Source organism: Ceratotherium simum, chromosome 15 (assembly GCF_057802395.1).
Source record: "Ceratotherium simum simum isolate JZ-2026a chromosome 15, ASM5780239v1, whole genome shotgun sequence".
Classification (NCBI taxonomy): Eukaryota; Metazoa; Chordata; class Mammalia; order Perissodactyla; family Rhinocerotidae; genus Ceratotherium; species Ceratotherium simum.
Window position 1 is genome coordinate 3,285,206 of NC_141914.1, and position 144,179 is coordinate 3,429,384.

The following is a 144,179-nucleotide window of genomic DNA, read 5'->3' on the forward strand; positions in this document are numbered from 1 at the left end:
CTCAAGATAGAAACTGTTATATTCTGAAAGATACCGGTGGTTGGGACATTTTGACTTTCACAGATCTTCACATTTGAATATATATCCTTTACAGCAATATAAGGGCTTCGTTACATGCTTGATTATCTGAACAGAAATAGTGTCAAATCCTGGGTTTATCATTTCTCACATGATGTGATGTCCCATTTGTAAAAGCCATGGTCAGGCTATAGTATATTTACTTTGTTCTTTATAGGACTTTCATCAATGGAAGCTGGATTAAGAAGATGTTGAAATTCTGTTGCTATCTTGAGAGAATTCTGTACACTTCTCAACTATTTGTGAATCTAGCTTTAAATTCCACAGAAATTACTTATCCAGTATTATGTTAAATACATCAGGCATTGTTAACAAAGAAGCAGAGAACTAAATCAATATGGTGATCATGCCTTTATTGGGGTGGGTAATGGTGGATGAAAAGGACGTGATGTCAGTATGATATTAAAGTCCAAGCTAGGGCCAAAAAAGTCAAACATGTTAATCCTCCCTATGACCATACAAGTTGAATCTTCAAATGATATAATACTTCAATTCTGCATCAAGATTGATCCATGACATCAATGAGAAGAGACTAACCCAGGGAAAGTGACTTGGTTCTTGACCTGAGGAGATGCTGCCTCAAGGGAGCTCTCCTTTCAATGTAAACTCATTTAGGACTTTTACAGAGTGAGGATGAAGCAGACTATGTTGACTGAAATGCAGCCTGTGTTCAAGCCCTCTGCTACACCAGCCTCGAGAGTGATCGTCTTTGCTCCTACGGAAAAAAACAAACAAACAAAACAACTTAACAAGGTGTCATGAGAATGGTAATCATTTGAGATAATGAGAAACTACCCAACGGAAATTGGCAAAAGTTTGGTGACAGGAAATTAGGTAACAGTTTCGCTAAATAACTTTCCAATTCTCCTATTAGGAGCAATGGACATTATTAGCAGACATTTCCATAGGGTCGCCAAACATCTCCTCTAAACGAATGCTGGGCTGATAATGAGAGAATTTAAGTTGAGATTCAAACTATATAGGGTATCGATTAATTCAATCCTTATTAATTTCAGCCCTTATTAATCCTGCTTCAAATCAGGGCCTTGTCAGCTGGGGATTCTCCTTTGCTTCTTCCTTTCTGAGCTCCATGATTGTCAGGATCCCTGGATCTTCACAACTCAGTCACGGAATGAATTGATGGCAGGAGTCAACTGGCTCCCAAAATATATTTGGAAATGAACAGTTCTCAATCTGTAAAATGCACATACTATCGAATTCTTATTATTCCCTTCAAAAACCTTCTCAATTCTTTGGCTTATAGTGTGACTTCCTCTAAAGTTTCAAAAATGAACCTCTTCAGAAGGTACTTCTGGGAAGTAAGAAAGCAAAATAATGTTGAAGATGGATATAGCTGTAATTTGGTCTGTCAAGTTCAGGAATAAATTATTGTAGTGTGTTTATTTTTATTTCTGCAAGTTTCGATAAGAAAATAGAGAGAAGGAAAATTAATGAAATACCTCACATTTATTTTAGATTGTTGTACATTAACAAACATCGCTGTGATGCTGCTTTAGTTGATCTTGCTTGCTCTCTATGTATTCCTCGCGCTCTAACATTCTCAGTTCACACATCTTCTCCCAGGTGTACCTATGAAAAAATGGAAATATTTATTCCAAAACCTTCTCATTGCCTGCTTAGGTAAATAATTAGTTTCCTTTACACAGCATCCTACATCCACCCTCCTGCCTCCGGAGATACTTGTCTAATTTATTCTCCCAGGAAATACTCCCTACTATGTTTTTAGTGGCTTCCTATCATTTCATACAAAATTTGCTATCTTTCATCCTCCAACCTATATTTCTTGCTTTCCATAATGTTCCTTTTTTTTTTTTTGGTCAAATTTTAGTCTTCAGTATTTTATATTTTTTTTCCATTCAAATGAGCAGCATTCTATTCAAGTTGCTTTTCTTGCTACTTCCCATTAATGGTGAATTTCTTTAAGCACCATTTCATGATGGCAATGGCTTCATGTACAATTCATTATTCTAGAAATCCTCAGTAAACATTTTTTAGATTCTAATGATACCTAGCATTTTAAGCTCTCTCCCTCCCCCAGAGGATATAAGTCCCAAGATACTGAAAAGAGGTAGACTTAAAGATTCATTTTAAATTATTTGTGGTATGAGTGTACATATTTCCAATCATCTAGGCACTTTGTTACTCTAACTATAGTTATTAGTATCGTATTGTCTAGATTATTAGCAGAGTGAATAAAATGACATAAAACTATTCAACGAAGTCCAGAAAATTATTTACGGATTCTTTTTCTACCCTTTTCCCTCCTTCCATAGACTGAATATTGGAAGGGACATAATGCTATGATGAGTTTCTAGGGAATTACTTTATAAGAATTTACTGAGCTATTTATTTTTTCAGTAGTCACTAATAAGATTGAGTTGAATATTCTCTGGTGGCACAGATTAACAGAACTCTCAGAATATAGAAGATTCATACATATGTGTTTGGTGAAAAATACATATGTTCTTACTTGATTTTAAAATATGAATATAAAATTCATACACTTTCTACATTTTTACAGGATATATTGTGTAAAGATTTATTTATTTAGCAAAGATTTATATGACATATGTGTAAGGCAGTGTTCTAAATGTCATATAAGTATTGTCTCATTTAATCTTCAGAGAACCCTAGGAAGTAGGAGCTATATTGTCCTCATTTTACATATGAGGCAACTGGAGTACAAAGAGATTAAGTAAGTAATCTCAAGTAGTGTCTTAAAATAGGATTAAACCAGGGAATCTGGCTCCGGGAGCTCTGCTCTTAACCACCACACTACACACTGATAAATGTCTGAGAAGGCTCGTGAAGGAAGAAAGTGGGCAAGAAAAAAGAAGCAGAATGTGAATGAAGGGCTGAGTGTGCAGGAGAGCAAAGTAGGAGGAAATAATCAAGTAAAAAGAAGCATCTGGATGGAGAACGGTCAGCCACGTTCCCCTCCCTGCCTCTCTCCTTCAACAAGGTGGGAGCTGAGGGGGTGAAGACCAGCCTCTGGCTGTTCTTCCTGGATTCCTCTTCTTTTTCTCCAATAGACTGGGGAGAACTTGCTGGATTTTCCATGAGATTCTGTAAGCTATTTGCAGACATTTTCATTTGTCACAATTTTATATTTTATGGTGGAAGATGATTTGGATGCCACCTTGTTGCTTCATCACCCATGTGAGGAGGACTATTTCAGCTGCCAGTTTACAGGATATTTTAGAGCTGCACCATCCTCGCTCATCAGACCCTGGAGATAAGCAGTAATACAGTTAATGAAAAGTCACAGCCTAGATCTTGTCTTGTTTGCCTTCTTTTACCACATCTTCCTCTAAAAGATATAGATCAGTGTTTCTCATTCTTGGTTGCAAAACAGAATCACCTGAAGCAACTATAAGAAATACGAACACCAGGGTTTACCCAGGCCAAATAAATCAGAATTGCTAAGGGTTAGGCCCAGGAAACAGTATTTTTTCAAAGTTCCCCATATGGCTCTAAGGTCCATCCAGGGTTGAGAATTATCCATGGTGATTGTTGGAAGACAATTCCTCATGGGTTTTTCATGTTTCTGCACATCTTGCAAGCAGAGGCACTGACTATCTTTGTTCTGGGCTATCTTTCCAAGGATGTTTGCATAGCAAACAACCTTGGAAGACAGAGATTATGTCTTCCTCCAGAGCAAAGAGCAGGTTGAATTATTGCCCATTATAAAAGAATCAGGTTACCTAAGCCCAGGTTACTCTCCTATAATACAATGCACTACAAGTACAAGTGTACCTGGACCATATCAGTCTGTGTGAACTGAGTCTTGAGGAACTGGTGCAAAGGCTGACAACCTGGATACTGCTACTCCTGTGAGTAATAAAGCCCTTTGTCTCTGACCCAGAGGTCTCATATCTTCTGATATGAGAAACTGTAACCCCAGTTCTTGACAATAATTACTCCTTAAATCTTGAAAAACCACCTGCTGAAGATTAAATGACTATGATTAAGTCAGAAATTTTCCTGCTTGATGACTACAGTGACATTTCACTCAAAATGGAAATTTCGTGGAGGATTTATCTAAGTTCCTATGGGACCCCTCCTCCTCATTGTTCTGGGTTTTGGTGACTGAGATCTAGAATATTCTTTTATCTGAGGGAGGAGAAAATCTTCAAATGATTGTTGATAGAGAAAATTTACACAAAATTTGGTGTTCTGGAAAGAAATACATCCATATAAAAGACTGACAATTTATGTTAAAGAATCATCAGATAATCACTGACTACTCATGTAAAGTGAGTGTAGTTCTTTCGGGAATGATTACTTCTTAGGCCTTCTCAGAGTTCCATGTTGCAGTTGGTGTTTCATTTATGTTAGATAGTTCTCCATTTTTGTTTATATTACAGTGAAGTATAATTAATTCACTGAGTATCAATTGAGCTCTTAAAATGTGTCTAGTATCTACTCTGTTTATTAACACGTACTAACATTTGCAATTATTTTATGTAACATTAGCAACCATCACCATAAAGGAAGAAATGAAAATGAGAGAGTTTATTTACATGAGGTTGTTGTTCTCATATTTTAGTATTCACATGCTCAGAATTATTTGACTCATCTGATCTTTGATAGGGTCAGAGGTTCTGCATTTTGATAAACATCTAGGTGATTATGATTCTCATGGGCTTTGGATTATGCTTTGAGAAACACTCTACTGTAAATTATTTAAGCAATCCTAAGGATAACTTTAATTATGAATTTTTCTTCCTTAAATAAGATTTAAATAATATATATTTTTTCCATTTTTCTCTCCAAAGCCCCAGTAGATAGTTGTATGTCATAGTTGCACATCCTTCCAGTTTCTGTATGTGAGATGCCGCCTCAGCATGGCTGGACAAGCAGTGCGTCGGTGCACACCTGGGATCCGAACCCTGGCCGCCAGTGGCAGAGCGCATGCACTTAACCACTAAGCCACGGGGCCGGCCCCTATTTACATAATATTAAATGACATTTAAATTGATCCATTAATCAGTCTTCAGAGTAACTGAAGGCAGCTTGTGTTTATTCCATTAGTAGATAAGGTAGTATGCTGTAGTGGAAAGAATAACAGATTCAAATTACAAAATCTGTTATTTTTTCTGAGCCTTAGATAATGATGGAAATAAAATTCCACAGACTTTGTAGATCCCACTAATTTCAGCTGAGTCTTTGCACACACAGATATAAGGAATAAAAGCAGCATTTGATGTCAATCCAATTGAGCAAATTCTTAATTTCTTTATCTATGTGATATGATGTGAATAATAAATGTGAATGATAAAAAAACATCTTTCTTGGAGTGAGACTTCCAGAATGATGTGAAGAACTTGGTCAAATTAGCAGAGCAACCACTCAAAGTCTCTGGAGTTGACCAAAGGGCTGACAGTAAATTATGAAGCACTTATTTAACAAAATGTGTGGAAACTTGTTAAGAACTGCAGGAGGTCATGACATTTGAGCTGGGTACTGCACCCATCCTCCCACCCAGGTCTACATTGCAGAAGAGCTATTCCAGCAGCTGAGCAACAACTCCCATTTCCCCCAGATCCCTGGAGTGAAGGAGCTATTCTGAATGGATTTGGCAGCCAGGAAATATCGGAGGGCTCCATCTCCCCCAGCTCCATGCCCCAGAAGATTATAGGGGGCAGTAGAGTGGCAGCCAAGCAGCAGCACCAGTTCTCGCCACCCTCCCTCCCAAGCCTGCAGCTTCTTCTTTGTAGGGAGGATGTGAGTGAAAGTGAGTGAAGAGTGACTTCTCCATCCTACCCTACTCCAGCTTCAGCTCCATAGCACATGGATTCTGCACACAGGAGGTGGGAGAAAGCCTCAAAGACTGACACAATCCTCCAAACTTGATGAAAAACATCAGCATGCACAACCAGGAAGCTCAACAAATCCCAAGTAGAAATGCAGAAGATCCACCCCTAGACACATCGTAGTCAAAATGATGAAAGTCATAGATTGAGAGAAAATGTTGAAACTAGTAAGAGAATAATGCCTCATCATTTACAAGAGAACCACAAAAAGATTGACAGTCGATTCTTACCAGAAACAATGGAGATCAGAATGCGGTAGGATGACATGTTTGAAGTACGGAAAGAAAAAAATAAATAACTCTTAACCAAGAATCTTATAACCAGCAAAACCATCTTGTAAAAGTAAAAGTAAGATAAAAATATTCCAGAATAAACAAAAAATGAGAGAATTCATGCCTAGTAGATCTGCCATAATAAAGGAAATTCTTTAGGCTGAAAGGAAATGACACAAGATAGTAATTTAAATTCACACAAAATAACAAAGAGTCACAGTAAAGGTAATTATGTTGATAATTACAAAAGACAGTATAATTACATTTTTATTTTCCTTTCTTCTGTGAGCTGATTTAAAAAGCAATTGCATAAAATGATATGTAGAAAATTTAATTATTGGGATAGAATATATTAAAATGTAATATATTTGACAATAAGAGAAGAAAAGAAGCATATGGGAACAAATCTATACTAGAATAAGGAAATTACACCATATGGTAACTGAAGATAACCAGAAATGGTAATTAAGAAGGTTAATATAAAAAATTCTGTAAATATATGTTTCTCCCCTTTTTATCTCTCAGCTAACTTAAGAGCCATAGATTATATTAAGCAATCCTTGTAACAATGGGTCTGTAATGTATATAGATGTAATAGTATAAGTCTTACTTATCTTACTGGTCTTAAGTTTGTATAAGTCTGAAGTAGATTTTGATAAGAGAAGATGCGTATTATAAGCCCTAGAACAACCACTAAGAAAATAACTGAAATATATTAAAAAATTATTAAAGGTATTAAAATGATACACTAAAAAATATCCACCTAATACCAAAAAAAGGTAAAGGAGGAATAGAGGAAAAAAATGACAAAAAACATATAGAAAACAAAAAGCAAATGGCAGAAGTAAATCCAACTAGATCAATAATAACACTAAATGTAAACAGAGTAAACAATCCAACCAAAAGGCACAGATTGTCAGACATCATCATCATCATCATCATCATCATCATGACAAATAGAACAAGATACAACCACATGCTGTCTACAGGAGATACACTTTAAATTCAAAGATATAAGTGGCTTCCATTCTTCTAAATGGAAGAAGTTATAGCATGTAAACAGCAACAATAAAAAAGCTGGGTTGGCTATACTAATATCACACAAAATATACTTCAAGACAAAAGGTAAATTAGAAAATATTTTGAGATGAATCGAAACAGAAAACAACACATCAAAACTGTGTAATGTAGCCAAAGCAGTACTTAAAGGGAAATTCATGATGTAAAAGAGAAAAAAAGATCTGAAATAAGCAGCCTAAACTTCTACCTTAAGAAACTAGAGAAAGGAAAACAAGCTAAATCCACAGCAAGCACAAGGAGAGAAATAATAGAGAGAAGAGCAGGCATTAATGAAACAGAGATTAGAAAAGCAAGAGAGAAAACCAGCAAATCCAAAAGTTGGTTCTTTGAAAAAGTTAAAAAATTGGCATTCCTTTAGCTAAACTGACCAAGAACAAAAGAGACAAGACTTAAAAAACTAAAATCAGGAATCAAGGATGGGACATCACTATTGATCATATAGAAAAAAACGAATTAAAGAGGAATACTATGAACAACTCCATATCAACAAATTAGATAATTTAGAGGAAGTGGATAAATTCCTAGGAAGTAACAAACTACCAAAACTAACTCCAGAAAAAACAGAAAATCTGAATAAACCTATAACAAGAGAATTAATTAGTAGCTTTAAAACTTTCCACAAAGAAAAGCCCAGGCTCAGATGGCTTCACGGGTGAATTCTACCATACAGTTAAGGAAAAATTAATACCAATTCTTCACAAACTCTTCCAAAAACAGAAGAGGAGGGAACATTTCCCAACTCATCCTATAGGGCCTGTGCTATAGATAATGTTTGTGTCCCCCCAAATTCATGTTGAAATCTAATCCCCAAAGTGATGGTATTTGGAAATGGGGCCTTTGGGAAGTGATTAGGATTTGATGAGGTCATAATTGTGGAGTCCTCATGAATGGGATAGTGCCCTTCTAAGTGTCACAAGGGAGCTTGCTTCCTCTCTCTGCTCTCCACCAGGTGAGGATACAACTAGAAGTCGGCAGTCTGCAACCCAAAAGAGGGGTCTCACCAAAACTCAACCAGGCTGGCATCCTGATCTTGGACTTCTCAGAAATGTGAGAAATAAATTTCTGTTGTTTGTAATCCACCCAGACTATGGTCTTCTGTTATAGCAGCCCGAACTGACAAGGACAATCAGTATTATCCTGATAAAATCAAAGCTATGACAAGAAAAGAAAACTAAAAAACATATCTTATGAGTTTAGAATTAGACAGGTCAAAGAAACGAAAGTCATCCAGATTGGAAAGAAAGAGGTAAAACTATATTGGCAGATGACATGATCTTTTATAAAGAAAATCCTAAGCAATCTACTAAAGAACAAACAGAACTTATAAATGAATTCAGCACTGTTTCAGGAGATAATATCAATATACAAATCAATTGTATTTCTATGTACTAGCAATTAGCAAATAAAAAATGAAATTAAGAAAAAAATTCTATTTACAATAGCATGAAAAGAAGTTAAAACATATGTCTGAACAAAAAATATTCCACATGAATGTTTATAGTAGCATTATTCATAAAAGCCAAAAAAGTGGAAACAACTCAAATATCCATCAACTGATGAATGGATAAACAAAATGTGATAGAGCCATACAATGGAATATTATTCAGCAATATAAAGGAATGAAGTTGTTACATGCTACAATATAAATGAACCTTAAAAACATTATGCTAAGTGAAAGAAGTCAGTTAAACCACATATTATATGATACTATTTATATGAAATGTCCAGAATAGGCAAATCTCTGGAGACAGAAAGTAGATTAGTGGTTTCCCATGACTGAGGGAGGGAGAAATGGGGCTTGACTGTTAATAGGTATGGGGTTTCTTTTTGAGATGGTGGAAATGTTCTAAAATTAGATTGTGGTGATTGTTGCACAACTCTATAAATATACGAACACTGCTGAATTGTATACTTAAGAAATTGTGTCTGTCTCATTCTTTGGGTAACTATTTGATATAGAATATTTGAAGTACATTGTGAAGTATACCTCATGATATAAATACAAGTTTACCCATTATCAAGAAAATTAAGACAAATCCAGACTGTGGGACATTCTGGCCCATTCTCTTCAACAAGTCAATATTTTTAATACCTTTGGTCCAGATGGGCACAGCAAACATGGAAGTCACGTGTTGACGTGGTGGAGAGACAAGAGGGAAGGATCCAATTACAAGAGAACCAACCAAGATACCTGTTTAAGTTTTATTTGAGGAAAAAATAAACTTGTTGTGTTTACTCACTAAGATATGGAGGCCCATTTCTTAAAGCAGCTAGGGTTGCTAGAGCTGATACATCTGCTCAATGAAAAGAGAAAACACTGTGTGTTCTTAAATATTAGGTCTGTTTTATGACCTGGGATAAGGGATAACTAAGCTTAAGGATTTGGTCTTTGGCCTAAGAGCAATGGAAAAAAATTTACAAGTTTTAAGTGCAGTTGGGATGGGTGGATGTATTAGTTTACTAGGGCTGCCACAACTAATACCACAGACTGAGTGGCTTAAACAACAGAAATTTATTTTCTCACAATTCTAGAGGCTGGAAGTCCAAGATCAAGGTTTCGACAGAGACTGGTTTCTTCTGAGGCGTCTCTCCTTGTCTTGCCGATGGCTGCCTTCTCGTTATGTGCTCACATGGTCTTTCCTCTGTGTGTGGGCCTAGCTGGTGTCCCTTTGTGTCTCCAAATTTCTTCTTCTTATCAAGACATCAATCAGATTGGATTAGGACCTAGCCTAATGGCCTTATTTTAGCTTAATCACCTCTTTAAAAGACTTGTCTCCAAACACAGTCACATTCTGAGGTACTGGAGGTTAGGGCTTTTACATACGAATTTTTGGGGGACAGAATTCAGCCCATAGCAGTTGATAGGAGTGGAGTGTGGGTAGTGACATGACAAGTTTTACATTTTATTAAGATCAGTCTTGGGGCAGTGTGGAAAGTGAATTGGATGGGAGTATTAGTGGGTGCAGATGGATTAGTTAGGAGGTTGTTTTAGTAGTCCTTGCAAGAGGTGAATGTATTTAGAATTTGGTTGTGCCTATACAAAGTGTGAGAGGTGGATGGATATGAGAGACTTTAGGAGATAAATTTACAACTTGGCAGTGGTTGATCCATGGAATCTGAGGGAGAGTTCAATGTCAAGGACATGTCCCTGTTTTATGGCTTGCATATCTGATTGTTTAGTGGTGTTATTCCTCAAGACAGAGAACACTGGAAGGTAACTACGTCTGGGGGTGGGATAACAGAAGATCCTAATTTCAAATTTGGATGTGGTGACTCTAGGGTACCTTTGAGACTTCCAAAAGAACATGTAAAGTAGGTATTTGGATGATGACATCATTAAAAGAAACAAGAGAAAGGAAAACAAATATTTCCTAAAGCCTGTTCATTGATGTTCTGTATAGATGTCCCCAGAGTAATCCCTGTGGATTAAAAGTACAGTATTTAATTATTACAACTAGTTGTGGGGGTGAAATGATGATTAACTCACAATGCCCAGTAGAACAAATCTGACTCTTCCTACAGGGAATCCTTTGGAAGCATAGAGGGAATAGCTTTCTTTCCTCTTCCTTTGTTTTTTAAAGAACAAGTTTGGAAATAGACGTAATAAATATTATCTCCATTAATTTGGAAGTTACTGATGAAAATCAGTGTTACAGTAATCACAGCCTCATTTCTGCATTTTCTACATTACTTTAGGAAAACTCACTTTCCTATTTCCCAATGTTTTACAGGAACTGGGTGAGAGTGCAGCGATTTCTACATTTTATGTTACTTAGAGTTTTGCAATTTGTCTTCAGATAATAACAAAATATCTAAGTAAGAAATTAAAATTCCATTGAAACATTGAGATTTTTCTCAACCAGCCATCAAAATCCAGACAGATGGGAGAGGATGGCTTACTGCAAAGGGGTCATATTTATCACAAAATTTTCTAAATAACAAACTTTAATAGAAGAATGAAGTAAATGGAAAAAATTAATCATGATAAAAATAAGTCAACAGATTTAAATTTTATTTTATAAAGTACAGAGTTGAGAATGAGACACAGCCATGCAGCTTGCATCTACTGTATTTGTAATTTTGCAGGATGAAGATCATCCTAGCCTTTGAATTTGGTAGCTGTCTATAATACAAAGCTTTTAAAATTTCATGGAATCATGAAAATATGGGCTAAAGTCAGTAATATAGCCCTTATATTATACAGTACATGATATATATAGCTAGCGCTGTCTACTTTACTCTAACTGGGAATGTTTCTTTCATATTACTCTTAAGGAAAAAAATTCCCAAAGCTTGCTACTTCTTGGTTTAATCACAATTCATGAAGTGAAATTAGAAATATCTATTAGTTGGTGATTTGGGTTGCAAAGAAAGCAAGGCCGCTTTATTTAGGACAAAATCTCCGCTTTTTCTGGAAGGAAAATGACATTTCCTTAACATCCATGTAGCCTATTTTCAACAAATATACTCCGGTAAATCTTTTTAGGTGTATATAATAGGGATCCCTATGTATATGTGTTTAGTAATTTAATTTTATTTTTGTGTGTGAGGAAGATTGCCTCTGAGCTAACATCTGTTGCCAATCCTCTTCTTTTTGCTGAGGAAGATTGGCCCTGGGCTAACATCCGTACCCATCCTCCTCTACTTTACATGGGACCCCGCCACAGCATGGCTTGTGTTTAGTAATTTAAACTTATGAAATCTTTTTTTTCCGCTTAGTGAAGACGGAGAATAACAACTCATTATTCTCCCCACTGGTTAAACAAACCCAGCTCTTTTAGTGTATTCTCATTCAATATCATTATCAGTGTCAAGAGGTATGGCTATAAAATTATGAAACTGATTTTTTAAATGAGTAAGTTATTATTTATTTCAACTCTTATTATTGAGGTAAATGTATTTTTGTTTCCCTTGCAAGGAACAAAGGAGGTTACACATTCATCCAAAAATATTTGGGAAAATCTATTCTGGATTTTCTTTCAGATATAGTTTATAAGTCATTGAAGAAAATCAATCCTATTACTTCATGAAAATATCAGATATTATATTCATAATGCAATAAAACCTATAAAGTCATTAGGAACAAATTTAATAAGAAAAGTACTGAAACTATATGAGGAAAACTATAAAAATGACTACTATACTTGGATACCATCTTAAACAACTTCCAAATACCTTTTGACTATTTCAAAAAATCATTCCTGCTCTCAACAGTCAAAAGTCTATTACCAAATATTTAAATGGAAAGTATCATTAAGAATTAAAGATCATTAATAGATATTTTCATTAAAAAATTCACAGATTATTTATTCCTAATTTTACATTAGAGTTTTCAGTGTCAAATGCTCCTCATTGAAGGTAACAAGCATTTTACTTTTCTTTCTATTAATATACTGGTGACCGTCCTTTTATCTATTTTTCTAGGCACATACAAGCATACAGACGGACATACAGATGTAAACACAGATGTACACAAACACGCACACTATAATTGCATATAAAAGGACACACACTATATAGTATGTTTTTATCATGAACTTTTTGTGTGTGTGTGGGGGTGACAAAATCTCTCTCTCCTCTTCTTTCTCTATTCCTACCACTGCGTCTACTCCTGCACAAGAAAACCAATGTTAGCAACTTGGTATACTATTCCACATCTTTATCCACACTCATATCATCATATTTATTTATACTTAGAAATAAAAAATTTGAAAATTCATAAAAATGGGACCATAAGATTTAAACTTCTTCATATTCTGATTCCCTCACTTAATAATACCTTGAGAAAATCTTCCCATCGTTAACTGGTACAGCTTAATTACACTTCTTTTATGTCTGAGTAATAATCCATGGTAGGACTGTACCATAATTTATTCAACCGTTCTATTGCTGAGTGTTCTTTTTGCTTCCAGTTTCGCCCGCATGAACAATGCTTTATTAAACATCCTAGTACTTGAGTCCTGTACATGAGTGGTATTATTTCTAGAATATATATCCAGGAGTAAGATTGGTAGATCAAAGTTTATATAAATTTCTAATTTTGACAGATAATGTCAGATTCAAAAGGCTGTTACAATTTACGTTTTTACCAGTTATGTTAGAAAATGCTTCTTTTCTCACTTTCCTGTCATCAACAGACATTATTTCTCATTTTGCTTTTTGCTTATCTGACGAGTGAAAATAATGTATCAATTTTAAAAAATCCCTAATTATTGAGGAGGATGCGTATTATTTCCTATATTTATTGGTCACATTGACTTGCTCTTCCGTAAATATCTGTTCATATTTTCTGCCCATTTGTTTCATTGAGTTGTTTAACTTGATTTAGCCTAGTTGTAAGAGGTTGTGTGTGTGTGTGTATGTGTGTAGTTTACAAGTATTAATCCCATATTTGTACACTATGTTACAGATATTTTCCCAGCATATTGTTTGCCCTTTCCCTTTGTTTATGTGTTCTTCTCCACCATAAAAACTTATGTAGTTTATGCCTGTATTAAATTATTAGTCTTTTTCTCTTCCACATGCAATGGTCTTCCATGTGATTTTAAAATTGCCTCAAATATTTGCATTGATTTCAGTTTTTTTTCCAAATTCAGGGTCAGAGAACACAGAATTTGTAAACAGACTTACTAAAGGATGAAAGTTAAACTTTAAAAACTACTCATTAAATGGGAAACAACACAAGGGTATCATTTAATTTTCAAATGCCACTGATTTCAAATGCCATTTCAAATTTCAAAATGCCACTGATTTGTGCTATCTTTGGTGATTGTCTTTGTCACATATTTTCTCATTACAGTGATCAAGTGTTGACATGGCAGAAGGAAACAAGACGCTGGTGACCGAGTTTGTTCTCACGGGACTTACAGAGTGTCCAGGGCTGCAGGTCCCCCTGTTCCTGGTGTTCCTGGTCACCTACCTCACCACCATGGGGGGTAACCTCGGACTGATGGCTCTTATTTGGAAGGACGCCCGTCTGCACAGGCCCATGTACCTGTTCCTTGGTGGGTTAGCCTTTGCAGATGCTTGCACTTCAACCTCTGTGACTCCAAGGATGCTGGTCAGTTTCTTAGACAAGAGTCAAACAATGTCCCTGGTTAAATGCATCACCCAGTTTTATTTTTTTGCTTCCAGTGCAACTACGGAATGTCTCCTCCTGGTAGTGATGGCCTATGACCGCTATGTAGCCATATGCAACCCCTTGCTTTATCCAGTGGTGATGTCCAACAGGTTCTACACTTGGTTGATAAGTGTGTCATATGTAATCGGTTTTCTGCATCCCCTCATTCATGTGAGTTTGTCACTAAGATTAACTTTCTGCAGGTCTAACATGGTACATTATTTTTACTGTGAAATTTTACAACTGTTCAAAATTTCATGCAAGGACCCATCTGTTAATGCACTAATGATATTTATTTTTGCAGCTTTTATACAAATATCCACTTTAATGACCATCATAATCTCTTATACTCGTGTGCTCTTTGACATACTAAAAAAAAAGTCTGAAAAGGGCAGAAGCAAAGCCTTCTCCACGTGCAGTGCTCACCTGCTCTCTGTCTCGTTGTACTATGGCACTCTCATCTTCATGTATGTGCGTCCTGCATCTGGCCTAGCTGAAGATCAGGACAAAATGTATTCTCTGTTTTACACGATTATAATTCCCCTCCTAAACCCGTTTATTTACAGCTTGAGAAATAAAGAGGTTATAGGTGCCTTGAGAAGAGTTGCAAAGAAGTAAACAGTTCCCAAGGGAAATTTCCTGTTGTTTCTCTTTTCATGCTTTGAATAAACAAGTCTCCAAGTCTTGCAGATTAGCCATGGTTCCGCCCTTTCACCAGAGGCTAGTGGTCAGGGTGGTCACTGAGCACGGAGTGAAGGAACCCAGCTTCACATAATGTTTGCTTGGATGTGGGTCCAGTTGAAGTTACTACTTCAGTTGAAATGACTCACATCATCCACAGTTGACTTATTTAAAAATATTGTAATTCCTTTTTATCTGAAAGTTTAGTCTTTGAAAATTTGCTATCTGAAACGGACTCCTTTCCCAAATTTCATTTAATAATTGATGGCAACTGAGGCTGGTGTATAAGTGCAAGTCATTTAGTTCATGACTGATCCAAGTTCACTGCGCTAGGCCTGCGTGTTAATAAGGCTCTGTGATGCCCTACCACACCATGATAAAATGATAAAAACTTAGATTCTTGGCAGAAAAATGTTTATGAAATAAAAGTGAGAAAAATTAAGAAAAATGAAGAGGTTTAAAAATTGGTGCATCTAACAACAATTAAAAAAAAGAGGTTGGCTTGAATCAAATAATAGAGCCTCAAAATTAAAAACTTCCCTTATCTAGAAGTCCACACGCTAACTTTCATAGAGGACATTATACAATTCAGTGGTACTCAGGAATTTGCTGATGTGGAAATATATCAAGATACAGCCTTCTCAAATATTATGGATCTCCTGTACTCTATTCACTTGAGCATGTGTTTGCAATAGTAAGCCAGGTCAAACATTTGCACAGGGATTGCATTGCTATTTTAATTTATTACATCGAACTTCATTTGCTATTTTCTAATTCATTTATTTCTCCTATTTTTAAACTTTTTCCATCTGCTTTGTTTTTCTTCTAGCTTTTATATTTAGAGTTGAATTCATTTATTTTGGGGTTCATTTGTTATTGCTATTGTCTGTATTCATGTTTTGTGATATCGTGGATATTCTTCTGAGTTGAATTTAGTTCCTGAGTGTTTCACATGTTCACGCGTGATTTCTATTTATGTTAACATTCTGTAGGTCCAACATAAAACATCAGTTCTGTTTTGAAATCTTATTGCCATATAAAATTTCCAAACAGATGAATCTATCGATGCAATGATTCTTTTTATTTTCTGTCTTTACTCAAACTTTACTCGTATGTATAGCACAGTCTCCTACACCCACGTCTTCTTTGACAAACTGAAAGAGAATTATGAACAAGTCAGAAGCAATGCCTTCTCCACAGCAGTGTACACACAGAGAACACGCTCACTGTTCTCTTGTGCTGTTATAATGCTCTTTTTCCACATGTGTGAGTCCTGAATCTGGCCCAGATGAAGAACAGGGAAAATGTATTCTCTATTGTATATGATTGCAATTCCCTGCTAAATATCTTTTTATACAGCAAAAGAAACAAAAAAATTTTAGGTGGAGTAATCAAATGATAAAGGAATACTTATTTCTCAGATAAAATGTCTTAACTAGTTTTTTCAATTTCTAGTTAAATAAATCACAACACCTAATAGGATGTCCTGCTCATTGGTAATACTCAAATTTTTTTCTGAAAAAATGGAAAAGAGGCAGACTTTGTATTACTATGTTATAAAAATATGGCTGACGACTTTTAAGTGATTATTAAGTCTTTAAACACCCAGCTAATTTGTCAGCACGTATGATTTGTTTTTCATCTACAGTCGAGTGAAGCAATGTGTGAGTTGCATTTACTACAACATCATCGCCTCAGTGGATAATCACTGAGTGAGTAACTGCATGCCTGCTCTGACTCCAATAATAGTCTTTTGGAAACAGTTTGAAGCACATGTAAAGCAAGAGGCTTATGTAAGTCTTTTAAAAAATTTCCATAAAACCAAACCATTTTTCAACTACATTATTCTTAAGTTGCTTTGCAAGACTTTTATATACAAAAAATTATTTGTGATTAAATAATTTTAAGTTCATGAATTTTAGAAACAAAAGTGACTATATATATATATCCTCTTAAAGCATTTTAAGGTAATTACAGTCACTTTTAAATGCAGTTTTAGATAAGTAACCTCTCTGCTGACATTAAAATATCTAAATATATAGACATATTTAGCAATAATTTTGACAATAAGCAGAGATAAAATTTTCTGGCATGTATGAATTTCCATTTTTATTCTGACAGATAATATCAATGAGAAAATTATTAGAAGTACTTATGAATACAATATTTATATATATATATATATATTTTTTTTTTGTGAGGAAGATCAGCCCTGAGCTAGCATACATGCCAATCCTCCTCTTTTTGCTGAGGAAGACCGGCCTTGAGCTAACATCCGTGTCCCCATTTTCGTCCACTTTATGTGGGACGCCGCAACAGCATGGCCTGACATGTGGTGTGTCAGTGAGCACCCGGGAACCGAACCTGGGCTGCCGGCAGTGGAGCGTACGCACTTAACTGATATGCCACGGGGCCGGCCCCTATATATATATATATTTTTAATGTACAACTGAAATTTCACAATGTTATAAACTGTTATGACCTCAATAAAAAAATAATAAAGCCAAAAACCCCCGCAATATTTATGTTTTTAGGAATTATAAACCATCTGAAAATTTTCTGTGTTTCCAATTAGGCTTCTATTACTGGCATCTCATTTTAAAGGGACTTTAAATGAAATTAAATTAAAACTTTATTGTATCTTCCTTGTATCTCCTTGTACTTTTTTCCTTCCAGGATGGTATCCATTGTATGTCTTTCAACCTTCTTATTTATATTCTTGTATTTTAGCAGAGAGTAAAAAAAATCTTTAAATAAATGAGCAATGTTTTTCTGTTTCTGCTATATGTCTTTCCTGAGGTATGATTCTTAGATGACAATATCTAGTCTTTTTATATTACTTAACATACTGTTTTCCAGAAAATCCTGTATATAAGTTAATGTTTGTACTGGAGAATAGTCAATGCAACTCTAAGTGCCTCCTACACCCACTGCCCCCACTGAGCCTAAAGCAGGTCTGTGCGCCCAGGTGTACGTTTTCATTACATGAGGTTACCACCTTGGCTACAGCTGATTGGATGAGAAGTGACATAATCCAAGACCTTACCATCTACAGGCCCCTCCATCTTTTCTCTATTATTTGTTGTTGTGGATGCCATCTTCATGTATATCCATCCTATGACTAATGATACACGGGGTCAGGCCTTGCGAGTACGCTTTTATATCACCATGATTGCCATGTTCAGTTAAGAATATCCTAGACTATAATATTAATAAGGCTAGCTACTCAAGAAAATTGTACTGAAATTTCTGTATGGGTCAGAAAAATTCCAGATCCGGAGTAGTCCTATGACATAAATCAGTGGAACACATCCTTATTTCATATACCAAGGACAACATTGTCCATTTGTAATTGTGTGTGTATGAAAGGAGGATGGATAATGGACATTTGACATGTATGGAGTAGGAAGAGGTTGTTATGAGCATTGGAATTCATCACAAAGAGCCTATTAGAGATTGTTCAATATCCTGAGAAACCTGAGCACCTTTGTAGCTACGGCACATGTAAATTTTGGAGACGAACCTGAAAATGTAAGTTGAAAACAAAGTTTGGAGAAGTTTTGAATGGCTTACTGAGGGTTTGGGGCTTTGTTCAAACAGCACTAGGGACTCATAGAAGGTTTTTGAGTGGAGTGATGTGATAAGAGCTGAACCAGATTTGAATGCATGATCTAATATATGGGCATGCATGTAGAATGCTAGACAACATAATCGATGAACTAAAGAACCATGATGCATTAGCCATCCTACTAAATCTGAGAAAAAGACAAATTAGGTGAGAAATTAAATATAAATCTCCTACCACCACACCTCATCCTGAAAACAAACACTTGTTTCTATGAATGCCACCAAAAATACCCTATTGATAGAATACTGGCTATCTGATTTCATTGGAAGATTTTATTGGATTGAGACAAAATCACAGCAGTTCAATGGAAACATTGTAGGATATTTTAATACACTAATGCGTCACTTAATGACTGGGATACGTTCTGAGAAATGTGTTGTTAGGCTATTTCATCATCATGCTAACAACATAGAGTGTACTTATACAAACCTAGATGGTATAGTCTCTACACACCTAGGCTATATGGTCTAGCCTATTGCTCCTAGGCTACAAACCTGTACAAGATGTCACTGTACTGAATACTGTAGGCAATTGTAACACAATGGTAAGTATTTGTGTATCTAAACATATCTAAACATAGAAAATGTATGGTGAAAATATGGTATAAAAGATAAAAAATGGTACATCTCTACGGGCACGTACCATGAATGGAGTTTGCTCCATTACTAGAAGTTGCTCTGAGTGAGCCAGTGAGTGGTGAGTGAATGTGGAGGCCTAGAACATTACTATATACTAATGTAAACTTATAAACATTGTACACTTGGGCCACACTAAATTTATAAACAAAGATTTTTCTTTTTTCAATAATAAATTAACCTCAGCTTACTGTAACTTTTTACTTTATAAACTTTTAATTCTTTAAAACTTTTTGACTCTTGTAATAACACTTAGCTTGAAACACAAATACATTGTACAACTATATAAAAATATTTTCTTTCTTTATATCCTTATTCTATAAGCTTTTTTCTATTTTTAAAATTTTTATTATTTTTTTTACTTTTTAAACTTTTTTGTTAAAAACCAAGACACAAACATACACATTAGCCTAGGCCCACACAGGGTCAGGATCATCAGGATCACTGTCTTCCTCCTCCACATCTGTCCCACTGGAAAGTCTTCAGGGGCAATCACACACAAGGATCTGTCATCTCCGTGGTAACAACGCCTGCTTCTGGAATACCTCCCGAAGTACCTGCCTGAAGCTGTTCATGAGGAGCTGTCGCTCTTTTCAGAGATATGTCCATGGTGATTTGCTTGGTTTGTTTCTTTTTTTCATCATCGATTTGCTGGTAAGCAGATAACGCACCATGAGCGTTCCTCTCTATTAATGAAAATCTTTTGGTGCTGGGGTCTATGTTTATAAACTTTTCAAGGAGCTTGTGGAGGTCTGCAAAGCTTCTGCTAAACCCTTCACTGTGAATTTTCTTCTTTCTCTTCTCCTGCAGTTTCCTTTTCTCTCGCCTCTTATTCAGCTATGCATTCCTGCTCCAGTTCCAACAACTCCTCTTTAGTCAAGTCCTCAGGAACCACCTCTAGGAGCTCCTCAGTGTCATCCTCATCCACACCCAGGTTAAAGTTGTTTGCCATCTCAACCACAGCCTTGTTGATTTTTGCAACTTCCTCATCCTTGGCAAATCCTTTGAAGGCATGGACGAACCTCTTGAGTGTCTTCGTCCAGATGCCATTCATCCACTTCTTGGTGACATCACTCCAAGCCCAAGCTAGGTTCTTGATGCAGTCATAGATGATGTAATCCTTCCAGAATGGCATCAGTGTCTTCTCAGCTTCTTCCTCATTTGCAGCAATAGTCTGGGCAAAGGTCCTCCTCACGTAGTAGGCTTTAAAAGCTGCTGTAACTCCTTGATCCATTGGTTGGATCAAAGAGGTGGTGTTTGGAGGGAGAAACACTGCTTTGATATTGGGATGAAGATCACCAATAAAAGGAGGATGTCTGAGAGCATTATCAATAATAAGGAAAATCTCGAAAGGTACGTTATTCTCCAAACAGTACTCCATTTCACTGGCATAGCAGTTCAGGAGGGCATCTTGGAAGAGGAGCTGGGTCATCCATGGCTTCTTATTGCTCCTGTAGTGCACTGGCAGCGTGTGCTTATTGATACACTTGAAGGCCCTGGGGTTGTCACTGTGCCAGATCACAAAGGGTTTCAATTTGTAGCCTGCAACATCACCCCCAAGTAAGACTGTTATCCTGTCCTTAAAAGCCTTGAAACCTGGTATCGATTTGGCCTCCTTGTGGATAAAAGTCCTTTCAGGCATCTGTTTCCAGAATAGGGAGATTTCATCCATATTGAATATTTGCTTTGGCAAGAAATTTTTCTCCGCATTCAGCTTATCTAGAGTTTCCAAAAAGTCTTCAACCATCTTCACATCAGGACTCGCAGACTCACCACTCACTTTCACATAATATAATGAAGAACAATTCTTGAATTGTTTAAGCACTCTGAGCTGGCAGTAAATTCAATGTCATAGTTGGGTCCAACCTTTTATGTCAACATCAGAAACAAACTTTTTGCTTTGGCCATGATCATCGTGGTGCTGGGAGGGATACGTTTCTGTGTCTGGTCTTCAATGCAGGTCAATAGAAGTTTCTCCATGTCTCATATAGGCCTTTCTTGAATTTTTGTTAGTCTCATTGCCTTCAATGAAGCAGATCCTTTAACAGCTTCCATTACCTTGTTCTTGTTCTTCAAGAGGGTAGCTATGGTGGAATAGGAGAGGATATGCTTGACTGGTGAGTAATAACCATCACTGATTTTCCACCTTTGTAGTCCTTAATCACTTTTAATTTCATTTCTAGATCAATCACTCAACGTGGCCTCTTACTGGCAACATTAGCAGTGGATTTTATATGCTTAGGGGCCATGATGAACAAAACAACATGAGATTAAATCAAGCACAAGAGAAAATGATGCAGTCAAGAGATGCAGTAAACACGAGATGTGTGAGGCTGCTGCTGGTGTAACGTGGCATATTGTTTTACAGTAAACTTGTTTTTTTAATAAGTAGAAAGAGTATACTCTAAAATTACAATAAAAAGTATAGTATAGTAAATGCATAAACCAGTAACATTGTCATTTATTATCATTATCAAGTATTATGTACTGTGCACAGTTGTATGTGCTACAGCTTTATATGACTGGCAGCACAGTAGGTTTGTTTACACCAGCATCACCACAGACATGTGAGTAACATGTTGCACCTTGACATTATGATGGCTACGATGTCACTAGGCTATAGGAATTTTTCAGCTCCATTATAATCTTATGGGACCACCATGATATATGTGGTCCATTGTTGACCGAAACGTTGTTGTGCAGTGCATGACTGTTATGTTAAATATTAATTAATTAGCATTCTAGACTATAGAGAGAAGAATAAAAATCTTTAAGTTGCTGCTGTGTCACTTTCTTTCTTACAGATCCAAGATCTGAAGAAAAGCATTAAAATCTCTGAATACTAAACACAAGCGAGACATTCAGGAGTAAAATACTTTCCTCTAGTACTTGGGAAAGAGGCTGCTTCTTACAAGGGAAAGTTTGTCCCATAATATCCACCTCCCTACTCTCAGTGACATGCTAAGAAAGGGAGCCTGAGTTACAGCCAAGTCAAGAGAAGGGATATTTTCTTCCTCTCCCCGCTTCTCTACTTCCATAATCTTCCCAAATGCACCTAGATCCCAACAGCAAAACTTCCTTAGAATTCCAGGCCCAGTGGAGAGCAGACTTGTAAAGGAGTTAGGATCCTCCAGTCAAACATCTTCGTTTTTTATAAGCGAGTGTTAGTGTTACACCAGGCAGATTAAACAGAGGCAGTTCCTGATCACTACAGGGCTCATTTTAACATCTCTCTGTTCAACAGGCTGCCACCTGGAAAGAAGAGACACTATCAGTTATTAGAGTTCAAGGATCTGTTGCAGTCTTCAGGCTTAGGATTTGTGTGGTGAGAAATGGTGAAACAAGTCAACTGCAGCAAAAGTCAGAAGTCGGAGGGAAGGGGCCAAGCGCCGGCTGAGACAGAGAGTATTCTGAGAGGGGCAGGCTGCTCTGAGGGAGGGTGGGGCGATGAGGCTTCCAGCAGGACTGGACCAGAAAGCCTCCATGTCCAAGAGCAAAACAGAATGCAATGTGCAAGGTCTTGGTTATTGAATTTGCACAAACCACAGAGCTACCCACAGACAGCAAAATTTCCGTTTTCACTGAGTGAATCTCACTCACAGTTCCTACATTGCAAGTGTTTCTCAGAGGAAACCTTTGCAGCTCAAGAGAGCTGAGCCATAAATTCTCGTATGTGTTAGAAATTTGGGGTTTTACTATCTTGCACCTAGATCAGATTTTGTTGTATGTTCTACTGTGTCCAAGGCAGTGAAAACAACAAGTTCATAATTCTTATTTGTCATTTTCAGACGTGTAAACTTTTATGGCCTGCTTACATTACTGAAGAAAATGGTGCCAGCCTGCTGGCACTTTTGGGACTTCTACCTGGTTCCTGAGCTCTGTCAGCCTCACTCACAAACATAAATGTTCCTCCTCTCACAGGGTAGCGTGTCAGGCAGAAATCTAATGATGGAGAGATACTGGGTAGCTTGGCGACTTTCCATTCTTACAATAAGATTCTTATTGTAAGATTAGATTCTTACAATAAGATTAGAAAAGCTAAGGGATAAACTGAATTTTTTTTCTCAGCAACATTGCATATTGAAATCACAAATGAAATTCAGATTTTTAACCTCAATTCTTAGATTGATTTTATTGTCAAAGAAATATAAGAATCATTCACCTGAAAAATCTGTTAGGTCCATTGGAAAAAACTTTATATAGAGGATTATTGGATATGTTTTAGGAAGAGGAAAGAGATATATAGGCTTAAGGATTTCACTCTCTCTTCCACGAGCCATTAGAAGTTATGTAAGGTTGTAAGTGGAGTTGCAGCCATGGGTGTGAGAACAGTGGTGATGTTAGCAATTTGGCTTTCTATAAATATGACATGGCCCAAAATAGAGAATGGTAGGAAAAAATAAGGAAACACATATAGATTGTTAAATGGCTATGTCAGTATTCCAAGCAGGAGATGGAGTCTTCTTGAATTTGGAGAGAAGTGGATGGTTTCAACAGACATTGAAGAGATACAAGTTGTGGGTTTGATAATAATTTTGACATGGGTTTAAGGAGGAATTCAGTCTCAAGGAGGACTCTCAAGTTTGTTTCTTTAAAAATGGGGTAGATAGTGATGCCACTACTGAGAATAGGAAGACAGGATGAGGTCCATGGTTAGTGATAGGTTTGAAAAGACTCTAAATTTTGGTTTAGACATGTTGAGCTTGATGAGTCATTGAGATGTTTGAAGAAACTATTAGGTGGATGGAATGTGGCATAATCAAGAGTAATAAAGTAAAGGAAATTAATAATTCCTAAAAAGTGCTCAGAAGCAGTCTGTCAAGTTGCCCTCACAGTGAACCCTGATGACACACAGTGTGGTTCTAACTGTTATACTCGGAGGTGTCGGAGGTGACTGGCTGATTAGCCCACAATGCCCAGTAGAACAACTCTGCCTTCATCCTACAGGGGATCCATTAGCAACTTTCACCCAGGGAATCCCAAGGTTCTTTCTACTTTTTCAGGAATAGATTTGAAAGAGTACAAATAAATATGTCCCTGCAGTTAAGGTTTCCCAGAAATGTCTTTGCACAAGTAAACACTGTTCATTCTGCATCTTCCACTTTTCTTCGTTTAGGGGTTTTAAGAGGAGATATAGCCGTGGATGTGAGAGCAGGGGCGGCCTCATCAGTGTGGCAATCCATAAAGACGACTCTGGCCCTAATGTAGAGTATGGTGGAGGGGAATATGCATTTTTTCTTTTTTTTTCCAGCAGAAACCTACCATTTTTCCTTCAAGACAGTCACCACTTTCTCAATTTCCCAAAGACTTAGAAGAACTGAGTGAGAACACAGGGATCTGTCTAGTTTTCATTATTTATAGTTTATCTATTTGCCTATTTGATAATGAAATATCCAGGTAAGAAATGAAAATCCTGGCAACCCTGTGAGATTTTCTGTTTCTCTTCAGGACAGACAATTCTAGATGTCTGTCATAAATACTAGATGTTCTACTGTTGAGGAGACATGCATAATAAGATTTATTCTTAACAGTAAACTTGGAATAAGAGAAGAATGAGACAAACGGAAAAAATAATGATAATGACTCAAAAGTTTCAGAGACTGTTTCATACTACAGAAAATTTTCTTTGTCAGGGTACAGACAACTAAACTTTACTGCTCAAACTTCTTTAATTTATTAATGGAATCATGAGAAGATGAGCTAAAGTCATCAATGATAACTTTCTTAGGCCCCTTAATTCCAAATGGATGGAGAAATATACATATACCTCGAAGAAAAAGACTCAAAATGCTTAAGAGCTCTTGACCTAATTATGAAAATTGGGAATACCACTCATGGGTTTAGAGCTGGCAAGAAAGCTAGGCAGGCCCACTCAGGAGAAACCTGCACTTTGGGAATGAAATAATCTGCCCTCAGTGTCCAGAAGGCCAACTTTCGGTGGAGACATATCAGTCAGTCTTCCCGCTGCTGTTCTGCGTTTCTAGGGCTCCTTGTAGGTGTACCCTTTAAAAGGTAAATTTTTAAAGCTAGGGTTTTTTTTTGTTCTATTCTCAGTCAAAATGGGAAATAATAACTCACTATTTTCCTAATGTTGAACCATTAAGAAAAATATTGCCTTCTGACCTATTTTAAGGTTAAACAAGTCCAATTTTGGTAAATTGGTAAACTTTTCATGTATTTTAATCAAGAAGTATGTGTATAAAATTGTGTTATTCACTTAAGAAACAACTGAACTTGCACACCAAATTACAGGTGGATTTTCTCCTTCCAGTAATCTAAGAGTCTCTGCTTTCACCTCCCATTATCTTGGGATCTCTTCTTTTGGATTTACTTTAAATAAAATCTACATGTTGTAGAGTGAAATTGAAAGATCACATCAAATATTCTACCTGCAATATTGACAAAAATTATAAAATATTTAGTAACACATCAAAAAGGAAACATACCGGGATGTGAAGAAAACTAAGAAAAACTTGTAATTGTATACCTAACTTTATTCATTTACAAGATACCTTTTGATTATCCCCCAAAAAATGAAAGAGAGGAAGAAAGAAATCACTTTCAAAGGCTGAAGTCAGACACCGCTGAAAATATTCAGAAGTGTATGCTGCATAATCCAAAAAAATTTCTGAACTTAAGATATATTTTCACAAAAAATTACTTACAATTAACACCCATATTTATTAGAATTTTTATAACCATCTACTAAATGCAATAACAGAATTATCATTCTTGTTTCTCTCCTTTTCTCTTTCTACTATTAGCACACTTATGACTAGCCTTAAATATATGTTTCTGTCCATAGGGGAAATATCTATAATTGTATAACAGGATGATAATATATATTGTCTTTTTATGACAAATTTTTAAAATTCTGTTTATGCTATTTATCTCTCTCCTCCGCTCCTTTATTCTCTCCTCTCACCTACACAAAGACAGTAAATATTAGCAACCTAAGGTCTATCATTTCATGCAATCTTTATGTTCACATGGTTATTTGCAAATATATATGTGTGCATGTGTTCATAGATAGACACAGAGTGAGAATTTTAAGATCTTATTATCTGTTTGTTTAATGTGATCATCTCATATATACTTCTCTGCATCTTACGTTTCTCACTTTCCTAACAATTGTGGAAATTTCCTTGAGTCAACTGGTAGAGCAATAACTCAATTTTAAATGCCTGCCCTAATATTCACTGGTATGATTACACCAGGATTTGTTGGACTGATGCTTCATCTCAATTGGTTTTCATATTATTTCCAGTCTTTTGCCGCCATGAACAAGGCTGCAGGAGACTTTTCTCTCTACAAAGTGAGAATCTGAGGAGTGTAAAGTGATGTCTTATTGTTATTTTATTTGCACATCCTGAGTACTGGGGAAGGTGAGCATCTTTTCCTACATTTATGGAATGTGTTGACATATTTTTTTGTGACTTGCCTATTCAATTCCATTTTTCTATTGAATTATCTGACTTTTCTTAACAATTTGTAAGATTTCTTTGTATGTGATAGGTAATAAAATTTTACCTATCATACTTATTACACATATTGCTTCCAAAGTTTTATTCATCTTTCTCCCTGTTATAGATTAGATACATACTCCATTTCATACAATTAAAATTATGTTAAACATACTATATCTTTATTTAATTTATGAGTTTCTTATATTAGTCAAAGATTTTTGTAATATATTTAAATTATATGTATTTCATCAATTTTCTTAGAATGTTTTAATTGCTTTTTTTTTTTTTTTTTTACCATTAAGACCTTGTTCTGGAGCAGTTTTAAAATAGGGAGCCTTTCTTACTTTTCTTCCAGGTAGACTGGCAAATATAGCCATACCATTTATTAAATAAATCATCACTTTTCTCAATTAAAAAATCATCCCTGTAAAATATTAACTACCAATATATACTTGAATCTTTATTTGGCTTCACTATTATATATTCCTATTTCCATGCCATATCATATTCTGTGAAATGACTGCATGTTTTAACACTTAATCCTGCACAGTTGACTTTCTTACTGTTCATATTTTCCTTGTCTTTTCAAAATAATTTTATCTTATATAAATTTTATGCTTATGCTAGTAATTAAAAAGAAATTAGGACTCTAATTGAAATTAATTCCAATTCTACTGACATATTTATAATACTAAATCTTCTTATCTAAGAACATATTTTGGCTGTCTATTTCTTCAGAAATTATATAATGCCCTTTGGTAAGTTTTGTAATTTTCTTCACATAGGACTTACACATTTTAAAAGTTCTTTCAATGTATTTTAAAGTGTTATGGCTCTTATAATTGAAAATTTTCCCTTTTATTTCTCTTTCTTGTTGGTTATTGTTTGCATAGAAAAAAATCTAGTGACTACTTACGTTTTCATCTTGTGTCTGGTACTTATTAAAGTCATAATGTTATTTTTTAATTATAACAATATAACATCAGCAAGAAATATGAATTTATCTCCTACAATTTTTATGATATTTTATTATTTTATTTAATTTTCATATCTTAGATATATTATAATTTCTAAGATAATATCACATAATAATGGTCAGAGTAAGTATTTCAATCTGTTCTTAATTTGAAGGGAGGTGCTGTATTATTTAGAATGTGTGCTGTTAGTTTTGATAACTAATCTTTAGCATATTTGAATAGGTTAATTCTATTTCTATTTTTAAAGATTTTTAAATTAGAAGATGATTATTAAATTGCAATCAATTAAAAAAGAAGTTCACTTCTTTTATAGAAATAATGAAATCTTTATGTATTATATATATATTTCTAATTCTTAGGACCAGTTTCCCAAATACTTATTGTTTGTGAAGAATACTTATTCAAGGGTAAAAGGTAAATGTTCTGATTAAAGGGGGTACGTAAACAGGAAGATGCATTTTTTTCACGTAAAATGTGATTATTTCATGGTCTTTTATGACTGTGTCCCTCACCTTTTCTCTCACTGCAGTGATCAACCTGAGGGGATACGATGGAGGCAAACAAGACGCTGGTGACCGAGTTTGTTCTCACGGGACTTACAGAGCATCCAGGGCTGCAGGTCCCCCTGTTCCTGGTGTTCTTGGTCACCTACCTCACCACCATGGTGGGCAACCTTGGACTGGTGGCTCTCATCTGGAAGGACCACCGTCTGCACAGCCCCATGTACTTATTCCTTGGCAGCTTAGCCTTTGCAGATGCTTGTTCTTCATCCTCAGTGACCCCCAAGATGCTGATGAATTTTTTGTCTAAGAATCACCTGATATCCCTAGCTGAGTGTATCACTCAATTTTACACTTTTGCTTCTAGTGCAAACACGGAATGTCTCCTCCTGGTGGCAATGGCCTATGACCGCTACGTGGCCATATGCAACCCTTTGCTTTACCCAGTGGTGATGTCCAATATCTTCTGCATCCAATTATTAGGTGTTTCCTATATTATTGGGTTTCTTCATCCCATGATGCATGTGGGTTTCTTACTTAGATTAACTTTCTGCAAGTCCAATGTAATACATTATTTCTACTGTGAAATTTTACAACTATTTAAGATTTCCTGTACTGACCCTATAGTTAATATGTTCCTGATTTTTATATTTTCAGTCTTTATACAATCTTTTACTTTTATGACCATCATAATATCTTATATCCGAGTCCTCTTTGCCATCCTGAAAAAGAAGTCTGAAAAGGGCAGGAGCAAAGCCTTCTCCACGTGCAGTGCCCACCTGCTCTCTGTCTCTTTGTTCTACGGCACTCTCTTCTTCATGTATGTGCGTCCTGGATCTGGACCAGCTGACGATCAGGATAAAATGTATTCTTTATTTTACACAATCATAATTCCCCTGCTAAATCCTTTTATTTACAGTCTGAGGAACAAAGAGGTTATAGGTGCCTTGAGGAGAATAATAAACAAATAAACACTTCCTAAGGCAAATTTCAAACTTGTTCTTTTCAAACTTTGCAAAATACAAGGGGTCTGAAGTTATGCAAATTAACCTTGGCTTTTTAATTTTAACAGAAGGCTAGTGTCTAGGGCCATTTCTGAGGGCTGTGTGATGAAAGTCACCTTCAATGGATACCTGCTTCAATGGAAGGAGATCTTCATATCACATAAAACTGAATTCTTTATGAAAAATGGAACATCATTTTTTAAATTAAGCATTTAGAATTCACAATTTTTGACTCTTTGTAAACTCTCTCTAAATTAGATACAGTAGTTTTTAATTTTACTGTGGCAGACATTTGCAAGTTTCTTTGTTTGAGGCTGGTGTGACTGAGCCAAGACAATTGTGATGAGCTTGCATATCAAAATTCCTGCTGCTTCTCAACTGTTCAGAGACTCAGGTGAAGTGACTTCTTGGAGAAAAGTGTCCCTGAAGAGAAAATTTTCTTTGTAGTGAAGAAAATGTTTAGAAAGTGTAGAATATAAGAGATTGGTGGCTTTTACTGAGAAAAATGAAAGTTGGGAAAAAATAAGAGTGGACTATTGTATAAAAGTATGGCTCAAATGTATGAAAATATATAGTACATTTTATCAGGGAAACTATAGGCAATATTGGTATTCAAGAATTTGAAGATTTTAGAAGATATCAAGATATATCCTCTCAGATATTTGAAGTCTACTGTATTTATCTTTACATGTTTAATGAAGCAGAGACTCAGAAATTTGCATACTTATCACTCTCCTTACAATCTCTTACATGTTTATTATTATTTAAGAAAAAATAATTTACTTTTGCAATCATATGATGCAATATATCTTAATTTGGGTGCCACTGTGGAATGGTTCTCATGTCTGAAATGATTGATGAAACCTTCAATGTCATATTTATTTTTCTTTCATTGACTTCTTTGTGAGGAACGAGTAGTGACTTTCTTCGTTGGCCATCTCTCAAATTTAAAAGGAACTCTAAAGTGGTAAATGCATAATTTGTTTGAATCTGTCATATCTTTGGGTACCCATTGCTGCTGCAAAATCCCAAGGTGATGGCCTAATATTGTTGAGCAGTAAGGAGGAACTAAGAGGAAGAATCATGTATACAGAAAACCTGATGTGTGGACATAACAGTATGCAACATAGGAGGATGCAAGGCTGAGCTCTGAAGCCAGCACAGCAGTGTACGCATCGAATCCAACCGAATTCAAAATTTCTACAGATCAAATAAGTACTGGGAGAAATGGTCCTTGTCATATAAATGGAGGGACTTCACAGAGGCATCTTTGGCTCTGATGGAGATCCAAGGGCCTAAACTATCCAAGCTTCTGCAAGATCCTCTGCCTTCTCTTCAACCAGGCAGGGGAAAGGTTTAGATTGTGAATAAGGACACTATTATTGCAAAACACAGGTGCATGAAGCCATATAATATTGAAACTCATCAGAAAATCTCATACCTTGTAGTACTTATCTTTAAGAGTATTTTGGGAGACAATCTCCTACTGGAGGGAGTCTATAGAGCATTTATATCCTCTAAGCTGTGATTCTAGAATTGGCAATTCAGGCTCACTCAGTCTAAAATACAGCTCATCAAAGCATTTCCTAGAAACAATGGCTAACACTTATAGTATCCCAACTACAAGGAGAATATGCTCCTGGCAAATATGCCCCAGAGTCCAGGGGTGAAGAGAAGACCTACAAGCTTCCAGACAGAGAGGCTGGGTTACAAGCAAAGGAAAGATAAGTACAGTAGCATCTGACTTCCCATCTATTGTACTGAAAGTACAAAGACAATGGGACAACATTTATAAACCATTGAGAGAAAACTAATGGGTTCCATGTGTAGTGTTGATACAAAGTGTATGTACGTAGAGGGATTGAGAATGCCTGTGCAGGCTGTGTGCGCTGTTCAACTCAAGGGCACTATTCATGACACCACATTGTGTGGCTGGCTGCCCTGTGTATAAGACACCAGAACACTGAACCAATGGATGATGATAACGTGACTGGGAACTGTTTATAAGTACACATTTAGATTTTAAAGACTATAAATAAATTAAATAACATTGATCATTCTTTTGGGGGAATTTTGGCAAATATTAGAGGATACTCTCTTCCAGTTAAAAGGCACTCTCTTAAGTGTTATGTAGTATAAATTGTATGCTATGACTCACTTTGAGATACTGTTTTCCATTTTTCTAAGCCTATCAAAGCGAATTTCATCATTTCTTTGGTTATTTGTGAACAAACCACAAGTTTAATTTTTTGAGAATAGGTTCCTTGAGGGGTACTCTGACTCACTATAATAGCTAGTGTTGAAGAGCTCATTCACTGTGAGTCACAGATCACACTGCCCATTGATTCCTATAGATTGCCTGTCACAGATACTCTCCGTGCCTGCCCATTTCTTCTCTAACTGCACATCTGCATCTGAGGGCTTTCTCTGATGGCTAGAGCTATTCTACCCTCACTAAAGGTAGATTATAAGAACAGAGAAGTGAATGCTACTCATAGACTCTCTCCTGGACCGTTTATCAACCAATGACTGATGAGAGTTGGTGAAAAAATACCCCCAACCCTTTGTCCTTTGGTTGATATAAATTTGAAGTCTATGCTCTACACTGGCCCATGGTGTTTCCAAAAATCATCAAGCTTGGTTTCCCACAACTGTAATTTGTTTATAAATTACCCTTTTTTGTCTACACTCCCTTTCCTGTCTCACTTCATCTTTCATCAACTATTCATAAATAAATTACTTGCACTTGAATCATGTCTCAGGGTCCAGCAGAATACAAACTAAGATACCTCTTTTGCCCTAAGGTAGAATTGAATATTTTATACAGGAACCAGACATACTGTACCATCTTATTTCAATATGACACAATTATTACTTCTAAAGAAGTATTAATGGTTGGGGGCTTCCACTACTTTGGAAATATCCTATCTATTTAGATGTTATTCAGATCCAAATAGAATCTTAAAGTGGTTCGTTCTTCCGCCTCAAACCCTTAAGAGTCTGTGACTCACCATACACACACATACACTCTACCAAAGTTGAAAGTCAATGCCCCTTTTAACTTAGTGTCTCAAATATACACTTCAGCTATTAAAAAGAATTTTAGATTGTCGTAATTTGGGATATCTCATTTGTTTGGCCTTTAAGTACGATTTACTTTAATTTTTATTGTCCTACATATGAAGACCAGATTTCAATTAACAACTGTGAGACAAACAAAAAAGCAAGAGAGAAACAACTCAATGTCAAAAGACAAGGCAATCAAAAGAACCAGTCTCAGATGTGACTCAGAGGTTGGGACTAAAAACCAGGAAATTTAAAATATCATGATCAATATGTTAAAGTTTCCATGCATGAACAGTTGGGGACTTTCAGAGAGAGAGAGAGATAGAAAGTACTTCTAAAAAGTCAAGTGAAAATGCTAGAAATAATTTTTTAAAAACATAAGAACAGAGGTAAAGAATGCCTTTGGTGAGCTCATCAGTAAATTAGACACAGTGGAGGAAAGAACAGTGAACTTGAATATAGGTCAATAGATATTATCAAAATTAAACACAAAGAAAGAAAAAAGTAAAAACAAAACTGAACATTCAAGTACTGTGAAAAAATGTCAAGTTACCTGACATATATGTAACTGGAATCTGAGAGGAAAAGAGAGAGAGTGGGTCAGAAGAAATGTTTGAAAACATAACGGTCAAGAATTTTTCAAAAATAACCAAAAGCATCAAACCAAAGTTCCAAGAAGCACATAAAACCTGAAGCAGGATAAACACCAAACAAACAGAAACCAAATCAAACGAAATAAAAATACAAAAACACTTAGACACATTATATTGAAGTGGCTAAAAACCAAAGATACAAGGAAAAGTTTGAAGGTAATCAGAGGGAAAAAAAAAAGCCAGAAGATAAAATTGAGTGACATAGTTCAAATTGTGGGGGGAAATCTGCCAACTCAGAATTCTATACCCAATAAAAAACAACTTCCAAAAATGAATGTGGTCCAGGTGCCTGGCTTGGGGGCCTTTCTTCCCAATGACTGGACACCTGGCTTTGAATTTTGTCTTTTCACCCCCAGAGGGTGGTGTGGGTGATGGGCCAGGAGGGCTGGACCTGGCCAGGTTGACTCTCTGGCCTGGCTGGGCTTCCAACTTCCCCCTTGTGTGCCCTTCTGCACATGGGCCAGGAATTGGGCAGGGGTGTGTGTGGGGGGCTCCAGGTGCTCCGTGTTGTGTGAGTTCTGCAGAGGGATGGGTACTGTGGCCCTTAAGTTGGAGAAGGGCTGGTGTCTCAAGGTGACTGGAGACTCTCAGCCTCAGGACTAGGCCGGCATGGGGTTGAGAGAAACTCTGAAGGGGCCTCCCCTAAACCTTATGCTGTCCTCTTGATGCTGGGAAACTGAACAGGGCGAAGCTGGAGCCAAGCCCCAAGGAATTCCAGACATCAGAACTCCTGTATCAGAGTTCCAGGACCTCAAGCTGCTCGTTAAACTCCCAGAGCAGAGGAGGATCTTCCTGTGGGAAGATGTTCAGCCAAGTGAGTCTCTGCTGTGTTGAGGCTCTGCAGCTCTGTGTCAAGAACACGCATACGCTGCGGCCCCTGCGGCAGAAGTTGGGTGGAGGAAGCTCACAACAATGAGAATCTGCAGGGGAAAGGCAAGGTGGACAGCCTCCTGCAGCAGGCCCAAAAGGGAACGCGGATGAGCATGGAGAACCAAGCACCTTGGGATGGACAGGCCATAGTCTGAGTGTGGTCCTGTACCTGGCACCAGAAGTGCAGTCCATCAAGCACTGACCACTCCCAAATGAGAAGATTTTGAGGCTGCTGGGTCTCGCTTCACAGGGGCCCAGTGTGCTTTCCTCTGGCACCAGGGCCCCATTTTGGTAGCCGACTGTGGAGGTTCTCACTTCACTACTCTGTACTCCTTGGTCCCTTTGACCTCTGAGGGTGAAGCATTTCCTCTGTCCAGGTCACCACTCTGGGCTTGCCCATGCATTCAAACTGAGGTGTCTGCCTGTCTCAGGAATGAGGGGGCAGAGAAAAGGGGGGGACAAGCTATGGAAACAAGACCCTGGGATTTGTACCAGGGCTTTTGGAGTTAAGTTCTTCATTCAAAAAATAGGAAATTGGGAACACAAAGAATGGGGAGAGGGGCAGGGACTTTTGGGGGAAATGATTGGAAGGATGGTGAAGTTCAATGATGTTCTTGATTTTAATCCCCACATCATTCATCAATTTGTTCTTAAATAAAGAAGCCTGGGACACAATGAAAAGAAAAAGAACATGAAACAAAAATCTTTAAGACAAAAACTGAGGAAATTCATTACCAGCATATCTAGAGAAAAAATATGAAAGGAAGTTTTTCAGGCAGAAGGAATGTGATACCAAAGAGAAACTTGGTGCTACACAAACAAAGACCTTGAAAAGAGTTAAAATTAAGGTTCATATAAAAAAGAATCTTTCTTATTTTGAATTAATCTAAAAGATAATTAAATGCCAAAAAAGAGTAGCAATATATTGTGTCTTTACAGCATAAATAAAGGTAAAATATATGACAACACAGCAGAAAAGATTGGAGGGAGGAATTGCGTGTAGACTGTTAGATTACTACAATACATATGTAGTGGTATAAAATTATTTGAAGATAGACTGCGGTTAATTAAAGTGATATATTGTATACCCTCAGGGAATCACCAAAATATAGACAATGTATAAATAATATGCCAAATGTGAATATAGAATGGAATCACAAAAAACGTCTCTATTAATCCAAAAGCAGGTGGGTAAAGAGAAAAAGGAGAATTAAAAACAGATGAAATGGATAGAAAAACATCTAGCGAAATGATAGCCTTTAATCCAACCACGTCAATAATGTCATTAAATATAAATGGTACAATATACCAAATAAAAGATAGATTGTCAGATTGGATTCAAAAACAAGATCTACCTATATACTGTTGGAAGAAACATAAGTAAAATATAAAGACTTAGATAAATTAGAAGTAAAAGGATGGAAAACAGACAGACTAGCAAACACTAACCAAAAGAAAGCTGGAGTGGCAATCAAACAAAATGTAGACCTGAGATCAAGGAATATTACCAGAGATAGAGAAGAACACTGCAAAATGATAAAAGGTTCAATTCATCAAGAAGACAAAATAATACTAAGTATATAAGGACTGAACAATGGAACTTCAAAGTACTTGAAGCAAAAACTGATAGAATGGAAAGGAGAAAGAGACAAATCCACAATTATAGACTAAGACTTCAATATTCTTTTTTCAATAATTGATAGAACAAGTAGAATATCAGTAAAAGTAGAGAAGACCTGAAAGACACTCTCAACCAATTTGATATTTATAGAATACTCCCTCAAACAGTAGCAGGATACACGGTATTTTTATACACACATTGAACATTCACCAAAATAAACCCTATTCTGGGTAATATTTATAATAATTGAATTAATACAAAATATAACCCATAACAGAATTAAACTAGAAATCAGTAAGAGAAAAATATCTGTAAAATCTCTACATATTTGGCAATTAAAAACCATCCTTCTAAATATTCTAGATCAAAGAGACAGTCACAGGGGAAAGAAGAATATATTTTAAATGCAATGAATTGAATTTAAATGAAACTGAAAATACAAATATTTAAATGTGTGGTTATAGCTAAAATAGAGTTTAAAGAGAATTTTATAGTATTAAATGCTTATATTAGGAAAGAAGAAAGGATTAAATCAATGTTCTAAGTTTCCACAGTTAGACACTATAAAAAGAAGAGCAAATTAAACCCAAAGCAAGCAGAAAGAAGTATATAAATATAAGAGCAGAAATCAATTAAATTGAAACAAAAATAATAGAGAAAATCAATGAAATGAAAAGCTAGTTCTTTGAAACAAAAATCTGGTTGTCTGAAAAGATCAACAAAATTGATAAACTTCTAGCCAAATTGACCAAGAAAAAAAAAGACTTAAATTACTAAATGACAGAAAAAGCATATCTCAGAAGAGAAAGAAGGAATCATTACAGATGCAATAATGTTTATAAGACAATACAGAAATATCTTGAACAAGTTTATGTCCAAAAATTTGTCAACCTAGATGAAATGAACAAATTCTCTGAAAAAAACGCAAACTACCAAAGCTTGTTTAAGAAGAAATAGATAAGCTGAATACTTGTGTGCTTTTTTTAAAATTCAAATTTTTAGTTAAAAATCTTCAAACAAAGAAAAGTCTAAGTCCATATATTATATATAAAACAGATGAGCAGAAGTAGCTAAATCATCTTCCAGGAGTTTTGAGGAGAAACTTCTTTCTAGAGAAAGATGTAAGTGCAGGAAAAAGAAAGCAAAGTAAAATATATTGTTATCTGAGCTGTCAAAATCAGACGAGCAACTGTGGCCTAGTCAAGAGGTCCAAGGGGTTTTTTCCTGTAAGTGCAATCTGAATCTCGACTCTAGTGCTGGAAGAGATGGAGCCAGCGGAGAACATGTTACCCGTGGTGCACAAGGCTCGCCAGGTTGGCCAGACCAAAGCCTGGTGGGCAGTTTGAAGAAGAAAGAGTGAAGTGGGGCTGGCCATGTTTGGAAGGAAGTCCGTGGGTGAGCTTACTTCTCTCATCAGAAAGAAGAGAGAGATGACGGCCTTGTTCAACGGAGCATGCCTGGGGAGCTACTTAGCATTTCTGCTAAAAGAAGAGAAAAGCAACGGTAAGTCAAAGCCACAGGCTGACCTTTGGATGCCCCAACAACCCACCCATGTGGTCCTGCCAGAATCTTGTCATTTCACTCATCATATTAATATCTCCTTCCTTTGGGAGGAGGAAAAAGGGAAGCGCAGAAGGGACGACAGTAGAGACTTGAACCCCTTTCTCTAGAGCTATCACTCTAAACGTATTGAGCAGGAGGAGCAGGATGCAAAACTGTGTGTACACTGCATACATTTTCCTTATCTGCAGACACACAGATGTATGCATGTATGTACACTGTGTACAACAGTCATATCATATGAAAACTTGGTGCACCTGACAAATGATGGGCAAGACCTACACACAGAATGAGAAAAAAAAGCTTTTCTGAGAGAAATTACAGAATAACTAAACAAAAGGAAAGATGGGTTGGAATATTGAAAAAATATCAATTCTCCTTAAATGCATTATAGATTTAATAAAATCCCAATCAAAATCCTGGCAGGATTTCTTGTAGAAATTGACAAGCTGATTCTAATATTCACATGGAAATGCAAAGGGTGTAGGATAGCCAAGACGACTTTGAAAAAGAAGAACAAAGTTAGAGGTCTAACACTGTCTGATTCCAGGCTTAGTATAGAACTTCAGTAACAAGACAGTGTAGTATTATTGTAAAGATGTACAAATATACGAGTGGAACAGAATAGAGTCCAGAAGTAGACCCATAAATATATGGACAACTGATTTTGGACAAACATGCAAAGGTAATTCAGTGGAGAAACGACAGTTTTTTCAACAGAGGCTGCTGGAACAATTGGCTATCTATGTGCAAAAAAAAAAAAGAACTTTGATCCAGGTAATATACAAAAATTAACTCAAAATGGATCATAGACTTAAATGTATAACCAAAAAATAAAACACCAAAAGCACAATCCATAAAAAAAATTGATAAATTAAGTTCATCAAAATAAAAGAAGTGCTGTTCAAAAAACAGCAAAATGAAATGCTAAAATTGCTAAAATGAAATGACAAACCATAGATTTCCAGAAAATATGTGTAAATCATATATCTGATAACAGATAGCCAGGATATATGAAGAACTCTCAAAGCCTGAAAATTGAAAACAAATAACCCAATTAAAAATGAGCAAAATATTTGAACAGATTCTTCACTGAAGATAGCATATAGATGCGAAATAAGGGCGTGAAAAGATGCTAACCGTCATTAGTATTGAGTGAAATGCAAATGAAGACTGCAATGAGATATCACAACCCACCTGTTAACTAACATTGAAAGGATAATCCATGCCGGAAGCAGCAATGCAGACCTCTGCACTCACAGACAGGCAACATATGAGTTAGGAGATAATGACAGAACTGAAGGGGGCAGTAAATTTAAGTCGTTTGGGTCATGTTGAAGCTACCTCTGCACATCACACTGCTTGCTCCACCCATCTGCTGAGTTTCACAGTGAGTGCTTTTATTTATGTTATTTTTTCACCACTTTGTCTTTCACTAGCAAAATTTAAGGAAGCAGGAAAATAGTTTAATGAATATTAAAAAATATGTCCTTTTTGGGGCTGGCCTGGTGCATAGTGGTGAAGTTTGTGCACTCCGTTTCGGTGGCCTGGGTTTGTGGGTTCAGATACCTGGGCATGAACCTGTGCATTGCTTATCAAGCCGTGCTGTGGCAGTATATAAAGTAGAGGAAGGTGGGCACAGATGTTAACCCAGGGCCAATCTTCCTCAGCAAAAAGAGGATTGGCATCAGATGTTAGCTCAGGGCTAATCTTCCTCACCAAAAAGAAAAAAAAAAAAGAGGAAGGTGGGCACAGATGTTAGCTCAGGGCGAATCTTCCTCATGAGAACAAAGCAAAAAAAAAAGTCCTCTTTTCCCCAATGTAGCCATGATTCCACTGGACATTAAATATTTTTTACTTTTTAGATAACAAATCAAAATGTTAAGATAACAAATCAAAATGTTACAAACAAGTAAATTAAGTTTTGTTTTTCCGAATGAATGTTCACTGACAATATTCGCTGTTAATGCATAAAATGCAAATCTGAACATGTTACAACCATGTTCAAAATCCCTCAATAGTTTTCCTTTAATTTGGGTTAAAGTACAAAGGCCCTGATCTGGCCTCCAGACCCCGTGTGATCCCACCCAGGCTGGCCTCCTGGCCCCCATCTGGCTCCTCCCGCTTCTCTCTTGGCATGCCAGCCTCATTTACCACGTGGAGCTTCTCCAGTGACCTAGCTCTCTGATAATCCAGGTCCTCCAGTGAAGGAGGCCCTGTGGATGGCAGGTGCCCACAGGCATCGACTTCTTAGAAATGAAGACCCTCAGGCCCCACCCAGACCTCTGAGACAGAATCTGCATTTTATCAAGACCTCCAGGAGATTCACAGGCATTAAATTTTGGGAAGCTGTGATCTGGGCCCCCTCCCACCATGGTCCTTTGTTCTTTTTTTCCTTTGCTCCTCCCTGATCTTTGCCTAGTAAGATTTCTCAGCAGATTGCTGCTTAAAGTGGGGAGTGAGGTCCAGGTCTGAATGTGAGCTGCAGTTTGCATGAAGAGGACAACTTTCTCGGGGTTGGCTCCTTAAGGGAATCTAGAACTCTGGCCTCATTAAAATCATGTATGTTTAGCTCAGACAAGACCATGCTGGTCAATGCACTCAGAGCATCAAAATTTATACATACACTGGAGTTTGCATAAACATGTCAGAAGTGTCATCTGTGGTGAAAAATAGTGGCATAAAGTTCAATTTCAATCGTTAGAACTAGCACTGTCTACAGTGACTTGAAGTTTGTGATTTCAGAGTCTGTAATGCCCTGTGGGACAACCTGGACTTCTCACACATGTCCAAGTCCACAGTGCCCAGAGGAACAGCTTAGATTTGTCCTAAAGGGAATCCTTGGGTGCTATCAGGGGAATTTTAGTTCTTCACTTCTTGTTCTTCTGACAAAAGCACACAATTGTATAATTAGTTGATTCTTCTGTGCAAAAAAAATTAATATAAACCACAGGTTCCTGTGCTCGGGAAATGAAGCCTCCAAAATGAATCAGTGTGCAAAGAGTTGCTGCCTATGTTATTGTCATCCTGTGCTACTGTATGTTTTTCTACTCTAGAAAATCTCAGGTATTGAAACTACCTCCACAATTTCTCATAAGATATGGGTAAAAGAGAAATTATTTGCATAATATTCATTATTCTTTATACAGAAAATTTAATATACAATTTAATTTATAATAACTTTAGATTGGGTCTATAAAATGTCAAATACCCAGGTGGAAATGGGGGAGAAAACAGTGAATTGATTGTGCATTTTATTTTATGACTAAAATTGTGGTGTGCAAAATAGCTATAGACTGAATTGTTCCCTTTAATGATGTTTTATATTTTGTTAAGTGAAGTATGATTCTATAAGGTAAATTTTGGTGAACTAGAAAGTTAAGTAATTTAAAAGTGGGTTTAAATTTCAGGTCATATAAGAAATCATTCTGATGATTCTGACAAAAAGACACACTCTATTTAATTAACCAGTAATTAAAACTTTTAAGATAAATCAGTAAAATATTAACACCTCCATCCCTTCACCAATCTCTGACAATAATTTTATTACTTTGTATATATAACAGAAATATATATGTATTAAGGAATATAAATGGAATATATAGACGTCATTAAGTATTTTACATATATAGTTAGATATATATATCAGAATATACGTAGAAAACGTCCCTCCACTATGCTTTCCAGCATTTATAACTTAATAAGTACCCACACACAAAGAAATTGGAGGGTTTTCAATTATTTAGTGATTGGGATTGAAGGTAATGAAAACCATTCCATATAAAAACCTACTTAACTGGAATTGTTGACTTTCATTAGCCTTTCAGTGACTTCCTCTCTCCCTCTTCCTGGTCTTTCCTGCACTGACCATCTGTCTCTGTTATTTTCCGTCTTCACTCACCTCCGTGTTGTTTTCTTACATATTTCCTTCCCACTTCTGTTCCCTCTCTCCTCTCCATGCCTTATCTCCTCTCCTCTCTTGTGAAGACTTTTATTAAAATGTTCCAGAGGAAAAACACCCTACAGGTGTCTAGGAGAAGAAGAGAAATGCCAACTGTTCCCACATTTCTTGGAGTTCTCCATATCATTCCACCCACTGGTTTCCCTTTCACTTCTCATGATTTTCTGGCCTCACGTCTATCACAAAACAGAAACTGCTCTCACTAAAACCATGACCAATGTCTTAACATCCACACTCAGTGAACTCTGAGCACTCCTTGTCCTACTAGAGCATTTATTTGGCATTTCACGTGTACTTCCCTTCGTTCTTCCTGAGCATCTTTCCCTCTAAGTCCACAGCACTCAGCTGTCCCGTCTTCCTCCTGCTTCTCTGATCGCTCTGCTCAGTATCCTTATCCGGTGTCTCCCTAGTCTTTCTTTGCTGTGAGCTGTAGTCTTTCTTTCTTTCCTTGGTTGCAACAGGAAATGAGTTAATTGAATGAAAATTGGCTCTAACACAGAAATGCAAGAAAGATTGGAGGAATTAGCTGAAAAAATGGGCAGAACAGAAGAAAATAAAGAGGCCAACCAACAGCCAAAATCATGTCCCCTCACTAACTCAATGAGAGCCACTGTCACTGCTGCTGACCCTGGAATGCAGCTCACACTGATAATGCCTTTGTTGTGGATGCAGGATGCATTTGCTGGAGTCTTCCTATTGCTGCCTTTGTGGCCAATATTCTCTTCTCCCTGTATCTTTTTCTCCCTCTTTCCATATTCCAAATGTAAGTTAAGTGAGTTTGATTTGCCAAATCTAGGTCAAGTCCCTTGATTGCAGGTACATGGGGATGGGAAAGTCAGTTCATGCCTCTTTTGGCTTTTTGAGTGGTGATAACATCTTCTGGCCATGAAGACTATGTGACAGAAAATGGGATCAGATGTTGGCCATCTAATATGTGCCATGTATCCACTTTATAACCTCTTTAATAAACTTCCTCAAGTTTCTTTCCACGCCCTTCCTCTCTTTACTTGATGCACTCTTTCCAGTGGATAGGTCATCCAAAAATATGCCTTCAGCTACTCCAGTGACTCAAAGACATTATTTCTGTTAAGCCCTAGTAGACTCATACTACTAAGCTACCTCACCTGGATGTTCAGAGCACACTCCAAAAACTGGCCACTGCATCTGAGTTCTCAGTCTCAGTTTTTGATGACCATCTACCCAGTCATCAAGTGACTGCTCTCTCATTGACCACCCCCTTCACATCTAATATGTCACCAAGTCCTAGTGACTCTACATTCTGAATTCTTTTGCATCTCTCTCTCATTCCTCCTCATCACTCCCAATATCATATCTCTCACTAATGAGGCGGTTGACATGCATTTGAATCACTTGGAGAACATCTGTAAAGTGCAGATATTAGACCCCAGTCTTGACCCACTGAATCAGTTTTTACAGTGATACCTCACAATCTATATCTTGCACAAAAAAATTTCTCAGACACTCTGATGTGTAATCTTGTTTGGGATCCACCGGACAAGAGTATCAGCATCTTGACTAGTATTCCTGAGTCCAATGTCCCCTCCCAGCAGACTACTTTCCACACTGCCATGTATTTATTTATTTATTTTTGTGAGGAGGATTCGCTTTGAGTTAACCTCTGATGCCAATCCTCCTCTTTTGTTGCTTCAGGAGATTAGCCCTGAGCTAACATCTGTGTCAGTCTTCCTCTACTTTATACGTGGGACACTGCCATAGCAAGGTTGATGAGTGGAGTAGGTCCACACGCGGGATCTGAACCCATGAACTGAGGCCACCAAAGTGGAACACGCCAGACTTTTAACCACTCAGTCACGCGACCAGTCCCCCCATACATTTATTTAAAAAAAATACCTTACAGAAGCACTACACATCACTTAAGGTTTCAGTGTATGCTTATTGCTTGAGGAATAAAGTTCAAGACTCTTCACATGCGATTGTATTCATATGTTTACTTAGGCCCTTCAAACTTCTTTTCCCTTGACTCTACATCCATGTTCCACACACAGAATTTCCCTATCACACTCAGTGGTTTCCCCACAAATTTAGCACAAACTTAGAGGACTTTCCTTTTTTCTAAATCTGTTCACTGCTGAACATTGAACTGAAGTTATTGCACTTTTTCCGTTTGTTCAATTCCCCTGGAAAAGACTCTATCTATTATAGAGGTAATAAACAAAATTAAGGGAAAATTTTGATGTGGATAATTTTATTTCAACTCTTCTTGCCCATATTTTCACATTATAAATCCTTGGTGATATATACTTTTCATTGACTCTGTTTCATTTCAGGCAGCACCCAGTGAGGACATGGAAAAGGAAAATGCAACGTTACTGACAGAGTTTATTCTCACAGGACTTACATATCAACCAGAGTGGCAAATCCCCCTGTTTCTGGTGTTCTAGCTTATATATTTCTTCACCATCGTGGGGAACCTTGTTCTGATTGCTCTCATATGGAATGACCATCAACTTCACATCCCTATGTACTTATTCCTTGGGAGTTTGGCTTTTGTGGATGCTTGGATATCATCTACAGTGACCCCTAAGATGCTGGTGAACTTCTTTGCCTCTTTGCCATGAGTAAGATGATCGCTCTCTCTCAATGCATGATACAGTTTTTTTTCCTTTGCAATCAGTGTAACCACAGAATGTTTTCTGCTGGCAACTATGGCATATGATCGTTATGTGGCCATATGCAAACCTTTACTTTATCCAGTGATTATGACCAATAGACTATGCATCAGGCTATTAGTTTTGTCATTTTTAGGTGGCTTTCTTCATGCCCTTATTCATATAGGCTTTTTACTTAGATTAACCTTCTGTAATTACAGCATAATACATCACTTTTACTGTGACATATACCATTGTGTAAGATTTCCTGTACTGACTCTTCAATTAATGTTCTGATGGTATTTATTTTCTCTGGGTCAATACAGGTGTTCACCATTCTGACTGTTCTTGTCTCTTATACACTTGTTCTCTTTATAATCTTTAAGAGGAAGTCTCTACAAGGCCTCAGGAAAGCCTTCTCTACCTGTGGAGCCCATCTCTTATCTGTCTCTTTGTATTATGGCCCTCTTCTGTTCATGTATGTGCGCCCTAGATCTGCACCGGGAGATGACCAAGATATGATGGACTCTCTGTTTTACACTGTCATCATTCCTTTGTTAAATCCAATTATCTACAGCCTGAGAAATAAGAAAGTCAAAGATTCACTGGTAAGAATGTTAAAGAGAAATGTTTAGATCTCATATGAATATCTGTTCTGTTATTATTAAAACAGTCACACAGTTGTGCAGATGAGATGTGGCTCTGTTTGGTTAGTGTGCAAAGATTCTGGAGTTATAATTGCCCTATTGTTTTAATGACTTAAGGTGTTCATACCTAATAAACACTTTAATATTATGTGTGTATGATATTAAAAAACATTGAAAAAATTTTAATCAGGTGTTCATGTCATACTAAAATAATTAAAGAGGCAACAAACAAAATATTTTACATGCATGCATGTTTTCTATGTAGCTTCATGAATGCCTTAATCACTAAAATAGTGTAGTTCCACTATGGGACTCAATTATAATGTCTTGCATAATAATACAGCTGTGCAGCCTGGAGACTCATATCACGTTTAACTCCACAGTGGAGGGAGGTTTGTGTTTGAGTGAACAGAGGCAAATCCAGGAATTCTGTCAGCCATCAAAGGTCTTTCATTACACTTTATTTGGCACATGGTGAATTTCACTTCTTGTGGGGATTCAGCTCACAGATCATAGAGAGAAATAAAAAGAAAAGGGAAAACAGTGAAGAAAAAAATGTGAAGAGACTTAAGACAATGAAGTTTGGACCAAATTGTAAGAGGATGCTCTAATCCCAGTGCGGGTCCATGAGTAATGAGAAGGGGGATTTGCCTCTCACTTTCTATGATGCCTTGAAACTCACTTTCCAACTGTTTGTGTTGTGTAGGACAATCTGAAATGCTTCCTAATTCAGAAAGCTAAGAGATGAGATTGAGAATTTAATTGGGACGGGCATGGAGGGGAAAAAGAAGTGGCAGAACAGGATGAAAATGGTCTCAATATTGCTAGAAATAAAAAAAAGGAAACTAATAAGAAAAAGAAGTTAGTAATATATAAAGTTTATTGGGATGTGTCATTGACAATAAGAGGCTTCAAATGCATGTTACCAAAGTTCCAATGATGTTAAGAGGATATGATGTCATGGTGCCCGGTGAAGGTCTTGGGAAACAGGAAAATGAGCAAGAGTTTGGATGTTTTGGGCCCTAAAAGTCTTTAAACGCTAGCTTTCATCTCAGTCTCTACTCTAAGTATAATCAGTGACCATCTTCAAGTCCTCCCCTACCTTTCCTCTCTCATCACTGTTTCCATACCCATTCCTGCTGATACCACTCAGGCCCTCACCCTGGTAAGTAACAGCCTCTGTGATCTGCAAAACTCCAGTAACTTATCTCCTACATCTTGTGGATACTCTCGCACTTCACAAACATTGTTGCCAGGGTATTCTTCATAAAGAGAACTCTTATTAAATCATATTCCTCTCAATAAATTTCAATGTATTGTCATTGCTAACAGATTATATGCATAGATGGTATAGGTATCCAGATCTGTGTGTATATATATACATATAAATATGCATTATTTATGTTTACTTGTTCATGTGTATGTACAGATTACGTGATATATAAACAGATCTACATATACAGAAAGAAATATATAAAATGCATATACAAATACATATATATACTTCACTTTGCATTTCCTTCATGGCATTATTTGAAGTCCTTTCCAATAAAACCTTGGATAAACTCTGAAGTCTCTTCCTCTATAATTCTCCTAATGGACACTGTATTATACTCAATGAGTTACTGGAAGTCTTCTGAACACACCATACTCTCAGGTACATATCTTTGTTAATATAGGTCTCTCCACAAAAATGCCTCCCCCCACCACCACATTCCCTGTCTTCTTTTCCAAATGAAATGCTATCCTTTCTTCAAGATCTATCTCAATAATTACGGCTTTCAAAATGCATTTCCAGATTACCTTGAAGAGGAAAGGAATGCTCCCTCAGTTGAAACATTCAGTACTTTATTTATTCTTTTAAGACACAAGTGGCACTGTGTAATATCTACTTTTTATCTACAGACATTTTTATATTACAATTTAGAAGTCTTAGTACTCTTTTTTTCTTTTGCAGTAAGACTGCATCACTCTTTTTCAATCTTGTAATGAGCCCTGGAGGTTACTGGGCCTGGTAAGGCTGCTACACGCTAGCTCACCTTCTAAAGTTTATTTCGTGACAATTGCAAGTATTATACACCTAAAGTGAATTATTCCTTGAATCATTCCATGATTGACAGTGACGACAGTCAATCAAAACCCCATTGCGTTATGTCAATAAAATTAATGAGAGAGACATCTGTTCACTAGAAAATTTAACTGTCAAGCTTGATCAACTTTTGGACCATCATTCTCAAATAAATTTAAGTAAAAGATAATCCTGATGCTCTCATAATATGATGATACGTCTTCTGAGAAGGTACCTTCTAAGTCAGACTTATCTGAGGGTAACAGCTAAGAGTTGCATCATGATGCATCCCTCTATTTTTCAAGATAAAGAAGTTCACTAAATGTACAGCTAGTGTTTGTATTAGTCAAGATTGTCTAGAGTACAGAACCAATAAGATATATAAAAACAGAAATATATAGGTAAATCTATATCCATCTCTATCTATATCTTATCTATATGAAAATTTATTATAAGATATTGACTCACATGATTATGAATACTGAGTAATCCCAAGATCTACTCTTTCCAAAGTAGAGACCCAGGAAAGCCAATGGTGTAGGTCTAAGGCCTGAGAATAGGAGAGCTGATGGTACAGATTCCAGCAAGTCTGAAGGCCTGAGAATCATGAGAGCCCAGGGCAGGAGAAGAACAATGTCACAGATCAACCAGTCAGGCAGAGAGCAAATTCAAACTTCCTCTACCTTTTTGTTCTATTCAGGCCTTCAACAGATTAGATGATGCCCACCAGCATTAGAGAGGACCAACTACTTTCCTTAGTCTACTAATTTAATACTAATCTTCTCCAAAAACATCCTCACAGACACAATCAGAAATAATGTTTAACCAGATATCTGGAAAATCCATGGTCGAGTCAGGTTGACACACAAAGCGAACCATCACAAGTCCACCAGTTGTCAACATGGCACTCACACATAATTCCTTAAACCATACTTAAACTCCAAATAAGAAAATAGCAAGGCCATAATACTGTCTAACATGATACAACTGTGCTGTATTCAACCGGAAATGCCCTGAACCCATCCCCAGAGTAAGAGGTAAAGTACTTGACTGATGCTTAGTCTTCTTCTTGAAATATGGGAACTTAAGTAGTATGATGTAAAATTAACAATACTTAATTAATAAGATTTAAAGTCAATACATTTTACGTTACGTGATAAGAGAATTAGAGTGGAAACAAAATAAAGATATTTGCTATGTATATATGTATACATACATAAATATACACACACGTATATATATATGTACGTACACACAAATGTATTCTTACCAAACTGAGGAGTAAATAATCATAGCAATTGCAGTCGTAATTTCTGTATTTGGTCATGTGGTCATAGCTTGTATTTATAACTACCTCCTTCAAACATCCATTCCGTACTCCCTTTGCCTTCAGCAAGCACGTCAATTGGTCAGTTTTGTTTACCTGGTCATTTTTCTCTACCTTCATCCCTGAAGTGTCTGGGCCATTAGAAGGCTTGCCTGGATTGGTTTGTTGAGGTTTCCATTCACCTTAATTATAAGGAACGGTACTACTAAGAGATGCCCCAAGTGATCTGAATTTCAGCCATTCTTGTACTTACCTCCATCGTGTAGGAGTAATCCATTTTCCCCTTGGTAGTCAGGATCAGTCACATCAGCCAGCACAGTAACTTTCTTCTTTGCATGATGATTCAGAGGAACGAGGAACACAAAGTGGCTCAGATGCAGTCTTAACTTCTTGCTCAATGGAATCCTTGTGTGTGCTGGTGCAAGGCTCCCTGCCTCTGGGTCTAAGACCTCGAGGGCAGCAGAGCATAAGGCCATGGGAACAGGAAACAAAAACTATGCTGGTGGGTCACTAAGGCTAAGAGTGAGTGGTGCTACTCCCATTTTCATCACATGATTCCTAGACCAGTGAATCCTACCTGTGGGAGAAAGAGTACTATGTCCTGGAGGCTGATTCAGAAAATATACAGCATTCTGGAGAACCTTGCCTAGCCCTGCATGATAATGCCATCTAGGTGGGGCTGTGACTGATCTTCAGAAGGCCATTCTATTGTTCTATCAAACTACCTGTATCAGGATAATGGGGAAAATGGTAAAACAACAAATTCTACAAGAATAAGGCTATTGCTGTACTTTATTTACTGTGAAGCCAGTTCCTTGATTAGAAGCAATGCTGCGTGGAGTACCATGACATTAGATAAGAAATTCAGTAAGTCCACGGATAGAGTTTTGGCAGAAGCATTGTATGCAAGATTGCAAATCTATAACACGAATAACTGTCTATTCTAGTATGAGCAAAACACTGCCCTGTCCATTACATTGTAATCTGCCCAATATAATCAATCTGCCACCAGGTAGCTAGCTGATCATCCTGATGAATGGTGCCATATCAGGGACTCAGTGTTGGTCTCTGTTGCTGGCAGATTAGGTATTCAGCAATGGCCTTAGCCAAGTCAGCCATGATGAGTGGAAGTCCATGTTGCTGAGCCCAGGCATAACAACCATTCCTGCCACCATAGCCCTGTTTTTTATTAGCGTATTTGGTGATGACAGTGGTGGCTGGAGAAAGAGGTTGACTGGTGTCCATAAAATGGGTCATCTTATCTACTTGATTGTTCAAATCCTCCACTGCTGAGGGCACATGGTGAGCATTCACACAGGACACAAATATCTTCATGTTTTTGCGCACAGAGGGATCTATCCACATTCCTCTTCTACAAATTTCCCTATCATCAATTTTCCAGTATTATTGCTTCAAATTCCCTGACCATCCAGCCAAACCATTGGCCAAAGACCATCAATCATTATGTAATCACGTATTTGGCCATTTCTCCTCCTAGGCAAGTGAACAACCAGTTGCACTGCTCGGAGTTCTGCGCAGTGGGGGGACTTTCCTTCACCACTGTCCTTCAGGGATGTCCCAGAATGTGGCAGTATTGCTGTATTTGTCCACTTTTGAATGGTGTCTGCATTTCCTGCAGAACCATTGGTAAACCAGGCCCAGGTTATCTCTTCCTCTGTCTATTGATTATTGAGGACGCCCATGTGGCCATAGTGCAGGCTGGGATAGAGAAGCCAGTGGGTCAGGCATGGGGACCAGGGGCATTTGGGCCACTGCATGTAACTTATTGGTGCCTTCAGGGCCTGCTCAGGCTAGATCATGTACATACCACTTCCATTTGATGATGGTGTGGCTGTGCACTCCCAACATCATGGTTTGGTGAGTCAGATAACACTCAGTTCGTGAAAGGCAGCTCTTGTCCCATGGGAAATTGGTGACCTATGTTGGGCATTTAGTCTCTACTAAGGTCCAGTAACAGGCCAATAGCTGTTTCTCAAATGGAGAATAGTTATCTGCAGTGGATGACAGGGTTTTTCTCCAAACATAAGGGTCTTCAATGTCATTTATCTATAGAGACCTGCCACAGGCTCCAAACAGCACCCCTATCTGCCACCACCACTTCAAGCACCATTGTTCCTGCTGGATCATATGGCCCAGGTGGCAGAGCAGCTCGCACAGCAGCCTAGACCTTCCCCAAATCCTCCTCCTGTTTTGAGCCGCACTCAAAACAAGCAGCTTTTCTGGTCCCTCGTTACATGACTTGGACTATACACCCAAATGAGGATGATGTTGTCTCCAAAAACCACAGGGGCCACTAGATGTTGTACCTCTTTTTTTCATTGCAGAAGGGGTCAGATGCAACTTATCCTTCACCTTAGAAGGGACGTCTCTACATGACTCACACAACTGGACCCCTAGAAATTTTACTGAGATCAATGGGCCCTGAATTTTTGCTGGATTTATTTCTCACCTTCTAGCATGCAAACATCTACCAATAAGTCTGTGTCAGTTGTTACTCCTTGTTCATTAGGTCCAATCAGCATAATGGATGAGTGTGATATCTTGTGGGAGGGAAAGAAGATCAAGATCCTTGAGAAAAAGTTTGCAAATCATGTATCTGGTGAAAGCCTTGCATCCAGGATATATGGAGAATTCTCAAAACTCAATGGTAAGAAAATACATAACAGCGAAAAAATGGGCAAATATTTGAACAGATACTTCACTAAGCAAGATATACAGACATAAAATAGGTTACACAAATAGCCTCAATATAATTTGTCATTGAGGAACTGCAAATGAAGACCACAATGAGATATCACGACCCACCCTATTAAAATGACTAAAATTGAAAAGACTGCTCATACTGGAAGCACCAGTGCAGACCTCTGCATTCACAGTTAGGCAACAAAATGAGTTAGAAGATAATGACAGAGAATTGAAGGCGCAGTAAATTTAAGGCAGCTTTGGGTTATGTTGAGCTATCTCTGTACATCACACTGCTTTCTCCAACCATCTGCTGAGTTTTCACAGTGAATCTTCTTTTATCTGTGTTTTTTCCTCCTCCTTTTTGGCTTTCATTAGCAAAGTTCTATACTCAAAGGATGATTGATTAATGAATCTACCAAAGACACGCCCTTTGCTTTCCCTCTAGTCGCCAATCAAGTCCTGAGTGGAGGGTAAACATTTTTCTACTCTTCAGACATGAAACCAAAATATTTCTATTTTCACATTACAACATTTTGATGTGAAAAATGGCATTGTTTTTCTGAATGAACATTACTTGTCAACTTATTTGTTAATAGTTAAATGCAAATATGAATACCTTAGCACCATGTTCAAAATCCCTCAATAGTTTTCCTTTAATTTGGGATAAAGCACAAAGCCCCTGACCTGACCTCTAGACCCCCTGTGATCCCACCCAGGCTGGCCTCCCAGGCCCCATCTGGCTCCTCCTGCTTCTCTCTTGACATGCCAGCTACATTTACCGTGTTGAGATTCCCCAGTGACCTAGCTCTCTGATAACCTAGGTCCTCCAGTGAAGAAGGCCCTCTGGATGGCAGGTGTCCACAGGCATCGCCTTGTTAGAAATGAAGACCCTCAGGCCCCACCCAGACCTCTGACACAGAATCTGCATTTTATCAAGACCTCCAGGAGATTCACAGGCATTAAAGTTTGAGAAGCTCTGATCTGGGCCTCCTCCCACTTTGGTGCTTTGCTCTGTTTTCACTTGGCTCCTCCCTGACCTTTGCCTAGTAAGATTTCTCATCAGATTTCACCTTAAAGTGGGGAGTTAGGTCCAGGTCTGAATGTGAGCCACACTTTGCATGAGGAGGACAACCTTCCTGGGGTTGGCTCCTGAAGAGAATCTAGAACTCTGGCCTCGTTAAAATCATGTATGTTTAGCTCACACAAGACCATGCTAGTCAATGCACTCAGAGTATCAAAATTTATAGATAAACTGGAGTTTGCATAAACATGTCAGAAGTGCCATCTGTGGTAAAAAGTAGCAGTATAAAAGTGGAATTTCAAGTGGTGAAACCAGCACCCTCTACAGTGACTTGAAGTTCATGATTTCAGAGTCTGTAACACCCTGTGGGTCAACCTGGACTTCTCACACATGTCCAAGTCCACAGTGCCCAGAGGAACAGCTTAGCTTTGTGCTAAAGGGAATCCTTGGGCATTGTCAGGGGAATTTTAGTTCTTCACTCTTTCCTCTTCTGGCAAAAGCACACAATTGTACAATTGGTTGACTCATGTTCAGAGCAAATTAATATAAACCACATTTTCCTGAGCTGGGTAATGAAGGCTCCAAAGTGAATCAGTGTGCAAAATCTGCTCCCTATATTATTGTCATTCCTGTGCTGTTGTACATTTTTCTACTTTAGAAAGCCTAACACTGAAAGGATCTCCACAATTTCTTAACAGGTACTTGTAAGAAAGAATGATTTCTATAATATTCATTATTTTTTTAATAGAAAGTCAAAAATGCTGTTAAATTTATAAAAATTTTGATTTGGTTTACAGGTTACCAAATAGCCAGTTGAAATGGAAAATAGTGCATAATCTGTTTTATTTTATTATTGTGAGGAAAATCTAGATATGCAAAATAGCTATTGGACTGAATGGTGCTCTTTAATGATATTTAGTTACCTGGTTAGCATAACTATAATGATTCCATAAGATAATTTTTGGTAAACTAGAACCTTAATTTAAAAGTGGATTTAAGGATTCAGGTCATCACGATTCCTACATAAGAAAACTTTCTGAGGATTCTATTTAAGATATTTATTCCATTTAATTAACCACATTCTCTGATTAAGCTTTTAAGTTAAATCCTTTTACTATTAACCTCCCTGCCTTTCATTCACTTCTGACAACAATTTAATTGAGTATTTTATATATATGTAATTTATAATATAATATAAATATACATATACATATAGAAAAGAAGAAAAATGCAGAAAATGTCCCTCCACTGCTCTTTCCAACTCTACAACACAATAAGTACCCCCACATTGAATTTGAGAGGTTCTGATTATTTAGTGATATGAGATTCATGGAAGGAAGCCCATTCCAAATAAAAATACATTTAACAACAACAATTATTGGCATTGGTTATTTGTATTGCCTGAATTACGTTCCAGTTTTTGGCTCAATTTTATTCTGCTAATAAAACTGGTGGAGAAGAAAGTGCTGCCAAGTAAAACCAGCAGGATTTCTAGAGAAAGACAGTTCTAATAACGGTAATAACAAAGATAAAGCAAATTTTAAATATGGAAAGAACTTACAGGAACTGCTAGTATATTTACGAAGAGTACAAAGTTTCTAAGGTAAAATTTAAAATGAAAATCTCTTTCATACACAAATTCCATAGGAAAATAAACTTGGAATTTTGACTAAAATAGAAAGAAAGGATTCCCGGTGTTGACACTTTTAATGAAAACCAGGGTTAAGACAAGCACTCTCCCCCAACCTCTGAGACTCCCGTCCCTTCCCCTCAGCCTTTCAGTGACTTCCTCTCTCCCTCTTCCTGGCCTAGTCTTTCCTACACTGACCATCTCTGTTATTCTCTACCTTCTTTTCTTCCTGCCTCTTGTTTCCTTTTCACCCACCAAATTTCCCATTCCACTTCCTTCCCCTCTATCCTCTCAATGCCTTCCTCTCTCTTGTGAAAACTCTCATGAGATTGTTCTGCAGGAGGAAAATTCAGATCTGTCCATGGACAGTGGACAGGTGCCAACTGTTGTCCACGTCTTGCAGAACTCTGTTCATTCTCCTACTGCACTGCCCCTTGTTTCCCACTCACTTCTCATTATTCTCTGACGTCAATTTAACACAAAATGGAAACTGCTCTCATGAAACTTACTAAAATCTTTTAATTTTTCCACCCTTAATGAAATATGATCACTCCTTATCCTACCAGAGCATTTATTTCTCTTTTGGCACGGTACTTCACGTTGTCCTTGAGTATTTTCCTCTCTTTAAGTCCACAACACTCAGGTATCCAGTTCCTTCTGCTTTTCTGATCACTCTGCTCATATCCTTTTCTGTCGTTCCCTTGTCTCCTTTTGTGTGAGCTGGTGCTCCTGGTTGCAAGAGGAAATCAATTCATTGAATGGAAATTGGCTCTAACATAGAAATGCTAGGGAAGTTGGAGAAATCCATTGGAGAAATAAGAAATACAAAGAAATAAGGCAGCCAGTGAACAACCAAAATCATATCCCAACTCTAGCTCAGTAAGAGCTGCCGTTGGGGCCCGTCCGGTGGCACAAGCGGTGAAGGGCGCGCACTCCGCTGCCGTTGCCCGGGGTTCGCCATTTCGGATCCTGGGCCTGCACCGTTGCAATGCTTGTCAAGCCATGCTGTGGTGGCGTCCCATATAAAGTGGAGGAAGATGGGCACGGATGTTAGCCCAGGGCCAGTCTTCCTCAGCAAAAAAAGAGGAGGATTGGCAGTTGTTATCACAGGGCTGATCTCCTCACAAAAAAAAAAAAAAAAAAAAAGAGCGCCACAGCTCACACTGACAATGCCCTTGTTGTGGGTGCAGGATGCATTTTCTGGGTTTTGGTATTGCTTCCTTGGTTGACTTTGCCACCAAAATTCTCTTTGTCCACATTTGACCCCATGTCTCCATCTCCCCATATTTCAAATCCAGTGTAGGTGGGTTTGAGTGGTTAATCCTAGATCAAGTCCCCTACTCTAGGTGCTAGGGGCATGGGAAAGTCAGCTTCTAGAACTTCTCTCTTCTACCATGGTGACAGCTTTTTTTTTTACCACCAAGACTCACGTGGTAGGAAGAAGATCAGATGTTATCCATCTAATAAATTATGTATATCCATTTTGTAATGTCTTTAATTTAAGATCTTCAAGTTTCTATCCATTCCCTCCTTTTTACCATCTGCTCACTCTCCAATGGTTAGGAATCCATAACTATGCTTTCAGCCACCACAAATGTCCCTAAGTCATTACTTATATTAAGCTCTTATAGACTCACACTACCAAGCACATCTCTCCTGGATGTTCAGAGGATGCTCTCTTCATCAACTGGCCAATGCACCTGAGTTCTCAATCTCAATTTTTGATGACCGCCTTCCAGTCACCTAGTGATCTTCTTCACTGACCACCCCTTCTCATCTAATATGTCACCAAGTCCTAGTGACCCTACATTCTCCTTTTTAAAAATCTCTCTCTTTGTCATCCTCACCACTCCCAACGTGATATCACACGTGGACTCTGAAGTGCAGAAGCATTTTAATCTACTGGGGAGCATTTATAAATGCACATTGTTGGACCTCATTCTTAACCTACTGAGTCAATTTCTAGAGTAATACCTCAGAATCCATATTTTGCACAAGAAACTCCCCCAAACAATTCTGATGTGTAATCTGGTTCGGGTCCTGGATAATAATATCTGCTTCCTCACAGTATCCCTGAAACCAGGTCCTCCTCCCTGAAACCTATGTATACAACCAAATATTTAATTTAAAAAATATCTGGTGATGCCACTCCTCATCTTAAAAGTTTTCAGTGTTTTCCTATTGGTTGAAGAATACGTTTCAAGATTTTTTACATGGCTTTGAATTCGTTTTATAATCCAGGCTCTTCTAATATCTTTACTTTTCATGCTGCAACCATGTCCTACACGTAGATTTCCCTATCTCATTCAATAGTTTCCGTGTAAATATGCTCATGTTTAGAAAGTCTTTCTCCTCTTCTAAATCTATTCATTCCAACACATATTTTGAACTGAAACAATTGCACTTTTCCAGTATAAAAATGCCTGCTAATTGTTACCATGTATTATAGAAAGAGCAAATAAAATTAGGGGCATTCAGACTAGTGCATGCTTTTATTTCAATTACCCCCAAGAAATTTTCTTTTATAAATCCTTGATAAATTTTCATTTTACTTTGACTGCATTTCATTTCAGGGGCCATCTTTTAAGGATATGGAAACTGAAAATGCAACATTGCTGACAGAGTTTGTTCTCACAGGACTTACTTATCAACTAGAGTGGCAAATCCCCCTGTTCCTGGTATTCCTGGTTGTATATTTCATCACTATTGTGGGGAATCTTCTTCTGATTGCACTCATCTGCAATGACCCTCACCTTCATATTCCTATGTACTTATTCCTTGGGAGTTTGGCTTTTGTGGATATTGGGTTATCATCCACAGTGGCCCCCAAGATGCTAGTCAGCTTCCTAGCCAAGAGTAAGATCTCTCTCTCTGAATGTATGATACAATTGTTTTCCTTTGTATTCAGTGCAACCACAGAGTGTTTTCTTTTGGCAGCAATGGCATATGATCGCTACGTGGCCATATGCAAACCTTTACTTTATCCAGGGATTATGACCAATAGACTATGCATCCGACTGTTAGTCTCATCATTTGTTGGTGGCCTTATTCATTCCACAATTCATATAGGTGTTTTATTCAGGTTAACCTTCTGTAATTCTAACATAATACATCACTTTTACTGTGACATCATGCCATTGTTTAAGATTTCCTGTACTGACCCTTCAATTAATGTTCTGATGGTATTTATTTTCTCTGGGTCAATACAGGTGTTCACCATTCTAACTGTTCTTGTCTCTTATACACTTGTTCTCTTTACAATCTTAAAAAGGAAGTCTGTACAAGGCATCAGGAAAGCCTTCTCCACCTGTGGTGCCCATCTATTATCTGTCTCTTTATACTATGGCCCTCTTCTCTTCGTGTATGTGCACCCTGAATCCGCACTGGGAGACGACCAAGATATGATGGACTCGCTATTTTACACTGTCATCATTCCTTTGTTAAATCCAGTTATCTACAGCCTGAGAAATGAAAAAGTAATAAATTCACTGGCATAAATGTTAAAGAGAAATGTTTAGATCTCATACTAATATCTGTTCTCTTTTTATTAGAACAGTCACAAAATTGTGCTGATTAGATGTTTCTATGTGTTGATTAGTGTTGTAAGTTTTTTACAATTATAATTGTCCTATTATTTTAATAACTTAAGGTGTTAGTACCTAATAAAATCCTTAAGATATTTGTATATCTTATTCAAAAACACACAAGGAATTTCAATCAAATATTAATATCATATTAAAATAACTAAAGCAGAAAACAAAATGGAAACATTGTACATGCTTGTATACTCTTCGATGTGGCTTTCTAAATGCATTTATTAAGGAATTGTTAAGTGGTAAAATAGTGTCGTAGCTTTAATAATAATACAGCTGGGCAGCCTGGAGACTCATATCACGTTTAACTCCACAGTGGAGGCAGGTCTGTGTTTGAGTGAACAGAGGCAAATCCTAGGAATTCTGCTAGTCACCAAATGTCTTTCATTCCACTTTATTTGGGACATGGTGAATTTCACTCCTTGTGGGGATTCAACTCTCACGTCACACATAGACATAAACAGAATTGGAAAGCAATGAGGAAAACACCAGAAATGAGTTAAGACAGAAGACAGTGCCAAACTGTAAGAGCTGGCTCTTATCTGAGGTGCTTCTATGAGGAGCTAGAAGAAGTGTGTTGCCTCTCACTGTCTATGATGGCTTTGTAGCTCTGTTTGTATGCTGATGGGTAATCTGGAAAGCTTCACTAACGCAGAAAGCTGACATATTAAATTGAAGAACTAAGTTGAGATGGGTGTAGAGAAGAAGAGAGAAGTGTCAAAATAGAAAGGAAATGATCTCAATCTTCCTAGAATTTAAAAAATATGCAACTAGTAAGATAAAGAAATCAGTAATATGTAAAGTTTATTGGAGTGTGTGGTTGACAAGGAGGGGCTTTAAATGTATGGTACCAAAGTTCACATGATGTTAAGATGATATTATGTTGTAGTGCCCAGTGGGTGGCTGGAGAAGACATGAAAAGGAGCCAGAGTTTGGATGTTTTGTGAGCTGAAAGTCCTTGAAAGGTAGCTTCCCTCACACTCCATGCTATTTATGTATAATAAGTGATCCATTATCAGGTCCTTTCTGCCCTTCCTTTCTCAACGCTGTGTCCATACACATCTCACTGACACCACTGAGGCCCTCACTCTGAAAACAACCTGCCTCTGTGTTTTGTAAACCTCTAGTTATTTACCCCTTTCATCCTGCTGATGTTCTCTTACTTTCCAAACATAACATAGATTAATCTTCGTAAACAGGACTCTGATTAAATCATATCCCTCTTCAATAACTTTTAATGAATTGTCATTGCTACCAAATTATACAAATATATGGTAAACATATCTAGAACTGTATATAGACATAGGTATATGATTATTTCTTCATATGTATGTAGAGATTATATGATATATAAATACAGGTGCATTTATATAGACATGTATCAGTTAACGATGGGGATACGTTTTGAGAAATGTGTTCTTAGGAGACTATGTCATTGTGCGAACATTGTGGAGTGTACTTACACAACCTGGATGGTACAGCCTACTACACACCTAGGCTATATGGTACTAATCATATGGGACCACCATCATACGTGCGGTCTGTCGTTGACTGAAGTATCGTTAATTAGGCCATGATTGTACCTATATATACAGATTATATGATATATAATCACATATTTAAATTTCTATTTCACTGTGTATTTGTTCACCCTGGCATTATTTGAGATTCTTTCAAATAAAACCTTGGTTTAATTCTGAAGTCTATTCCTCCACACTTCTCCTAAGGGACTCTGTTATACCGAATTTGAGTATTGAGGCCTCCGGACAAGCCTCACTCTCTCAGGCTCAAGCTTTTGCTCAGATGAGAATCTCCACAGGGAGTCCTCCCACTCAACCCCTCTATTCAGTTAAAATTGAAACAGTATCATATCTTCAAGGTCTCTCAAATCTTACAACTACCCTGATGTATTTCCAGATTACTTCTAAGAAGATAAGAATGTTCACCCTTTTCAAATTTTTAGTCATTTACTTACTCTTCTTAGGCCATACTTGGCCTTCTGGAATACATAGTTTTGGCCTAGAAGCTCTTTTAGGTTACAATTTAAAAGTCTTTCTATCTTCTGGTGTATGTAGCCCAGTGGCTTACACACATGAGGTCCTAAATAAGTATTCGTGAAATATTTGTAAAATTAAATTAATATGACAGCACAAATACATAGATAGAATGCAGTAAAAGTGCATCACTCTTTTTCAATCTTGTAATGACCCCAGGAGACACTGGGCCTGGGATGGCTGCTGCCTGCCAGCTGAGCTTTCTGAGTTTCTTTCATGATAATCCCAAACATCATACATCTAAAGTGATTTATTCTTGATCTTCTTATCAGTAGGATTGGCCCCTAGGATAGACTGTGACAAAATATCAGGGAGAAATCTCTTCATTAGAAGTTTGTCTTAAAGATAAAAAACACATAGGCATTTAAAACAAATATCACTGCTCTACACTCCTGGAGGTCCAGTTCACAAGATGAGACCAGGTCATCTGCTTTCTTTTTGTTCCTCTGAGGGATTCCCCCCCACCAGCCCCAGTAAAGGAAGTGAACTGATGATATTTCAGTTGCTTTTCCTCTTTCTCCCTAAAGAATCATTGTTATTGCATATGTCCATAGTTTGCTAACTGTTATTACTATACAATATTTCCACTTTTCAAATGGTTTCCTGTCATTTGTTTATATCTTTGCTTGTCCGTACAGTGTTATGACCCAAAAACTGATTGAAAATGTAAGCAACTGGTGTGTATATATTCGACCATAATAAAGGGCTGTTTTCTAATGGATACTTTTTTTTGAATGAGAAGCTTGACACCAGTGGGAAGGCAGCTGTCTAATAGCCAGGAAACAAGCTCTTCACCATGTACAGTATCTGCTGGCGCCTTGATCTTGAACTTTCTATCCTCCAGAAATGTAGGAAATAAATGTCTATGGCATAAAATGCACTATGAAAATATTCTAAAAGTTTCCACCCTTTGTTTATACTTTCCTCCCAGTTTTACAAAGCAGGAGGCAGATAGGGCCTCTGTCTCAAAGCATGAAATCCTGTGGACTTTTTATAACTTTTTCCTGGGAACCATGATTGACAGTGATAATAGCCAATCAAAATCTTATTGTCTCATGTCAGTTAGGTTAATGGCAGGCATCACTATTCTTTTTCAAGAAAATTAGTTATCGAGGTGGATCAGCTTTTGGAAAACTATTTTCAAAGAAATTTCATATATAAGATGTCCCTTGAGCTGTAATTATGTCATATTTACTGCTTCTGAGAAGATACCTTTCAAATGAGGGCACTAGCGAATAGTCACATCATGATAGTTCCTTTGTTTTGAAGTATAAAGCAAGCAGTTCCCTAAACGTACAGTGAGTTTTTGTATTAGTGTGGTCCAGAATAACAGAACTAACAGGATATATAGATAGAAGTATATCTATATCTACATCAAGTATAGATACATAAAAATCTATCTATATCTATATCAAGACCTTTATCATAAGACATTGGCTCACATGATTATGGAGGCTGAGAAGTTCCATGATCTGCCCTCTGCAAGCTGCAGGCCCAGGACAGCAAGTGTCTTAGTTCAAAGGCCTGAGACAGGAGAGCCAATGGTACAGATTCCTATCTGAGTCTGAAGTCCTGAGGACCAGGATTACCAGGCGCAGGAGCAGATCAATGTCAACCAGTCAAACAGAGACTGAGGTCAAGTGTTTTCTGCCTTTTCACTCCATTCAGGCCCTCAACACATTAGATGATGCCACCCACATCAGAGAGGGCCACCTGCTTTACTCAGTCCACCTATTCAACATCAATCACTTCTGGAAACACCCTCACAGACACACCCAGAAATAATGTTAAACCAGATACCTGGACATCCCACGGCTGAGTGAAGATGACACACAAAATTAAGCATCACAAGTCCACCCCATGTCAACTTGGCACCCACCAAAATTCCTTAAGCCGTACTTACTCTCCAAATAAAGACAAAAGCAAGGTCATAATTCCAACTAACATGACACAACTATGCTGCATACAACTGAAAATGCTCTATACTCTTCCCCAGAAGGGGTGGTAAAAATTTTGAGTGATATTTACTCTTCTCCTTGATATCTGGTGACTTAAATACTATGATGTCAAATTAGCAACTTAAATACTATAACATAAGCTCAGTACAATTTGTGTTGCATTAAAAGGCAATAAGATTGGAAAAGAAACAAATATATTTGCTATACACACACACACACAAATGTATTCACATCAAACTAAGAATGAGCTTCTCATAGCAATTATAGTCCTCATTTTTGTAACTGGTCACGTGGTCATAGCTGGTATTTTAAACTGTGTTCTTCCACCACCCATTCCATATTCCTTTTGCCTTCGGCAAGCACCTCAGCTGGTCATTTTTTTTTTCCTGGTGGGGTGACCCAAACCTTCATTTCTGAAGAGTCTGGGCCATTAGAACTCCTGTCTGGATTGGTTTGTTGAGGTTTACCATTGACCTTAATCGTAGGGAATGACATACTAAGAGATGCTCTAAGGGGTCTCCTGTATTCCGGACATACTCTTCCTAAGTTGTGGACTACTAGTCAAATTTCGCCTTGGAGAAAGGATTAATCACCCCAGTCATCATGGTAACTGACTTTGTCTAGTGATTCAAAGGAATGTAGAGCCCAAAGGGACTGAATGGCAGTCTAAACTTCAAGCTCAATGGAATTATTGCTGTGTCTCCTGGTGGAAGCATTCCTCCCTTTGGAAGTAAGACCACAAGACCAGCAGAGCATAAGGTCATGGGAACAGGAGACAAACATTTTGATAGTGGGTCAGTAGGGGTTACAGTAACTGGTGCCGCTCCCATATGCACTCCTTGATTCCTGGACTTGTGAAACCTGGCAATGGAAGAAACAGTACCGTATATTGGAAGCTTGTTCAGAAATATACATCCTCTGGTGAACCTTGTTCTAGCCTTGCAACTTACTGCCATCTAGTTAGTGCTATAACTGAGTCTTCTAGAAGGGCACTCCATGGTTCTATCAAACCAGCTGCTTCAGAATGGTGGGGACCATGGTAAGACCAGTGAATTCCATGAGCATGAGCCCACTGCCACACTTCTTTTGCTGTGAAGTTGTAACCACGGTCCTTCTAGGACCAGTTCAACTAACCCCATCTTATCAACAGAGTAATTAATGGTGGTTTTTCAGGAACTGAGACCCCTTGTTCAGTTCAGTGCAGTTGAGATCACCAACCCATCAACTGGGCCTGCACAAATGACTGATAAGTGACCTTTTTGACAACAAAAAGCTGAAAACTCCACCCTCAGATCATACTACCACCACCATTTTGTGTACATGCATCATATGAAGAGCCATGAAGCTTGACTATGCTTGTGCAGATCATCATTTATCTCACTTCTTACCTCCAATCATCTATCTCCACACATCAGACCACCCTGCCCTTCATCCCATAAATTTAGCCCGAAGTCTTGGATAAGAGAGGCAGATCTGAGGGCATGTGCCTCCCGTCTCTTTGCAGATCGATCTAGCAATAAACCTGTTTTCTCCAAAGCTGATGCTGTAATAATTGGCTTTTTAATGTGCATTGAGTAGGAGAATCCAATTTTGTACAGAAACAAAGTGAATTCCTTGATCAAAATCAAAGCAGGGTGGAATAATATGATAATGGATAAGGAATTCAGTAAGACCAAGGATGGTCATTTTGGCAGAAGCATTGCCTACAGGGAAGGCAAAATTATATCCAGAGTAAGTATCTATTCCAGTAGGCACAAAACACCCACTTCCATTATATTAGAAATTGTCCGAGATAATCAACCTACCACCAAGTAGCTGGCTGACCACCACAATGAATGATGCCATATTGGGGTCTCAGTGTTGATCTCTCCTGCTTGCAGACTGAGCACTCAGCAATGGCCATAGCCAAGTTGGCCACAGTGAATTGAAGTCCATTGTGCTGAGTCCATGTATAACCTCCATCCCTGCCACCATGGCCACTTTGTTTAAATGCTCATTTGGTGATGACAGGAGTTGTTGGAAAATGAGATTGACTGGTCTCCATAGAATGGTCCATCTTATCTACTTGATTACCAAAATCCTTCCCTGCTGAGATCCCCTTTGGTGAGAATTCGCATGGGACACAAATAACTTCACATTATTGCCCATTCAGATAGTTTTCACAGTGACTTCTCTTTTATCTACTGTCATGCGTCACTTAACAGGTGGGAAATGTTCTGAGAAATACGTTCTTATGCAGTTTTGTTGTTGTGAAAACATGAGAGAGTGTACGTAGACAGACCTAGATGTTATAGCCTTCTATATACTTAGGATATATGGTCCTGTATGCGGTCCATTATTGACCAAAGTATTGTTACGTGGCTCACGACTGTATATTTTTCCCGCTCTTTATAAACTTTCACTAGCCTAATAATGATTTAAGGTAATTGATTAATGAGCCTATGAAAAAAAAGCCCATTGCTTTTCCGTAGCTGCCCATCAAGTCCCAGGTAGATGATAAACATTTTGCTGCTTGTCAGATATCAAATAAAAATATTGCTATTTTCATATTATACTATTTTGACATAAATAATGTCATTATTTTTTTGAATGAATGTTCACTGTGAACTTCTCTGTTAATATTTAAAGGGAAATATGAACACCTTAGCACCATGTTCAAAATCTCTCCACAGTTTTCCTTTAATTTGGGTAAAGAATGAAGGCCCTGACCTGGCCTCCGGAACCCCTGTGATTCCACCCTGGCTGGCCTACCTGGCCTGATCTGGCTTCTCCTGCTTCTCTCTTGGCATGCCAGCTACATTTTTCACATTGAGCTTCTCAAGTGACCTAGCTCTCTGATAATGTAGGTCCTCCAATGAAGAAGGCCCTGTGGTTGGTAAATGTCCATAGGCATAACTTTGTTAGTAGTGAAGACCCTCATACCTCCCCCAGCCCCCGATCTCTGAGACAGAATTTGCATTTTAACAAGACCTCCAGGAGATTCACAGGCATTAAAGTTTGGAAGTTCTGATCCAGGACTCATCCCAATCTGATCCTTTGTTCTGTTTTTCCTTGGCTTCTCCCTGACCTTTGCCTAGTAAGATTTCTCATCAGATTTCAGCTTAAAGTGGGGAGTTAGTTATAGGTGTGAATGTGAGCTGCAGTTTGCATGAAGAGGACAACTTTCTTGGGGTTGGCTCCTGAAGGGAATCTGGAACTCTGGCCTCATTAAAATCATTTGCTGTGATCATAAATGGGATTGTATTCTTGACCTCTCTTTCTGCTAGTTCATGATTAGCGTATAGATATGCAACTGACTTTTGTAAGTTGTTTTTGTATCCTGCAAATTTGCTGTAGTTGTTGATTATTTCTAAGTTTTCCAATATATTATTTAGAGTTTTCTGTATGTAGAATCATGTCATCTGCAAGCAGCAAGAATTTCACTTCTTCCTTTCCAATTTGGATTCCTTTTAGTTCTTTTCTTGCCTAATTGCTCAGGCCAAAACCTCCAGTACCATGTTGAATAGGAGTGGCAAGAGTGGGAATCCTTGTCTTCTTCCTGTCCTCAGAGGGGTGGCTTTCAGTTTTTTACCTTTGAGTATGAGGTTGGCTGTGGGTTTGTCATATATGGGCTTTATTATGTTGAGGTACTTTCCTTCTATACCCATTGTCAAATGCTTTCTTTGAATCTGTTGAGATGATCATTTGGATTTTATTCCTCATTTTGTCAATGTGGTGTGTCACATTGATTGCTTTGTGGATGTTGAACCATCCTTACGCCCTTGGTATAAATCCCACTTGATCATGGTGTATGATCCTTTTTATATATTGCTGTAGTCAGTTTGCCAATATTTTGTTGAGGATTTTTGCATCTATGTTCATCAGTGACACTGGCCTGTAATTTTCCTTCTTTGTGCTATCGGTTTTGCTATCAGGGTGATGTTGGCCTCATAGAATGAGTTAGGAAGTGTCTTTTCTTCTTCAATTTTTTGGAATAGTTTGAGAAGGATAGATATTAAAATTTCTTTGAATATTTGGTAGAATTCTCCAAGGAAGCCATCTGGTCCTGGACTTCTGCTGTTTGGGAGGTTTTACTGTTTCAATCTCTTGTGACTGGTCTATTTAGATTCTTTATTTCTTCTTGATTCAGTTTTGGGAGGTTGTATGAGTCTAAGAATTTATTCATTTCTTCTAGGTTATTCAGTTTCTGGGCAAAAAGTTTTTCATAATATTCTCTCATATCCTTTATATTTCTGCAGTATCCATTGTAATTTCTTCTTTTTCATTTCTAATTTTATTTATTTGAGCCTTCTCTCTTTTTTTCTTAGTGAGTCTGGCTAAGGGGTTGTCAATTTTATCTATTTTCTCAAGGAAGCAGCCCTTAGTTTCATTGATCCTTTCTGCTGTTTTCTTAGTCTCTATTTCATTTATTTCTGCTCTAATTTTTATTATTTCCCTCTTTCTGCTGACTTTGGGCTTTGTTTGTTCTTCGTTTTCTAGTTCTGTTAGGTGTAGTTTAAGATTACTTATTTGAAGTTTTTCTTGTTTGTTGAGGTCGGCCTGTATTTCTATGAATTTCCCTCTTATAACCACTTTTGCTGCATCCCATAAGAGTTGGTATGTTGTATTTTAATTTTCATTTGTCTCCAGGTATTTTTTAATTTATCCTTTGATTTCTTCATTGATCAAATAGTTGTTCAGTAGCATGTTGTTTAGTGTTCACATATTTGTGACTTTCCCAGCTTTTTTCTTGTAGTTGATATCTAGTTTCATAGCATTGTGGTCAGAATAGATGCTTGATATGAATTCAATCTTAAATTTATTGAGGTTTGCCTTGTTTCTCAACATATGGTCTATCTTTGAGAATGTTCCATGTGCACTTGAGAAGAATGTGTATTCTTCTATTTTTGAATAGAATGCTCTCTATCTATTAAGTTCATCTGATCAAGTGTTTCATTTAAATTCACTATTTCCTTGTTGACTTTCTGTCTGGAAGATCTCTCCATGGTTGTAAGTGGGGTGTTGAGGTCCCCTACTCTTATTGTGTTGCTGATAATGTCTCCCTTTTGGTCTGTTATTAGTTGCTTTATATATTTTGGTGCTCCTGTGTTGGGTGCATATATATTCATAACTGTTATGCCTTTTGGTGGAAAGTCCCTTTTATCATTAAATACTGCCCCTCTTTGTCTCTCATTGTCTTTTTTATCTTGAAGTCTGCTTTGTCTGATGTAAGTATGGCAACACCTGCTTTCTTCTGTTTGCCATTTGCTTGGAGTATCATCTTCCATCCCTTCAGTCTGAGCCTATGTTTGTCTTTGGAGCTGAGATGTGTTTCCTGGAGGCAGCATACAGTTGGGTCTTGTTTATTTAATCCATCCAGCTACTCTGTGTCTTTTGATAGGTGAATTCAATCCATTTACAGTTAGAGTGATTACTGATATATGAGGGCTTAATACTGCCATTTTATCTCTTGTTTTCTGGTTGTTCTATATTTCCAGTGTTTCTCTTCCTTTATATTTCTGACTGCCATTTCAGTGTGGTGGTGGTTTTCTGTGGTGATTTTCTCATTTTTCTCTTTATTAATGACTTGTGGCTCTGATCTGATTTTTTGTTTAGTTGTTACTACGAGGTTTGTATAAAAGATCTCATAGATATGATAGTCCATTTTCTGATAGCCTCTTATCTCAATTAGTATAAGTAGGTTCTATCTTTTTCCTCTTCCCCTTCTGAGGTATTGTCACAAATTATTCTAGTTTGTGCTGTAAGTTTGTGACTAAGTTGAAGTGTTTATAGTTACTTTTGATGTTTTCCTTCCCTTTATCTTTTAAGTTCTAATTAAGTATTTGGTACCCTGTTGTGAAAGAGAGCTGCAGTTGTCTGATTTTGTCTGTCTATTTATCTCCTTGCTCAAAGATTTGTAGACCTTAACCTTTTTGTTTCAGGTGTGAGTGCATCCTTGATCATTTCTTCTAGGGAAGGTCTAGTTGTGATGAACTCCCTCAGCTTTTGTTTTTCTGGGAAAGCTTTTATTTCTCCAATGTATCTGAAAGATAGTTTTGCTAGATAGAGTATTCTTGGCTGAAAATTTTTGTATTTCAGAATTTTGAATATAGCATTTCCTTCTCTCCTAGCCTGTAAGGTTTCTGCCAAGAAATCTGCTGAAAGCCTGATAGGGGTTCCTTTGTAGGTTATTCTCTTCTGCCTTGCTGCCTTTAATATTTTTTCTTTGTCATTGACCTTTGCCATTTTGCTATTATATCCTTGGAGGTCTTTTTGCATTGATGTAATTAGGAATTCTATTGGCTTCACGTGTTTGTAAGTCTGGTTTCTTCTCCAGGTATGGGAAGTTCTCAGCTGTTATTTCTTTAAAGAATCTCTCTGCTCCTTTCTCCCTGTCTTCTCCCTCTGGAATACCTGTAATCTTTATGTTGCTTTACCTAATTGAGTTGGATAGTTCTCAAAGAATTCCTTCATTTAAAAAATATCTTGGTCTGCTCTCCTTCACCTGAAGCATTTTTATACTTCTATCCTCTAAATCACTTATTCTTTCTTCCATAACATCAGCTCTATTTTTTAAGAATTCTACATTTTTTTATCTCATTATCTGTGTTCTTCATATCCAGAATTTCTGCTTTTTATTTTTACAGTTTTAATGTCTTTGGTGAAGTATTCCTTTTGCTCATTAATTTTATTCCTGAGCTCATTGAACTGTCTTTCTGAGTTTTCTTGTGACTCATTGAGTTTCTTTATGACAGCTATTTTGAATTCTCTGTCATTTAGATTGTAAATTTCTGTGATTTCAGGGTTGGTTTCTGGAGACTTCTCATTTTGCTTCTGCTGTGAATTGTTCTCATGGTGTCTGATGACTTAATCTTTTCCATGCACATTTCTGGGAGTATCAGGTTACAGATTTCACTTGCTATCACTGGGGGGAACCCAAGCTGTTTCTGATCCCACCTCATCTGCTGGAAGTTGTGCTGAAATGGTCAGTGCTCCTGCTGCCTGGGAAAGCATTTGTGCATGGGCTCAGGGCTACCTGCTGTCTCTTACAGTCATGCCAAGGCACATTCTCACTTGTGAGGCCACAGCAGCCCTATGGATGCTCCCACCAGCCAGGAAAGCATTCTTTCACATGCACATATCTGCCGCCACCTCATCTTATGGTCACGCCAGCAGCAGTGTTTGGTAGGCAAGGCTTCCTTATGGAGTCCAATCCGGGGCCACTCATTGGGACTGCAGTGTCATGGTGGGCACACCTGATGGATGGGAAAGCATTCATGTGATGGCTCAGGGCTGCTGTTGCCTCTTCTTACAGTTGCCCTGAGGCATGTTCCCACTTGTGGGGTTGCAGCACTATGGGTGCTCCTGTCAGTTAGGAAAGCATTTGCATGTGTGCATAGGGCTTCTGGGGAAGGATAGAGGAGAGCTCACAGTAACTGGCTATAAGTGAGAAAAGACTTAAAAATGGCAATTGGCAAAGAAATTTGGCTATTTCTGTGACATATAACTTTCTAAGATATTGACTAGAATTATGACTGACAACCAGGACAGGTCATAATTTTAAGAATGTTGTATAAAACATTTAAAACACTTATTCTAATAGCATTCACTCACACAACATAACCAAAAAAAGTTTATCATAATTAATTTGACAACATTTTTCCATGCAATTTAACAAACCAAATAAGCCGACTTTGTTTAATATTTCTCCTTTTCTAGTAAGAGATGACAAATTCTTTGAGCAGTACCAGGGTCTGCTGAAAATTTTCTAAGTTAATTCAGGTCAAAAGAAAGACTTTATTTAGGACTTGAATTTTGGAGAAGCTTGTCAAAAATGTCAAAAGGTTTTAAAATACTTGGTCAAATAGGATCATAGCTTAGTTATTCATCTAAACAAAGTGACAACAGAAGATGTTAAAGGCAAACATGGACAGTTAAACAGTTAAAAAAAAGCCTGTTAGTTCTCTTTTTTTCTTTTTACTGATTAACATTTGTTTATTATTTTGCATTTCACTGCTATTTACTAACAGATTTCAAGACAATAGACAATTTTGTAACCTCAGTTTTGTAAAAATCACTAGTATTTTTGGTCCCTAGCAACCATTTAGTATGTAAATTAGGTATTCTCTGGCTTAATGTACTTCATTTTTTTTTATTGATGTTTTAATGGTTTCTAACATTGTGAAATTTTGGGTTGTACATTTTTGTTTGTCCATCACCATATATATGACTCCCTTCACCCCTTGTGCCCACCCCCCACCCCCCACCCCCCACCCCCACTGCCCCTGGTAACCACAGTCCAGTTTTCTCTGTCCATGTGTTGGTTTATATTCCACATATGAGTGAGATCATACAGTGTTTGTCTTTCTCTTTCTGGCTTATTTCACTTAACATAATACGCTCCAGGCCCATCCATGTTGTTGCAAATGGGATGGTTTTGTCTTTTTTTATGGCTGAGTAGTATTCCATTGTATATATATACCACATTTTCTTAATCCAATCGTCTGTTGAGGGACACTTAGGTTGCTTCCACTTCTTGGCTATGGTGAATAATGCTGCAATGAACATAGGGGTGCATAAGCCTCTTTGGATTGTTGATTTCAGGTGCGTTGGATAGATTCCCAGTAGTGGGATGGCTGGATCATAGGGCATCTCTATTTTTAATTCTTTGAGGAATCTCCATACCGTTTTCCATAGAGGCTGCACCAATTTGCATTTCCACCAGCTGTGTATGAGGGTTCCTGTTTCTCCACATCCTCTCTAACATTTGTTGTTTTTTGTCTTGGTGATTATAGCCATTCTAACAGGCGTGAGGTGGTATCTTAGTGTTGTTTTGATTTGCATTTCCCTGATGATTAGTGATGTTGAGCATCTTTTCATGTGCCTATTGGCCATCTGTATATCTTCCTTGGAGAAGTGTCTGTTCATTTCCTCTGCCCATTTTTTGATCGGGTTGTTTGTTTTTTTGTTGTTCAATTGTGTGAGTTCTTTATATATTATGGAGATCAACCCCTCCATTAGTTCTCTTAATAGAGAGATCTCAGTTTTTTGAACATGGGAAATTATTTTGACAAAGTAGAATTTCTGCCTCTTAGGTAGATTTACTCAAAAGTAAAGAAAAACCCTTTATAATCTCTTTATGAAGAACAGACTAAAAGCTCAAGAATATTATCCTTTTAAGAGAAAGAAAACCAAATTCTAATTTTGTACCAGCTTACTTTTGATATTAATCCATGCACAAATCTTTTTCTCAGGGTTCCTCTTCCACAAACCTTGTAGAACTTTCTCTTTATGTTCAAAATTTGTCCCATGTCTTCCCTCATTACCAGTACTTTAGGAAAAATTTATCTTTCTTAACAAAACAAACAAAAACATTTCCATTCCTTATACCTTCTTTTACTGAAAACATACATCTTACTTTACTTGAATACAAGATGTTTTCTTTATTAATTTTTGGTAGCTATAATGACATGTATTATTATATTTCTTAATCTTCAGAGACTTTAATTTTTAGTGAAAACTAATAATTAAGCAAATATGAAATGTCTTTTATGTTAGCATTCTGTGGCTTGGCAAATTTATAAAAATTTTTATAATTTTTAGAAACATATTACTTCACAGTACAATCTGTTATGTGTTTATTAATAGATACAAACATTTTTTTTCTCTGTATCATTTAATTTAATCTAGCAAAACTACAGGGTTTTAAGTTACCAAAGAGATTTTGGAAGTTATTTTAAATACATATGTCATGAAATATAATTATTGCTAAACATTTATCTATAAACTCTCATCTCACATCTAAATCATTTGCTCCCAACAATTATGTTTCGATTACCCATGAAAACCTCATGAGACATTAGACAAAATTAGCTATCATTCTAAATTATTTTTGCTGACAAATTTTGTAACAGAGGTAACATGAGCTTATTTGACTAACAAATCCAGGTATGCCCATGTTTGCAACATGTCCAAAGCTGTTGACTCTAGAAACATGTTTATTTCAATCAAACCAACAAACTTAAATAAGCTTTCATTTACCAAAGATTATTTCATATCATGTTAACTTGATAAACATTTGGGTTAGTTTCTATTACATTCATATAAGTGCTTACTTTAAGCCAATTAAATAGAGCTCTTTTAGAAATTATAACATTCTGAGGTAAAAAATATCACATATGTATATATAACATATATATATATAGACACACATACATAAAGACTCCATAGCTATTGTTTTAAAATTACTGGCATGAATCAAGTACAGCAATACAAAGCTCACTAGTTGTGAAAGAATAATTGAATCCAAATTTTGTTTTAAGCTTTTTCTACTAATATTTGTGGAGAAGACACTCAAGATGCTAAATTTTGGGCAAAGGTACTTCTATGGCTGTTTTTCTGTCCTTTTACACTTTTTTCCTTCAGTCTTAACGATTGGTGATGGGCTAGATAACAGTTCCCCAAGAGGGTACAAGCTTTTTGAGATAAAGGAAATGGGTGGAATCTGAACCCCCTCTAGAGCTGTATTTCCAGTTTTGCAAAGATTTGTAAGTCAAGGACAGTTGCTCTTAACTCCTCAGAAATTGGGTTGTAATTGAGATGACGTTATATGTTGATCTACCTGTCCAACTATATCAGCCCTGATTTGCTTCTTCCTTCTTAGTGCTTAGTTTTATTTTAACGTAGGTAAGAAGGCCTAAAAAATTCCCATCAGACTTTGTATATCAACTTCCAATTTGGCTGAATTTCTGATCAGAAGTTGCTAACCCCTTTCAAATATCTGGCCAGGTTCCAGCCAGGGCAAATAGTAATTATACTTGGCAGTATTGAACAACTCCATTAATCTTAATGTAGCAGTTTCACAGAAAATCTCTTAGAGTCTCATTATAGTGGGCAGGGCTCATATTGGGCCCTCATTCAAAGGTAGATTACAGGGTGTCTGTAAAGCCGTGACCTAATGGGCTTTCCTTTTAGGTACCATTTATAACTTAATTTTTTAGCTTTTTGCAACAAAACTTCCAATAAGGCTATCTCAGAATATTGAAGTCTGCTTTTAAGTGTACTGTTTAAATGATCTTATCTAATCAGAATGTTCCTTCTATTGGCCAATGTAATTCTCCTGAGGCTGATGGCAGTTTGGTAGAACACTTAGCTTCAAATCGAGTGCAACTCACATTTCTGTCTGACCATCTCCAACTGCTAATGGGGTGTAACCATATTTTTGTCTGAATGTATTTTGGGACCCCCAACCTGATGATTATCAAGCCAAATCCTCAGGACATGAAAAAAGCTTAGTAAAATTTTGCTTTTCTTTGTAAATATTTACATCTTACTTTAGTTTTTGGGCAATTTTACCAGAAGGCAAAGAGCATCCTTGACTCTTTAAAGATGAAAGATTTCTCTGATCTGTGGCTCTTAAAGCTAGCGCACAAAAGACAAGTTTTAGAAGCTCAAAAAGAGCCCCAAAGTGGCCACTGTAATTTTAAATTATCTCAGGTTATCTTGCCAGCCATTAACAGTTATCCCCATTTTTCTTTCCTTTTACAGAATAGCTTTAATTGCAGCATGGTATTATAGCTCAGAGACCCATTCTCAGGTCACTTTTCATCTGAACCCAATTAGTATTGTATTCAGGCCATATTACAAAAGAAAATCATTTTCTTTTTCTTTGTGTGTTCACAACTGAACATCCCCAAATTTTATAGAAGGCATCCCAATGGGCTAAAATTTGGTATATTGTTTACATTTCCTATTTTAGGGGGCTTTTTCCAAGGTGGCCACAAGAAACACAGCCTTTCTAGGTGGCGGTTTTTAGAATCTAATAGTGTGTGCTTGTGGGAACGGCTCCTCCAAGTATAACCAAGGGGTTGGTTTTCTCCCTTACATGTTTTGGCACCAACAAAGTTAGGTGAGTGACTCCCAGATGAGCTGCCACCAACTGCTTCACTGCGAACTCTGAAGACCTGATGAAATATGTTCTTCAGAAGGGAGTCCCTGTGAGGCCATTGCATATCATGGGCAGATGTCCTGACACCTCCATAAAATCCCCAGTCACCTGGGAAGTTCCCAGAGGACCAGAGGGAATAGTGACTTATTTCTTTGGAATCAGAAGACTCCCATAAAGTTAATTTCTAAAGAGAGTTTGTTAAGGTCACTGAGAAACTCAGTCCCCAAGGAGCCAATTTTAACAAATAAAACAGTGAAACTTAGACAAAAAATAACAAACTAAGAAATGCAATATCCTGTCACTCTAACCCAGAGTCTGGGACTCTAACCTGACACTTTGAGAAACTCAGCAGTTGTAATGTTTTATATTGTCTCACTAGGGTGGGACACTAACCCACAATCCTAGCCTTGGGACTCTAACTAATTCTCAGGACTCTAACCCATCTGAAATCTCCCAATGTTGGGACTCTAACCCACAATCCTGATAAAGTTATTAGACAATTTAGGCACAAGCATGTTTTAATGAGGCCAGTAACTCCAAAGACATCTGATCCAGAAGCATTTCCTTTTCTCCAAAGTGGAAGAATCACCAAAGACCCTGGAGCACTGTGGTGGGAAACGTGAATTCAATCAGTTGAGCCTTTAGATAAAATTTTCTAGGCAGCAGCTTAGATTCAGCAATGAGACCCTGCACCTCACTGGGGGCTACAAAGCCTTGGTCAGTCAGTCGCAGGATGGAGGTCCCTTAGTGGTAATCAGAAATTGTTACCACATAAGGGCCTGTTGCTTGATGTGCATAGAAGCCAATACTATGGCAACAACTTTGAGAAAAGAAAAGGCTTTATTCCAAGGCCAGCCAGCAAAGAGATAGGAGGCAAGTCTCTCAAATCTGTCTCCCTAATCCAGGGTTTGATGTAAAATTTAAGAGATTATGAAGGGCAGGTTGGTATGTGGAAAACTGGAAGGACAAATTTCGATTGGAAGGATTCCAAACAAGACCATATAAGGTAAGGTATAGAAAAGGGCTTTAATACTGGACCATCTTGGACAACAAACCCCTCGCTTCTAAAACAGTCTGTAATTTGAGTTCCAGTCATGTCCCAGTCTCTCTGGTTCTGTGGAGAGGAGAATTGTTGCTTCCAGGTGTTATTTCAGGTCAAAACTTTCTCCTCTGCACATCACTGGCTACACGACTTGTAGTTCTGGCTCGCTGCCCCTGCAAGATAACTTTAACATTCTGTTGTTGATAACATGGGGTCAGTTTCAACTGGTCCTGTGGTTACACTCTAGCTGCCAATCAAGTACCAATTGGAGGTTAAACATTTTTCTACTCTTCATATAACAAAACAAAATATTGCTATTTTTATACTACATCATTTTGATGTAATGTCATTATTTTCCAGAATGAACGTACCTTGTCAACTTTCCTTAACGCTTAAAGGCAAATATGAACACGTTTCCACCTTGTTCAAAATTCCTCAGTAGCATCCGTCTAATTTGGAGTAAAGCACATAGGCCCTGACCTGGCCTCCAGACCCCCCGTGATCCCACCCAGGCTGGCCTCCCGGGCCCCATCTGGCTCCTCCTGCTTCTCTCTTAACATGCCAGTTACATTTACCATGTTGAGCTTCTTCAGTGACCTAGCTCTCTGATAATCTAGGCTCTACAATGAACAAGGCTCTGTGGATGGCAGATATCCACAGGCATCACCTTGTTAGAAATGAAGACCCTTGGGCCCCACCCAGACCTCTGAGGCAGAATCTGCATTTTAACAAGACCTCCAGGAGATTCACAGGCATTAAAGCTTGGGAAGCTCTGATCTAAGCCTCCTCCCACCGTGGTTCTTTGTTCTGTTTTTCCTTTGCTCCTCCATGACCTTTGCCTAGTAAGATTTCTCATCAGATTTCAGCTTAAAGTGAGGCATTAGATACAGGTCTGAATGTGAGCAGCAGTTTGCATGAGGAGGACAACTTTCTTGGAGTTGACTCCTGAAAGGAATCTAGAACTCTGGCTTCATTAAAATCCTGTATGTTTAGCTCACACAAGACAGTGCTAATTGATGCACTCAGAGCATCAAAATTTATAGATAAACTGGAGTTCTACATACACATGTGAGACGTGTCATCTGTGGTGGACAATACTGGCGTAAAGTGCAATTTCAATCATTAAAACTAGTAGTGTCTATAATGACTTGATTTTTATGATTTCAGAATCTGTAACACCCTGTGGGACAACCTGGACTTCTGACACATGTTCAAATCTACAATACCCAGAAGACCTGTTTAGTTTTCTCCTAAAGGGAATCCCTGGGTGCTATCAGGGGAATTTTAGTTCTTCATTCCTTCCTCTCCTGGCAAAAGCATACAGCTGTACAATTGGTTGACTCATGTTCAAAGTAAATTAACATAAACCACATTTTCCTGAGATTGGTAAATGGAGCCTCCAAAATGAATCAGTGTGCAAAGAATTGCTACCTATGTTATTGTCTTTCCTGTGTTATTGTATATTTTTCTACTTTAGAAAGTTTAACAGAGAAAGATCTACACATTTCTTAACACATTTGGGTAAGAGAAAATGATTTCTAAAATATTCTATATTTTTTAATAGAATTTAAAAATATTGTTAAATTTATCATAATTTTGTTTTGGTTTACAAGAGCCAAAATAGTCAATTGAAAATGGAAAACATATAGTGAATAATATGCATTATTTTATTACTGTGAGGAAAATCTAGATAAGCAAAAAGCTCTAAGACTAAATTGTCCTCTTTAATGATATTTAGTTATCTGGTTATCATAATTATAATGACTCCATAAGATAAGTTTGGTAAATTAGAACGTTAAACAATTTAAGTGGGTTAAAGGATTCACATTATAATGTTTCCTACATAAGAACTCTTTCTGAGGATTCTGTTCAAAAATTTATTCCATTTAGTTAGCTACATTCTCTGAGTTAAATCTTAAGTATTAACCTCTCCATCCTTTTGCCAATTTCTGAAATACTTTAATTGAGTGTGTGTGTGTGGTTTGTTTTTTGGTGAGATAGATTGTCCATGAGCTAACATCTGTGCCAATCTTCCTCTATTTTGTATATGGGATGCTGCCACAACACGGCTTGATGAGCGGTATATAGGTCCGTGCCTGGGATCTGAACCCATGAACTTAGGCTGCCGAAGCAGAGTGTGCCAATCCAATCACTATGCCACAGGGCTGGCCCCTAATTGAGTGTTTTATATATATATATAACTTATAATGTAAATATATATATTATACACATAGAGAGAAGGAAAAATGGAGAAAATGTCCCTTCACTGCTCTTCTAGCTTTATGAATTAAAAGAATCTGCACATTGAACTTGAGAATTTTTGGTTATTTACTGATTTGGGATGGCATGGAAGGAAGCCCATTCCAAATAAAAATACATTTAACAACAAAAATTATTGGCATTGGTTATTTATATTGACTGAATTAGGGTCCAGTCTTTTGCTCAATTTTATTCTGCTAATAAAACTGGTGGAGAAGAAAGTGCTGTCAAGTAAAACCAGCAGGATTTCTAGAGAAAGACAGTTCTAATAACGGTAACGACAAAGAAAAAGCAAAATTTAAATATGGAAAGAACTTTTAGGCAGTGCCAGTATATTTATGAAGAGTACAAAGTTTCTAAGGTAAAATTTAAAATGAAAATCTCTTTCACACACAAATTCCATAGGAAAATAAACTTGGAATTTTGACTAAAAGAGAAAGAAAGGATTTCCAATGTTGACAATTAATGAAAAGCAAAGTTAAGACAAATATTCACCCCCAACCTCTGAGCCTCCCCTTCCTTCCCCTCAGCCTGTCTCCAATGCTTCCACTGTCTTCACTGGCCTGTCTTTCCCACACTTATCCATCTGTGTCTCTGTTACTCTCCTAGTATTTCTCGTCCTCTCTTTTTTTTTCTTCACAAGCCTAATTTTCCCCTTTCCAACTTTCCTGTCCCGGTTCTCTTCCTCTCCTCTCTTTTGAAAACTTTTATTAAGATGCTCTACAGGAAACAAAAATTACTTTTGTCTGTGGGCAGTGGACACATGCCACATGTCCTGGAGAACTCAAAAACATCCCCCTCATGTTGGGCACCATGTTCCCATTCGCTTCTCATTATTCTCTGGTCTCAACTCCATCATAAAAGAGAAACTGCTCTCCCCAAAGACACTAAAATCTCTTATCTCCCACACTCACTGATCTCTGTTCACTCCTTGTTCTGCCACAGCATTTATTTGGCAGTTGGCACTGTACTTCATTATGTCCTTCAGCATCTTCTCTCTCTCCAAGTCCACAGCCCAAGGCTGTCCAGTCTCCCTCCTGCTTCTCTGGTCACTCTGCTCAGTATCCTTTTCTGGTCTCTCGCTTATCTCTCTTTGGTTGGAGCCAGGGCAGTTGGTTGCAACAGGAAATCAGTTAGTTGAATGGAAATTGACTCTAACATAGAAATTTCAGGGAGATTGGAGGAATCAGCTGAAAAATGAGCAGGACCAGAAGGAAGCAATACAGTCAGTCAACAGCCAAATTTAAATCCATACACTAGCTGAATAGGAGCTGCTGTCACTGTTGTTGGACTCTGGATGGCACAGCTCATGCGGACAATGCTCTTGGTGTGGAGGCAGGATGCATTGGCCGGGGTCTTGATATTGCTGCCTTGGCTGAGTTTGCAACCAAAATTCTCTTTTTTTCCCTGTCCCTTTGTCCCCTGGTTTCCGTATTCCAAATACCAGAGTAAGTGAGTTTGACTGGTCAAATCTAGATCAATTACCTCACTCTAAGTGCAACGTGGATGGGAAAATGAATTTCTTGCACCTTGATTTCTAGAGTGAGTGGTGGCCTTTGTCTGATACCAAGACTCATGTGGTAAAAAAGAGGATAATTTTTTAGCCACATAAAAATGACATGTATCCACTTTATGATCTCTTTAAAATATCTTCCTCAAGTTTCTTTCCACGCCCTTCTTCTTTTCTTTACATAAATTCTGCAAAGGATAGGTCATCCATAAGTATGCCTTCAGCTACCCAAATGACACCCAACCCTTTGTTTTTATTAAGCTCTAATAAACTCATACTACAAAGTAAGTCTCACCTGGATATTCAGAAGATGCTTTCTGTACAAACAGGCCAATGCATCTGAGTTCTCAAACTCAATTTTTGGTGACCATCTACCAGTCACCAAGTATCTCCTCGTTCTTCACTGACCATCCCTTTACATGTAATATGTCACTGAGTCCTGGTGACTATACATTCTGATTTATTTTGACCCAACTCTTTGTCCTACACTTCACTCTCAGTATCATATCACACATGGCCTAGAGAACTTCACATAGGTTTGATCAAGGGAGGGCAATTTTGAAATGCACTTTATTAGGCTTCCTTCTTCTCCCACTGATTCAATTTCTACAGTGATAGCTCACAGTCTATATTTTGTACAAAAATTACCCAGACAATTCTGATGTGTAATCTGGTTTGGGAATCACTGGACAAGAGTAACAGCCTCTAATTAGTATCCCTGACTCTAATTTCCTCTCCCTACAGAGTAATTTCTACCCTACCAAATATTTAATTTTAAGAATATATTACGATGCTTTTCCTTGTCTTAAAAGTTTTCAGAGCTTGCCTATTGCTTGAGAAATAAAGTTCAAGATCCTTCACATGGCATTCAATTCATTTCATAATAATACAGATGTCATTTCCCCAGACCCTCACCTACATCCCAGACACAGAAATTCCCTAACACATTCAATTATCCCCATAAATTGAGTTAATGTTTAGAATGTCTTTCCGTTTTTTCCTAAATCTATTAATTCCTGACATTTTTTGAACTGAAATAACTGCATTTTTGACTACATCAACTCCCCAACTAAGTTTCTATGTATTATAGTAGTAAACAAAATTAAGGGCATTCTGATTAGTGTATGGTTTTATTTCAACTACTTGCCTCCAATTTTCATTTTATACAATCTTAGTGAATGTTCTTTTTACATTTACTGCATTTCATTTCAGGGGCCACCCAGTAATGACATGGATAGTAAAAACGCAACATCATTGACAGATTTTATTCTCACGGGATTTACATATCAACAGGAGTGGCAAATCCCCCTGTTTCTGGTGTTCTTGGGGATATACCTCATCACCATTGTGGGAAACCTTGGACTAATTGTGCTCATCTACAATGACCCTCACCTTCACATCCCCATGTACTTATTCCTTGGGAGTTTAGCCTTCATGGATGCTTGGATATCATCCACAGTGACCCCCAAGATGCTGGTCAACTTCCTAGCCGAGGGTAGTATATCTCTCTCTCAATGCATTATACAATTTTTTTCCTTTGCATTCAGCGCAACCACAGAATGTTTTCTTTTGGCAGCAATGGCGTATGATCGCTATGTGGCCATATGCAAACCTTTACTTTATCCAGTGATTATGACCAATAGACTATGCATCCGACTGTTAGTCGCATTATTTGTAGGTGGCCTTATTCATCCCGCATTTCATGTACTTTTTTTATTCAGATTAACCTTCTGTAATTCTAACATAATACGGAACTTTTACTGCGACATCATGCCACTGTTTAGGATTTCTTGTACTGACCCTTCGATTAATGTTCTGATGGTTTTCATTTTCTCTGGGTCCATACAGGTGTTCACCATCCTAACTGTTCTTGTCTCTTATGCACTTATTCTCTTTACAATCTTAAAAAGGAAGTCTGTACAAGGCATCAGGAAAGCCTTCTCCACCTGTGGCGCCCATCTCTTATCTGTCTCTTTATACTATGGCCCTCTTCTCTTCATGTATGTGCATCCTGGATCTGCACAGGGAGATGACCAAGATGTGATGGACTCTCTATTTTACACTGTCATCATTCCTTTGTTAAATCCAATTATCTACAGCCTGAGAAATAAGAAAGTCATAGATTCACTGGTAAAAATGTTAAAGAGAAATGTGTAGGTCTCATACTAATGTCTGTTCTCTTTTTATTAAATCAGTCACAACATTGACTGATTTGGATGTAGCTCTGTTTTGGTTAGTGTACTAAATTTTTTTCAATTGTAATTGCCTTAGTGTTTTAGTGACTTAAAGCGTTAGTACCTAATAAACACTTTAATATATGTGCAGTAGTTATTCAAAAACAGAGAAAGAATTTGAATCAGGTTTCCACGTAAAACTAAGAGAATTAAAGAGAAAAACAAATAAAATATTTTACATGTTTGTATGTTTTCAATGTGGCTTCATAAATGCGTTAAGCACAAAAATAATGTAGCTCCTCTACAAGACTCAATTATAATGTCTTTGACTGTAATACAGCTGTGAATCCTGGAGACTCATATCATATTTAACTCCACAGTAGAGGCAGGTCTGTGTTTGAGTGAACAGAGGCAAATCCCAGGAATCTGCTAGCCATCTAAGATCTTTCATTCCACTTTATTTGGTTCATGGTGAATTTCACTCCTTGTGTGAATGCAACTCTCATATCACACAGAGAAGTCAAAAGAAATGTGAAAACGATGAAAAAAATGAGAAGAGTCTTAGGATACTGAAGTTTGAGCCAAACTGTAAGAGGATGATCTTAGCCCAGTGTGTGTCCATGAGTAATGAGAAGGGGGAGTTGCCTCTCACCGTCTACCATGCCTCAAAATGCACTTACCAGCTGTTTGTATTCTGTGAGACAATCTAAAATGCTTTGTAATTCAGAAAGCTGACAGATGAGATTGCAGAATTTATTTGGGATGGGCATAGAGAGGTAATGAAGTGGTAAAATAGGAATGATATAGTATCAATCTTCTGAGAATTAAAAAAAAGAGTAAAATAGTAGATAAAGAAATTAGTAATGTGCAAAGATTGCTGGAGTGTGTTGTTGAAAATGAGAGGCTTCAAATGCACGCTACCAAAGTTCAAATAATATTAAGATGATACGATGTTATAGTGCCCAGTGGGTGTCTGGGGAAGACATGAAAATGAACAAGAGTTTGAAAGTTTTGTGCCTTAAAAGTCCTTCAGTGTTAGCTTTCATCTCACTCCATACCTTAAGGATCATGAATGACCCTCTTCACCCCTGCCCTTCTTCTCTTATCACTGTTTCCATACACATTCCTGCTGATACCACTCAGGCCCTCAGCCTCGAAACTACCTGCCTCTGTGCGCTGCAAAACTCTAGTAACTTATCTGGTACATCTTGTGGCTACTCTCTTACATTCCAAACATTGCTGCCAGATATAAATATATATATATATATATATATATATATATATATATATTACCCTTAATTTGCATCCTGGCATTATTTGAAGTCCTTTCCAATAATACCTTGGTTAAACTCTGAAATCTCTCCTAAAATTCTCCTAATGGACCCTGTGTTATATTGAAAATGAGTTTCTGGAAGCCTTGTGGACACACCATCCACTCAGGTACATACTTTTTTTCATACAAATCTCTCTACAAAGTGTCCTCACTCCACGAAATGCCCCATCTTCTTTTGCAATTGAAAAACTATCCTATTTTCAAGATCTGTCTCAAATATTCCAGGTTCCATGATGCATTTCCAGATTACCTGGAAGAGGACCGGAATGTTCACTCAGTGAAACATTCAGTAGTTTATTTATTCTTTTAAGGCATAAATGGCCTTCTGTAATACTATTTTTAGTCTACGGACTTTTCTACATAACAATTTAGAAGTCTTAGTACACTTGTTTTCTTTTCAATGCTTAACACAGTGGTTTACACAATGAGGTTCTAAACATGTATCCATGAAATATTTGTAAAATTAATCTGAAAGCACAAATGTGTAGAAAGCAGTAAGAGTGTATCACTCTTTTTTAATCTTGTAATGAGCCCAGGAGATTACTGGGCCTCAGGTGGCTGCTCCATGCCAGCTCACCTACTTAAGTTGCTTTCATGACAATTGCAAGTTTCATACACCTAAAGTGAATTATTCTTTGATTGAATTATTCCATGATTGACAGTGATGATAGCCAATTAAAGCCTCATTGCCTTAAGTAGATGAAGTTAATGAGAGGGACATCTGTTCATTGGAAAATTTAAACGTCAAGCTGGATCAACTTTTGGACGATCATTCTCAAAGAAATTTCATATACAAAATAATCCTCATACTGTCATAATATGATACTTCTTCTGAGAAGATACCTTCTAAGTCAGACTTATTTGAGGGTAACAGCTAACAGTCGCATCATGATACTTCCCTCCATTTTTCAAGATAAAGAAAGAAGTTCACTAAATGTACTTCTAGTATTTGTATTAGTCTGAGTTTCCCAGAGTACAGGATCAATGATATAAATATAAATATAAATATAAATATAAATATAAATATAAATATAAATATAAATATAAATATAAATATAAATATAAATATAAATATATAGACAGATCTATATCAATCTCTACCTACATCTTATCTATATCAAAAGACATTTATTACAAGATATTGACTCACATGATTATGAATACTGAGTAATCCCATGATCTACTCTTTGCAAAGTAGAGACCCAGGAAAGCCAACGGAATAGGTCTAAGGCCTGAGAATAGGAAAGCTGATGGTATAGATTCCAGCAAGTCTGAAGGCCTGAGAACCACAAGAGCCCAGGGTAGGAGAAGATCAATGTCACAGATCAATTGGTCAGGTAGTGAGCAAATTCAACCTTCCTCTGCCTTTTTGTTCCATTCAGGCCCTTAATGAATTACATGATGCCTACCAGCATTAGGAAGGACCAACTACTTTCCTTAGTCTATTAATTTAATACTAATATTTTCCAGAAACACCCTCACAGACACAACCAGAAATAATGTTTAACCAGATATTTGGACATTCCATGGTCAAGTCAGGTTGATACATAAAACGGACCATCACAAGTCCACCTGTTATCAATGTGTCAATGAAACACAATTCCTTAAACCATACCTAAACTCCAAAGGAGACAATAGCAGGGTTGTAATTCTATCCAACATGATACAACTATGCTGTATACAGCTGAAAATACACTGAACCCTTCCCCAGAGGAGAAGAAAAAATCCTTGAGTGATGTTTACTCTTCTCCTTGATAGCTGGCAACTTAAATACTATGATGTTAAATTAACAATATTTACATTTTATGTTACACGATAAGAGAATAAGAGTGGAAACAAAACAAAGATATTTGTTATGTCAACATGTATGCATAAAAAATATACAAATATACACGTACACATATACATATGTACACACACACAAATATATTCTTACCAAAGTGAGGAGTAAAATAATCATAGCATTAAAGTTGGCATTTCTGTAACTAGTCATGTGGTCATAGCTTGTATTTATAACTACTTCTTTCCACTATCCATTCCATACTCCCTTTGCCTTCAGTAAGCATCTCAGTTGGTCAGTTTTGTTTACCTCGTCATTTTTCTTTACCTTCATTTCTGAAGTGTCTGGGCCATTAGAAGTCTTGCCTGGTTTGATTTGTTGAGGTTTTCATTAACATCAATTACAAGGAATGGTCTACTAAGAGACACCAGAAGTGATCTGAATTTCAGACATACTTGTCATTATCTCCACTGTGTAGGAGTAATCAAATTTCTCCTTGGTAGTCAGGATCAGTCACACGAGCCAGCACAGTAACTTTCCTCTTTGCATGATGATGCAGAGCAATGAGAAGCACAAGGTGGCCCAGTGGCAGCCTTAACTTTCTGCTCAGTGGAATCATTGTTGTGTGTGCTGGTGGAAGACTTCCTCCCTCTGGATCTAAGACCTCAAGGCCAGCAGAGCATAAGGCCATGGGAACAGGAAGCAAAAATTACGCTAGTGGGTTGTTAGGGGTAATAGTGAGTGGTGCTGCTTCCATTTTCGCTACTTGATTTCCATATTCATGAATGCTAGCTTTGGGAGAAACAGTACTATTTCTGGACCCTGATTCGGAAAATAAACAGCATTCTGGAGACCTTGCCTAACCCTGCACAGTAATGTCATCTCGATGGTGCTGTCACTGAGTTTCAAAATATCATTTCATTTTTCTATCAAACTACCTGTATCAGGAAGTTGGGGGAAAAGGTAAGACAAATAAATATATAAGCATGGGGCCATTGCTGTGCTTAATTTGCTATGCAGTGAGTTCCTTGATTAGAGGCAATGTTGTGTGGAATACCATGACATTGGATAAGGAATTCTGCAAGTCCATGGAGAGTATGGGCAGAAGCATGCATGTGGGATTTCACATCTATATCCTGAGTAAGTGTTTATTCTAGAGGAACAAAGCACTGTTCTTTCCATTACTCTGGAAACTGTTCAGTGTAATCAACCTGCCACCAGGTAGCTGGCTGATCCCCCTGATGAATGGTGCCATATCAGGGACTCAGTGTTGGTGTCTGTTTTTTGCAGATTGGGCACTCAGCAATGGCCTTAGTCAAGTTGGCCATGATGAGTGGAAGTCCATGTTGCTGAGCCCAGGCATATCCTCCACTCCTGCCACCATAGTCCCTTTTTTCGTGAGCCCAATGGTGATGCAGAGAGGTGGCTAGAGAAAGATGTTGACTGGTGTAGAATGGCTCATCCTATCCAGTTGATTATTAAAATCCTCCACTGCTGAGGTCACATGGTGAGCATTCACATGGGACACAAATATCTTCATGTTTTTTGACCATTTAGAGGGATCTATCCACACACTTCTACAAATTTCTGTGTCATCATGTTTCCAGTACTATTTCTTCAAATTCCCTCACTATCCAGCCAAACCATTGGCTAAAGCCCATGAAGCATTATATAATCACATATCTGGCCATTTCTCCTTCTAGACAAGTGAACAACCAGGTGCCCTGCTCAAAGTTCAGTTCAGTTTGAGGATTTTCCTTCACCACTGTCCTTCATGGATGTCCCAGAGAGTGTCAGTAGTACTGTAGTTGTCCACTTTTGAATGGTGTCTGCATTTCCTGAAGACCCATTGGAAAATCATGCCCAGGTCTTCTCTTCCTCTATCTACTGACCATAGAGAATCACCCATAAGTGCAGGCTGGGAGAGAGAAGCCAGTGGAGCAGGCACAGGGACCATGGGAATTTCGGTCACTTCTTCATGTAACCTACTGGTGCCTTCAGGGCCTCCTCAGGGTAGATCATATATATACCATTTCCATTTGATGGTGGTGTGGCTGTGTACTTCCAAATCCATGGCTTGTGGGTCATATTATACCCAGTTCATGAAATGCCCATCTGGTCCCATGGCAAATTGGTGGCCTGTGGTTAAGCATTCAGTCTCTACTAAGGTCCAGTAGCAGGCCAAAAGCTGTTTCTCAACCATAGAGCAGTTATCTGCAGTGGATGGCAGGGCTTTGCTCCCAACTTAAGAGTCTGCCCTGTGATTTACCTATAGGGACCTGCCAAAGTTTCCAAACAGCATCGCTATCTGCCACCACCACTTCAAGCACCATTCTTTCTGCTGGATCAAATGGCCCAAGTGGCAGAGCAGCTTGCATAGCAGCCTAGACCTTCCCCAAAATCCTTCTCCTGTTTGGAGCCACACTCAAAACAAGCAGCTTCTCCGGTCCCTTCTTAAACGAGTTGGAGTATACACCCAAATGAGGATGATGTCTCCAAAACCCAAAGGGGCCACTAGGTGTTGTGCCTCTTTTTTGGGTTGCAAGAAGAACCAGATGTAATAACTTATCCTTCACCTTAGAAGGGACATCTCTACATGACTTACATAACTGAACTCCTAGAAATTTCACTGAGATCAACGGGCCCTGAATTTTTGCTGGATTTATTTCTCACCTTCTGGCATGCAAATGTCTACCAATAAATCTACAGTAGTTGCTACTCCTTGCTCACTAGGTCCAATCAGCATAATGGATGAGTGAGATATCTTGTGGAAAGGAAATAAGATCAAGATTCTTGAGAAAATGTTTTCAAATCATGAAATCTCTGTATCCAGGGATATATGGAGATTCTCAAGACTCAATAATAAGAAAAAGTGCAACTCAGTTAAAAAATGGGCAAAAGATTTGAACAGGCACTTCACTAAACGAGATATACAGGTGTCAGTTAAGGACACAAAAATATGCTCCATATAATTCATCGTTGGGGAATGCAAATGAAGACCACAATGAGATATCACAACCCACCTATTAAAATGAGTAGAATGGAAAAGACTGCTCATACTGGGAGCAGCAATGCACACCTCTGTAGTATAAACAGGCAACAAAATGAGTTAGGAGATAATGAATTAAAGGAGACAATAAATTTAAGTCAAATTTGGGTCATGTTGAAGCTACCTCTGCACATCACACCACTTACTCCACCCATCTGCTGAGTTTTCACAGTGATTTCTCTTTCATCTATGTTGTTTTCTCCTCCTCTTTTTTGACTTTCATTAGCAAAATTCTAAGGACATGGTATAATTGGTTAACGAGTCTACCAAAAACGCGTCCTTTGCATTTCCCGTAGCTGCCAATCAAGTGCCAGGTGGATGATAAACATTTTTATGCTCTTCAGTAAGAAACCAACCTAGTATGGTTTTCACTATACCATTGTGATATAAATATTGTTATAAATTTTCAGAATCTGTGTTCCTTGACAAACATTTCTGTTAATGCACCAAAGGCAAATACAAACACTTTAGCACCATGTTAGAAATCCCTCAATAGTTTTCCTTTAATTAGGGGTAAAGAACAAAGCACCTGACCTGGCCTCCAGAACCCATGTGATCCCACCCTTGCTGGCCTCCCGGGCACCACCTGGCTCCTCCTGCTTCTCTCTTGGCATGCCAGCTACATTTACCATGTGGAACTGCTCCAGTGACCTAGCTCTCTGATAATCTAGGCCCTCCAGTGAAGAAGGCCCTATGGATGGCAGGTGTCCACAGGCATCACCTTGATAGAAATGAAGACCCTCAGGCCCCACTCAGACCTCTGACACAGAATCTGCATTTCAAGAAGACCTCCAGGAGATTCACAGGCATTAAAGTTTGGAAGCTCAGATCCAGGCCTCCCTTTGCTCCTCCCTGAACTTTGCCCAGTATAATTTCTCATCAGATTTCACCTTAAAGTGGGGAGTTAGGTTCAGGTCTGAATGTGAGCTGCAGGTTGCATGAGGAGGACAACTTTCTTGTGGTTGGCTCCTGAAGCCATTAAAATCATGTACGATAGAGCAGTCAAGACCATACTAATCAAAGCACTCAGAGCATCAAAATTTATAGATAAACTGGAGTTTATATAAACATGTCAGAAATGTCATCTGTGGTAGAAAATAGTGGCATAAAGCACTGTCTACAGTGACTTGATGTTCATGATTTCAGAGTCCGTAATGCCCTGAGGGACAACCTGGACTTCTCACACATGTCCAAGTCTACAATGCCCAGATGAACAGCTTAGCTTTGTCCCAAAGTGAATCCTTGGGTGATATCAGGGGACTTTTAGTTCTTCACTCCTTCCTTTTCTGGCAAAAGCACCCAGTTGTACAATTGGTTGAGTCATATTCAAATCAAATTAATATAAACAACATTTTCCTGAGCTGGGAAATGAAGTTCCCAAAATGAATCAGTGTGCAAAGCACTGCTATCTATGTTATTGTCATTCCTGTGCTATTGTGTATTTTTCTGCTTTAGAAAGTCTAACTCTTCGAATGGATCTCCACAGTTTCTTACAAGATATGGGTAAGATAAAAATGAATTCTATAACATTCAGTATTCTTTACAGAGAAAATTTAACATATGGTTTTATTTATAATAATTTTAGATTTGGTTATAAGATATCAAAATAGCTTAGTGGAAATGGAGAGAAAATAGTGAATTAATTGTGTATTTTATTTTATGACTAAAATTAGGATATGCAAAATAGCTGTAAGACTGAATTGTTCCCTTTATGGATTTTTTATTATTTTGTTGACCTAAGTATGATGATTTTTAAACAGATTTTGGTAAACTAGAAAGTTAAATAATTTAAAAGTGGGTTTAAAGTTTCTGGTCATTTGATTCTTATATAAGAGATCATTCTGCTGATTCTGACAGTAAGACCCATTCTGTTTAATTAACCAGTGATTAGAACTTGTAAGGTAAATCACTGAAATATTAATTCCTCTAACCCTTCACCCACTTCTGACAATAATTTTATTGAGTATTTGTATATGTAACATAGAAATATATGTATGTATTATAGAATGTAAGTGGACATACATAGAGATCATTAAATATTTATATATATAGCTATATATATTAGCATATATAATTATGTATATGTATATTTACTGATATATATGTATATGTAGGATATATACGTAGGATGTATATCAGGTAATATGTAGAAAATGTCCCTCCACCTTGCTTTCCAGCATTTATGACTCAATAAGTACCCACACACAAAGTAAATTGTAGGGCTTTCAATTACTTAGTGATTGGGACTGCAGGAAAGGAAGGCCATTCCATATGAAAATCTACTTAACACCTAGAATTATTGACGTTTATTATTTGCATTGTCGGTACTCAGGATCCTGTTTCTGCTCAGTTTTATTCCCCTAAGAAGAAACCCCCAAAACAAACAAACCCCCACACCTGGTGGAGAGGAGAGTGCTCTAGAGTAGAACAAGTGGCAGGTCAGTTCTAATCGCTGTAACAACAGAGAGAAAGCAACTTTTAAATATGGAAAGAGCTTTTGAGTAGTGCCAATATATTTATTATCAACACAAAATTTAACACAAAATCAGTCTCTTTTTTATATACAAATTCCATAGGAAATAAACTTTGGATTTTTAAAAAAGGAAAAAAAAACACAAGATTCTCAGGACTGACAACCTTAAGGAACACCAGGGTGAAGACAAACATTCACCCCAACCTCGGAGCCGCCCCTCCCTTCCCCTCAGCCTTTCAGTGACTTCCTCTCTCCCACTTCCTGGTCTTTCCTGCACTGACCATCTGTCTCTGTTATTTTCCGTCTTCACTCACCTCCGTGTTGTTTTCTTGCATATTTCCTTCCCACTTCTGTTCCCTCTCTCATCTCCATGCCTTATCTCCTCTCCTCTCTTGTGAAAACTTTTATTAAAATGTTCCAGAGGAAAAATAACCCTACAGGTGTCTAGAAGTAGAGAAATGCCAACTGTTCCCACATTTCTTGGAGTTCTCCGTATCATTCCACCCACTGGTTTCCCTTTCACTTCTCATGATTTTCTGGCCTCACGTCTATCACAAAATGGAAACTGCTCTCACTGAAGCCACAACCAATGTCTTAACATCCACACTCAGTGAACTCTGAGCACTCCTTGTCCTACTAGAGCATTTATTTGGCATTTCACGTGTACTTTCCTTCGTTCTTCCTGAGCGTCTTTCCCTCTAAGTCCACAGCAGCTCAGCTGTCCCATCTTCTTCCTGCGTCTCTGATCGCTCTGCTCAGTATCCTTATCTGGTGTCTCCCCAGTCTTTCTTTGCTGTGAGCTGTAGTCTTTCTTTCTTTCCTTGGTTGCAACAGGAAATGAGTTAATTGAATGGAAATTGGCTCTAACAACAGAAATGCAAGAAAGATTGGAGGAATCAGCTGAAAAAATGGGCAGAACAGAAGAAAGCAAAAAGGCCAACCAACAGCCCAAATCGTGTCCCCTCACTAACTCAATGAGAGCCACTGTCACTGCTGCTGACCCTGGAAGGCAGCTCACACTGACAATGCCTTTGTTGTGGGTGCAGGATGCATTTGCTGGAGTTTTCCTATTGCTGCCTTTGTGACCAATATTCTCTTCTCCCTGTACCTTTTTCTCCCTCTTTCCATATTCTACATGTAAGCTGAGTGGGCTTGACTTGCCAAATCTAGGTCACGTCCCCTCACTCCAGGTGCACAGGGAATGAGAAAGTCAGTTTCTAGCTCTTTTGGCTTCAGGTTTGGTGGTAACCTCTGCCAGCCGTCAAGATACGGGGTAAAAAAGGGGATCAGATGTTGGCCATCTAATATATGCTGTGTATCCACTTTATAACCTCTTTAATAAACTTCCTCAAGTTTCTTTCCATGCCCTTCTTCTCTTTAATTTAGGCACTCTCTCAAGTGGATAGGTTATCAATAAATATACCTTAAGCCCTCCCAGTGACTCCAAAGTCATCATTTCTCTTAAGCTCTAGTCAAATGGTACTGCTGAGGTATCTCACCTGGATGTTCAGAGGACAATCCACATGCTGGCCACTGCATCTGAGTTTCAATCTTGTTTTTTTTTGGTGAGGAAGATCCGTCCTGAGCTTACATCTGTGCCAATCTTCCTCTAGTTTGTATGTGGGTCACCGCCACAGCATGGCTTGATGAGTGGTGTAGGTCCAGCCTGGCATCAGAACCCATGAACCTGGGCTGCCAAAGTGGAGCCCACCAAACTTAGCCACTGTGTCACCAGGACGGCCCCTCAATCTCAATATTTGATGACCATCTACTCAGTCATCAACTGACTCATCTTTCCTTCACTCACCACCCCCTTCCCATCTAATATGTCAGCAGGTCCTAATGACCCTCCATTCTGAATTCTTTTGCATCTATCTCTCACTCCTCCTCATCACTCCCAATGTCATTCATTGACTAGACACTTGACATGCCTTTGATTCACTTGGAAAGGATTTTTAAAATGCAAATATTAGACTCCATTCTTGATGCATTGAATCAATTTCTACAGTGATACCTCACAATCTATATTTGCACAAACAATTGCTCAGACAGTTCTGATGTGTAATCTGACTTGAGAACCACTGGACAGGAGTGTCAGCTTCCTACCTGGTATTCCAGACTCCAAATTCCCTTTCCAGCAGCCTACTTTCTACACTGCCATGTATTTATTTTCAAACATATCTTACAGCACCACCACACATCTCTTAAGTTTTCAGTGCATGCTTTTGCCTGAGGAATAAAGTTCAAGAGCCGTCACATGCTGTTGGATTCATTCCATTACCCAGGCCCTTCAGATTTCTGTTCCCTTGACCTGACATCTAAGTTCCACACAGAATTTCCCTATCACACTCAATGGTATCCTCACAAATTTAGCACATATTTACAATGACTTTCCTTTATCTCTAAATCTGTTCATTGCTGAAGATTTCTGGAACTGAAATTATTGCATTTTTTTCCATTTGTTGAATTCCCACCAAATAAATTCCATTTATTTTGGAGGTAATAAACAGAAGTAAGGGAAAATTCTGAAATTTTCTTCTAAAAATTTTAATCACTGGTTAATTTATTTCAACTCTCCTCTGCCCTATATTCACATTATAAATCCTCAGTGATATATACTTTTCATTTACTCCACATCATTTCAGGCAGCACCCAGTGAGGACATGGAAAAGGAAAATGCAACGTTGCTGACAGAGTTTCTTCTCACAGGACTTACATATGAACCAGAATGGCAAATCCCCCTGTTCCTGGTGTTCTTGGTTATATATTTCATCACCATCGTGGGGAACCTTGTTCTGATTGCTCTCATATGGAAAGACCCTCAACTTCACATCCCCATGTACTTATTCCTTGGGAGTTTGGCTCTTGTGGATGCTTCATTATCATCCACAGTGATCCCTAAGATGCTGGTCGACTTCTTTGCCACAAGTAAGATGATCTCTCTCTCTGAATGCGTGATACAATTTTTTTCCTTTACAATCAGTGTAACTACAGAGTGTTTTCTGCTGGCAACAATGGCATATGATCGCTATGTGGCCATATGCAAACTTTTACTTTATCCTGTGATTATGTCCAATAGACTATGCATTAGGCTATTAGTTTTGTCATTTTTAGGTGGCCTTCTTCATGCCTTAATTCATATAGGTTTTTTATTCAGATTAACCTTCTGTAATTACAACATAATACATCACTTTTACTGTGACATTATACCATTGTTTAAGGTTTCCTGTACTGACACTTCTATTAATTTTCTGATAGTCATCATTTTCGCAGGGTTAATACAGGTGTTCACCATTCTAACTGTTCTTGTCTCTTATACACTTGTTCTCTTTACAATCTTAAAAAGGAAGTCTGTACAAGGCATCAGGAAAGCCTTCTCCACCTGTGGCGCCCATCTCCTATCTGTCTCTTTGTACTATGGCCCTCTTCTCTTCATGTATGTGCATCCTGGATCTGCACAGGGAGGTGACCAAGATATGATGGACTCTGTATTTTACACTGTCATCATTCCTTTTTTGAATCCAATTATCTACAGCCTGAGAAATAAGAAAGTCGTAGATTCACTGGCAAAAACGTTAAAGGGAAATGTTTAGATCTCTTACTAATATCTGTTCTCTTTTTATTAAAACAGTAACATAATTGTGCAGATTAGATGTTGCTATGTATTGATTAGTGCTCAAAGTTTTTTGCAATTACAATTGTCCTTTTTTTATGGGGAGGCGGAGTCAAGATGGCGGCATAGGCAGACTCTGAACTCACCTCCTCCAGTGGACACAGCCAATTTACAACTACTCGTGGAAAAATTACGCCTGAGACAGAACTGAAAACTGGATAAGAGGAACTCCTGCAACAACGGACAATCCTAACTGAGGTAGAAGAGGCAGAGACCCCCTTCTGGAGAGGAAAAACGCCGCCTTCACAAGGCGCCAGCTTCACGGCCGACAGGAGCAGCTCACAGGTACGCACCCTCCCTGGAGGCGCGGGGCCCTGAGCCGGGGAGCGCCCCCACTGTGGGCATTTTGTGAACCCAGCACAATCGACACCAGCGGCATAATATCTGACTTTGCCTGCTACTAAAGCATTGGGGAGCACCCCCAGAAAACCCGGTTCACAAAGAAACTAAAACTGGCTCTTAAAGGGCCCGCGCACAAACTCACCCGTTCCAGAAAGCATCCTAAAATCACCAGAAAGAAAGGTGCACAGTGCTTTGGTGACAAGAGACTCACCTAATAGGCCCTGAGTGCATCTCGGTGAGGGGTGAGACCTCTCCAGGGACTGGGTCATTGGTGGCGGCCATTGTTGTGGCCTGGTGTGGGCGTGCTGACACAGATGCCATTGGAGTTCTCCCTGAGGCCTGCTAGCCCAGGGTCTGCTCCACCCACTAGAGCACCTATTTAATCCAGCTCAGCCAGGGCAGGCAGCCCACCCTAGAGACTGGCCCCACCCAACAACAAGCCCTCAGGCAACATGTGGGCCTGCATAGATTGGTGACTGGATTCTCTGCAGCCTGGCAACCGAGCCGACTTGAGCGGGCAAGGTGTGCACAAGGAGCGGGTGGAGAGTGTGGGGCTCCCGCCGTGGTGAGACTGGGTCCGCTTGGGGAAGTCGGGGCGCTCACACGGGGCAGGACTGTGTTGACTGTGTGTGTGGACCTGTGGGCAACAGGGCTTGTCAGCTGCAGAAGACTTGTGCTTCTCAAAGACCCACATAGGAGGTTTACCCCACCTTCCAAAGCCTGAAACAATTGGGTGCTCCTGTGCCTGAGGCCAGCCCCACCCAGCTGCAATCCTCAGAGAGCTGACAAGAGACCTAATAGGCTAGAGGTTTACAGCAATTCTAAGGCCCTGAGCCTAACAACCTGCCATGCTGGGGGCCTACTCACTTAAAAGAAATACTGCAACACAAATGTGGTATTAGAACTTACAGCCAACTGTGCTGGGGCTCCCCACACTTGATAAAGAGACTGAAGGGCCCACAACAACTACAAGCAGCTGAGCATAACAACAGCTGGCCAGGAGCATAACTCTGCCTCCCTGGGCGCCTATAGGGAGAGCTAACAGGCCACAATAGACGGACACACGTTGCCCACATAGGGGCCACCCCTGGAACATTGAGAACTGAGGGAAGCACACTGGAAGCCTCCTAAGGCATCACTTACATAAGGTCACCTATCCAAGAGCAGGAGACGTAGCTGACCTACCTAATACGTAGACACAAGCACAGGGAAAGAGGCAAAATGAGGAGGCAAAAGAATACATTCCAAGTAAGGGAACAGGACAAAACCCCAGAAAAGGAACTAAGTGAAACAGAAATGAGCAACCTACCCAACAGAGAGTTCAAACTAAGAGTGTTAAGGATGCTCACTGATCTGGGGAGAAGAATAGATGAACTCAGTGCGAATGTCAATAAAGAAATGGAAGATATAAAAAAGAACCAATCAGAAATGACGAATACAATACTGGAAATGAAAAATTCATTAGAGGGACTCAAAAGCAGAGTAGAGGATACAGAAGAACGGATCTGTGAGCTGGAAGAAAGACTAGAAGAAATTACCCAAGGTGAACAGGTAAAAGAGAAAAGAATTAAAAAGAGTGAGGACAGTCTAAGGGACCTCTGGGACAACATCAAGCGCACTAACATCCGTGTTATAGGTGTCCCGGAAGGAGAAGAGCGAGACAAGGGGGCAGAGAATCTATTTCAAGAAATAATAGATGAAAACTTCCCTAACCTAAGGAAGGAAACAGACATCCAGGTAATCAAGATAAACCCAAAGAGGCCCACACCAAGACACATCATAATCAAAATGTCCAGAATTAAAGATAAAGAGAGAATCCTAAAAGCCGCAAGAGAATGTCAAGTTACGTACAAAGGAAGCCCATAAGGCTATCAGCTGACTTCTCAGCAGAAACCTTACAGGCTAGAAGAGAATGGCACGATATATTTAAAGTGCTAAAAGGAAAAAACTTACAGCCAAGGATACTCTACCCAGCAAGGTTATCATTCAAAATGGAAGGAGAGATCAAAATTTTCCCAGATAAGCAAAAATTAAAGGAGTTTGTCACCAAGAAACCAGTGTTACAAGAAATGTTAAAGGGACTGATTTAAGGGGAAAAGAGAAGACCACAAATAGGAAAAATTATCTATTTCCATGATTAGAACGTAATGGATACAAATACACAAAAAAGAGGTTAGATATGATATCAAAAAAATAAAAGGAGGGAGGAGGGGAGTTAAAGAGTACAGCTTTCAGACAGAGGTCAAACTAAAGTGACCATCAATTCTGTATAGAAGAAGTAAGGAACAGAGAAGGACTACTAAAACACTGAGAAAAAAAAAAAGTTAAAAAATGGCAGTAAGTACATACTTATCAATAGCTACTTTAAACATCAATGGACTAAATGCTCCAATTAAAAGGCATAGGGTGGCTGACTGGATAAAAAAACAAGACCCATATATATGCTGCATACAAGAGACACACTTCAGAAAGATACTCACAAACTGAAAGTGAAGGGATGGAAAAAGATACTCCACGCAAATGGCAATGAAAAGAAAGCTGGGGTAGCAGTACTCATATCAGACAAAATAGACTTTAAAACAAAAACTGTAAAAAGAGACAAAGAAGGGCATTACATAATGATCAAGGGAACAATCCAACAAGAGGATATAACACTTGTAAATATCTACGCACCCAATGTAGGTGCACCTAAATATATAAAGCAATTATTAACAGACATAAAAACAGAAATAGACAGTAACACAATAATAGTAGGGGACTTTAACACTCCACTTACACCAACGGATAGATCATCCAAACAGAAGATCAATAAGGAAACATTGGCCTTAAATGACACACTAGAACAGATGGACCTAGTAGATATATACAGAGCATTCCATCCAAAAAACGAAGAATACACGTTCTTTTCAAATGCACATGGAACATTCTCCAGGATTGATCACATATTAGGCCACAAAACAAGTCTCCATAAATTTAAGAAGATTGAAATAATACCAAGCATCTTTTCTGACCACAACGGTATGAAACTAGAAATCAACTATAGGAAGAAAATCAGAAAAGCCACAAATACATGGAGATTAAACAAAATGCTACTGAACAACGACTGGGTTAATGAAGAAATCAAAGAAGAAATCAAAAAATACCTGGAGACAAATGAAAATGAAAATACGACATGCCAGAATTTATGGGATACAGCAAAAGCGGTTCTAAGAGGGAAGTTTATAGCGATACAGGCCTATCTCAACAAACAAGAAAAATCTCAAATAAACAATCTAACAATGCACTTAAAGGAACTGGAAAAAGAAGAACAAACCAAGCCCAAAATCAGTAGAAGAAGGGAACTAATAAAAATCAGAGCAGAAATAAATGAAATAGAGACCAAAAAAATAGAAAAAATTAATAAAACCAAGACCTGGTTCTTTGAAAAGATCAACAAAATAGACAAACCTTTAGCTAGACTCACCAAGAAGAAAAGAGAGAAGGCACAAATAAGTAAAATCAGAAATGAAAGAGGAGAGGTTACAACAGACACCTCAGAAATACAAAAGATTATAAGAGAATACTATGAAAAGCTATATGCCAACCAATTCGACAATCTGGAAGAAATGGATAAATTCTTAGAATCATACAACCTTCCAAAACTGGATCAAGAAGAAGTAGAGAATTTGAATAGACCAATCACCAGTAAGGAGATCGAAACAGTAATCACAAACCTCCCCAAAAATAAAAGTCCAGGACCAGACGGCTTCCCTGGTGAATTCTACCAAACATTCAAAGAAGACTTAATACCTATNCTTCTTAAAATCTTCCAAAAATTGAGGAGGGGGAAGCTCCTAACTCATTCTACGAAGCTGACATTACCCTGATACCAAAACCAGACAAGGACAACACAAAAAAGAAAATTACAGGCCAATATCACTGATGAACATCGATGCGAAAATCCTCAACAAAATACTAGCAAATCGCATACAACAATACGTTAAAAAGATTATACACCATGATCAAGTGGGATTTATTCCAGGGATGCAGGGATGGTTTAACATTCGCAAATCAATCAACGTAATACACCACATTAATAAAATGAAGAACAAAAATCACATGATCATCTAAATAGATGCAGAGAAAGCATTTGACAAGATACAGCATCCATTTATGATAAAAACTCTGAATAAAATGGGTATAGAAGGAAAGTACCTCAACATAATAAAGACCATATATGAGAAACCCACAGCTAATATCATCCTCAATGGTGAAAAACTGAACAGTATCCCTCTAAGAACAGGAACCAGACAAGGATGCCCACTCTCACAACTCCATTTAACATAGTACTGGAAGTCCTAGCCAGAGCAATCAGGCAAGAGAAAGAAATAAAAGGGATCCAAATTGGAAAGGAAGAAGTGAAACTGTCACTATTTGCAGATGACATGATTTTATATATAGAAAACCCTAAAGAATCCACCAGAAAACTTTTAGAAGTAATAAACGAATATGGTAAAGTTGCAGGATACAAAATCAACACACAAAGATCAGTTGCATTTCTGTACACTAACAACGAAGTAGCAGAAAGAGAAATTAAGAATACCATCCCATTTACAATTGCAACAAAAAGAATAAAATACCTAGGAATAAACTTAACCAAAGAGGTGAAAGATCTGTACACCGAAAACTATAAAACATTTCTGAAAGAAATTGAAGAAGACACAAAGAAATGGCAAGATATTCCGTGCTCTTGGATTAGAAGAATTTACATAGTTAAGATGTCCATACTTCCTAAAGCCATCTATAGATTCAATGCAATCCCTATCAAAGTTCCAACAACATTTTTCACAGAAATAGAACAAAGAACCCTAAAATTTATATGGAACAACAAAAGACCCCGAATAGCTAAAGGAATCCTGATAAAAAAGAACAAAGCTGGAGGTATCACACTCCCTGATTGCAAAATATACTACAAAGCTATAGTAACCAAAACAGCATGGTACTGGCACAAAAACAGACACACAGATCAATGGAATAGAATCGAAAGCCCAGAAATAAACCCACACATCTATGGACAGCTAATCTTTGACAAAGGAGCCAAGAACATACAATGGGGAAAAGAAAGTCTCTTCAACAAATGGTGTTGGGAAAACTGCATAGCCACATGCAAAAAAATGAAAGTAGACCCTTACCTTACACCATACACAAAAATTAACTCCAAATGGATTAAAGACTTGAATGTAAGACCTGAAACTATGAAACTTCTAGAAGAAAACATAGGCAGTACACTCTTTGACATCGGTCTTAGCAACATCTTTTCAAACACCACGTCTGACCGGGCAAGAGAAACAATAGAAAAAATAAACAAATGGGACTACATCAAACTAAAAAGCTTCTGCACAGCAAAGGAAACCATCAACAAAATGAAAAGACAACCTAACAATTGGGAGAAGATATTTGCAAACCATACATCTGATAAGGGCTTAATCTCCAAAATATATAAAGAACGCATGCATCTCAACAACAAAAAAACTACCAACCCAATTAAAAAACGGGCAAAAGATCTGAACAGACATTTCTCCAAAGAAGATATACAGATGGCCAACAGACACATGAAAAGATGTTCAAAATCACTATCAGGGAAATGCAAATCAAAACTACAATGAGATATCACCTCACGCCCGTCAGAATGGCTATAATTAACAAGACAGGAAACAATATGTGTTGGAGAGGATGTGGAGAGAAGGGAACTCTCATACACTGCTGGTGGGAGTGCAAACTGGTGCAGCCACTATGGAAAACAGTATGGAGATTCCTCAAAAAATCAAGGTTAGAACTACCATATGATCCAGCTATTCCACTGTTGGGTGTTTATCCAAAGAACTTGAAAACACCAATTTGCAAAGGTACATGCACCCCTGTGTTCATTGCAGCGTTATTCACAATAGCCAAGACTTGGAAGCAACCTAAGTGCCCATCAAGGGACGAATGGATAAAGAAGCTGTGGTATATATACACAATGGAATACTACTCAGCCATAAGAAACGATGAAATCCAGCCATTTGTGACAACATGGATGGACATTGAGGGTATAATGCAAAGTGAAATAAGTCAGAGGGAGAAGGTCAAATACCGTATGATTTCCTTCATTTAGTAGTAGATAATAACAACAATAAACAAACACATAGGGACAGAGATTGGATTGGTGGTTACCAGAGGGGAAGGGGGGAGGGAGGAGGGTGAAAGGGATAATTCGGTACATGTGTGGTGATGGGTTGTAATTAGTATTTTGGTGGTGAACATGATGTAGTCCATGCAGAAATTGAAGTACAATGATGTACACCTGAAATTTTTACAATGTTATAAACCAATGTAACTGCAATAAACAAAAAATTTATTAAAAAAAAAAATAAAAAACAATAAAAAACAAGAAAACAAAAAAAAAATTGTCCTTTTATTTTAATGACTTAAGTTGTTAGTACCTAATGAACTCCTTAATGTATTTGTATATCTTATTCAAAAACACTAGGAATTTCAATCCAGTATTCATAGCATATTAAAATAACTAAAGCAGTAAACAAAATGGAGACATTGTACATGCTTGTGTATTCTTCAATATAGCTCTATAAGTGCATTTATTAAACATTTATTAAGTGCTAAAATAGTGTTGTACCTCTGAAAAGTACTTGGGTCTGATGTCTTTGAAAACAATACACTTGGGCATCCTGGAGACTCATATCACATTTAACTCCACAGTGGAGGCAAGTCTGTGTTTGAGTGAACAACGGCAAATCTGCTAGTCCTCAAAGGTCTTTCCTTCCACTTTATTTGTCACATGGTGAATTGCACTTCTTGTGGGGATTCAACTCTCATGTCACATAGAGACATAAACAGAATGAGAAAGCAGTGAGGAAAACATGAGAAATGAGTTAAGACAGAGGAGACGGTGCCAAATGTAAGAGGTAGCTCTTAACTGACATGCTTCTATGAGGATCTAGAAAAAGTGAGTTGGCTTTTACTGTCCGTGACGCCTTCCAAGGCCCTTTGTAGTTGTATTTGTATGCTGTTGGGTAATCTGAAAAGCTTCACTAATTCAGAAAACTAACAGATTAGATTGAAGAGGTAAGTTGAGATGGGCACAGAGAAGAAGAGAGAAGTGTCTCAATAGGAAAGAAACGGTCTCAATCTTCCCAGAATTACAAAAAAAATGAAGCTAGTAAGATAAAGAAATTAGTAATATGTAAACATTATTGGAATGTGTTGTTCACAAGGAGGAGCTTTAAGTGCATGTTACCAAAGTTCACATGATGTTAAGATGATATCGTGTCACAGTGCCCAGTGAGTGTCTGGGGAAGACATGCAAATGAGCCAGAGTTTGGATGTTTTGTGCCCTAAAAGTCCTTGAATGGTAGCTTTCTTTACATTTTATACTATTTAAATATGATAAGTGATCCATTTTCAGGCCCATCTCTGCCCTTGCTCACTCAGCACTGTGTCCATACACATCCTACTGATACCGCCGAGACCTTCACCCTCAGAACTACCTGCCTTTGTGTTTGGTAAAACTCAAGCTACCTACCCCTTTCACCCTGTTGATATTCTCTTAATTTCCAAACATAGCTGCCAGATTAATCCTGGTAAACAGGACTCTGGTTAAATCATATCCCTCTTCAATAACTTTTAATGGATTGTCATTGCTACCAAATTATACACATATATGGTAAATGTATCTAGAACTTGCTATATAAATACAGGTACACGTATATACATACATACAGTCCTGCATCAGTTAACAATGGGGATATCTTCTGAGAGATGAATTGTTAGGTAATTTTGTCCGCGTATGAACATCACAGAGTGTACTTACACAACCTGGATGGTACAGCCTACTACACACCTAGGCTATATGGTACCAATCTTACAGGATCACCATTATACATGCAGTCTGTCATTAACTGAAATGTCATTAATTGGGCCATGACTCTATCTATGTATACAGTTTATGTGATATATAAATACATTTATTTATATATTTATTTCAACTTTACGTTGCATTTGTTCACTCTGGCACTATCTGAGGTTCTTTAAATAAAACCTTGTTTTAACTCTGAATTATCTTGCTCCACACTTCTCCTAATGGACTCTGTTATATTCAAATTAAGTACTGAGGCCTCTGGTCAAACCTCACTCTCTCAGGCTCAAGCCTTTGCTCTGACAGAAATCTCCACAGAGAGTCCTCCCCACTCAACCGCCCTGTTCATTTAAAACTGAAACGGCATCATATCCTCAAGGTCTCTCAAATGTTACAACTTTTGTGATGCATTTCCAGATTACTTCTAGGAAGATAGGAATGTTCACTCATTTCAAACTTTTAGCAGTTCATTTATTCCTCTTAGGCCACGCTTGGCCTTCTGTAATACTTATTTTGGGACTACAAGCTCTTTTAGGTTACACTTCAGAAATCTTTCTATCTTTTGTATTAGGTAGCCTAGTGGCTTACCCACATGAGGTCCTAAATTAGTATTCACGAAATATTTGTAAAACTAAATTAATCTGACAGCACAAGTACATAGAATGCAGTAAGAGTGCATCACTCTTTCTCAATCTTGTAATGAGCCTGGGAGATCGTTGGGTCTGAGACGGCTGCTGCCTGCCAGCTCAGCTTCCTGAGTTTCTTTCATGACAATCACAAACATCATACACCTGAAGTGATTTATTCTTGATTTTCTTATCAGTAGGATTGGCTCCTGGGATAGAGTATGACAAAATACCAGGTGGAAACCCTTCATTAGAAGTTTGTTTTAAAGATACAAAACATATAGATATTTTAAACAAATATCATGACTCTATTACTCCTGGAGGTCCAGTTCACAACATGAGAGGTCGTCTGCCTTTTGTTCCTCTGAGGGATCCCCCCAAAGCCCCAGGAAAGGGAATGGATTGATCATATTTCAGGTGCGTTTCCCCTTTCTCCCTAAAGAATCATTGTTATTGCATATGGTCATAGCTTGCTGATTGTTATTGCTGTACAATATTTCCATTGTTCAGATGGTTTCCTGCCAATTACTTATATTGTTGCTTCTTCATACACTGCTATGAGTCAAAGACAAATTGAAAATATAAGCAACTGGGTGTATTACTGCTGCCATCATAAAGGACTGTTTCCTAATGCATTGTATTTCTTTAATGAGAAGATTGACAACAAGCTATGAGTATATGAGTGGGGTGTACAACCTGTCAAGTCTGGCTTTAGGTTGGTTGGGTGAGTATGGAACAGACATTTGAGAGCCTATCAGAAACTCAGACATCCTGTGTAGCCTTCTCTTGTGCACGTCTGATCTACAGATTCCTCTGCTCTGGTTTGACCTTCAGTACAATCCCAACTATTTTATGTCTTCCAGAAATTCACCAAAATCCCTAGCCCACTGAGGTGATCCTATTCTCACTTCTGTAATAGATTTATTCATTTCGTACATTATTTTTTTCATTTCAGTGGCATGTTGGGAAAGAGGTAAAATATACACCTGTGCAGAACCCACATATTGGACAAGATATTCTGATGATTCTTTTAAAAGGAAACTATGAAACTACATCTTCATTGTTTACTGATTATTTAAGTGTAAAGGATGATATCACAATGCTAAGTTTACCCACTTGCCTGGAATACTGGTGAAGTTGGATTACACCATTCCATGGAATGGTAATAATATAACAAAAATATTGTTTATTAGGAGGGAGCATTTATTTTCTTAACCCAGAGGTTTGAAAGAATTCATAGTTTCTCTCTATATACATTTTTTTCATCACTTTACACTACCTTCTGCTGTTCAGAAGATCGCTGATAAAGTTATCTTAGATTGTGTTCAAAGAAACATAATTAGGATTAGGCCAAAAGAAACAAACACCAATCAAACTAGAACTATATAACCAAAGTCTTATTTGTTGACTAACTATGGCAAAATCTTATTAAGTGTGTGTATTAGGAATGTGTCAAAACCTCTCTGACATAGGCTTTCTTTTTATGTTGTTGTTCTTTTAAAACAATGTTTTAAATTGTTCTCAAACTTTAGTGGGCATCAGAAGGACCCGGAGAACTTATGGAAACACAGACTGATGGGCATCATCACTGGAGTTTCTCATTCATCCATGTTACTGCTGTTGGTTTGAGACCACATGTAGAGAACCACTGTTGTGAATTGAATGTTGGGCCCTCCCAAAATTCTTATGTTGAAGAACTAACTCCTAATGTGGTGGTTTTTGGAGTGAGGCCTTTGGGAGGTAATTAGGTTTAGATTAGGTCATAAGAGTGGGGCCTTCATGATGGGATTAGTGCTTTTGTAAGAAGAGAAGAGACAAGAAAACTCCCTCTCTCTACATGAGTACTTACCCAGGAAATGCTACCTGAACCCAGTGAGAGAGAAAAGAAATATATTTGCCATGCCTACACACACACACACACAAACACACACACAAAAATGTATTCATGTCAATCTAAGGAGTAAATTCTGATAGCAATTACAGTCTTCATTTTTGTAACTGGTCATGTGGCTGTAGCTGGTAGTTTTAACTACCTTCTTTCACTACACATTCTGTATTTCCTTTGCCTTCAACAAGATCCTCAGCTGATCATTGTTTTTTCTCTTGGTGGGATGACCCAAATCTTCATTCGTGAAGAGTCTGGGCCATTAGAACTCCTGTCTGGATTGGTTTTTTGAAGTTTACCATTGACCTCAATCATAGGGAATGAAATATTAAGAGATGCCCTATGTGACCTCTATTTCAGACACGCTGATCATTACCTCCATTGTGGACCTACTTGTCCAATATCCCCTTGGTAATCAGGATCAATCATCCAACCCAATACAGTAACTCCCCTCCTTGTCTGATGATTCAAAGGAATATAGAGCCCAAAGAGACTGAGTGGCAGTCTTAACTTCCAGCTCAATGGAATCATTGCTGTGTCTCCTGGTGAAAGCATTCCTCCTTCTGGAAGTAAGACCTCAAGTCCAGAAAAGCATAAGGTCATGGGTACAGGAGGCAAAGTTTTTTTTTTTTTTCTGTGAGGAAGGTCAGCCCTGAGCTAACATTCATGCCAATCCTCCTCTTTTTGCTGAGGAAGACCAGCTCTGAGCTAACACCTATTGCCAATCCTCCTTCTTTTTCTCCCCAAAGCCCCAATAGATAGTTGTATGTCATAGTTGCACATCATTCTAGTTGCTGTATGTGGGATGCTGCCTGAGCATGGCCGGAGAAGCAGTGCGTCAGTGCGCGCCCAGGATCTGAATCCAGGCCGCCAGTAGTGGAGTGCGCACTTAATGGCTAAGCCACAGGGCTGGCCCCAGGAGGCAAACATTTTGATAGTGGGTTACTAAGAACAAAACACTTCCCCTTCCATTACATTGGAAATTGTCCAATATAATCAATCTGCCACCAGGTAGCTGGCTGATTACCCCAGTGAATGATGCCATATTGGGGTCTCAGTGTTGGTCTCCGCTGCTAGCAGTTTGAGCACTCAGCAATGGCCGTAGCCAAGTTGGCCATGATGAGTTGAAGTCCACGTTACTGAGTCCATGCATAACCTCCAGCCCTGCCACCACGGTCCCTTTGTTCGTGAGCCCATTTGCTGATGACATGGGTGGCTGGAGAATGAGGCTGGCTAGTCTCATAGAACAGGTCATTCCATCCACTTGATTATAAAAATCCTCCCCTGCTGAGCTCCCCTTTGGTGAGCATTCACATGAGACAGAAATAACTTCAATTTTTTGCCACTCAGAGCGTTTTCAGAGTGACTTCTCTTTTATCTCTTGTCATGTGTCACTTAACAATGGGGATATATTCTGCGAAATGCGTTCTTGGGCAATTTTGCCATTGTGGAAAAATCATAGAATGTACTTACACAAACCCAGATGGTATAGTCTGCTACACATCTAGGCTATATGGTACTAATCTATAGGACCTCCGCTGTATTTGCAGTTCATAGTTGACCAAAACATTGTGGTCTGAAACATCGCTGACCAAAACATCGTTATGTATATATTTTGTTCTCCTCTTTTTAGATTTTCACCAGCAAAATAATGGTGCAAGGTAATTGATTAATGAGTCTACCAAAAAATATGTCCACTGCCTTCCCCTAGCCACCAGTCAAGTCTCAAATGGATGATAAATATTTTGTTCTTTCTCAGATATCAAATAAAAATGTTACGGGGCTGGCCCGGTGGCCAAGTGGTTAAGTGTGTGCGCTCCGCTGCGGAGGCACGGGGTTCGCCAGTTCAGATCCCGGGCGCGCACCGTCGCACTGCTTGTCAAGCCATGCTGTGGCAGGCATCCCATATGAAGTAAAGGAAGATGCATACGGATGTTAGCTCAGGGCCAGTCTTTCTCAGCAAAAAGAGGAGGATTGGCATCAGATGTTAGCTCAGGGCTGATCTTCTTCACAAATAAATAAATAATTTAAAAAATGCACTATTTTCACATTATAATATTTTGACATAAATAATGTCATTATTTTTCTGAGTGAACATATTCTGTCAATTTCTCTTAAGGCTTAAGGGCAAATATGAAGACCATACCATCATGATCAAAATCCCTCAATAGTTTTTCCTTAATTTGGGGTAAAGAACAAAGGCCCTGACCTGGCCTCCAGAACCCATGTGAGCCCACCCAGGCTGGCCTCCTGGGCACCACCTGGCTCCTCCTGCTTCTCTCTTGGCATGCCAGCCTCATTCACCATGTTGAGCTTCTCCAGTGACCTAGCTCTCTGATGATCTAGGCCCTCCAATGAAGAAGGCCCTGTGGATGGCAGGTGTCCACAAGCATCACCTTCTTGAAAATTAAGACCCTCAGGCCCCACCCAGACCACTGACACAGAATCTACATTTCAACAAGATCTCCGGGAGATTCACAGGCATTAATGTTTGGGTGGGAAGTTTTGCTCAAGGCCTCCTCCCACCATGGTTCTCTGTTCTGTTTTTCTTTGCTCCTCCCCTAACCTTTTCCTAGTAAGATTTCTCATCAGATTTCAGCTTAAAGTGGGATGTGAGGTCCAGGTCTGAATGTGTGCTGCAGTTTGCATGAGAAAAACTTTCTTTGGGTTGGTTCCTGAAGATAATCTAGAACTCTGGCCTCATTAAAATCATGTATGATTAGCTCAGTCAAGACTATACTAATCAGAAGCACTCAGAGCCTCAAAATTTATACATAAACTGGAGTTTCCATAAACATGTCAGATGTGTCCTCTGTGGTGGAAAACAGTAGCATAAAGTGCAATTTCAAGGGTTAAAAGTAGCACTGTCTACAATGACTTGATGTTTATGATTTCAGAGTTTGGATTGTCCTGTGGGACAACCTGGACTTTTCACACACGTCTGAGTCCACAATGCCCAGAAGAACAGCTTAGCTCTGTCCTAAAGAGAATCCTTGGGTGCTATCAGGGGAATTTTAGTTCTTCACTCTTTCCTCTTCTGGCATAAGTGCAAAGTTGTATAATTGGTTGAGTCATGTTCAAAGCAAATTAATATAAACTACATTTTCCTGACTTTTGGAAATGAAGCTTGCAAAACAAATCTACTCTAGAAAACCTAATGTACTGAAAGGATGTCCATAATTTCTTACAGGATATGGGTAAGAGAAAAATGAATTCTATAACATTCAGTATTCTTTATATAAAATAGTCAAAATATTGTATAATTTATAATAAAATTAGATTGATTTACAAGATGCTAAAAAAGGCAGGTGAAAAATGTAAAACAGTTAGTGAATTATCTCTATACCTTATTTTTGTGGCTAAACCTGGAGAAGCAAAATATCTGTAAGACTGACTTTTTCCTCTTAACAATTTATTGTCTTTATAGCATAACTATAATGATTTCATAAGATAAGTCTTGGAGAACTAGAAAGTTAAACAATTTAAACCTCAGGTCATATGTTTACTACCTAATAAGTCTTTCCGGTTATTGTGATTGAAAGATAAGCTTTTTTTTTTTTTGGGAGGAAGATCAGCCCTGAGATAACATCTGATGCCAATCCTCCGCTTTTTTTTTTTTTTAACTGAGGAAGATTGGCGCCGAGCTAACATCCGTGCCCATCTTCCTCCACTTTATACGGGACGCCACCACAGCATGACCTGACAATCCGTGCGTCAGTGCGTGCCTGGGATCTGAACCTGCGAACCCTGGGCTGCAAAAGCAGAGCCCGCACACTTAACTGCTTGTGCCACTCAGCCGGCCCCAAAAGATCCATTCTTTTTAATTGATCACATTCTCTGATTAATCTTTTAAGGTCAGTCACTTACATATATTAGCTCCCCTATCCTTTCACTGACTTTCGCCAAAAATTTCATTGAATATTTTAAATACATATATAGAAAAATAAGCAGAAAATGTCCCTCCACTGCTCTTTCCAGCTTTATGACTTAATAAGTACCCAGATATTGAATTGGAGTACTTTTGATTATTTACTGATTTGGGATTACATGGAAGGAAGTCCATTCCAAATAAAAATACATCTAACAACTGGAATTATTTATACGGTATCAATTAGGTTCCAGTCTTTGGTTCAATTTTAATCCACTAAAAACACTGGTGGAGTAGAAAGTGCTGTCAAGTAAAATGAGCAGGATTTCTAGAAAAAGACAGTTCTAATGACAGTAGTAACAAAGATATAGCAACTTTTAAATATGGAAAGAACTTGCACATAGTACTAGTATATTTATGAACAATACAACGTCGCTAAGACAAAACGTAAAGTGAAAATCTCTTTCACACACAAATCTATAGGAAAATAAATTGGAATTTTGACTAAAGGAAAAAGAAAGGATTCCCAGTGTTGACAACTTTTAATGAAAACCAGAGTTAAGACAAATATTCACCCCCGACCTCTGACCCTCCCCTTCCTTCCCCTCAGCAGTTCTCCGATACTTCCACTGTCTTCACTGGCCTGTCTTTCCCACACTTATCCATCCATGTTTCTGTTACTCTCTTCCTCTCTTTTTTTCCTCACTCACTCAAATTTCCCCTTTCCACTTTTTTCCAAGCCCTTTTTCTTCTTCCTCTCCTCTCTTTTGAAAACTTTTATTAAGATGCTCTACAGGAAACAAAATTACTTTTGTCTGTGGGCAGTGGACACATGCCACATGTCCTGGAGAACTCAAAAACATCCCCCTCATGTTGGGCACCATGTTCCCATTCGCTTCTCATTATTCTCTGGTCTCAACTCCATCATAAAAGAGAAACTGCTCTCCCTAAAGACACTAAAATCTCTTATCTCCCACACTCACTGATCTCTGTTCACTCCTTGTTCTGCCACAGCATTTCTTTTGGCAGTTGGCACTGTACTTCATTATGCCCTTGAGCATCTTCTTTCTCTCCAAGTCCACAACCCAAGGCTGTCCAGTCTCCCTCCTGCTTCTCTGGTCACTCTGCTCAGTATCCTTTTCTGGTTTCTCCCTTATCTCTCTTTGGTTGGAGCCAGGGCAGTTGGTTGCAACAGGAAATCAGTTAGTTGAATGGAAATTGACTCTAACAGAAATTTCAGGGAGATTGGAGGAATCAGCTGAAAAATGAGCAGGACCAGAAGGAAGCAATACAGTCAGTCAACAGCCAAATTTAAATCCCTACACTAGCTCAGTAGGAGCTGCTGTCACTGTTGTTGGACTCTGGACGGCACAGCTCATGTGGACAATGCTCTTGGTGTGGAGGCAGGATGCATTGGCCGGGGTCTTGATATTGCTGCCTTGGCTGAGTTTGCAACCAAAATTCTCTTTTTCCCCTGTCCCTCTCTCTCCCTCTCTCCGTTTTCCAAATACCAGAGCAGGTAAGTTTGACTGGTCAAATCTGGAACGTGTCCTTTACTCTAAGTGCAAAGGGGATGGGAAAGGAAGTTTCTGGCTCTTTGACTATGAGAGCAAGTGGTAGCCTTTGTCTGATACCAAGACTCGTGGGGTAGAAAAGAGGATCGGTTAGCTTCTAAAAATGACATGTATCTAGTTTATAACCTCTTTAATATAATTTTCTCAAGTTTCTTTACACGCCCTTCTTCTCTTTACTTTGTACACTCTCTCCAATGGATAGGTCATCCATAAGTATGCCTTCAGCTACCCAAATGACTCCTAAGTCATTGTTTCTTTTTCTTTTTTTGGTGAGGAAGATCAGCCCTGAGCTAACATCTGTTGCCAATCTTCTTCTTTTTGCTGAGGAAGATTGGCCCTGGGCTAACATTTGTTAGTGGAGTGCCCATCTTCTTCTACTTTATATGTGGGACGCCTGCCACAGCATGGCTTGATAAGTGGTGCCTAGGTCCGCTCCTGGGATCCAAAACTAGGAACCCCACACCACCGAAGCAGAGCATGCAAACTTAACCACTACGCCACCGGGGTGGGCCCTCCTAAGTCATGGTTTCTTTTAACCTCTAGGAGAGTCGCACTACTAAATACATCTCACCTGGATGTTCAGAGGATGCTATCTCCACAAACTGGCCAATGCACATGAGTTCACAAACTCAATTTTTGATGACCATCTACCAGTCACCAAGACTCTCCTCTCTCCTCCACTGACCATCCTCTTCGCGTCTAATATAACACTGAATCCTAGTCACACCACATTCTGATTTATTTTGATCTATCTCTTTGTCCCCCTCATCACACCACACGTAGACAGAGAACTTCACGTGCATTTGAATCAATAGAGGGCAATTTTTGAAGTACAGGTTATTACGCTTCCTTCTTACCCCACTGATTCAATTTCTACAGTGATACCTCACCATCTACATTTTGTACAAAAAGTTCCCCCAGACAATTCTGATGTGTAATCTGGTTTGGGAGCCACTGCACAAGAGTAATGCGTTCCTAATTAGTATCCCAGACTCTAGCTTCCCCTCCTGGCAGAACCTTTTCTACACTCCCAAATATTTAATTTAAAGAATATATTGCAATGCCTTTCTTAATCCTTAAAGTTTTCAGAGCTTGCCTATCGCCTGAGGAATAAAATTCAAGATCCTTCACACAGCATTCAATTCATTTCATAATAATTCAGACTTTATTTACCTAGATGCTCACCTATGTCCCAGACACAGAATTTCCCTAACACACTCAATTATCCCCATAAATTGAGCTCATGTTTAGAATGTCTTTCCTTTTTTTCTAAATCTATTAATTCCCGACATTTTTTGAAATGAAATAATTGCATTTTCCATTTTGTCAATTCCCCAAATAAGTTTGCATGTATTTTAGTAGTAGTAAACAAAATTCAGGGCATTCTGATTAGTGTATGGTTTTATTTCAACTACTTTTCTGCAGTTTTCTTTCTTTTTTTTCATTTTTTTTTTTTGTTGAGGAAGATTCACCCTGAGCTAACATCTGTTGCCAATCTTCCTCTATTTTGTATGTGAGTTGCCATCACAGCATGGCCACTGACAGACGAGTGGCATAGGTCCGCGCCCTGGAACCAACCCTGGGTCACCAAAGTGGAGCACGCTGAACTTAGCCACTAGGCCACCGGGGCTGGCCCTGCAATTTTCTTTTTATACAGTCTTAGTAAATGTCCTTTTTATGTTTATTGCATTTCATTTCAGGGTCCCACCCAGTAATGACATGGATACTAAAAATGCAACATCACTGACAAAGTTTGTTCTAGCAGGACTTACAGATCAACAGGAGTGGCAAATCCCTCTGTTTCTGGTGTTCTTGGGGATATACCTCATCACCATTGTGGGAAACCTTGGACTAATTGTGCTCATCTACAATGAGCCTCACCTTCACATCCCCATGTATTTATTCCTTGGGAGTTTAGCCTTCATGGATGCTTGGCTATCATCCACAGTGACCCCCAAGATCCTGGTCAACTTCTTTGCCACAAGTAAGATGATCTCTCTTTCTGAATGCATGATACAATTGTTTTCCTTTTCATTCAATGCAACCATAGAATGTTTTCTTTTGGCAGCAATGGCATATGATCGCTATGTGGCCATATGCAAACCTTTACTTTATCCAGTGATTATGACTAATAGACTATGCATTAGGCTATTAGTTTTGTCCTTTTTAGGTGGCCTTCTTCATGCCTTAATTCATATAGGTTTATTATTCAGATTAACCTTTTGTAATTACAACATAATAAATCAATTTTACTGTGACATCATGCCATTGTTTAGGATTTCCTGTACGGACCCTTTGATTAATGTTCTGATGGTGTTTATTTTCTCTGGGTCAATACAGGTGTTTACCATTCTAACGGTTCTTGTCTCTTATACACTTGTTCTCTTTACAATCTTAAAAAGGAAGTCTGTACAGGGCATCAGGAAAGCCTTCTCCACCTGTGGAGCCCACCTCTTATCTGTTTCTTTGTACTATGGCCCTCTTCTCTTCATGTATGTGTGTCCTGGATCTGCACAGGGAGATGACCAAGATATGATGGACTCTCTATTTTACACTGTCATCATTCCTTTGTTAAATCCAATTATCTACAGCCTGAGAAATAAGAAAGTAATAAATTCATTGGCAAAAATGTTAAAGAGAAATGTTTAGATCTCATGCTAATATTTGTTCTCTTTTTATCAAAAGTCACACAATTGTGCAGATTAGATTTGGCTCTGTTTTGCTAGTGTGCATAGTTTTTGCAATTGTAATTGCCCTAGTGTTTTAATGACTTAAGGTGTTAGTAGCAATATACTCCTTAAAATATTTGTATACATTTTCAAAAACTACAAAGCATTTTAAACAAGTGATCATGTCATACTAGAATAAATGAAATGAAAACATGCTTGCATATTCTTCACTGTAGCTTTATAAAATTATTAAGCACTAAAATAATGTAGTTCTTCCGAACTGGACTTGAATACAATCTTTTTGATAGGAATACAGCTGGGCAGCCTGGAGATTCATATAACATACAACTCCACAGTGGAGGCAGGTTTGTGTTTGAGTGAATGGAAGTAAATCCCAGGACTTCTGCCAGCCATCAAAGGTCTTTCATTTCACTTTATTTGGGACATGGTGAATTTCGCTTCTTGTGGGATTCAACTCTCATGTCACAGACAGAAATAAACAAAAATAGGAAAACAATGAGGAAAAAATGAGAAGGGAGTTAGGACAGTGAAGGTTGGGACAAATTATGAGAGATTGCTCTTAACCCAGTGTGCATCCATGAGTAATGAGAAGGGAGAGTTGACTCTTACTATGATGCCTTGAAAGGCCCTTTCCAGCTGTTTGTTTGCTGTAGGATAATCTGAAATGCTTCGCTAATTCAGAAATCTAAGAGATGAGATTGAAGAATTTAAGTGACATACAGAGTAAAAGGGAAGAGGCAGAATAAGAAGAAAAGGTCAATCTTCCAAGAATTAAAAAAAAATTGAAACTAGTGAAATAAAGGAATCAGTAACATATAAACTTTTTTGGAATGTATTGTTGACATGAGGGCTTCAAAATGCATTCTCCCGAAGTTCAAATAATGTTAAGATGATATGATGTAGTGCCTAGTAGGTGGCTGTGAAAGATATGAAAATGAGCCAGAGTTTGGATGTTTTGTGCCCTACAACTCCTTCAATGTTAGCTTTCATCTCACTCTGTACTCTAAGTATAATGAGTGACTCTTTTCAGGTCCTCCCCTGACCTTCCTTTCTCAACATGGAAATTCCAGACACTTTCCTTTTCATACCCCTGAGGCCTTCCCCCTCACAACTACCCACCTCTGTGATTTGTACACCTTTAGTTACTTATCCCTACATCTTGTTGATACTGTTACTTCCTAAACATAGTTGCCAGGTTAGTCTTCATAAACAGAACTCAGATTAAATCATATCCACTTTCAACAACTTTTAATAGATTGTCATTTATACTAGATTATGTGCAAATATGGTATATGTATCTGATCTGTATACATACATGCACATACGTTTATTTGTCATGTGTACGTCTGGATTTTATATGATACATATATTTACATCTAGATCTCTATCTATACATCCCTACACATCTTTATCTCTATCTCTATCTCTATCTCTATTTCTATCTCTAGCTCTAGCTCTATCTCTATCTCTATCTCTATCTCTATCTCTATCTCTATCTCTATCTCTAGCTCTAGCTCTAGCTCTATCTCTATCTCTATCTCTAGCTCTAGCTCTAGCTCTAGCTCTAGCTCTATCTCTATCTCTATCTCTAGCTCTAGCTCTATCTCTATCTCTAGCTCTAGCTCTAGCTCTAGCTCTATCTCTATCTCTAGCTCTAGCTCTAGCTCTAGCTCTAGCTCTAGCTCTAGCTCTATCTAGCTCTATCTCTTTTCTATCTCTGTCTCTATCTATATCTGTATCTTCCTCATCCTGATTTGCTCACTCTGGCATTATTTGAGGTCCTTTCAGATAAAACCTTGCTTTAGCTCTGAAGTGTCTTCCTCCACAATTCTCCTAATGGACCCTGTGTTCACCCCAAATGAGTTGCAGAAAGCTTTCTGGACACCCTTTACTCTCTCAGGTACATGCTTTTGCTAATACAGGTCTCTCTATAGGGAAAGGAAACATAGAAATGGTACGTTTTCTTCAAAGACTGTCTCCAATGTTACAGCTTCTACCATGCATTACCAGATTATCTTGAAGGCGATAGTAATGCTCATTGAAACACTTACCTCACTTGAAGGTAAGCACTCATTTGAAGCATTTAGCAGTTCATTCTTCTGAGGCCACACTTGACATTGTATAACACCTATTATGGGGCTACAAGCTTTTTAAATTATAAATTAGTTTTCCTAGTCTCTTTTTGTCTTTTGTAGGGCTTAACACAGTGGCTTACATACATGAGGTCCTAAATAAGTACTTGTGAAATATTTGTAAAATATTTGTGAAATATATTGTAAAATTAAATTAATCTGACAGCACAAATACATAGAATGCAGCAAGAGTGCATCACTCATTTTCAATCTTGTAATGAGCCCAGGAGATTACTGGGCCTGGGACGGCTACTGCATGCCAGCTTGGCTTCCTAAGTTTCTTTCATGACAATCACAAACATCTTACACCTAAAGTGAATTATTCTTGTTCTTCTTATGACTAGGATGGGCTCCTGGAATGGAATATGCCGAAATATCAAGGAGAAGCTATTCAATTAGATGTTTGGTTTAAATGTTTGTTTCATTTAAAAGATGTTTTGTTTAAAATAGATAAGCATTCAAACATAGAATTATTCTATAATCTGAAAGTCCACGTCACAAATTAGACCAGGTTGTCTGCCCTCTTTTTGTTCCCCTGAGGGAACAGAAGCAGTCTATACAGAAACTGAAATATAATAACGTACACCTGAAATTTATACAATGTTATAAGCCAATATGACCTCAATAAAATAATATAAAAAAATAAAATAAAATCAATAAGAAGCCAATGACATATTAAAAAAAAAACAACACAGATTGACAGGCTCCACTGATAGAGTCTCTGATTCAGTGATGTTCATGCTGTTGGTTTGGGATCGTATTTCTAGAACTACAGTTATCATCTGAATTTTGGGTACCCCGAAATTCATATATTGATGTTGTAACACCTAATACGACAGTATTTGTAGTGGGGCTTTTGGGAGGTAATTAGATTATGTCATAAGGTGGAGCCTTCAAGATGGATAGTGCCCTTACAAGAAGAGGAAGAGACAGGAGAGCTCTCTCTCTCTACGTGAGCACTCTCCCGACAAGGCCATGCGAGCCCAGTGAGAAGGCAGCTGTGTACCAGCCAAGAAGCAGGCTCGCCTGTGTACTGTATCACTGGCAACTTGATCTTGAACTGCACGTCCTCCAGAACTGTAAAAAGCAGAGGTCTGCTGTTAAAGCCACCCAGTCTATGATATTTTGTTAGAGCAGCTGAGCAGACTAAGACAACCACTGTTTTAAAATAATCAGTGGAGCAAAATTGGTATAATATCACGATATTTGGGGACCAATCAAAACAGTGTTTCTACACATCCTCTCTTTCCTATTTACACAGCACTGCACGGATAATCTAAAAGTTTCCACCCTCTGTATTCTTTCTTCTTCCCTGTTTTGGGCAGGTGGATGCAGATTTCAATAGGGCATTTGTTTCAAAGGATGAAGAATTGTGGACCTTTTTATAACTTTTTCTTGGGAACCATGATTGACAGTGATGATGGCCAAAAAAAACCCCATTGCTTCATTTCAAAAAGGTGAATGGGAGGGAAACCTGTCCATTAGAAAAAAATTGTTAAGCTGGATCAACTTTTGTACCATCATTCTCAAAAAAAAAAAAAAAATTCATATACAAGATGCTCTGCTTGCAGTAATAATGTGATGTTTATCCCTTCTGAGGAGGTACCCTCTAAGTGAGACTTATTGGACAGCAATAATTGACAATCTTATCATGATATTTCCTGTCTTTTTCAAGAAAAAGAAAGAAATTCACTAAATGTACAGTGCGTGTTCCCCCCACATACACACTGCTTACAAGAAACTCACTATAAATATAAAGACCCAAATAAGTTAAAAGTAAAAGGATGGAAGGAAATATACAATGAAAAAACTAGAAATAAAAACTGAAGTGGCTATATTGCTATCAACCACCTGGTCATTATTAACATTACTGAGCGCTCACCCAATGGTAGCGGAAACACAGCATTTTAAAGCACTTGAGAAACATCTGTCAAGGCTGACAAGTTATAGAGATGGCTGTGTTACTCATGAGTGCCCTTTTTTGTGTGAAATACTCCACTGCACTACACTCTCTTTGTGGAATAAATTAAATTGGAGAGATATTTTAAAGCATGCAAGGATGTTTTTAATTTGTAATGCCAATTCTTTCTCAAGAAAAACCTCAAATTCATTATCCTCACTGTAGAAAGAATTACTGACAAAACCCAAATGATTTATAACTCCTCAAAGAATTTACCTTTTAGTAGAGACCAATGCTTTAAAACAAAGTAGTAAAGTTTTTATACCGCCGTTCTGGTTTATTTCTTTTCTCTCCTTTTCTCCCTCTCTCCCTCCCTTCCTTTCTCTCTCCTTCTTTCTTTTTCCCTGTAGTGAGTTCTTACAAAACTGACAAATTCTTTATTTAGACCCATTGATAACTACCGTTTTGTATATGAGTGAGATTCTTCAAATTTGACAAACTCACGTAGCATTTGGAAAGCAAAATAAGGCAGATGCCCTCTTTCTCTCTCAGGATGAGTGGATAAGCAGGCTCAGGATGACATGAGCGGGGCAGCAGGTACCGTCCACGTCCACTGTCTAGTAACCAGCTTTGTGGGAGCAGGAGGCTGGGGCTGCAGCAGCAGCAGTGGTGGTGGTGTTAGCAGTTTCCTGACTTCTCAATGTGGCAACAGAGCTGTGACCTTGAAAGTAAGCCTAATGGTCAAAATGACTTGTTCCTCTAGCCTTTCCAGTGATTTTTTTAAAGCACCTAATTCTCCATGACATTTGGATAGTGGTTTCTATTTCCTGCATCAAAATGTGACAGAGTCTCTTAGAACACATTTCTACAACTTATAATATTAGAAGACTTTACAAGAGTTTCATGTTATTGAAAATATTTTAATATTTAAATGAGTTCTCGTAAGGATATATATAAATATAAATATATACCTGTGTGTATGTGCACATATATATAATACATATATATACGATTGCCAGAGATTATTCATAAATATAGATATATAAAATTACAAATTTAGCTATCCAAATAACTACCTTCATTCAACAAAAGAGAGAGATATCTGAAAAACTATACTTTTGTGAAGAAAGTTTGCAGTGGAAAATCAAGCTTCCTATTGTTCAAGCACAAATTAGAGCAGGAATGGATTTTAAGACACCCCATGGGAATTAGATTAGTCTATAATTTGTACTGTTGAAGGCAGGCAGTCTTCAGGAACCCCACTGGATGGAGACTAACCCCATCAGGTAGGTACCACAGGCTCCAGAAGGCAGTCAGCCAGTCAACAAATTATAGCAGCTTACAATTGATTTTTATCCTATAAATTTTTTAAAAGTTTCTAAAATGATAGAAAGGTAAGGATATTTAGAGTCCAACTATCTATATACAATAAGTTATATGATTTGGGGAAAGTACAATATGAATGCATTCCATTTGTTAAACGGGGAAAATAACAATACCCTTCAAGAGCTGTTGTGAGGGTTAAAGGAAATAATATGAGAGAAAGTGCTTTTAAACAGAAAAATGCTCCACACTATTATGCATTTTATCTCTAGTCATTCCTCAGCAAAATTTTCAAAATCCACCAAGTTCACAACCCCTATGCAATGATCTACTCTTGTCTTTGAGTCCATACCTTAATTCATGCTGTATTTGGCCCAGCTAATCAGTAGAAGAAGAAATTTGTTTTACATGAGTATGAACCTCCTTGTGAGATATGAAACTTGGGTAGATTCTTCCATTTTATTTTCTGTACAAAAGAATATTGCATAATAATACATAACAAAATAAGCAAAAGGAAAAAAACATTCTGTGTGTTTAATTGTATTCAAGTAAACTTCATGATAATAAAGACACATTTAATAGAAGCTTGTTTCATTTCAATCATATACATAAAGAATATCATATAAATAAAATTTTCTTCACCTTTAAGACTTTGATAATTCCCATTATTTCTCCTGAGGTTGTTACTATGACTTTTATTTTATTATTGCTGATCATAACATAAAAACATTTAGGTAAGATTTATTACAATATTAGACACCTTATGAACGGTTTAGAAAATACTTACTAAATATTTACTAAAAAATATGTAACTGAAAAATTAAAATATGCTAATTCTTGAAGATAGGATAAACTTTGAGTTGTATTCTACGACAATGGCACCAATAAGGGAACTAAAATATAAATGATCACTAAAAGTAAAAACTAAACATCAAAAACAAAATGATCACTGACTTCTCACCAGAAACAATATGGCCCAAAAGAAAGAAGTAGAACAACATCGTTAAAGTGATGACAGAAAGTAAAACGTCAAATGAGAATTCTATATCTGGTGAAAATGTATTTCAAGAATAAAAGCATAGTGAAGATATGTTTGCATAATAAAACTAAGGGAACCTACCATTAGTATCACTGTGATAAACAAACATCTTTTTTTTTTCCGCTGAGGAAGACCAGCCCTGAGCTAACATCTATTGCCAATGCTCCTCCTTTTTTTTTTTTTTTCCTTTTTCTCCCCAAAGCCCCAGTAAATAGTTGTATGTTATAGCTGCACATCCTGCGAGTTGCTGTATGTGGGACGCCGTCTCAGCATGGCCGGACAGCCGTGCGTCTGTGCGCGGCCTGGATCGGAACCCAGGCCGCCAGTAGCAGAGCACGCACACTTAGCCACTATGCCACAGGGCCACGCCGATAAACAAACTTCTTAAGAATGAAGGGAAGTGAGTCCAGAAGGAAACATTAGATCTTCAGGGAGAAATGAAGAACTCTTAAAAAAAATAAAAATCAAAACTAAAATAGATATGTAATACATAATATTGATCAACTAAAACTTGGTTAATTGAAAATATCCAGGAATATGATAAAGCTTAAGTGAGAATTAAATAGATGTGGTGAGTGAACACAGATCACCAACAGAAAGAATGAAAGAGACTATTACTACAAGTTTTATAGTATCAAAAGAATAGGAAAAATATGAACAACTGTATGCAAAAAAAGCTAGAATTCTTAGATAAATTGATAAATTCTTTGTAAAGCACAACTTCACATAACTGTCACAAGAAGAAATAGAAAAGCTAAATACTAGATATCTATTACATAAATTGAGTTAATATCTAAATTTTTCCTAAAAAGGAAATTCTAGTCTCAAATGAAACCATCTGAAACCACTGGCAAATTTAATTAAATGTTTAGGGAATAAATAACACCAATCTACAAAAAACTATTTCAGTAAATAGGAGGGAAATCTTCCCACCTCATTTTATGAGGCTGGCAGAATCTTGATATCAGCACAGGACAAATGCATTTTTAAAAAAGTATAGATCGATATCCCTCTGAATATAGAGGCAAAAATGCTTAACCAAATATGGCCAAATCCAGTCCAGATATAGAAAAGATAATATACTCTGACTAACGTGATTTTATTTCAGAAATGCAAGATTGACTTAATAATTAAAAAATCAATCATTTTAATTCATCATATTAACAGAGCAAAGAAAAGAATAAGATTATTTGAATAGATGCAAAAAATGTATGTGACAAAATCTCACATTCATTCTTTTTTTTTTTTTTTAGTTTTTGTTTATTGCAGTAACATTGGTTTACAACATTGTAAAAATTTAAGGTGTACATCACTACACCTCCACTTCTGCACAGATTACATCGTGTTCACCACCAAAACACCAACTACAACCCATCACCACACACATGTACCGAACCATCCCCTTCACTCCCCTCCCCCGCCCCCGCCCCGGCAACCACCAATCCAATCTCTCACATTCATTCTTGATTTAAAAAAAGCTAGCAGCAGTTTATGAATAGAATTTTCTCAACTTGATAAAGGTCATCTATGTAAAACCTACAGCTGATATTATACATAATGTGAAATACTGAAGACTTTTCGGCAAAATTGGGAAAAATATTAGAATGTTTATTCTCACTGCTTTTGTTCAATATTTTACTGGAGGTCCTAGTCATTGCAAGAAGGCAAGATGAAGAAATAAAAGGCATAAAGATAAGAAAAAAAAGAAGCAAAATTCTCTCTCTTCAAAGAGAACATGATTTTTTAGACAATTCTAAGGAATTCATAAAATAATGACTGTAACTAATAGGTTAATTTAGTCAGGTGGCAATATAAAACAATATTATGTATATCAATTGTGTTTTTATATACTCTAGCAACAAATGTTTAGAAAATAAAATAAAAAGTGAATCCCTATTGACAATATTATAAAAGTCATAAACAACTAAGAAATACATTTAACAAAAGGTGTGGAAGGCCTGTATTCTGAGTACCATAAAACTTTGCTGTGAGACATTAAGGGAAACCTGAATAAATGGAAAATATACCATGTTCATGGATTGAAGCATTCAATATCATTAACATGTTAATTCTTCCCAAATTTACCTATAGATTTAATGCAATTCCAGCCAAAATATTATGACTGTGTTTAGAAGTTAACAAGCTGAACCTAAAATTTAAATGAAAATGCAAAAAACCCAGAATAGCCAAAGCAATTTTTAAAAAAAGATTAGAGGACTCACTGATTGATTTCAATACTAACTATGAAGCTATCATAATTAATACAGAGTGATATGGGAATAAGGTTATACAAGCAGGTCTGTGGAAGAGAAGAGAGATCCCAGAAACAGGTCTACACATATGAAGATAGTGACTTCAATAAACACTTAAGAGCATTCCAACGGAGGAAGAAAAGTCTTGTCAACATATTATGCCTGAAAAACTAGATAGCTACATGAGAAGAATAAGCCTTGGCCATTACCTCTAGTCATACACAATAATTAATTCAAGATTAATCATAGACCTAAACCTAAAAGCTAAAACCACAAAGCTTCTAGAAGAAAACAGAGGACTATCCTCAAGAATTGTGGGCAGGCAAAATTGCTTAGGTAGGACATAGAAAACAATACCTTCAAAAAATGGTAAATTAGACCATCAAAATGAAAATTTCTGTTCATCAAAAGATAGCATTAAGAAAATGAATAGGCAGACCACAAATGGGGAGGGAATGTTTGCAAAAATGTATCTGACATAGGACAAGTAAACCAAATATATAAAAAAGCTACTACATACAATTAGAACAAAACAAGCCTCCCAATGAAAAATAGGCAGGACCTTATAAGCCATTGTAAGGACTTTGGCTTTTACACTAAGTGAAATGGGGATCCACTGAGGTGTTGTGAGCTGAGTGACATTACACAACCTGTAACTCTGGCTGCTCTGTTTAGACAAGACTGTAGGGGACAGAGTGGAAGCAGGGAAATTTGATAGATGACTTTGCATTAACAGGTAAGAAATGGTGGTTTGCACTGGGATGGTAAAAGTGGTTGGATTTTGAATACATTTTGATAGTAGTGCTGACATTTATTTGACGACTGATCATATTTTTGGACTGAGTAACTGGAAAAATGGAGTCACCATTTCCTAAAATGGGAAAGACATAAGAGACATAGAATTGGGGTTTGATAGTAGCAGAGAAGCTCAGGTTGGGCCAGGATAAACTTGAGATGCCTACTAGGCATTTCCATAGACATGTCCAGTAGGCAGCTGGATATGCAACATGATGAATTTGCCAGTTTATAACTGGAGAACCAGCTTCAGTTTTCCTTGCTGCACAACTTTGTTCAGAAAAAAATGTTTCCTACTTTTCTCCCCTAAATTAGATCAACATCCCTTTGGAGATGATCTGATCTGGTCCAAGACAAATCCAGAGCAGCTAGCCCTCTCCTTGAAAGAATCCCAGCATAAACCTCGATATATATAGATTGAAAGAGTTGAGAGAACACCAGGCTTGAAGGTAGAACCGTCCTAGTTCCACTCTCACACCTGGAGACAAGTCGGGAGAGTAAAGGACAAGCAGAGGAGCTCTGAGAAAATGACTGAGAAAAAGAAGGAGAGGGGAAGAGAAAAGGGGGGAAGAAGACCAACATTTAGGTCAGGATAAGAGACCGAGGTAGAACTAGAGACTGGGAAAGGGAAGAAGAAAGGATTTAAAAGGGAAGAAAAGAGACATGGAAGTCACTCCGTGATGCTTTATACCCATTACAATTATCTACATAATTACAAATGGATTAAATTAAGGCTTTCCAAAAGAAGCTGGAATTTGTTCCTCTCTCTCCATTATTTTAAAGTTTACTGCTAGACTAGTCTCCATTGTTTATACTGATTTTTCATGTATTACAAATATAAATCATAGCTTCAACAAAGCCGGCCCTGGTGGTCTAGTGGCCCTCACCACAGCAGCCCAGGTTCATGTCCTGGTCGGGGAGCCACACTATCTGGCTGTCAGTTGTCATACTGTGGTGGCTGCATGTTGCTGTGATGCTGAAAGCTATGCACCAGGATTTCCAGTACCAGCAGGGTCACCCAGGGTGGACAGGTTCCACTGGAGCTTCCAGACTCAGACTAGGAAAGAGGACCTGTCCACCCACTTCTGAGAAAACTGGCCAGGAAAACCCTCTGAAGAGCAGTAGAGCCTTGTCTGATACAGTGACTGAAGGTGAGAGGATGGCGCAGGAAGACCAGGGAGGGTTCCCTCTGCTGCGCACAGGGGCACTAGGAGTCAGAATCCACTCCATGGCACTAGCAACAAAGTTTCAACAAATCTGACACAGAAGACCCAGAGAATCTTCTCTCATTTTATTACGAAATGAGGGGAGGGGCTTCTTCACTTATTTCTCAGAACAGAAAGGACCAAAATATTTCCCTCTTTGAGACTATTAGTAGTCTTTGAAAAATAATACATCAACTGAGAATCTTAAGGACAGTACCCTGGCTAATAGTCTCCTTCACTCGTTAACTGAGGACATACATAGACAATTCATACTCTCTGTTGAAAATACAAGAGTGAATCTGAGAGTCTTCTCTAGAGACTCTACTAAAACTTTGAGGCTTAGAGACTGGGAATAGGGAAACCTCTATAATTGTAAATATGTATCCATAATTTATGTGCAACGCTCAGGGGACATTATTAGGCTATCAGTAGGGATTTCTTAGGAAAGGTAACATTGCTGCCACCAAATGAGAATAATGTTTACATAATATTGATAAAACCCAAAAGACAACCTTGGCATTGAGAGCAGAAGACTTTTTCTCTGCTCTGGCCCTAAGCCAAGCTATCTGCACATCCTCTCGGCCCTCACCTGCTATCAAGCAGAGGTTGACTCATTAGAGCAAGATGTTAGTGGTAATGGCTGCTCTCTGAAATTTCTTGTATCCCCTCTCTCTGTTCGTTCTCACTCATTAGCACTTATTCTTTTCCCTCTAACATCTAACTCCATTCTCCATCCCATACCTTCCCTGGGGATTCCCCAGATTTGGTAGTTCTGAGTCCTATGTACTTCAAAGCAGTGGTCACCTTCTAATCTGAATCCAAAGCTGACCCCGGATTACCTTAAAAGAAATCTGAATCATGAGGTCCTCAGTATCTCCCATTCCTCCCAAAATCTCCCTGGACTAACTATATATAAGAAATGGGATATTGTCCCTGTCCAGGGCGGCAGTACCCTCAATTATTAATGATGGAGCAATAGAGTGGTGAAGGCATAAACTCTAGGTTTAGACCCCTGGGTTTTGAAACCTGGCTCTACCATTTCCTAGCCCTTGGCCCTGGCTAAGCCACAAACTCTCTTGTCTCTGTTTCCTCATTTGTATGTTGGAGGGGAGGGTGAGAATATCATTGACTGCAGAGATTTGTTGTGAAGATTTGCAAGAGTAATCGTATTTAACACAGAACCTGGAACATACAAAGAGCCTAGCAAATGCTGACTAGAATATTATAATATTCTTGGCAAAACTGAAGTCTTCTTGGAATTATGTGTACACAACTATTCCAGGTCAGAGAAGATGATAGCAACAGACGTACATGAACATGTGAAATCTTTCATTACACTTAGGTATGGAATATTCTGGTCATTTTCCTAATGTAAATGAACAGATTCTGTCACAGCTTCCTAGAATTTGGTGGCATTATGTTTTACTTGGATGGCATTTTGTTTAATTACTAGACAGACGTATTCTTTTCATTCCCCAGCTTTATTGAGGTATAATTGGCATATAACATTGTGTAAGTTTAAGGTGTACAACACGATGATTTTGTGTATGTATATATTGTAAAATGATTACCACAATAAGGTTAGTTAATACATCCATAACCTCGCATAGTTACTTTTCTTTTTGTGGTGAGAACTTTTAAGGTTTACTTTGTTAGTACTTTCAACTATATAATACAGTATTGTTAACTAGAGTCACCATGCTGTACATTGTATCCCCAGAACTTACTCATCTCATGACTGTAAGTTTGTACCCTTTGACCATCCTCATCCATTTCCCCCAGCTCCACTCCCAACCCCGTAACCAGCAATCTACTCTTTGTTTCTATAAGCGTTTTTTATTTTATTTTTTTATATTTTCAATTTCTTTCTTTTTTTACTGAGGTATAATTGACAAAATTATATTAGTTTCAGGGGTACAATGTAATGATTCAATATTTGTATATATTGCAAAATAATCACCACAGTAAGTCCAGTTAAAACCCACCACCATACATCGTGATGTATTGTAATATACATCAAAATTTTCTTTTCTCATCATGAGAACTTGCAAGATCCACTTTCCTAGCTACTTTCAGATACGCAGTATGGTATTTTAACTATAGCCACCCTGCTGTACATTACACCCCATGACTTATTCATTTTATAACTGGAAATTGTACTTTTGACTCCCTTCACCTATATCACCCACCCCCTCCCCCAGGCAACCACCAGTCTGTTCTCTATATCCATGAGTTTGTTTTTCTGTTTGAGTTTTTATTTCAAATACAAGTGAGATCGTACAGTGCTCATCTTTTTCTGTTTGACTTATTTCACTTAGCATAATGCCCTCAAAGTCCATGCATGTTGTTTCAAGTGGCAGATTTTCCTTAATTTTTAGGCTGAATTAAATTGCATATGTATGTGTGTGTATATATATATATAATGTAAATATATATATCACATATATATATATCACATTTTCTTTATCCATTTATCCAGCAACAACTTAGGTTGTTTCCATGTCTTGGTTATTGTAAATAATGCTGCAATTAACATGGGGGTGCAGCTATCTCTATGAAATAGTGATTTCATTTCCTTTGAATATATACAGTTATGCATCACTTAACAATGGAGATACATTCTAAGAAATGCATTGTTCAGTGATTTCATCATTGTGAGAACATCATAGAGTGTACTTACACAAGCCTATATGGTAGAGCTTACTACACATCTAGGCTAAATGGTACTAAACTTATGGGACCACTGTCACATCTGTGGTCTGTTGTTGACCAAAATGTCATTATGTGGCCTATGACTATAATTATAAAGAGGTCAATTCATCAAGAGGATATAATATATTCTCTCTTTCTCTCTCTGTCTCTTTCTCTCTCTCTCTCTCTATTTATATATATCTACACTTATATATATATGCACCCAATATTGGAGCACCTAAATATTTAAAACAAGCATTAAGAAAATGAAAGGAGACATAGACAGCATTATAAAATAGTAAGGAACTTCAAAAATTCACATTCAATACTGGATAGATTATCCAGACAGATAAATAATAAGGAAACTACAGACCTGAATATAACACTATAGACCAAATGAACTTAAGAGATATACACAGAACATTCCATCGAATAGCACCAGGACACCCTGATTCTCAAGTGCATGTGTACGTTTTACAGATTAGATCATATCTGGGGCCACAAAGCAAGCCTTAATAAATTTAAGAATATGGGCACCATATCAAGTATATTTTCCAACCACAATGGACTTTCACTAGCAAAAAATGATGCAAGGTAATTGATTAATGAGTCTATCAAGAAATATGCCCTTTGGGGCCTGCCTAGTGGCATAGTGGATGAGTTCTCATGCTCTACTTCAGTGGCCTGGAGTTCGCAGGTTTGGACCCCAGGTGCGGACCTACACACCACTCACCAAGACATGCTGTGATGGCATCCCATATACAAAATAGAGGAAGATGGGCACAGATGTTAGCTCAGGGCTAATCTTCCTCAGTAAAAAGAGGAAGATTGGCAACAGATGTTAGCTCAGGACCAATCTTCCTCACCAAAAAAAGAAAAGAAAGGAAAAGAAATATGTCCTTTGCTCTCCCCCTAGCTGCCAAGCAAGTCCCAAGTGGATGATAAACATTTTGCTGCCCTTCAGATATCAGATAAAAATGTCACTACTTTCATACTCTACTATTTTGACATAAATAATGTCATTATTTTTCTGAATGAATGTGCATTGACAACTTCTCTGTTAAGGGAAATATTAATGCCTTAGCATCATCTTCAAAATCCCTCAATAGTTTTCCTTCAATTTGGAATAAAGAACAATGTCTGTAACCTAGACTCCAGACCCCGTGTGATGCCACCATGCTGGCATCCCTGGCCACATCTGGCTCCTTCTGCTTTTGTCTTGGCATGCCAGCTACATTTACCGTGTTGAGCTTCTCCAGTGACCTAGCTCTCTGATAACCTAGGTCCACCAGTGAAGAAGGCCCTGTGGATGGCAGGTGTCCACAGGCATCACCTCGTTAGAAATGAAGACCCTCAGACCCCACCCAGACCTCAGACACAGAATCTGCATTTTAACAAGATCTCCTGGAGATTCACAGGCATTAAAGCTTGGGAAGCTCTGATCTGGGCCTCCTCTCATTATGGTCAATTGCTCTGTTTTTCCTATGTTCTTCCCCTGACTTTTGCCTAGTAAGATTTCTTACCAGATTTCACCCTAAAGTGGGGAGTGAGGTCCAGGTCTGAATGTGTGCTGCAGTTTGCATGAGGAGGACAACTTTCTTGTGGTTGGCTCCTGAAGGGAATCGAGAACTCTGGCTTCACTAAAATCATTTATGATTATCTCAGACAAGACCACACTAATCAAAGCACTCAATGCATCAAAATTTATAGATAAACTGGAGTTTGCATAAACATGCCAGAACGCCATTTGTGGTGGAAAATAGTGGCATATAGTGCAGTTTCAAGTGTTAAAACTAGTGCTGTCTACAAGGATTTGATGTTTATGATTTCAGAGTCTGTAATACCCTGTGGACAACCTGGACTTCTCACACATGTCCAAGTCCACAATGCCCAGAGGAACAGCTTAGATTTTTTCTAAAGGGAATCCTTGGGTGGGGAATTTTAGTTCTTTACTCCTTCCTCTGGCAAATGCACACAGGTGTACAATTGGTTGACTTGTGTTCAGAGTAAATTAACGTAAAAGCTACTTTCTTGAGCTTGGGAAATATATCAGTGTGAAAGAGTCACTACCTATGTTATTGTCATTCTTGTGCTGTTGTATATTTTTCTACTTTAGAAAGCCTCACTCTTTGAGTGGATCTCCACCATTTCCTATAAGACATGGGTAAGAGAAAAATGATTCTGTATCATTCAGTAGTTTTATAGAATTTAAAATACTGTTTAATTTATAATAATTTTATATTAGGTTTATAAGAAATCAAAATAGCCATGTGGAAATGTGGAGAAAATAATGAATTAATGTGTATTTTATTTTATGACCATAATTGGGATATACAAAATAACTGTGAGACTGAATTGTTCCCTTTGTGGATGTTTACTTATTTTGTTAATCTAAGTATAATGATTATATAAGGTAAATTTTGGTGAACTAGAAAGTTAAGTAATTTAAAAGTGGGTTTTCAGGTCATATGATTGTTATATAAGAAATCATTCTGATGATTCTGATAAAAAGACTCACTCACATTAATTAGCTAGTGATTAAAACTTTTAAGGTAAATCACTGAAATATTAATTCTTCTATCCCTTCACACACTTCTGACAATAATTTTGAGTTTTTGAACATATAACACAGAAATATATGTGTATTATAGATTATAAATGGAAATACATAGAGATCATTAAGTATTTATACATAGTTATATATACATATATCAACTATATCCATGTATATATATATAAGGAAATATGTAGAAAATGTCCCTCCACCATGCTTTCCAGCATTTATGACTCGAAGTACCCACACACAAAGTAACTTTGAGAGTTTTCAATTGTTTAGTCATTGGGATTGCAGGGAAGGAAGGTCATTAGATCTAAAAATCTAATTAACAACTGGAATTATTGATGTTCATTATTTGTATTGTCGGTATTCAGGATCCAGTTATGGCTCAGTTTTATTCTGCTAAAAAGAAACCCCCAAACAAACAGAAACCCCCCACACCTGGTGGAGAGGAGAGCGCTCTAGAGTAGAACAAGCGCAGGTCAGTTCTAATCGCTGTAACAACAGAGAGAAAGCAGCTTTCAGATACGGAAAGAACTTCTGGGCAGTGCAAATATATTTACGAACAGCACAAAATTTATAAAATGAAATTTAAAATTGAAGCCACTTTTTCATACACAAATTCCATAGGAAAGTAAACGTTGGATTTTTAAAAAAAGGGAAACAAGATTCTCAGGACTGGCAACCTTAAGGAAAGGCGAGGTGAAGACAAACACTCACCCCAACCTCGGAGCCGACCATCCCTTCCCCTCAGCCTGTCAGTGACTTCCTCTCTCCCTCTTCCTGGTCTTTCCTACACTAACCATCTGTCTCTGTTATTTTCCATCTTCACTCACCTCCGTGTTGTTTTCTTACATATTTCCTTCCCACTTCTCCTGTTCCCTCTCTCCTCTCTGTGCCTTACTCTCCTCTCCTCTCTTGTGAAACTTTTATTAAAATGTTCCAGAGGAAAAACAACCCTACAGGTGTCTAGGAGAAGTTGAGAAATGCCACCTGTACCCATATTTCTTCGAGTTCTCTGTATTATTCCACACACTGGTTTCCCTTTCACTTCTCATGATTTTCTGGCCTCACGTCTATCGCAAAACAGAAACTGCTCTCACTAAGGCCGCTGCAAAACTCTTAATTTCCACACTCAGTGAACTCTGATCACTCCTTGTCCTACTAGAGCATTTATTTGGCATTTCACATGTACTTCCCTTCGTTCTTCTTGAGCGTCTTTCCCTCTAAGTCCACAGCACTCAGCTGTCCAGTCTCTCTCCTGCTTCTCTGATCACTCTGCTCAGTATCCTTACCTGGTCTCTCCCTAGCCTTTCTTTGATTTGAGCCAGGCCTCTTGATTGCAACAGGAAATGAGTTAATTGAATGGAAATTGGCTTTATCATAGAAATGCAAGAAAGATTAGAAGAATCAACTGAAAAAAAATGGGCAGAACAGAAGGAAGCACAGAGGCCAACCAACAGCCCAAATCATGTCCCATCACCAACTCAATGAGAGCTACTGTCACTGCTGCTGAACCTAGAAAGCAGCTCACACTGACAATACTATTGTTGTGGGTGCAGGATGCATTTGCTGGAGTCTTCCTATTGCTACCTTTGTGACCAATATCTCTATGTCCCTGTACCATTTTCTGCCTCTCCCCATGTTCCAAATGTAGGTTAAGTAAGTTTGATTTGGCCAATCTAGGTCAACTACCTCGCTCCAGGTGCATGGGGGATGGGAAACTTAGTTTCTGCCTCTTTTGGCTTCTTGAGTGGTGGTAACCTCTGCAGACCACCAAGACTATGTGATAGAAAATGGGATATTGGTCTGTAGTTTTTCTTCATAATATTGTCTTTGCCTGGCTTTGGTATCAGGGTGATGTTGGCCTCATAGAATGTGTTGGCAAGTGTTCCATCTTCCTTTATTTTTTGGAATAGTTTGAGGTGGATAGGTATTAATTCTTCTTTGAATGTTTGGTAAAATTCTCTAGAGAAGCCATCTGGTCCTGGACTTTTATTTTTGGGGCGGTTTTTGATTACTGTTTCAATCTCTTTACTTTTGATTTGTCTTTTCGTGTTCTCTATTTCTTCTTGATTCAGTTTTGGGGGGTTGTAAGAGTCTAGGAATTTATCCATTTCTTCTAGATTGTCCAATTTGTAGGCATATAGTTTTTCATAGTATTCTCTTATAATCTTTTGTATTTCTATGGTATCTGTCATAATTTCTCCTTTTTCATTTCTAATTTTATTTATTTGAGCCTTTTCTCTTTTTTTCTTGGTGAGTCTGGCTAAGGGTTTGTCAATTTTGTTTATCTTCTCAAAGAACCAGCTCATTGTTTCGTTGATACTTCTACCATTTTTTTAATTCAATTTCATTTATTTCTGCTCTGATTTTTATTATTTCCTTCCTTCTGCTGACTTTAGGCTTTGTTTGTTCCTCTTTTTCTAATTCTGTTAGGCGCAGTTTGAGGTTGCTTATTTGGGCTTTTTCTTGTTTGTTAAGGTGGGCCTGTATTGCTGTGAGTTTCCCTCTCAGGACCACTTTGATGCATCCCATATGAGTTCGTATGGTGTATTTTCATTTTCACTTGTCTCCAGATATGCTTTGATTTCTCCTTTAATTTCATCAACGATCCATTGGTTGTTTAGTAGCATGTTGTTGAGTCTCCACAGCTTTGTCAATTTCCTGGTTTTTTCCTTGTAGTTGATTTCTAACTTCATGGCATTATGGTCTGAAAAGATGCTTGTTATGATATCAATCATCTTAAATTTATATAAGCATGCCTTGTTTCCCAACATATGGTCTATTCTTGAGAATGTTCCATGTGTGCTTGAGAAGAATGTGTAATTTGCTGTGTTTGGATGGAGTGCTCTGTATATGTCTATTAAGTCCATCTCTTCTAGTTTTTCATTTAGGTCCATTATTTCCTTATTTATTTTCTGTCTGGATGATCTGTCCATTAATGAGAATGGGGTGTTGAGATCCCCTACTACTATTGTGTTGTTGTTAATATCTCCTTTTAGGTTTCTTAATAGTTGCTTTATGTACCTTGGTGCTCCTGTACTTGGTGCATATATATTTAAAAGTGATATGTCTTCTTGGTGGAGTGTCCCTTTTATCATTATATATTGCCCCTCTTTGTCTCTCATTACCTGTTTTATCTTGAAGTCAACTTTGTCTGATATAAGTGTGGCAACACTTGCTTTCTTTTGTTTGCCATTAGCTTCAAGTATTGTCTTCCATCCTTTCACTCTGAGCCTGTGTTTGTCTTTAGAGCTGAGATGTGTTTCCTGGAGGCAGCATATTGTTGGGTCTTGTTTTTTAATCCATCCCACCACTCTGTGTCTTTTGATTGGAGAATTCAGTCCATTTATATTTAGGGTAATTATTGATACATGGGGGCTTGTTGTTATTATTTTATCGCTCTTTTTCTGGTTCTTTTGCCTATCTTTTGTTTCCTGTCCTGTGTATTTCAGACTATGAATTCAGTTTGGTAGTTCTGTATGGGGGTTCTCTTAGTTTTCTCTTTCTTTATCATGTTTGATTCTGTTCTGATTATTTGGTTAGTGGTTGCCATGAGGTTTGTATAAAAATTCTCGTGGATGTGACAGTCCATTTTTTGATAGTCTCCTATTCCCTTAGACTAACTCAACTCGATCCCTTTCCTCTTCCCAGTCTAAGTTATTGTCATCACATCTTATTCCTTCTTGTGTTGTGAGTTCATGTTTAATATGATGAGGTTATATTTATGCCAGTGCTTACTTTCCCTTGATCTTTGGTATTATAGTTAACTGTTTGCTAATCTATTTTGATAGAGGACTGAAATTTTTCTGGTTTTGTTTACCTATTTGCCTCCTTGTTCAAAACTTTAAATCCACTTTCTCTTTTTTTCCTCAGGGATGAGGGCCTTCTTGAGCACTTCTTGTAGTGGGTGTCTTGTGGCAATGAACTCCCTTAGCTTTTGTTTATCTGGGATAGTTATTATTTCTCCATCATATTTGAAGCATATTTTTGCTGGATAGAGTATTCTTGGCTGAAGGTTTTTGTCCTTCAGAATTTTGAATATATTGTTCCACTCTCTCCTAGCCTGTAAAGTTTCTGTCGAGAAATCGGCTGAGAGTCTGATGGGAAATCATTTGTATGTTATTTTTATTTTTATTTTTTTGTCTAGCTGCCCTTAATATATTTCTTTGTCAGTGACTTTTGCCAGTTTTATTACTATACGCCTTGGAGAGGGTCTTTTCGTGTCGATATATTTAGGAGATCTATTTATTTCATTCATGGTATTTCCAGCACCTTCCTCAGGTTTGAGAAGTTCTCAGATATTATTTTTTTGAACAAGTCCTCTGCTCCATTTACCCTCTCTTCTCCCTCTGGAATACTTATAATCCTTATGTTGGATTTCCTAATTGAGTCAGATATTTCTTGGAGAGTTTCTTCAGTTCTTTTTAGTCTTAAATCTCTTTCCTCCTCCATCTGGAGCATTTCTGCATTGCTGTCCTCAATATTGCTATTTCTTTCCTCTATATTGTCAGCTCTGATGCTTAAGGCTTCCAGATTTGTCTTTATCTCCTCTATTGTGTTTTTTTTCTTTTTTTTGTTTATTTTTTGTTTATTGCAGTAGCATTGGTATATAACATTGTATAAATTTCAAGTGTACCTCATTATACTTCTATTTCTGCATAGATTACATCATGTTCAACACCCAAATACTGATTACAAGCCATAACCACACACATGTGCCGAATTATCCCTTTCACCATCCTCCCTCTCCTCTTCCCCTCTGGTAACCACCAATCCAATCTCTGTCTCTATGTGTTTGTTTACTGTTGTTATTATCTACTGCTTAATGAAGGAAATCATATGGTATTTGACCTTCTCCTTCTGACTCATTTCACTTTGCATAATACCCTCAATGTCCATCCATGTTGTCACAAATGGCAGAATTTCATCATTTCTTATGGCTGAGTAGTATTCCATTGTGTATATATACCACATCTTCTTTATCCATTTGTCCCTTGATGGGCACTTAGGTTGCTTCCAAGTCTTGGCTATTGTGAATAATGCTGCAATGAACACAGGGGTGTATGTATCTTTACACATTGGTGTTTTCAACTTCTTTGGATAAATACCCAGCAGTGAGATAGCTGGATCATATGGTAGTTCTATCCTTGATTTTTTGAGGAATCTCCATACTGTTTTCCATAGTGGCTGCACCAGTTTGCACACCCACCAGCAGTGTATGAGAGTTCCCTTCTCTCCACATCCTCTCTAACACTTGTTGTTTCCTGTCTTGTTAATTATAGCCATTCTGACGGCCGTGAGGTGATATCTCATTGTAGTTTTGATTTGCATTTCCCTGATAGTTAATGATTTTGAACATCTTTTCATGTGTCTGTTGGCCATCTGTATATCTTCTTTGGAGAAATGTCTGTTCAGGTCCTTTGCCCATTTTTTAATTGGGTTGGTAGTTTTTTTGTTGTTGAGATGCATGAGTTCTTTATATATTTTGGAGATTAAGCCCTTATCAGATGCATGGTTTGCAAATCTTCTCCCAATTGTTAGGTTGTCTTTTTGTTTTGTTGATGGTTTCCTTTGCTGTGCAGAAGATTTTAGTTTGATGTAGTCCCATTTGTTTATTTTTTCTATTGTTACTCTTGCCCGGTCAGACGTAGTGTTTGAAAAGATGTTGCTAAGACCGATGTCAAAGAGTGTACTGCCTATGTTTTCTTCTAGAAGTTTCACAGTTTCAGGTCTTACATTCAAGTCTTTAATCCATTTGGAGTTAATTTTTGTGTATGGTGTAAAGTAAGGGTCTACTTTCATTTTTCTGCATATGGCTATCCAGTTTTCCCAACACCATTTGTTGAAGAGACTTTCTTTTCCCCATTGCATGTTCTTGGCTCCTTTGTCAAAAATTAGCTGTCCATAGATGTGTGGGTTTATTTCTGGGCTTTCGATTCTATTCCATTGATCTGTGTGTCTGTTTTTGTGCCAGTACCATGCTGTTTTGGTTATTATAGCTTTGTAGTATATTTTGAAATCAGGGAGTGTGATACCCCCAGCTTTGTTCTTTTTTCTCAGGATTCCTTTAGCTATTTGGGGTCTTTTGTTGTTCCATATAAATTTTAGGGTTCTTTGTTCTATTTCTGTGAAAAATGTTGTTGGAACTTTGATAGGGATTGCATTGAATCTATAGATTGCTTTAGGAAGTATGGACATCTTAATTATGTTAATTCTTCCAATCCAAGAGCACGGAATATCTTGCCATTTCTTTGTGTCTTCTTCAATTTCTTTCAGAAATGTTTTATAGTTTTCGGTGTACAGATCTTTCACCTCTTTGGTTAAGTTTATTCCTAGGTATTTTATTCTTTTTGTTGCAATTGTAAATGGGATTGTATTCTTAATTTCTCTTTTTGCTACTTCGTTGTTAGTGTATAGAAATGCAACTGATTTTTGTATGTTGATTTCATATCCTGCAACTTTACCATATTTGTTTATTACTTCTAAAAGTTTTCTGGTGGATTCTTTAGGGTTTTCCATATATAAAATCATATCATCTGCAAATAGTGAGAGTTTCACTTCTTCCTTTCCAATTTGGATCCCTTTTATTTCTTTTTCTTTCCTTATTGCTCTGGCTAGGACTTCCAGTACTATGTTAAATGGAGTTGTGAGAGTGGGCATCCTTGTCTAGTTCCTGTTCTTAGAAGGGTAGGTTTCAGTTTTTAACCATTGAGGATGATATTAGCTGTGGGTTTGTCATATGTGGCCTTTATTATGTTGAGGTACTTGCCTCCTGTACTCATTTTATTCAGATTTTTTATCATAAATGGATGCTGTATCTTGTCCAATGCTTTCTCTGCATCTATTGAGATGATCATGTGATTTTTATTCTTCATTTTATTAATGTGGTGTATTACGTTGATTGATTTGTGAATGTGGAACCATCACTGCATACCTGGAATAATTCCCACTAGATCATGGTGTATAATCTTTTTAACGTATAGTTGTATGCGATTTGCTAGTATTTTGTTGAGGATTTTTCATCATGTTCATCAGTGATATTGGCCTGTAATTTTCTTTTTTTGTGTTGTTCTTGTCTCGTTTTGGTATCAGGGTAATGTCGGCTTCATAGAATGAGTTAGGGAGCTTCTCCCCTTCCTCAATTTTTTCGAAGAGTTTGAGAAGGATAGGCATCAAGTCTTCTTTGAATGTTTGGTAGAATTCACCAGGGAAGCCATCTGGTCCTGGGCTTTTATTTTTCGGGAAGTTTTTGATTACTGTTTCAATCTCCTTACTGGTGATTGGTCTATTCAAATTCTCTACTTCTTCTTGATCCAGTTTTGGAAGGTTGTATGATTCTAAGAATTTATCCATTTCTTCCAGATTGTCGAATTGGTTGGCATATAGCTTTTGATAGTAGTCTCTTATAATCTTTTGTATTTCTGAGGTGTCTGTTGTAATTTCTCCTCTTTCATTTCTGATTTTACTTATTTGTGCCTTCTCTCTTTTTTTCTTGGTGAGTCTAGCTAAAGGTTTGTCAATTTTGTTGATCTTTTCAAAGAACCAGCTCTTGGTTTTATTAATTTTTTCTATTGTTTTTTTAGTCTCTATTTCATTTATTTCTGCTCTGATTTTTATTATTTCCCTTCTTCTACTGATTTTGGGCTTGGTTTGTTCTTCTTTTTCAGTTCCTTTAGGTGCATTGTTAAATTGTTTGTTTGAGATTTTCTTTGTTTGTTTTGATAGGCCTGTATTGGTATAAACTTCCTTCTTAGAACCTCTTTTGCTGTATCCCATATATTCTGGCATGTCATATTTTCATTTTCATTTGTCTCCAGATATTTCTGATTTCTTCTTTGCTTGTCTGGGAAATTTTTGATCTCTCCTTCCATTTTGAATTATAACCTTGCTGGGTAGAGTATTCTTGGCTGTAAGTTTTTTCCTTTTAGCACTTTAAATATATCATGACACTCTCTTCTAGCCTGTAAGGTTTCTGCTGAGAAGTCAGCTGATAGCCTTATGGGGTTTCCTTTGCATGTAACTTGACTTTCTCTTGCAGCTTTTAGGATTCTCTCTTTATCTTTAATTCTGGACATTTTGATTATGATGTGTCTTGGTGTGGGCCTCTTGAGGTTATCTTGTTTGGGGCTCTCTGTGCTTCCTGTACCTGGATGTCTGTTTCCTTCCTTAGGTTAGGGAAGTTTTCATCTATTATTTCTTGAAATAGATTCTCTGCCCCTTTGTCTCACTCTTCTCCTTCCAGGACACCTATAACATGGATGTTAGTGCACTTATGTTGTCCCAGAGGTCCCTTAGACTATCCTCACTCTTTTTAATTCTTTTCTCTTTTACCTGTTCAGCTTGGGTAATTTCTTCTAGTCTTTTGTCCAGCTCACAGATCCATTCTTCTGTATCCTCTACTCTGCTTTTGAGTCGCTCTAGTGAATTGCTCATTTCCAGTATTGTATTCGTCATTTCTGATTAGTTCTTTTTTATATCTTCCATTTCTTTGTTGACATTCTCACTGAGTTCATCTATTCTTCTCCCCAAATCAGTGAGCATCCTTAACATTCTTAGTTTGAACTCTCTGTCGGGTAGGTTGCTCATTTCTGTTTCACTTAGTTCCTTTTCTGGGGTTTTGTCCTGTTCCCTTACTTGGAATGTATTCCTTTGCCTGCTCATTTTGCCTCTTTCCCGGTGCTTATGTCTATGTATTAGGTAGGTCAGCTACGTCTCCTGCTCTTGGATAGGTGACCCTATGTACATGATGCCTTAGGAGGCCTGCAGTGTGCTTCCCTCAGTTCTCAATGTTCCAGGGGTGACCCCTATATGGGCTACGTGTGTCCTTCTGTTGTGGCCTGTTTGCTCTCCCTGTAGGCACCCAGGGAGGCCGAGTTATGCTCCTGGCCAGCTGTTGTAATGCTCAGCTGCTTGTAATTCTTGTGTGCCCTTCAGTCTCCTTATCAGGTGTGGGGTGCCCCAGCACAGTTGGCTGCAAGTTCTAATACCATATTTGTGTTGCAGTATTTCTTTTAAGTGAGTAGGCCCCCAGCATGGCAGGTGGTTAGCCTCAGGGCCTTACAATTGCTATAAGCCTCCAGGCTTTAGGTCTCTTGTCAGCTCTCTGAGGATTGCATCTGGGTGGGGCTGGCCTCAGGCATGGGAGCACCCTATTGTTTCAGGCTTTGGAAGGTGGGGCAAACCCCCATGTGGGTCTTTGAGAAGCACAAGTCTTCTGCAGCTGACAAGCCCTGTTGCCCACAGGTCCACACACACAGTCAACACAGTCCTGCACCGTGTGTGCGCCCTGACCTCCTGATGCGGACCCAGTGTCTCCACGGCGGGAGCCCCACACACTCCACCACCGCCCCACACTCTCCACCCACTCCTTGTGCACCCCCTGCCCCAGTGAAGTTGGCTCAGTTGCCAGGCTGCAGAGAATCCACTCACCAATCTATGTAGGCCCACAAGTTGCCTGAGGGCTTGTTGTTGGGTGGGGCCAGTTTCTAGGGTGGGCTGCCTGCCCTGGCTGAGCTGGATTAAATCAGTGCTCTAATGGGTGGGGCAGACCTGGGCTAGCAGGCCTTAGGGAGAACTCCAATGGTTTCTGTGTCAGCATGCCCACACCAGGCCAGAACAGTGGCCGCTGCCAAAGTCCCAGTCCCTAGAGAGGTCTCACCTCTCACCAAGATGCACTCAGGGCCTATCAGATGAGTCTCTTTTCACCAAAGCACTGTGCACTTTTCTTTCTGGTGATTTTAGGTTGCTTTCTGAAACGGGTGAGTTTGTGCGTGGGCCCTTATGAGCCAGTTTTAATTTCTTTGTGAACCAGCATTTCTGGGGGTACTCCCCAATGTTTTAGTAGCAGGCAAAGTCAGATACTATGCCACTCGTCTTGATTGCGCTGGGTCCACAAAATGCCCGCAGCAAGGGTGCTATCTGGCTCAGGGCCCCGCTCCTCCAGGGAGAGCTGTGTACCTGTGGGCTGCTTCCGGGTGGCCGTGAGGCGCTGCGGCTTGTGAAGGTGGCGTTTTTCCTCTCCAGAGGGGAGTTTCTGCCTCTTCTAACTCAGTTGATTGTCCGTTGTTGCAGGAGTTCCTCATATCCAGTTTTCAGTTCTGTCTCAGGGGTAATTTTTCCATGAGTAGTTGTAAATTGGCTGTGTCCGTGAGAGGAGGTGAGTTCAGAGTCTGCCTACGCCGCCATCGTGACTTCTCTTCCCATGTTTTTCATCTCTAAGATTTCTGATTGGTTTTTCTTTCATAGTTTCAATCTCTTTTGTGAAGAAACTCCTGATTTCATTGAATTGTCTGTATTTCATTAAGCTTTTTTATGATGACTATTTTGAATTCTCTGTCATTAAGGTTATACATTTCTGTGCTTTCCTGGTTGACTTCTGGGTGCTTGTCATTTTCCTTTTGGTCTGGAGATTTAATATATTTTTGCATGGTGCCTGTCAGTGTTGGCCTACTTTTCCTCATAGTGAAAATATATGGTCTCAGTTTCCTCTTGCTGCCGCTGGGTGGGGGTCAAGGGCTGTGTATTCTGGCCCACCTCAATCTGTGGGCACTCTCATTGGCCCCTGGCTGATCTGAGGCAGGGCTGAGTGGAGGCTGCCCGGGGGAAGCGGGGGAACAGCTGGAGCTGGAATGTGGGAACAGCTGAGACTGGAGCACAGCTAGGCCGAAGCAGCTGGTCCTCGGGTGCAGGTGGGTTGAAGCAGCTGCAGCTGAAGTGCCACTGGGCCAAAGAAGTTGGAACTGGAGTGCGCTGGGCTGAAGAAGGAGCTGGAGCACCGCTGGGCCAAGGAAGCTGGAAATGGAGTGCTCTGGGCTGAAGTTGCTGGCGCCAAGTCAGCTGGAGCCCGAGCACAGGCCAAGCCAAAGCAGCTGGAGCTGCAGGGTGCAGTCATGCCAAAGGAGCTAGGGGCGGGGCACGGTCCCAAAGAAGGAGCTGGGGCCGTGGCACAGTGGAGCCGGGGAAGCTGGGGCCATGGCTTGGTCCAGCTGGAGCAGCTAGGTCTGTGGCGTGGTGGGGACTAAGCTGCCACTGCCTCTGGTGTGGGGGCGCAGGCTCGCTCCACTGCTGGTGGGGCCTTGGCCCCTGGGGCCCGCTGCCTCTGGGGACGGGGCTGAGCTGAAGCGCCACTGTGCTGAAGTACTAGTCGGGCAGGCAGGGTGGGGGAGGGGTCTCTTACTTTCGCCTCCCTGATCTCAGAGTTTTCTTGCCTCGCTGTTGCTCTCTGCTCTCCTGAGGGGCTAGCTTGTTGAAACTGCCCTGGCAACAGTTCCACTCCCTTCATAGGGGGATCCCCATGGGCTTTGAGGGGTCTTGGAGAGCACCGGTTTTCATGCAGTGGGCCGCCCCTCCCCCTTCTCTGAGAGACACAAGGTCGCAGTCCTAGAGGAAGGAAGGGAGCTCCTCTTACCTCCTTCCACTTCCTCTAGGGATTCAAGCACCTCAGTCCTTGGGTGTATGGCTGCCTGGGTCCCTCAGACATCCCCTATGCTGTGTGAATAGCTTCTGTTGGAATATAAATGTCCCTTTTGCTGTGTCTTAGAGGATGAAGAGTTCAATGGGGGAAGCTCACTCCACCATGATGCTGACGTCACTCCCTCTCTTTTTTTCTCAGTGAGTCTGGCTAAGGGTTTGTTAATTTTGTTTATCTTTACAAAGAACCAGCTCTTAGTTTCATTGATCCTTTCTAGTGTCTTTTCAGTCTCTATTTCATTTATTTCTTCTCTGATGTTTATTATCTCCTTCCTTTGACTGACTTTGGGCTCTGTTCATTCTGCTTCTAGTTCTTTTAGGTATAGTGTTAGATTATTTATTTGAGATTTCTCTTGCTTTTTAAAATGAGCATGAGCTCATTGAATTGTCTTTCTGAGTTTTCTTGTAACTTGCTAAGTTTCTTCATGACAGTTATTTTGAGTTCTCTGTCAGACTATAATTTCTGACTTCAAGTTTGGTTTCTGGAGATTTGCCATTTTCTTTCTGTGCTGCCGTGTTACTGTAGTTCTTCATGGTACCTAGTGAGTTGATTCTCTGCTGGTGCATTTGTGGTAGTAAACACATTTTTTATTTGGGTAATGCTTTGGTTACCTTGATTCTGAGTTCCTTCTGAGTATATTTGAGAGCTGGCACTTTCCACCCTCTACTGCCTCTGCTAGAGGTGTTGTCAGTGCCCTCGTTGTGCTGCTTGTGTGTCTGAGGTGGCTGGTGCCTTGCTTCTACTGTGTTATTGCAGTCTAAGATGTTACAACTGGTGTCACCAGGCTACGAGCACTTCTGCTGCTTCCAGGGTTTCCTGGTACTTGTGTTCCCCTACTGGGTCTCCATGGGCTCTCCATGGGCTTGGGTGCTGCCTGTGCACCACCTGCACTGCTGCTCCTAGGTTGTCTAGCAGTACTGAAGCACTGCTGCCAGGGACGCTGGGTTAATGGGTGTTGTTGCTGCTTGTGGTCCGGGGTCTTGTATGCAGCCTCCACAGCTGGTAGAGCCAGTGTTGGGGATACCACCATGAGAGCTGGGTCATCGTTTATATGGGGGTTCCCAAAACCTAAGGTCTCAGGCACCACCTGCCATTGCTTGGGTGGGGGGGTGGGGCAGGGGCTAAACCACAAGTCTTATTCCTGGTCCTGCAGCCTCTGGTGTCTGGTGAGTGTCGTGGTGCTTTTTTTGTGCGTATGTGAGGAATGTTGGCCCTGAGCTAAATCTGTTACCATTCTTCCTCGTTTTGCTTGAGGGAGATTGTCCCTGAGCTAACATCTGTGCCAATCTTCCTCCATTCTGTATATGGGATGCCACCACAGCATGGCTGACAAGCAGTGTGTAGGTCCACACCTGGTATCCGAACCCACAAACCCCGGGCTGCTGAAGCAGAGCATGTGAAACCAACCACTACACCACTGGGCCTGACCCTCATCATTCTTTTTGAAACCTCAGGTCAGGGCACCCCACCCTTGCTGGGGAAGACTACATTTTAGATGCTGTACCCCTTCTTGGAAAGACCGGCACCATTGCCAGGGAAGGAAGAGGGAGCTTGGTCGCTGGCACCACTCTGTGTCCTGATGCTGCAGGACATGTGCACCCCACCACTGGTGGGGGGGCAAGGGGTAAGCCACAAGTGCCATGTCTGTCCCTGCAGTCGCTGTTCATCCAGCAGTATGTGGATTTGCATTTTGGATTGTTGCCGCTGGGGGATGGAAAGGGGGTTGCTCCCTTAGTTCCACTGCCTCCTGGAGGTCCAGTCCACCCAACTTCAGGTTATAGATGCATGGATGTCTCAAGTATTTGCTGCGCTGTGCAGGGAGTCCTCTGTCAGGTAATAGGTGTCCTACTTATTGTAACTTAGAGGGGAGACACAAAGGTAAGAACTTACTCGGCCATAATGTTGATGTCCAGTCTTTTTCAATCTTCTATTGAGCCTCAGGAAATTACTGGGACAGGGATGGCTGATTCATCCCAACTCACCTTCATCAGTTTTCCTTCAATTGCTTCAAACTCTTTAACCATTAAGCCAACTATTGGCCAAAAACAATGAATCTTATATAATCACATATCTGGCCATTTATCCTCCAAGGCAAGTGAACAATAAGGTACACTGCTCAAGAATCTGCAGAGTGGGAGGATTTTCCTTCACCACTGTCCTTCAAGGATGTTCCAGAGAGTGGCAGTATACTGTACTTCTCCACTTTCAAATGGTGTCTATATATCATGCAGAACCATTGTTAACCAAGCAGACTTCACCTCTTCTTTTGTCTACTGATTATAGACAACACCCAAGGAAGCCATAAGGGCAGGCTGGGATAGAAGCCAGTGGAGCAGGTCTGGGGACCATGGACATCTGGGCCAATTCTTCATGTAACTTACTAGGTGCCCTCAGGGCACTTCCATTTGATGATGGTGTGGCTGTGCACTCCCAACTTCATGGCTTCATGGGTCATATAACAACCAGTTCACGAAAGGTTGCTCTGGTCCCGTGGGAAGTTGGTGTTGTATGGTTCAGCATTCAGTCTCTACCAAGGTCCACTAGCAGGCCAATAGCTGTTTCTGAAAACAGAAAGCAGTTATCTGCAGCAGATGCCAGGGGTTTGCTCCAAACCTAAGGTTTGGTTCAGCGCTATAATTTACCTATAGAGGCTTCTAAAGGCTCCATACAGCATTCCTTACCTGCCACCACCACTTCAAGCACCACTGTTCCTGCTGGATCATATGGCCCAGGTGGAAGAGCAGCTTGCACAGCAGCCTAGACCTTTTACAAATCTTTCTCATGTTTTGAGCCGCACTCAAAACTAGCAGCTTTTCTGGTCCCTCAATTACGGAGTCATAGTAGTCCACCCAAATGATGATGATGCTGCCTCCAAAAACCACAGGGGCTACTAGGTGTTGTGCCTCTTTTCTTCTTGCAGGAAGTGTCAGATGCAGCAATTTGTCCTTCCTCTTAGAAGGGATATCTCCACCGGACTCACAGAAATGGACCCCTAGAAATTCCACTGCGACAAATGCACCCTGAGTTTTGCTGGATTTATTTTTCACATTCTGGCATGCAGATGTCTTCCAATAAGTCTATGTAATTGCTATTCCTTGATCACTAGGTCCAATAAGCATAATGGATGAGTGTGATATCTTGTGGGAGGGAAGGATAATCAGGATCCTTAAAAAATGTTTGCAAGTCATGTATCTGATGAAAGCCTTGTATCCAGGATATATGGAGAATTCTCAAAACTCAACAATAAGAAATTATATAACAAATAAAAAGTGGGCAAAAGATTTGAACAGACACTTCACTAAACGAGGTACACAGATGTCAAATAAGGACACAAAAATATTCTCTATAGAATTCATCATTGGGGAATGCAAATGAAGACCACCATGAGATATCACGACCCACCTATTAAAATGAGTAAATTTGAAAGACTGCTCATACTGGAAGCAGCAATGCAGACCTCTGTACTCACAGACAGGCAACATAGAGTTAGGAGATAATGATAGAACTGAAGGGGGCAGTAAATTTAAGTCAAGTTTGGGTCATGTTGAAGCTACCTCTGCACATCACACCGCTTGCTCCACCCATCTGCTGAGTTTTCACAGTGACTCTTCTCTTATCTGTGGTGATTTTTTCTCCTTCTTTTGGCTTTCAATAGTAAAATTCTAAGGACACAGTATAATTGATAAATGAGTCTACCAAAAAATGTGACCTTTGCTTTCCCCCTAGCTGCAAATGAAGTCCCCAGTGGATGATAAACACTTTTTCTCCTCTTCAGATATGACCCAAAATATTACTGTTTTTGATAAAATACCATTATGATAAAAAATAATGTCATTATTTTTGAGAATTATCATTCCTTGTCAACATCTCTGTTAACACACAAAAGGCAAATATGAATATCTTACCACCATTGCTCAAAATACAATAGATCTCCTTTAATTTGGGGTGAAGAACAAAGGCCCTGACCTGGCCTGCAGACCCACTGTGATCCCACCCAGGCTGGCCTCCCCAGCCCCATCTGGCTCCTCCTGCTTCTCTCTTGGCATGCCAGCCTCATTTACCATGTTGAGCTTCTCCAGTGATCTAGCTCTGCGATAATCTAGGCCCTCCAATGAAGAAGGCCCTGTGGATGGCAAATGTCCACAGGCATCACCTTGTTAGAAATGAAGACCCTCAGGCCCCACCCAGACCTCTGACACAGAATCAGCATTTTAACAAGATCTCCAAGAGATTCATAGGTGTTAAAGTTTGGGAAGCTCTGATCTGGGCCTCCTCCCACCGTGGTCTTTTGTTCTGTTTTTCCTTTGCTCCTCCCTGACCTTTGCCTAGTAAGATTTCTCATCAGATTTCAGCTTAAAGTGGGGAGTGAGGTCCAGGTCTGAATGTGAGCTGCAGTTTGCATGAGGAGGACAACTTTCTTGTGGTTGGCTCCTGAAGGGAATCTAGAACTCTGGCCTCATTTAAATCATATATGATTAGCTCAGACAAGACCATTCTAATCAAAGCACTCAGAGCCTCAAAATTTATAGTAAATTGAAATTTGCATAAACATGCCAGAAGTGTCCTCTGTGGTGAAAAATAGTAGCATAAAGTGCAATATCAAGGGTTAAAACTAGTGCTATCTACAGTGAGTTGATGTTCATGATGTCAGAGTCTGTAACGTCCTGTGGGACAACCTGGAGTTCTCACACATGTCCAAGCCCACAGTGCCCAGAGGAACAGCTTAGCTTTGTCCTAAAGGGAATACTCGGGTGCTCTCGGGTGAATTTTAGTTCTTCACTTCTTCCTCTTTTGCAAAAGCACACGATTGTATAATTAGTTGGCTCTTGTGTTCAAAGGAAAGTAATATAAACCACATTTTCCTGAGATTGAGAATGAAACCTCCAAATGAATCAGAATGGAAACAGCTGCTGCCTGTGTAACTGTCATTCCTGTGGTGTTGCATATTTTTCTACTTTAGAAACCCTCACTCTTTGAAAGGATATCCGCAATTTCTTACAAGATATGGGTAAGAGAAAAATGAATTCTTTAACATTCAGTTATCTTACTACAGAAAATTTAAAATTCAGTTTGATTTATAATAATTTTATATTGGGTTTATAAGATTTCAAAATCGTCACATAGAAATGGGGAGAAAATAGAGAATTAATTGTGTATTTTATTGATAACTAAAATTGGGTTATGCAAAATAGCTGTAAGACTGCATTGTTCCCTTTGTGAATGTTTTATTATTTTGTTAACCTAAGTATAATGATTTTATAAGGTAAATTTTGGTTAATTGGAAAGTTAAATAATTTAAAAGTGGTTTTAAAATTTCAGGTCATATGATTCTGATATAAGAAATCATTCTGATGATTCTGACATAAAGACTCATTCTGTTTAATTACCCAGTGACTAAAAATTTTAAGGAAAATCAGTGAAATAGTAATTCCTCTATCCTTTCACCTACTTCTGACACTAATTTTATTATTTTGTATATATAACATAGAAATATATATTATAGAAATAAAGGTAAGTATGTAGTGATCATTAGGTATTTTATTTATACAGTATTGTATATTTGTATATGTAACTATATATATATATATCAGGAAATATGTAGAAAATATCCCTCCACTATGCTTTCCAGCATTTATGATTCAGTAAGTACCCACACACAAATTAAATTTTAGGGCTTTCAATTATTTAGTAATTGAGATTGCAAGGAAGGATGAATATTCCCTATAAAAATCTAATTAACAATTGGAATTACTGACATTCATTATTGGCATTGCCTGTATTCAAGATCCAGTTTTGGCTGTTTTATTCTGCTAAAAAGAGCCCCCAAACAAGAAAAAACCCACATCTGGTGGAGAGGAAAGTGGTCTCAAGTAAAATAAGCAGAAGGTCAGTTTTAATCCCTATAATAACAGAGAGAAAGCAACTTTTAAATATGGAGAGAATTTTCAAGAGGTGCCAATACATTCATGAAAAACACAAAATTTGTAAAATAAAATGTAAAATCAAAGTCCCTTTTTCATACACATTCCATAGGAAAATAAACTTTATAGTTTCAAAAAAAAAAAAAAAGC

The 144,179-nt window shown here is 38.3% G+C and overlaps 5 protein-coding genes, 1 long non-coding RNA gene and 2 pseudogenes across 7 annotated transcripts; 7 read left to right on the plus strand and 1 right to left on the minus strand.

The window, feature by feature from the left end:
• Positions 1-422: 422 nt before the first annotated feature.
• LOC147915100 (uncharacterized) lies at positions 423-92,568 on the minus strand. The gene is made up of 3 exons (XR_015554373.1): positions 92,416-92,568; positions 1,539-1,668; positions 423-793 (listed from the first exon to the last, which is right to left on the minus strand). It is a non-coding gene; the product is annotated as an uncharacterized LOC147915100 (long non-coding RNA).
• LOC101391445 (olfactory receptor 5AC2-like) lies at positions 9,569-15,005 on the plus strand. Of its 2 annotated transcripts, XM_087439415.1 has the most exons (2): positions 9,569-9,586; positions 14,100-15,005. In XM_087439415.1, the coding sequence occupies exons 1-2, from the start codon at positions 9,569-9,571 to the stop codon at positions 15,003-15,005; spliced, it is 924 nt and encodes a 307-aa protein (XP_087295541.1). The 2 variants fall into 2 exon arrangements, with proteins under 2 accessions (XP_087295541.1, XP_014650435.1); XM_014794949.1 differs by lacking the exon at positions 9,569-9,586 and having other exon boundaries at positions 14,076-15,005.
• LOC106800057 (olfactory receptor 5AC1-like) lies at positions 28,325-29,245 on the plus strand. Its single transcript, XM_014794945.1, has one exon. The coding sequence runs from the start codon at positions 28,325-28,327 to the stop codon at positions 29,243-29,245; it is 921 nt and encodes a 306-aa protein (XP_014650431.1).
• On the plus strand, positions 43,334-44,274 carry LOC101391690 (olfactory receptor 5H2-like; annotated as a pseudogene).
• On the plus strand, positions 55,630-56,556 carry LOC106800036 (olfactory receptor 5H2-like; annotated as a pseudogene).
• LOC101402830 (olfactory receptor 5H2-like) lies at positions 78,611-79,537 on the plus strand. The gene has a single exon (XM_014794953.1). The coding sequence runs from the start codon at positions 78,611-78,613 to the stop codon at positions 79,535-79,537; it is 927 nt and encodes a 308-aa protein (XP_014650439.1).
• Positions 90,850-91,782, plus strand: LOC106803467 (olfactory receptor 5H8-like). Its single transcript, XM_014794955.2, has one exon. It carries the CDS (start codon positions 90,853-90,855, stop codon positions 91,780-91,782), a length of 930 nt encoding a protein of 309 aa, XP_014650441.2. The 5' UTR covers positions 90,850-90,852.
• Positions 92,569-109,767: 17,199 nt separating the features above from the next.
• LOC101391955 (olfactory receptor 5H2-like) lies at positions 109,768-110,697 on the plus strand. Its single transcript, XM_014794951.2, has one exon. It carries the CDS (start codon positions 109,768-109,770, stop codon positions 110,695-110,697), a length of 930 nt encoding a protein of 309 aa, XP_014650437.2.
• The last annotated feature ends 33,482 nt before the right edge of the window (positions 110,698-144,179 follow it).

Bases quoted from the DNA above. Each gene is read 5' to 3' on its own strand.
- LOC106800057 (XM_014794945.1), top strand. From the start codon at position 28,325: ATGGAGGCAAACAAGACGCTGGTGACCGAGTTTGTTCTCACGGGACTT.
- LOC101402830 (XM_014794953.1), top strand. From the start codon at position 78,611: ATGGATAGTAAAAACGCAACATCATTGACAGATTTTATTCTCACGGGA.
- LOC106803467 (XM_014794955.2), top strand. From the start codon at position 90,853: ATGGAAAAGGAAAATGCAACGTTGCTGACAGAGTTTCTTCTCACAGGA.
- LOC101391955 (XM_014794951.2), top strand. From the start codon at position 109,768: ATGGATACTAAAAATGCAACATCACTGACAAAGTTTGTTCTAGCAGGA.